At 44.6% G+C, this 121193-nt stretch overlaps 1 protein-coding gene across 2 annotated transcripts; it reads right to left on the bottom strand.

The window, feature by feature from the left end:
• Positions 1 to 4150: 4150 nt before the first annotated feature.
• dpm1 (dolichyl-phosphate mannosyltransferase subunit 1, catalytic) lies at positions 4151 to 117653 on the bottom strand. Of its 2 annotated transcripts, XM_038803141.1 has the most exons (9): positions 117427 to 117653; positions 80846 to 80945; positions 68899 to 68932; positions 62177 to 62253; positions 62070 to 62095; positions 53950 to 54045; positions 36294 to 36362; positions 23564 to 23678; positions 4151 to 4434 (listed from the first exon to the last, which is right to left on the bottom strand). In XM_038803141.1, the coding sequence occupies exons 1-9, from the start codon at positions 117549 to 117551 to the stop codon at positions 4330 to 4332; spliced, it is 747 nt and encodes a 248-aa protein (XP_038659069.1). In that variant the 5' UTR covers positions 117552 to 117653; the 3' UTR covers positions 4151 to 4329. The 2 variants fall into 2 exon arrangements, with proteins under 2 accessions (XP_038659069.1, XP_038659070.1); XM_038803142.1 differs by lacking the exon at positions 53950 to 54045.
• Positions 117654 to 121193: the final 3540 nt, after the last annotated feature.

The following is a 121193-nucleotide window of genomic DNA, read 5'->3' as shown; positions in this document are numbered from 1 at the left end:
TGGCATTTGGATTCCATGTGGGACTTCTGAATCCCACCGTCAGGCTGAAATGCAGGTCAAGAAGCTGCCTCCATGTGAGGAACAATCACTCATTTTGATTTTGCCTGGGACAGCTAATTAATGGTGAGAGGGCAGAGTCTCTGTCCCAACCAAGGCTTGGTGGGCGAGCTGGAGAAACAAGCAACGATTTTTTCAGCTTAAGAAAACAACAGTAAAATGGGGAAATAAGAAACCTGGTTTGAATTGGTCTTGTATAATTTAAAATGGAACACCAGTGAAATGGGGAAATAAGAACATTGGTCCAAAGTGTCTTTTCCTTCTGTGAGAGCAACAGCCTTCAGTGGAAGTTAAGTGAGGGAGACAATCCTTCAAAATGGAGCTGCCTTCCAACTTAGTAAAATTTTAAAAAATGCATTTGCAGCCAGGGGACAGGGGAGACTGACTGAAAAATGCCAGTCAACGTCCTTTCCACCCCTCCAATCCCACCTCCGAGAAAATGACCCAGGTGTGGGATGGAGCTAAAAAAAACTGGCAGGGGGGCTATTTTTTTTTTAGCTCTGAACCAGGGGCCAGCGAGACCTAAAAATCACACCCCAAAATATTGTACTTCCACTACCCAGTTTACTGTAATATTCAGACTGTAAAGAGAGAACATGCCGAGTTCCATACTATCAATAAGTACATAGGGGCAGTAAGAAGAAAAGACCATAAGGAATACGATCAGGAGAAGGCCATTTGGTTACTCAGCCAGTCAATTTGTTAAGAATATGGCTGATCTTCCCTCTAATTCACTTTCCTGTCCTATTCCATATCCTGATTCCCTTTGTAAAAAAAATCAGTTGATCACTCTCTTGAATATACTCAATGACTGAGTATTCACAGCACTTTGGGATAGATAATTCCACGGATTTGCTTCCTTTTGGGTGAAGAAATTTCTCTTCATCTCAGTCCTAAATCGCCAACACCTTATTCTCAGACACTGACCCACCAGTTAGCATACGGAACATTTTCTGAAGGAGGCCGTTCAGAACACTTTGGGAACGATCAAACGGATTCATCGCACCCGACTCGGTGATGCGACGAGGCCATGAAATCTCGCAAGAAGCCTCTCGTGAGATTTACTGCTCTCGAATTTCCTCACGAGATCTGACGAGATATTGCATGATCTGGATTCTGCCCAGTGAGGGCGAGATCTAGATTTGCATATTTAAGTGAGCAGTTAGTTTCACTGAAATATGTTTACGCCAGAGTTATCCCAAGATCCAGGATCGAACGCCTGGACCTGGGAGACCTCGCCATGGCACCGCTTAGCACTAGTTTCCGCAAACGTGTACCAGGCATAAGGGCACTCTGGGAGAGGGGAGTGATCTCCCAGACGATTGAAGGCCCTGGGTGGTCGGGCTCTGGGCCCATACCGGGGATCAGGCCCAAGGGCACCCTGCCCTTTTTGAGGTCCGGGGGAGCTCGTGGACTTCCTAATCGGTAAGTTGGGGCATAGGGGGATGTACGGAGGCCACAGTGGTGGGTCGAGAGATCGGAGCGGCATTTAAAAATGGTGAGGTAACTGCGCCCTCGGCGGGACGCTCCCCACAGAAGCCCCTCCAGACAACAGTCCCATTTGTTAGCAGGATCATTCTCGGTGCTGCGGGTTCTGAGGAACACCCTGCTACTTGCGTCCCAAACTAGACTGTTTTCCCCTCATTAAATCCCGCCCTTTGTGTGTGCCATCCGAACAGTTATCCAGCCTAATCCCACTTTCCAGCTCTTGATCCGTAGCCTTGTAGGTTACCTCAAGCATATCCAAATATTTTCTCAATGTAATTCTCCCTCTGCTACCATTTAGGGCAGTGGTTTCAGACGTCCGTCACTCTCTGGGTGAAAGAGAATTCTTAACTCCCATCTAGTCCTGCCTATTACTTTAAATCAATTTTTGGCTTCTCTGCTAAGGGCCTTCATACCCATTGTACCTAAACTCATAATTTTAATATATTTCAAGACTCCTTGACCAATGGATATATTCAACCTGTTCATGTCTGATAGGAATTTTATGTATTTCAATGAGGTCACCTCTCAATCAGATTAGGAGCTCAAGCCCTACTATAGACTTGAGCATGTCATCTACACATCTTTAGCTGAGGAGTGTTGCACTGTCGGAGGTGTTGTCCTTCAGCTGAGACATTAAACCAACACTGTCTCAAATTCCTACAAAATATCTCAGGCCACTATTCTAAAAAATAGCAGTGAGTTCTCTGTCCTGGTTACCTTCAACAGAACAACCAAAAATATATGATTTAATAAATTATTTAGCCACTTGTGCATAAATATCTTGGTACTTTGGCTTGCATAAAAACAATTGCTACATTTCAAAAATAATCCAAAGGTTGTAAAACAGATTTATGATGTCCCAAAGGTATGAAAGCTGATATAAAGATGAAGGTTCTTTGTTTCAAAAGCTTCTGGTTTTATATGTGAACTCACTAGGTCAGGAGCAGCAAGCACAAATAAGTGTTCCAACACACAGCATTCTCATTAAATTTATATTCTATTAGTAAAACTTTACAAATGGCAAATTACATTGAAGATTGTAAACAAACTTTTTTTAATATAGTCTTCAAAAATGAGATTCTTGGAAAGACTGCAGTCTGCCAAACATTGTGGTTAACAGTGTAGGCCATGCTAATTGCTCATTTACCCCCACTGGAACAATAATGTAATTTCAGATTTCAGGCACATTGTCAGTGCAAAGGCAGAATCTTTAGTAACTATTCTGTAAAAGTACCTGTAATATCATGATAGTAAAGAACTGTTTAGGGTAAAAATCCAAAAGAGTTTTGTTATGTGAGTCCTTGATGATAATTTGTTTACTCACCCAATATCAATGCATATAGCAGGTCCCAGAACTATTTTCAATAGACAACCAGTATCTGAGCAAATATGATAAGAATCTAACAAAAAAATCATTTGATTTAGCCTATTATCAAAAGGAGATCAGAGCTTAATGTGAAGAAAATTTCATGTCAATCTAACAGAGGTTAAAACAAATCAGGAATTTAAATTACAGTATACACAGGCACCACTTAAAACCACACAGATTAGTTAAGTGAACATGCAACCTGCTTTTCCAATAAGACTATGCGGTAAACATACCTGTGCAGTTTTCATTGATAGCCTGAAATAATTCAAAATTGAAAGATTAACATTTCTGGACCTTTAACCAGAAAAAAATGAAAAACTGACTGCGTACATGCATAGGTCAGCGAATGTCAAGCATGCTCACATGAGTAAAAACTGTACTAAATTTGTTAAAAATTAGTACAGTTATTACCTTTGTTAACAAATGATGCCATGGAGTTGTACAGCACTGGTTTACATTTATTATTCCTGCCATGGCTAGATTCTGGTCACATTAAGATTGGTGGAGATGCCAAGTGGAGTTTAGAGACTTCACCAGTTAGAAGATGAGGTAACCAAATAAATGCACACACTGTGTCTCTTCGTGGTGGCTCTGGGACAGCCCTGAGTCGGTTTCCTGAATTAAGAGATTGGATCTACAGAAGAAAAAGAATTACCGCGGTTGGAAATATCGAAGCATTAAATGTGTCCAAGGACACTAAAGTCTAACCGATGAACGTACAGCATGTTGAGTGCAACAGGATAGAAAAGTAAATTATATTTTCATGGATGTTAATAAGGACATTTGCAAATGTTATGCTATTTTACCATTGTGAGAAACAACGGGTCAGTTAAGCTAGGCATAATGTACAAATTGTCTCACTTAAATCAAACGTAGATGCAAATTAAAAGAAAAATTAAGCAAAAATATCAGATACCTGAAGAAAACTTGGGTATTTCAATTTACATATGCAGATTCGCACCTCAAAATATTATGGTAACAAAGTGCATCTGTTAAAAGTAAGTTGCTCAGGAAGTTTGATTACAATAGTGTCTGTTGCGATGAACGTGTTAAAACATCCATTATCAAAGCATAGATTCTTCTGGTTTGACTGGGTGACAAATCGTAATAAGCCTATGTTTGCATTTTTAATTAATAACTATAAGATAGTTAAAATAATACAACAATATGATCTATGGAAAGGGTAGGATTATTAGCATTAAATGAGTCAAGCAAAATTAATCAATAAGACCGTACTCAGACTAGAATAATTTTATTTCAAATTATATTTTACAATTGTTCACTTACTGAGGTGTGCTACAGATTTATACAAATATAAAATTAGACTTTACAATGAGATTGTGAAATAGAGAAATGCACAAACCTAGTCTTAAACATTCTAGACAGAACATTTCAGCACTAGATATTAGTTTTGATCAAGTGGTAGCAAAGAGATGCAGCAGTCCTTTCAAAAAAGACACAATTTCATTTCCTCCCAGTTTAGATTCACCGTACACACGGTCCACAAATGTTATAGGAACCTGTAATAATTGGGAGGGGGAAAAAGATGTGTTAATTCAAAGTAAACATGAGCATCACAAAATAAAGGAAGCCATCAAGAATTACAGAATTTGAACATTGCTAAAGAAGGGAGACACATTGCTGGAGGTTTTCATCGTGCGCTCATTCGGAAAAATGCAAGAACACCAAATTTCAGAAGGTCACAATTTATGCTACAGGAGAAAAGGGTGCTGATTGGTTGGAAAGTTGACTGTGATTGGCCACGGTGTTGCCATGGAGAAAGCACCCGGGAACTATAGGCTTCCCAAGCTCCCAGGTAATTCAAAAAGGTGCAAAGTTGGAATATATTACTTTTGCTTGCAGGGAAAGGGTCCCTGCATATGAATGTATTTTGCTTTGAGCAAGTGTAAATGAGCTATTGAGTTTGACAAATTATTGTAAATTAGTCGTTAGTATAGCTGACAGCAACCTTTGATGAATGCAAGATGAAAAGTTTCAGTAACACGTCTCTCTTTTCAGCAATACATCAATAATTAATTGTTAGCATATTCCAACATACAAGTACTCTGTAACAGAATTAACCAACAGTACTACCCATCTCAATTTTACCACCGGGAATAAATTTATAATATATTTAGGAATGATGATCTAATTTAAGGAACTAATTTGCCCCAAATATCAGTTGAATCTGTTTTGTGATGTCATTGGGAGACTGTGATGGTTATGTACATAGTTATATATATTTTTTTATTCACACAACAAAGAAAATAATATCTTGCACAAACAAGAAGCACTGTAACCATGCTCTTGTGTTGCAGGATATTGATTTTAGGGTAATTCCATCTTCCTTCTTTAATGTTATTGAATGTGCATGAATATTTAGATCGTGATGCTATAGGGAGTGTGCATGCCGAAATAAATTGGCAATACCGTACAAATTTCCCAATTGGTTCTTTCCAAGTCAAATGTTATGTTTAAAAAACACCCATCACACAAATGTGAAAGTATCAGTGAACTCAAGTTTATTCAATTAAAAATGGAACTAAAATTGAACTGAAAACAATTGAATACTGTATCTTTAATACTGTATCTTTTATTGGAAGTAGTTCAAAAAAAGTTCAAGAAAAGGGAAGCATTTCAATGGGCTAGGCTCTGCAGATTTACATAATAAGTAGCTGGACCATACATTCTAGACTCAAAACTCAAAATCAGCTGACTTTAGTTGGGGCAGCAATAGAGGGGTTACTTTTAGTCTTAAGTGTTTCTTTATCGGATAGAACCCAAAGTAGCCATGGTTCCTACTTTTTGATGGCATCGAGTGATTCTTGCTGAAATCACATTGACTGAAACAGATATATTCAGGTTATAAATTGTAATGAACAACAGACGTAAGATATCCTTGGTATATTTATGTAAAGACATGATAGAATCAACTGCAGCCAGCAGCCATGATGCCCCCCCCCCCAATCACCCATCTATCTTCAAGTAATTTGCAAACTAATCATCAAAGACTACATATAAATAGCCTTTAGAATAAGATATTGAGAAAACTGGTTGGTGTGGAATCATGTCCAACCAGAAGTGAACATTTCTTGATAAATTGTCAATTAGTATATTTTCTGGTAGAAAGAAACACAAGCCACGGTTGTTTGTATAATATGGGGAGACTCTCTTGCGTGTATTCTTTATTACAGATTGTAAACTTCAATATTGCTTTCGATCATTTTGCTTCAGGCGTTAATGGTTCAAAATGTGGATTGTGGATAACACTAACAACTTACTATCAATTTATTACAATACACTGCATATTCTATACGTAAATATCGGTGTCCTTTTGGGTTAGGTAATCATAATTTTTCCAACAGGATAACACTTTCTGGCAATTTCATCAGTCAATGGTGATCATAGAATTTACAGTGCAGGAGGCCATTCGGCCCATCCAGTCTGCACCGACCCTTGGAAAGAGCACTCTACCTAAGCCCATGCCTCTATCCCTTCCCTGTAACCCAGAAACCCCTCCTAACCGTTGGACACAAGGGGCAATATAGCATAGCCAATCCACTAACCTGCACATCTTTGGACTGTGGGAGGAAACCGGAGCAGCCAGAGGAAACCCATGCAGACACAGGGAGAAAGTGCAAACTTCACACAGTCACTCGAGGCAGGAATTGAACCTGGGACCCTGGAGCTGTGAAGGTGCAGTGCTAACCACTGTGCCACCCATGTGACCAAGCCACATCATAGACCTTGATTGTTCCAGACACCTGTCAATCCAATGGTCCTAAAGACCAATTAAGGTTATTGACAGGATAAGATTTGACAGCTTTGTTTGGCCCCAGGTAATAATGTGACCGTTTCCATGAGATATTTTTCTTTTGAGCATTTTTCTTTTGCAACCCATCTTTTGATGGATCTGTAGAAACAATGACAAATCTCATCTCTCATTGGACCATGGTAGCTGCTGTTCATTGGTCCTTAGCAATCACATGATCACAACTATGCATAATATCATAATGACAACTATATTTTGAATTATAAATATATAAATAAAAAATCTCTTTAAACCTTGGGTAGAGACTTCAACATTTTCTTTCAAATATTGGAAACATAATGCCATATTGTACAGGCAGGTAATTAAAATTGAAACTAAAAAACATACAAAGTCCAAAAATAATAGAAACACAAATGGACCATACAGTCCAAGTCTGTTCTTGAATTCTACTCCAAGTTAATTTACTCATCTATGCACCATATCCTTAGATACCCATGCCTAGCAAAAACATAAACAATCATAGCTTTCAATGCTCCTTAGACAGCACCTTCCAAACCCATGACTTCTACCATCTAGAAGGGCAAGAACAACATGTACATGGGAAGACCACCACCGGGAAGTTCCCCTCTAAGCCAGTCGCCATTCTGTGACGAATATAGGGAATTTTCATATTTTATATTTTTAGCAGTAAAACCTGGGTTAAGATGCAAAGACAGTATAACTTCTAGAATTGTAATTAAGGTGTTGTAAAGGGAGATAATTATCGATTTGCAGGTGAAGTGTTCTGCAAATATAACCATTTATTTGTTTACAGATAGCTAGCTAATGGGATATTGTTTACATTTGAAGGACCCTTGGGATGTAGATCATTCATGAGGGGTATTGTGTTTGGTCCTGGCTTAACAAGTCAAGGGGCAACTTGTAACAAGAGATCAAAGAATGCCTTCTGCTTTGGATACAGATGAGGTTCTTAATGGGAGGAGCCAGGTAGATCTGAAAAGGCAGTTGATCCTAGGACTCTCATCTGAACAGAGAAGTTTTAGTTTGGACCTGAAAGGTTTTCTCTCCAAAGATTCTGCACAGAGAAAAGCAAGTAGAAACCCAAGAGAAAATGCTGGAAAAAGGAAGTAGAAACCTGGCTGTTAATTTTATTCATGAGTGGTATTTGAAACATATTGGTTTGCTTAATTGGAACATAGTGGCAGATTTAAGAAGTTTTTCTCTTTTACTTAAGATTTGTTGTAACTGTTAACTGTAAAGCTATTTCTTTGTTGCTAATGTGGTTAATTCTATGTTTAAATCAAATCTTGTTTTAACATAAAAGACACCTATTGGTCAGTGTTATCACTCCTGGAGTGCAGCAACAATTCCTCAAAGTTTTACAAATTGCAAATAGTTGGCTTCTCGCCCGGGATCCTAACAATTCTGACTTAGAAATATATCGCCATTCAGGGTGGCACGGTGGCGCAGTGATTAGCACTGCTGCCGACAATGCTCAGGACCCGGGTTCGATCCCAGCCTCGGGTCACTGTCTATGTGGAGTTTCCACATTCTCCCCGTGTCTGCGTGGATCTCACCTCCACAATCCAAAAAGACCTGCAGTGTCGGTGGATTGGCCACGCTAAATTGCCCCTTAATTGGAAAAAATAATAATTGGGTACTCTAAATTTATTTAAAAAAAGAAATATACCACCGTTCGTTAACTGCCTCTGGGTCAAAATCCTGAAATTCCCTTCCTAAAAGCACTGCGTAACATCACTGCACGGACGGCAGCAATTCAAGGCAGATCATCACCACCTTCGCAAAGGCAATTAGGGACGGGCAATAAATGCTGGCCTAGCCAGCAACACCCACATCCTATGACTGAATAATAAAAAATGTTGATGTATGGTTGGAATCTGACTCTGCCTTCAGCTCCCCTGCTCTTGAAGGAATGACCACTAGCTCCATTTTATTCTGCTCACTAAAGTGCCTAGCAGGCAGGAAAGCTTTCATCAAGGTTGAGGTTTCGGAAGAATTAGGGAAGCATTGTGACATCACATAAGACTATCTGAAGTAGAATTTACTTCAGGTGATCTTGTTTATTATAAGAGTGAGAAGCAAATGGAATGGAAAGGACCAGGGAAATTTATAGGACATGAAGGAAAAACTATGATTATTCAACATGGGAATTAAACAATAAAAGCCCATGGGTCATCGGAAATAATTAGAATTTGCGAATATTGACTGATAGAACATGCAAAGCACCAGGTGCATTGCATACTCCTATCTTTTGGGGCAGAGCCAGAAGGACAAGATATGAAGGCAGGAGTGAGACACCGGTAGAAGATTTCACTGTGATAAAGTGGAAGGGGTATTTTGTTCAGATGTTAGCTGCCCAAAATGAGGTGCCAGGTATTGTATCATCCAGAAAGATCAAACAACAGGAGGGATGCAACAGAGGGGCAGGAAAATCTACTGGAAAATATTAGAATTAGTTGAAAGTCCAGGATGATGGACAGGCAGTGAGGCCATTGACTGGGAGCACGAAGTACAAGAATGAAAAATAAGGACGCGTGGCCCAAGTTACAGTAAAGGATTGGGTGATGAATCCAGGTGAGGAAACATAAACACACTGAGGATAGGGCCTCAGGTGAGGTATACAGAGAATCAAACACTAGGAGCCGAGGAAGAAGTCAACAGGCAAGTAGGGGGTCACAACTTGACTAAACAACATAGTAGAGTGGATAATGCTGAACCAATGTGACAATATAGCAAAAGCAGGAGTCCTCATGACTGCGTGGTTTTTGCAAGTTACGGGATAAAGCTACACGAGACGCTAAACAGAGGGAGTTAGAAAGTAGAAGGGGGTTTGATATGTATTCAGAAGTCCCAAATAGGGTTCAGCCAGGATCGTTAGACAAGTGGGGCTGCATGGAAAAGGTCTTATCGAATGGAACTTATATAATGCCATGTCTTGGTTGGTGGTTCAGGGATTTCAAGAATGCTTAGCAGATAAGGAAGTCAGAGTGGACTCATCCGCAGCAGGAAAGATGCTTTTGAAAACTTTTCTGATCCTTTCGGTGACATTTTTGTGGGAACGTACGTCCATAGATATAAAAGCTGCATTTATAGAGGGCGATCACCTCCAGATGGAAGGGTTTCTCAATCCTCCTGAGGCACCAGGGGTAGAGGGGAAACTTTGGAAATTAAATACGTGCATATTTTGTTTAACAATGCTTCCAGAGTGGGGTATTTCTAAGTTCAATCAATGTTGTTAAAGTTGGATTGTCTCCAACTGAAGGCAGATCCTGCACGTTTTATTGATACCATGATGGGAAAATTAAAGGCACCTTCATGACGCATGTTGATGACTTTCGATAGGGTGGCACTAGTGAGTTTCGAAACAAAGTTATTGACAGGATTAGAATAGACTTTAAGGTTGGGCATCAGGTTAAAGGGGCCTTCAAATATATAGTATTAGAAATAAAATTGTTTGGGTCTGCCGTTACTTTACACAGTAATCATACTTTTAAAATGTTAGCTCTGTTGCAGTCAGTCGGGCTCGTTCTTCACAAAAATATGCAGATGCTTCCAAAGATGAGAAAGCAGCTGCAAAGTCTGACTCGACAATTGAGCTGAATGGGTACACAGACGAGGCTGGATGTCAGCTTTGACGTTCTTGAACTGAGTACTGTATTGAAGTTCTAGGACATCTAACGGACAATAAAATATTAAAGATGGCGAAATGTGTATTGAAGTTTCCATCTTTGGGCAACTCTAAAAATATAAAATAATAATAATAATCTTTATTGTCACAAGTAGGCTTACAATAACACTGCAATGAAGTTACTGTGAAAAGCCCTTAGGCACCACATTTTGGCACCTGTTCGGGTACATGGAGGGAGAACTCAGAATGTCCAATTCATCGAACAGCACGTCTTTCGGGACTTGCGGGAGGAAACCGGAGCACCCGGTCGAAACCCACGCAGAACAGGGAGATTCCACACAGTGACCCAAGCCGGGAATCGAACCTGTGACCCTGGAGCTGTGAAGCAACAATGCTACTGTTGTGTCCAGTGACACCTCTCATGCAAAGTTTGCTGATGGGTTTTCAAGAGCAATGGGTTTCACACTATTCTTGTGGGTACAAATGGGAAGTGGCCAAGAAAATTAGGTGAGTAATAAGGAGCACCCTGCCTGCAGAGGCTCTCTCACGAGTAGACATGGCATTTTAAAACAAAATCTAAAACATTAGGGGAAATACTGCAATGGGTGAAATGACAAAGAAAATATCCCAGTAGAATGTTATATTGACAATTGAACCCTTTGGGATAACATACACTCTAAGTATAAGTGAAAACAAGATTCTGAATCAATATTGCATATCTAAAACAAATGGTTGAGGAAAAGGAAATCTCTATGCTCCAATGGCTTGACACAAGCCATCAGTTATCAGATTGCTTCACCAAAAGGAATGCCTATAGTGAAAGATTATTGATGGTATTAGAAGAGGGAATACTCTGGATGTGAGTTTCGAAAAAGTGTGACTTATCTCTCAGTTTTTTAGTCACTTTTTGTTATTCTTTTTCAGAAGGGAACCTGTTAATTCTGCTGCAATGGAGTCCATGCTTTATGTTGGTAATCAAGAGCAACTGTGCCCAATAAGGAAAGTATTAGGGCTTCATTACAAGAGTTTAAAAGTTTTTCATACTGGATGTTTGGGAAATTGGGAGTGTGTCTTTACTCTGCAGTCTTGGAAATAAACCAGTCTTAAGATACAGGGCTTCAGACTCATTATTTCCCCAACATATGATCCTCAGAGTGCAGCTGGCGTTTGGTGAAAGAGGGAATCGCAAGGGTTAAGTTTTAAGAAATAATTTAAGGGAGAATTTCATTCTAAAGTCTAGTTTGTTCTTTAATTTAGCAATTAACAAAAACTTGCTCTTTTGACTGGGTGAAGTTTAGATGCAGCTGTAAAACATGAATTAAAACAGGAGTTTACAGGCTCTCAGCTGAAGCTAGTTAATTAGACAACTGGTTTAATCCAGTTTCAGAAGCCTTGAATTAGGGGCTATATAAAAGGAGGGCTGCTTCAGTGCTGCTTTAGTGCAACTGGAGTACGGTGAAAAAGGGTGTTAAGGGGAGAGGGGAGACAGCTGGACCTGCTCGGGCAGCAGACCAAGGTTTAAAACCAATCCAGGAGTAGTGAGACAGGAAAGCGCTAAGTACATTGGCTTTTAACTAACTGCTAATTTGAATTACCTATTCTAAATTGCTTACAAATTAAAGGTAAAGAGAAGAAATATTTTACAGATTAAAACATTTTAAAAACGAATTAACTAAAATAGAGATGCAAGGCCAGACTGCATGGTAGCAGTGGTTAGTTGAATGTGGAGTGTGTAACAAAACTTTATTGTGACTTAAATGAGTTACAAGCAGAGAAGCAAAGATTGGTTCTGCAGTAACATATTACAAATTTCTGCCAATCTCTCCCCCTCTCCATTCCATGAATATACAGGAGAGAGTCTGGTGATACTCAGACCAATGCACGTTGAAGTTATCTTTTTACAGCACCAGGGTCCCAGATTCCCAGCTTGGGCCACCGTCTACGCAGAGTCTGCACATTCTCCCAGTATCTGCATGAGTTTCCTCCCAAAGTCCAAAGATGTGCAGGTTAGGTGGAATGGCCATGACAAATTGCCATTGGTGTCCAAGAAGGTTAGGTGGGGTTACTGGGTTATGGTGATAGGGTGGAGACGTGGTCTTAAGTATTGTGCTCTTTCCAGGGGCCAGTGCACTTGATGGGCTGAATGCACTGTAAATTCTATGGATCTATATGTTGTACCTGCATGATGTGGGAGCTGGTGGATCTCATTGTGGTTCCCAGTGAACACCTCTTTAGCAAGTGTTAGTTGCTCAAAGAACTTTGGCTCAGAGTTGATGAGCTGGAGTCTGAGCTTCGGATGCTGTGACACATCAGGAGAGGGACCGTTACCGGGAGGTTGTGTTTCAGGGGGCAGTCAAACCCCTTAACCACCTTGAATGTGGCCAGGGACAGGAGGGTGTGACTGAGAGAGGCAAGTATAGGGATCCAAAAGGTAGGGTTGCAGGAGCTTCAGCCCTTGTCCAACAGGTTTGAGATTCTTGCTCCCTGTGTGGACAAGAGCAGGTATTTTAGGGAAGATGAGCAAACTGACCACAGCACCATGGTATAGGGAGCCACTCAAGTGGGGTGGAGAAGAGAAATGTAATCACTATTGGGGATAGTATAGTTAGGGACACCGATACTGTTCTGTGATCAGGATTGAGCGTCTCGAAGGTTGTGTTGCCTATCTGATGTTTGGGATATCTCATCTGGCTGCAGAGGAACTTGGAGTGGCAGGGGAAAGGTTCAGTTGTTGTAGTCCATGTAGGTACCAACAACATGGGTAGAACAAGGATAGAGGTTCTGCCCAGGGAATATGAGCAGCTAAGGACTAAATTTAAAAAGCAGAACCAAAGAGGTAATAATCTTCGGTTTACCATCTGAACCATGAGGTAAATCCATAGCTCAAAGGTTGGTGTGGGAGAAATGGGTTTGAATTCATGGGACCAGTACTGCTGAAGGAGGGACATGTTCCGATGGGACAGTTTTCACCTGAATCATGCTGGAACAGAGTCCCAGCGAATTGCCCAACTAGGGTTGTAGACTAGACTTTAAAGTAAACAGTTCGGTTCAGTTGCATAGAGAATTAGAACTTCAAAGTTGAAGGAGAAGGTAGGAGTGGAGATTAGTGACTAGGTTACGTGGATTGTTACCAGAAATTGAAGGAAGGGGCAGAACGTGTGAACATCATATTGAACCAAGGAATCAAGACAAGAGTAGGCAAATTTGACAATAGAACAAACTTTATGTCTGAATGCATGAAGCATTCAGCATATAATTAATGCATTTAACAACGCAAATAGAGGCAATGGGGTATGATTTGGTGGTGATTACTGAGCCATGGTTACAAGGAGACTAGGTCTGGAAGTTAAATATCCAAGGGTATTCCGCATTTTGGAAGAACAGACAGAAAATAAAAGGAAGTGGTGTAGCTTTGCTAGGAAAGGAAGAGATCAGTGCTGAGTGAGAGATGAAATAGGCATGGGCGATTACGACATGGAATCAGTCTGGGTAGAAATAAGAAATAGCAAAGAAAAGAAATATCTGGTGGGAGTAATCTACAGGTCCCCAAGCAATAGTTCCACAGTGGAGCACAGTATAAACCAGGAAATACTGGAAGCTTGGAAGAAAGGATAATCATCGGTGATTTTAATATGCAAATTGAGTGGATTAATCAAACTAGCAAGGGTAGCCTCGGGAGAGTTCATTGAATGTATTAGAAATTGCTTCTTGAAGCAATATGTTGTGGAACCAACCAGGGAGCAAGCTATTCTGGATTTGGTGTTGTGTAATGAGGAAGGATTAATTAATGACCTCCTAGTTGAGGATTCCCAAAAGAAGAGTGATCATAGCATGATTGAATTCAGTTTGAGGGGGAGAAGCTGGAGTCCCACACTAGGTGTTCTGAAGTTGTACAAGGTAATTGCGATGGAATGAGGACAGATTTGGCCCTAGTGGGCTGGATGACTAAAAGGTAGGATATTTTTTTCTAAAGATAAATTTTAGAGTACCCAATTATTTTTTCCCCAATTAAGGGCCAATTTAGTGTGGCGTGGCCAATTCACCTAGAATCATAGAATTTACAGTGCAGAAGGAGGCATTTCGCCCATCAAGTCTGCACTGGCTCTTGCAAAGAATAAAAGAACAAAATACAGTACAGGAACAGGCCCTTTGGCCCTCCAAGCCTGTGCTGACCATGCTGCCCATCTAAACTAAAATCCTCTGCGCTTCCTGGGTCCATATCCCTCTATTACCATCCTATTCACGTATTTGTCAAGATGCCCCTTAAATGTCACCACCCTCTGTTTTTAAAAAAAAAACCAAACTTGCCTCGCACATCTTCTCTATACCTTGCCCCTCGCACCTTAAACCTATGCCCACTAGTAATTGACCCATCTACCCTGGGATAAAGCCTCTGACTCTCCACTCTGTCTATGCCCCTCATAATTTTGTAGACCTCTTATCAGGTCGCCGCTCAACCTCTCTCGTTCCAGTGAGAACAAACAGAGTTTATTCAACCGCTCCTCATAGCTAATGCCCTTCATACCAGGCAACATCCTGGTAAATCTCTTCTGCAACCTCTCCAAAGCCTCCACATCCTTCTGGTAGTGTGGCGACAGAATTGAACACTATACTCCAAGTGTGGCCTAACTAAGGTTCTATACAGCTGCAACATGACTTGCCAATTCTTATACTCAATGCCCCGGCCAATGAAGGCAAGCATGCCGTATGGCTTCTTGACTACCTTACCATGGTTACAAAGAGACTAGGTCTGGGAGTTAAATATCCAAGGGTATTCAGCATTTTGGAAGAACAGACAGAAAAGAAAAGGAAGTGGTGTAGCTTTGCTAGGAAAGTATTGCCCCTTTCAGCGACCTCTGGACCTGTACACCTAGATCTCTCTGACTGTCAATACTCTTGAGGGTTCTACCATTCACTGCATATGCCCTACCTGCATGAGACCTTCCAAAATGCATTACCTCACATTTGTCCGGATTAAACTCCATCTGCATCTCTCTGCCCAAGTCTCTAAACGATCTAAATCCTCCTGTATCCTCTGACAGTCCTCATCGCTATCCGCAATTCCATCAACCTTTTGTGTCGTCTGCAAACTTACTAATCAGAGCAGTTACATTTTCCTCCAAATCATTTGTATATACTACGAACAGCAAAGGTCCCAGCACTGATCCCTGTGGAACACCACTAGTCACAGCCCTCCAATCAGAAAAAGAGCTTTCCATTGTTACTCTCTGCCTTCTATGACCTAGCCAGTCCAATATCCATGTTGCCAGCTCACCCCTGATCCCGTGTGACTTCAGCTTTTGTACCAGTCTGCCATGAAGTCCATAGAGACAACATCCACTGCCCTACCTGCATCAATCATCTTTGTGACCACCTCAAAACTCTTATCAAGTTAGTGTGACACACCCTCCCCTTCACAAAACCGTGCTGCCTCTTGCTAATGCATCCATTTGCTTCCAAATGGGAGTAGATCCTGTCTCGAAGAATTCTCTCCAGTAATTTCCCTACCACTGACGTTAGGCTCACCGGCCTGTAGTTACCTAGATTATCCCTGCTACCCTTCTTAAACAAAGGAACAACATTGGCTATTCTCCAGTGCTCTGGGACATCACATAAAGACAGTGAGGATTCAAAGATTTCTGTCAAGGCCTCAGCAATTTCCTCTCTAGCCTCCTTCAGTATTCTGAGGTAGATCCCATCAGGTCCTGGGGACTTATCTACCTTAATATTTTTCAAGACGCCCAACACCTCGTCGTTTTGGATCTCTGTGACCCAGGCTATCTACACACCCTTCTCCAGACTCAACATCCACCAATTCCTTCTCTTTGGTGAATACTGATGCAAAGTATTCATTTAGTACCTCACCCAGTTCCTCTGGCTCCACACATAGATTCCCTTGCCTATCCTTCAGTGGGCCAACCCTTTCCCTGGCTACCCTCTTGCTTTTTATGTACATGTAAAAAGCCTTGGGATTTTCCTTAACCCTATTGCCAATGACTTTTCGTGACCCCTTTTAGACCTCCTGACACTTTGCTTAAGTTCCTTCCTACTTTCCTTATATTCCACACAGGCTTCGTCTGTTCCCAGCCTTCTAGCCCTGACAAATGTCTCCCTTTTTCTTTTTGACAAGGCCTACAATATCTCTCGTTATCCAAGGTTCCTGAAATTTGCTGTATTTATCCTTCTTCCGCACAGGAACATGCCGGTCCTGAATTCCTTTCAATTGATATTTGAAAGCCTCCCACATGTCAGATGTTGATTTACCCTCACACATCCGCCCCCAATCTAGGTTCTTCAGTTCCCGCCTAATATTGCTATAATTAGCCTTTCCCAATTTAGCACATAGGGGCTTTTCACAGTAACTTCATTGAAGCCTACTCGTGACAATAAGCGATTTTCATTTCAGTTTCACCCAAGGACCACTCTTATTCTTGTCCACCAACACTTTAAAACTTACTGAATTGTGGTCACTGTTCCTGAAATGCTCCCCTACTGAAACTTTAACCACCTGGCTGGGCTAATTTCCCAATGCCAGGTCCAGTACAGCCCCTTCCCTAGTTGGACTGCCCACATATTGTTTTAAGAAGCCCTCATGGATGCTCCTTACAAACTCTGCCCCGTCCAAGCACCTAGCACTAAGTGAGTCCCAGTCAATATTGGGGAAGTTGAAGTCTCCCATTACAACAACCCTGTTGCTTTTACTCCTTTCCAAAATCTGTCTACCTATCTGCTCCTCTATCTCCCGCTGGCTGTTGGGAGGCCTGTAGTAAACCCAACATTGTGACTGCACCCTTCTTATTCCTGATCTCCTCCTACCCATATAGCCTCGCTGCCTTCTGAGGTGTCCTTCCGTAGTACAGCTCTGATATTCTCCCTAACTAGTACTGCAACTCCACCACCCCTTTTACATCCCTCTCAATCCGCCTGAAACATCTAAATCCTGGAACAAAGAGCACCCTACTGAAGCCCACTTATCTACCCTATCTCCAACTCAATAACCCCTACTTAACATATTTTGGACACTAAGGGCAATTTAGCCACAAATCTTTGGACTGTGGGAGGAAACCGGAGCAACCAGAAGAAACCACGCAGAGACGGGGAGAACGTGCAGACTCCGCACAGAGTGACCCAGCCGGGAATCGTACCTGGGTCTTCAGTTGCGGAATCCCAGTGCTAACCACTGCACCACATGCAACCCCAAAAGATAGGTCATTTGATTAGCAGTGGCAGTTAAGGAGATATTCAACTCCTCCCAACTAAAATGTATTCCAGAGGAATAAAGAGCATAATAAAACGTAAGGGGGGAAATAACATCCATAGCTAAGCAAGGAAATTAAAGATAACAAAGTCAAAATCTAAGGCATACCATAATGTAAAGGCCAGTGGCGGGCAGGAAGAAACTTTTAAAGATTAACAAAGGGTTACTAAAAAGTAATAAAAAGAACAAAGGTACATTATGAAAGAACACTAGTACAAAATATTTTTAAAATAGTAAAAGCTTCTATAAGCATATAAAAGGGAAGAAAGCAGCTAAAGTGAATGTTGGTCCTTTTGGAGGATGAGACCGGGAATTAACAGTGGGAAACACAGAAATGACAGAGTCATTAACTCAATATTTTGCCTCTGCTTTTAACAGAGGACACTAATACCATCCCCCAATAGTAACCGGTCATGCAGAGATAATAGAAAGGGAGGAACTTAGCCTGGTTTAGCTCACCAGGCTAAATCGCTGGCTTTTAAAGCAGGCCGGCAGCACGGTTCGATTCCCGTACCAGCCTCCCCAGACAGGCGCCGGAATGTGGCGACTAGGGGCTTTTCACAGTAACTTCATTGAAGCCTACTCGTGACAATAAGCGATTTTCATTTCATTTCATATGGATAAAGTCCTGAACAATCTATTGGGATTGAAAGACAGAGCAGATAGTGGATTGGTTATAATATTCCAAAATTCCTGGGATCCGGGAAAGGTACAAGTGGATTAGGAAAATGTTCATGTAACACACTTATTCAATAAGTGAGGGAGACAGAAAATAGGAAACTATAGATTAGTTATTTTAACATCTGTTGTTGGGGAAATTGTTAGAATCCATTATCAAGCAAATAGGACATTTAGAAAGTCAAAACATGGGGCAGCAAGGTGGCGCAGTGGTTAGCACTGCTGCCTCTTGACGCCGAGGTCCCGGGTTCGTTCCCGGCCCTGGGTTACTGTCTGTGTGGAGTGTGTACATTCTCCCCGGGTTTCACCCCGACAACTCAAGATGTGTAGGGTAGGTGGATTTGCCTCGCTAAATTGTCCCTTAATTGGAAAAATTAGTTGGGTACTCTTTCTCTTTTTAAATAAATTTAGTCAAAACACAATGCATCAAAATCAGCATGGTTTGATAAAGGATAAATTTGTGTTTGACTAATTTGATCTAGTTTTTCCAAAGATGTAATGCACCAAGTCGATAATGGAGATCCGGTGATGTAATGGGCGGGATTCTCCCAGCGCCGGGCCGGAGAATCCCCGCAACTGCGCCACACCGCCCCGACACCGGCACGCGGAGAATGGTCGCGGGCTGCTCTACGCGTCTGGGCCGCCGATTCTCCGGCCCAGATGGGCCAAGCGGCCACTCTATAAAGGCAAGAGTCCTGCCGGTGCCATCTACACCTGGTTGCAGCCGGCGGGAACTCCGCGCAGCCGGCGGGAATTCTGCGCGCAGGGTCGGGGGCTGCCGGGTGGGGGCCTCCGATTGGGGCCTGGCCCCTGATCGGGGCCCACCGGTCAGCGGGCCGGACTCTTGCTCCCCAGGCCTATTTTCTTACACACCGGCCCCTGAACTCCCGCACCATGTTGCATTGGGGCCGGCGCATTGAGGGAGGCCAGCGCCACTGCGCATGTCCTCGTTGATGCCGGTGCCACTGCGCATGCATGGATCCCGCGGCGCACAGTTCGTGCCAGGATGGGAGGCTGGAGCGGTGTGAACCGCTCCAGTGCCGCGCTGGCCCCCTGTATGGGCCAGAATCAGTACTCCCAGCAGCCCGTTCATGCCGTCCTGAAAAGCGACGGCGTTTCTGACGGCATGGACACACTGCCACCGAATGGGAGAATCCCGCCCAATATAGCTGGATTTCCAGAAGACATTTGATAAGGTGCCGCACATAAGATCACATGGGATTTGGGGTAATTTACTATCTTAGATAGAAGATTGGCTAACCAACAGAAGGCAGAGTCCGGATAAGTGGGTCTTTTTCCGATGGGTAAAATGTAATTAGTGAGGTGCCACAGGGTTCAGTCCTCGACCCCCAACTATTTACAGTATATATTAATAATTTGGAAGTACGGATAGAATGTATTATAGCCAAATTTGCATATGACACCTAAAATAGGAAGTTTCAATGAGGAAATAAGAAATTTACAAATGGATTTAGATTAGTTAGGTTGGCAGATGGAATTTAACGTAGATAAGAATGGGTTTATCGATTTTGGTCAAAAAATGGAAAGGCAACTTATTATCTGAATAATGAGAAACTTCAGAGTGCTTTGATGCAGAGGGATCAGATTGTCCTCGTGCATTAATCTCCAAAAAGTAGCATGCAGGCAAGCAGGAAGGAAAATGGAATTTTGGCTATTTATAGTTAAGGGATAGTATATAAAAGTCGGAAAATGTTGCTGCAACTGTACAAGACATTGGTGAGACTGCACCTGAAGTACTGTGTACAGTTCTGGTCCCTTATGAGGATGTAGTTGCATTAGAGGCAGTTCAGAGGAGGTTCACTAGCTTGATTCCAGAGATGAGGGGTTTGTCTTGTGAAGAGAGATTGCGTAGTTATGGCCTATACTCTCTCTCGTGTTTAGAAGAATGTGAGGAATTCTAATTGAGATGTAGAAGATGATAAAAGGTATTGACAAAGCAGACGTACAGCGGATGCTTCCTCTTGTGGGGCAATCTAGAACACAAGGTCACAGTTTTAGGATAAGGGGTAGCAGATTTAAAATAGAGATGAGGAGAAATCTAAGGATTGTGAATCTGTGGAATTCACTACCCCAGAATGTGGTGGATGCTGGGGAAATAGACAATTTTTAAATTAGCGATCAGTTGAAGGGTTATGGCGAACTGGCAGGAAAGTGGTGTTGAGGCTACAGGGAGATCAGCCATGATCGTACTGAGTGGTCTTAGAAGGGGCTAAAATGCCTATTGCTGCTTCTAGCTCTTGTTGGAATTGACATTGCCCACTCACTCAGGCTGTTTATCTCCCAAAGGAGCTTTCTAATCCTGTTTACAATGTTTTACTGTGCCTCCTGCCTCCTAAGTGTTATCTGAAAACTACATTTACATCATTATCCTTTATCATTTATATGGTGAAAAGCTGAATAGCTCTTTTGAATTTTGTTGCACTGCTGGGTGGTGAATACGGAGAAGGGGTGGAGCTGGAATAATGTGACAGTGGCTTTTTGGGTGCACGTGGAGTCCTGTAAGGGGTTTGGGCTGCGAGCACTAGCAATGGGGCCACAGCCTCTCACCTTGGGGATGTATACCGGGAATCCAGTAAGGTAGCCACGCTGAAGATTTGGGGGCAATTTTGATGGCACTTCAAGTTGAGGACAGAGTTGTGGGTGATACTGATAAAGAGGGATTGATGGGTTTGAGCCAGGGAGGATGGTGCAAGGTTCCGGGGTTGGGAGGAGAAAAGGATAAAAGATGAAGGATCAGTTTCTGGAGGGGAGATTCACAAGTTTGGAGGAGTTGGGGTGAAGTATGGACTGCAGCGTGAACAGGGCTTTAGATATATGCAGGTGTGGAATTTTGCAAGAAAGGCTTTCCTGGTGGCACAGTCCTACTTGTTGTTGGGGGTGGGGTGGGGGGGGGGGGAAAGAGGCTGGAGAGTGGGGTCGCTTCAGCAATCTATAATAGGATTTTGTGGAAGAACAAGGAGTCTGTGGAAGGATTAAAGCCAAGTGGGAGGAAGAGTTGGGGATGGGGCTGGAAGGAAGAGTATGGTGAGGTGCTGCAAAGGTCAATGCCTCTATCTCATGTGTGATGCTGTGGTTGATTCAGTTAAGATGGGGCGCACTTAACTAAGGCAAGGATGAGCCGGCTGTTGAGAGGGTGGAGGATAGCTGCCAGCTGTGCGGGAGGGGTCCAACCCACCATGTCCATATGTTCTGGTCCTGCCCGAAATTGGAGAAATATTGGGAGCCGTTTTTTTAGCACCATGCCAGAGGTTCTGCATGTGGAATTGGAGCCGGATCCCCTAGAGGCCATATGCGGGGTGCTAGACCTTCCGGAGTTGCAGTCGGGAGTGGGGGCAGGTGCTTTAGCATTCACCTCGTTCATTGCTCACAGACAGGTTTTGTTGAGGTGGAGGTCGGCTTCTGCCCCCCAGCCTCGGCATTGTGAGTTCCTGTCCTTGGAAAAGGTGATATTTGTTCTGAGGGGTGGATGAGAGGTTCCACCAAAGATTAGATTTGTTTATTCTACGTTTTGGAGACCTGGCTGCTATCGGGAGGGGGTGTTGGGTACCATTGGTGTAAAAACGTTAATGTTGAATACTTTAAAGTTGCGATAATCCCAGCTTTTCCCTGTGAGGGGGAGGGCTGACTGGTGGTGATTTAACCTGAGGCATTCATGAATAACGTCCACCAGTGTGGGAATTGAACCCATGCTGTTGGGCCTCGCCCTGCATCACAAACCAGCTGTCCAGCCAACTGAGCTGAACCAACCTCACACCTCCAGTATTTAAGGACGGACATACTTGCTGCAGACATAGCATAATAAAAGTTCATTGGACTGTTTTTTTTTCGGATAAAGGGCATTTTCCTACAAGGACAGATAGAGAAGACCAGGTCTGTATTCTCTAGAGTTTAAAAGAATGTGAGGATCTAACTGAAACATACAACATTCTTTAGGGGATTAAGTGTACATGCTGCAAAAATGTGTCCCCTGCTGGGGAAATCTAGAATACAGGGTCACAGTTTCAGAACATGGGTTCAGTAATTTATGAAAAATGAGGAGAAATTGCTTCATTCTTGGGCGGCACAGTGGTTAGCATTGCTGCCTACGGCGCTGAGGACCCGGGTTCGAATCCCGACCCTGGGTCACTGTCTGTGAGGAGCTTGCACATTCTCCCCGTGTCTGCGTGGGTTTCACCCCCACAACCCAAAGATGTGCAGGTTAGGTGGATTGGCCACGTTAAATTGGCCCTTAATTGGAAAAAATGAATTGGATATTCTAATATTAAAAAAAAGGAATTGCTTCATTCTAAGGGTTGTAAATCTTTGGAATTCTCATCCCTGGAGGTCATTAAATGCTCAGTCATTGAGTATATTCAAGACAGAGGTTGGCAGATTTTTGGGTACTTTGAATTAAGCGACTGTGCTGGAAGATGAAAACTAGGTAGATGGTCTGCCAAGATCTTGTTGAATGGCAAAGTGGACTCGCAGGGCCAAATGGCCTACTCCTGCTCCATATTTCTTGTATGAAAACAAAACAATGTATGCTATATTTTGTTTTAAAACGAAACATGCAGATAAAGGGGGAAACGCTCATACAAATAAAATCATATACCAAATTATTTTGTTTCTTTTGTTGGCAGGTGAGAGTCAGGCCCAGTTTGGATGAACATGTAAACAAAACATTACGTTTCACTATAATGAACCTCCCACTTAGTTACTAAACAGTGATTTTTGTTTGGTTGATTTAAAAAAACTGATACACCAGCCATCTTTTGCCTACTCCCAATATGCTTGGATATTTGATAGTAGTAACAATGGAACTATAACGGAGATTTTTTTATTAAAAAGATCAGAAGTTGATGCCATCTATTTCATGCTGACGCGGTTATGTGCACACTTGTGTATTTAATTTACTGTTTAGTTTTATAGCAAAGCAAACTTGCGTTGATATACCAGTGTCACCCACTTTATCTTTTGAAGACTGTGCAGCAGGTTCTATTTCATCAAGGTTTTCTGGAAAAATAAAGTTTACCTTAATGTCCCATGAGTGATACATTTTAAAGTGGACATGCCGGCGTTGGACTGAGGTGAGCACAGTAAGAAGTCTTGCAACACCAGGTTAAAGTCCAACAGGTTTGTTTCAAACACCTCTTCATTCACCTGAGGAAGGAGCAGTGTGCTCCGAAAGCTATTGTTTGAAACAACCTGATGTTGTAAGACTTTTTACTTTTTTTATAATGGAGACAACTGATTCTCAAATTCATTTTTAAATTTATTTTGTCCATATCATACCTCTCCAATACTGTAGTCCAGCTGGCGAGCCCTCACGATCATCTCCATTTGAAAGACATAGCCCTTCGACACACACTTTTCAACCAGTTTCTGCAGTACTTCTTTTCTGTATAACCTATGGATACAGACATATTTAGCCTATATTTAAATGCATCGCTCTAAACAAACTGGAGAGGACAAAACAGGGCAAACTCACTCCTGTGCTTCCTCCAGTTTCTAATCCAAAACTGGAAGCACTACCATTTCAACTGTTAAAGTGCTATTCTGGAGCATGCTTATCTTTCATCTCCAGAAGGAAATGCTTCATAGGCAAAACACACAGCATGATATTGCACTGAGCTACGCGGAGGAGAAAGCTCAAATTTGGATTTTTAAAAATGTATTCATGGAATGTGGACTTCACTGGGTAGGCCAGCATTTATTGCCCATCCCTAATTACCTTTGAGATGTGTGGTAAGCTGCTTCCTTGAACTGCTGCATTCCATGTGGTGTAGATACAGCCACAATTCTGTTAGAACAAAGACAATACAGCACAGGAACATGCCCTCCAAGCCTGCACCGACCCGCCTGTGTCTTTCTATACCCCATCTGTCCAGATACAGTAAGAAGTCTTGGAACACCAGGTTAAAGTCCAACAGGTTTCTTTCAAATCACTAGCTTTCGAAGCACTGTTCCTTCCTCTTTTTAAAAAAAAATAATTTTTATTGAGATGTTTGAAAAATGTATAACAGAATAATAATAATAATAATAATAAACACCCCCCGGCACCCATAACAACGCATATAACGAACCCCCCCAACCCAATAAATTAACAATAAATTAAATTAACATAAACAACCCCTCACCCCCCGGGTTGCTACTGCCGCTGACCTAGTTCCCTATCTTTGAGCCAGAAAATCGAGGAAAGGCTGCCACTGCCTAAAGAACCCTTGTACCGACCCCCTCAGGGCGAATTTGACCTTTTCCAGCTTAATGAATCCCGCCATGTCATTGATCCAGGTCTCCACGCTTGGGGGTCTCGCATCTTTCCATTGCAACAAGATCCTCCGCCGGGCTACTAGGGACGCAAAGGCCAAAACACCGGCCTCTTTCGTCTCCTGCACTCCCAACTCCACCCCAACCCCAAATATCGCGAGTCCCCAGCCTGGCTTGACCCTGGACCCTACCACCCTCGACACCGTCCTCGCCACCCCCTGCCAGAACTCCCCCAGTGCCGGGCATGCCCGAAACATATGGGCATGGTTTGCTGGGCTCCCCGAACACCTAATGCCCCTGTCCTCCCCCCGAAAAAACCTGCTCATCCTCGTCCCGGACATATGAGCCCTGTGAAGTACCTTGAACTGGATGAGGCTAAGCCTCGCACATGAAGAGGAGGAGTTCACCCTCTCTAGGGCGTCCGCCCATGTCCCCTCCTCAATCTGCTCCCCCAGCTCCACTTCCCACTTAGCCTTCAGCTCCTCTACCGATGCCTCCTCCACCTCCTGCATCACCTGGTAGATGTCAGACACCTTCCCATCCCCGACCCACACCCCCGAAAGCACCCTATCCCTTACCCCCCGCGGGGGCAGCGAAGGGAACCCCTCCACCTGCTGCCTAGCAAACGCCTTGACCTGAAGGTACCTGAACATATTCCCCGGGGGGGGGGGGAGCACAAACTTCTCCTCCAGCTCACCCAGGCTTGCAAACCTCCCGTCAATGAACAGGTCTCCTAACTTCCTTATGCCCGCCCTGTGCCACCCCAGGAACCCGCCATCAATGTTCCCTGGGACAAACCGGTGGTTCCCCCGCAGCGTCGCCTCCACTGACCCCAAATCGTGAGGGTAGCCGCCACCACCGGGCTCGTAGTGTACCTCGTTGGAGGGAGCAGCAACGGCACCGTTACCAGTGCCTTCAGGCTCGTGCCTCCACAGGACGCCATCTCCATCCGTTTCCATGCTGCCCCCTCCCCATCCATTACCCACTTGCGTATCACCGAGACATTAGCCGCCCAATAGCCCCGCTCCAAAAAGACCCTCCTCACCCTCGGAGTCCCGTGCGCCCAAACAAATCCCATGATGCTGCTATTCACCCTCCTAAAAAAGGCCCTCGGAATGAAAATGGGGAAGCACTGAAACAAAAACAAAAACCTCGGGAGTACCTTCATTTTAACGGACTGTACTCTACCTGCCAATGACAGCGGCAGCATGTCCCACCTTTTAAACTTCTGCTCCACCAACCTAGCAAAATTAAGTCTATGCAAAGTCCCCCAACTCCTAGCCACCTGAACCCCCAGGTACCTAAAACTCCTCACTGCCCTTTTTAGCAGGAGCCTACCATCCCCACCTCCTGATCTCCCGGGTGTACAACAAACAGCTCACTCTTGCCCAGGTTCAACTTATAGCCCGAGAAACTCCCAAACTCAGCAAGAATCTCCACCGGGTCTGCTACATACAGCAGCAAGTCATCTGCATAAAGCGACACTCGGTGCTCCTCCCCACCCTGCACCAGACCCCTCCACCTCCCCGACTCCCTGAGCGCCATGGCCAGAGGCTCAATTGCCAGCGCAAAAAGTAAGGGGGACAGGGGGCACCCCTGCCTCGTCCCACGGTAGAGCCTGAAGTACTCGGACCTCCTCCCATTTGTCGCTACATTCGCCATCGGGGCCTCGTACAGCAACCTCACCCATTTAATAAACCCCTCCCCAAACCCGAACCTCTCTAACACCTCCCACAAGTACCCCCACTCAACCCTATCAAAGGCATTCTCCGCATCCAATGCCACCACAATCTCCGCCTCTCCTTCTGCCGCCGGCATCAGTATCACATTTAGCAGCCATCGCACGTTAGTGTTCAGCTGCCTCCCCTTGACAAAACCCGTTGATCTTCATGTATCACCCCCGGCACACAGTCCTCTATTCTAGTGGCCAAGATCTTCGCCAGCAACTTGGCGTCCACATTCAGCAGTGAAATTGGCCTATATGATCCACACTGCAAGGGGTCCTTATCTCGCTTCAGGATCAGGGAAATCAGCGCCCGTGACATCGCCGGGGGCAAAACTCCCCCCTCCCATGCCTCGTTAAAGGTCTGAACCAACAGGTCCGCGTATTTTTTATAAAATTCAACCGGGAACCCATCCGGTCCCGGCGCCTTCCCCGACTGCATGTGGCAAATCCCTCTAATCGGCGCCCCCAGTCCCTCCATCTGCTCCTCCTGCACCCTTGGAAATCGCAGCCTGTTCAAAAAGCTCTCCATTCCCCCCCCCCCCCCCCCCCCCACCACCGGCGGCTCCGACCGATACAGTTCCCTGTAGAAGTTCCTAAAGACCCCATTGACCTCTGCCGCACCATATTCCCACCCCTATCCTTCACTCCACCAATCTCCCTAGCCGCGTCCCGCTTGCAAAGCTGATGCGCCAGCATCCTGCTCTCCATATTCATAGACCGCTCCCTGCGCCTTCCTCCACTGTGTCTCCGCCTTTCTGGTGGTCAATAAATCAAACTTGGCCTGCAGGCTACGCCGCTCCCCCAGCAATCCATCCTCCGGGGCCTCCGCATACCTCCTATCTACACTCAGCAGCTCCCCCACCAGTCTCTCCTTCTCCCTATGGGCTCGGATGGAGATCAGCTCCCGCCTAATCACTGCCTTCAGAGCCTCCCACACCATCCCCACCCGGACCTCCCCAGTATCATTGGCCTCGAGGTACCTCCCAATACATCCCCGGACCCTCCTGCACACCCCCTCATCAGCAAAAAGCCCCACGTCCAGACGCCAAAGCAGGCGCTGGTCCCGCACCTCCCCCATCTCCAGATCCACCCAATGCGGAGCATGGTCCGAAATTGCTATAGCCGAATTTTCGGCATCCTCCACCCTCGGGACCAGCCCCCTACTCAGGACAAAAAAGTCAATGCGGCAATAAACCCTGTGCACGTGGGAGAAAAAAAAAAAAGAGTACTCTCGAGCCCTCGGCCTCCCAAACCTCCAGGGATCCACCCTTCCCATCTGGTCCATAAACCCCCTCAACATCTTTGCCGCCGCCGGCCTCCTGCCTGTCCTAGAACTAGAATGATCCAGTGGGGGATCCAGCACCGTATTGAAGTCCCCCCCCCCCCCCAATGATCAGGCCCCCTGCCAGGTCAGGAATGCGGCCCAACAGACGCCTCATGAAACCAGCATCATCCTAATTTGGGGCATACACATTTACCAACACCACCCTCTCCCCCTGCAGCTTACCGCTCACCATCACATATCTGCCGCGACTATCAGCCACCACCTCAGACGCCTCAAACGCCACCCTCTTCCCCACCAGGATCGCCACCCCCCCGGTTCTTCGCGTCGAGCCCTGAATGGAAAACATGCCCCACCCACCCCTTCCTCAGATGGACCTGGTCTGCCACCCTCAGGCGAGTCTCCTGAAGCATGGCCACGTCCGCCTTCAGCCCCTTCAGATGCGGAAAAATCCGGGCCCGCTTCACCGGCCCATTCAACCCCCGCACGTTCCACGTGATCAGCCGGATCAGGGGGCACCCCCCCCCCCCCCTCCCCCATCAACTAGCCATAGCCCATCGACTGCTCGCCCCTGGCCAGAACCCCCCACTCGACCCGTTTCCCATGGCGATAGAACCTCACCCCGATCCCCCCGACTCGCACCAGCTCCTCCCTGGCCATTCCAGCAGCAACCCGGTCCCCCCCCCCCCCCCACGGCTAGAACCCGTTCTAGCCGCGACGCTCCCTCCATAGTACTCCCGTGAGCCAGCTGACTTCAAGCTGACCCCGGCAGCTCCCGCCCTAACTCCGACCCCTCCCGATATGGGGTCACCCCTCCACCCCTGCAACAGCTCCTTGGCACCGCTCCAGCGCGGGAAAACGGAACTGATATCCACGCCCCTTGCCTCCAGCTCCACTCCCCTCGTCCCGCAGCGCGGGAAACCAGAGGAAAGCCCGCCCTTTCCCACTGCCCCACCCCACCCCCTCAACGCAGCTCCCAAGTAACAGTCCCAACCCATCCACCAACCCCGTACAAACCAAAACAGAACAACCACAGACCCCAACATCCCCCTTAAAACACAAAACCATAACCAACATCATCCGAAAGCGGAAAAAAAAACAGAATAGCCAGCAACAGCATAAGCAGTGATATAAAAAACACCCCACAGTCCCCAATCCCTAGTTCGAGTCCAACTTTTCAGCCTGCACAAAGGCCCACGCTTCCTCCGGGGACACAAAATAGTGATGCCGGTCCTTGTAGGTGACCCACAAGCGCGCAGGCGGCAGCATGCCGAATTTCACCTGCCTGCTGTGGAGCACCACCTTCGTCCGGTTAAACCCGGCTCTCCGCTTGGCCACCTCCGCACTCCAGTCCTGGTAGATACGCACTACCGAATTCTCCCACTTGCTGCTCCTCACCTTCTTTGCCCATCGCAGAACATACTCCCGGTCACTGAACCGATGGAACCGCACCAGCACCGCCCGCGGGGGTTCATTCGCCTTAGGCCTCCTGGCCAGCACTCTGTGGGCCCCCTCCAGCTCCAGGGGCAGATGGAAAGATCCTGCCCCCACCAGCGAGTTCAGCATCACGGCCACATAAGCCGGCAGGTCCGACCCCTCCAGCCCCTCCGCGAGGCCCAGGATCCGCAAGTTCTTCCTCCTTGTCTGAAACTCCATCTCCTCAAAGCGATCTTGCCACTTTTTGTGGAGCGCCTCGTGCATCTCCACCTTCCCCACGAGGGCCGAGACCTCATCCTCGTGCTCAGAGGCCTGCTGCTGCAACTCAGCAGCTTACTTGTCATAACCTTCAGAGAGTCCAGCAACTCCACTTTCAGCTCTGTAAAGTAGCGCAGAAGGGCCGCCTGCTGGTCCTCCGCCCACTGCCTCCAATCCTCGGGGGCTCCACCGACCGCCATTTTGTCAATCTTCCCCCGCTTTTCCAGAGGAGCTGCTGCCGCTTTTTTCCTCGCCCCACTCCGGGTCCGCACCATAAATCCTGGGGGGTATTGCTCCAGACCGCTTTACACACCGGGAACCGCCGAATCAGCGCCGTTTGGGGCCCTTAAAAGAGCCCACAAGTCCTATAAAAGCGGGAGCTGTCGAACGTGCGGCTTAGCTCCGCATTGCCGCCACCGGAAGTCCGCACCGTTCCTTCCTCAGGTGAATGAAGAGGTGGGTTCCAGAAACATTCGCATCTTTGACTTTGTATGTTTCTGGAACCTACCTCTTCATTCACCTGAGGAAGGAGCTGTGCTCCGAAAGCTAGTGATTTGAAACAAACCTGTTGGGCTTTAACCTGGTGTTGTAAGACTTCTTACTGTGCTCACCCCAGTCCAACGCCGGCATCTTCACATTATGTATGTTCAGATAAGTCTCAAAGGTCACTAACATATCTGCCTCAATCACCTCACTTGACTGTGCATTCCAGGCCACCACCATCCTGTGTAAAAAGAACTTCCCCCGCACATCTCCACTGAACTTATCCTCCATCCCCACCTTGAACCCACCCCTCCCTTGTAATTGGCATTTCCGCCCTGGAAAAAAGCCTCCAATAGTTTACCCTCTCTAAACCACTAACAATCCCAGTTTATTCAATCTCTCATCAAAGCCATTATCATAGATTATCATAGAATTTACAGTGCAGAAGGAGGCCATTCGGACCATCGAGTCTGCACCGGCTCTTGGAAAGAGCACCCTACTACCCAAGGTCAACACCTCCACCCTATCCCCATAACCCAATAACCCCACCCAACACTAAGGGCAATTTTGGACACGAAGGGCAATTTATCATGGCCAATCAACCTAACCTGCACATCTTTGGACTGTGGGAGGAAACCGGAGCACCCAGAGGAAACCCAGGCACACACGGGGAGAACGTGCAGACTCCACACAGACAGTGACCCAAGCCGGGAATCGAACCTGGGACCCTGGAGCTGTGAAGCAATTGTGCTATGCACAATGCTACCGTGCTGCCCCTATTAGCCTCCTGGTAAATTTTTTCTGTACTCTCTCCAAAGCCTCCACATCCTTCTGGTAGTGTGGTGACCAGAATTGAACACAGTATTCCAAATGTGGCCTAACTAACGTGCTATATAACTGTAAAATAATTTGCCAGCTTTTATACTTTATGCCCTGTCCTATGAAGGCAAGTATGCCACATGCTTTCTTTACCACCATTTCCAGCTGCGCTGTCACTTTTAAGGATCTGGGCATGGTGGACCTGCGCGTCCAGATCTGTCTATGTTCCTAATGGTTCTGCCATTTATTTTCTAGCTCCCATTTGAATTGTATCTTCCAAAATGCATCACCTCACATTTGTCCGGGTTAAGTTCAATTTGCCATTTCTCCACCCAATTTTGCAGTCTATCTATATCCTGCTGTATTCTCTGTGGGTTATCATCACCCTTCTGCCTTGTATATTGACCTGCTGACAGTGCCAATACAGGCCCATCACATTGGAGGGATACAACAAAGACCCTGGGAGGGCGTGTGGGGGGACAGGGGGTGGGTTGTGGAGAGTAGGAGCGATGTGATGATGACAGATGAAGCCACATCCTATGAGAACCAGGTGCGGATGAGGGCCTCTCTGGTCCTTCGGGCATGTCAGACCCTCGCCGCTACCACCTGTTCTCCATCCTCCAGGTCCTTCCCAGGCTCTTCCTCGGAGGTGGCCACATGTTCCTCCTCCTCCTCCAACTCCAGCATATTGTCCCACTGCTGTGCCAGATTGTGGAGGGCACAGCAGACCACCACAAGGGGCTATCTTCTGGGCGGTGTACAGTGCACCACCAAAGCGTTCCTCCTCCTCCTCCAATTCCAGGACATTGTCCCACTGCTGTGCCAGATTGTGGAGGGCAGACCATCTTCCACACTCCAATAGTTTTAATAATAAGATATTCGCACCTAGCAGAACCTGACCTCGGCAGCCCATAAAATAATAAGACCTTCAAAGGGACAGCTGACTGGTCTGCTTCAATACTGAGCCAAATGGAGGTTGGGTCCTTTTTTAACCCAGTCCCTTATAAACAGAAGATGAGAGGCTAATATGCAGGACCCCAGAGCCTCCAAGTTTGTAAAATTAATCTTATAACCGGAGAAGGTGCTAATTCTATTTACCATGTCAATTATAGTGGGAACTGAAACAACTGGCTTCGACACAAACAGCAGCACATCATCTTCATAAAGCGTGATCTTCTGCTGCTCTTCCCAAAGCACAACCCAGAGATCAAGGACCTTGCATAATAGTCTCTGCAAAAGGCTCTATGGCCAAAGTGAACAGCAAAGAGAACAGGGGGCAGCCCTGCCTAGTCCTTCTCTGAAGACCAAAATTCTCAGATCTGTAAGCACTGCCGCTAAAGGCCTTTTGTACAACACCTGAATACACTTGACATATTCCTCACCTAGCCCAAATCTCCACAATGTATAAATTAAATAATTCCACTCCATGCTGTCAAAAGCCTTCTCTGCATCCAAGATGATTAACCCATCCATCGCCCGCTTCTAGAAAACTTAAATCACATTCAGTAACCTTCTGACATTGCGAGAAAACCAACCCCTTATGAACTCCAACTGGACCTCCCGGATGATTAATGGGAAAATTATCCCTTTAACCGTCATGCCAACAACTTCGACAACAATTTCAAATCCGCATTTAAAAGAGAGATTGACCTACAGGAGGCATACTCCTCCAGCTTCTTGTCTGCCTGCAAAAATCAGGGAAATATTTGCTTCCCTGAGCATTCGTGGTAAGAGACATGTCTCAAAAGAATGACAGATGATCTATTGACAGGTCCTTAAATTTGCTTCAAAAGTCACACCCAAAGTCACCTGGCCAGTGGTTTTGCCCGGCTGAAGCTCTCTGACGGCTAAAGCCACCTTACCTCAAGAAACTGGAGCAATAATGTGGGAATTTGAAGCCTTCTCAGGATACAAACTAAACCTGAGTAGGAGCGAAATCTTCCCGGTCAATCCCCAGGGAGGAGAGACAGAGCTGGGAACGTTAACGTTCAAGTTGGCCCAAACTAAGTTTAGGTACCTGGGGATCCAGATGGCCCGGCTCCACAATTTGAACCTAACCAGTTTGGTGGAAGGGGTGAAGAGAGACCTGCAACGGTTGGACTCACTCCTGCTCTCCCTAGCGGAGAGAGTGCAGACGATAAAAACGAACGTCCTGGCGAGGTTCGTGTTTTGGTTGCGGCCCTCTCCCTCCCCAAATTGTTCTTCATCAAGGTAGAGAAGCTGATCTCAGCCTTCATGGACGGGGAAGAATCCACAGATTCATACTACCGTCTTGCAGAGGGGAAGACACTCGGAAGGTCTGGCACTGCCAAGTTCCTGTACTATTGGGCAGCAAATGTGGAAAGGGTATGGGGTTGGCTTGGGGAGCCAGGGGTGGAGTGGGTGCAGATGGAGGAAGCTTCTTGTGTAGGGACATCCCCACTCCCAGCCAGGTTCTTGACGAGCCCAGTGGTGGTAGTATCATTAAAGCCTGGAACCAACTCCGACACCACTTGAGGGAGATGTCCATCTGGGCACCAATCTGTAACAACCATAGATTCATTCCAGCGGTGATGGATGCAATCTACAAAACCTGGAGGGGTGCGGGGTGATGAGGTTCTGGGACATGTACATGGACTGTCTGTTGGCAAACCTGGAGGAACTAATGAGAACTTCCGGAAGGGAGCAAGTTCACATACCTCCCAGATACAGGAATTCCTCCATAGGGAGGCCCTCTCGTACCCTCAGCTGCCTAAGCACACCTTGCTAGACATTGATATCGCAGATGAGTTGGGAAAGGGAACGGGCGCAGACATATATGGGCGACTGCTGGAGGAAGTAAGAGTCCTGCTGGATGAAACGGTGCAGAGGTGGAAGAAAGAATTACGCCTTGAGCTAGAGAGATGACTCTGGAGCGAGATTCACTATAAAGTAAACTCCACCTCCTTGTGTGCCAGGCTGGGTCTGAAGGCGGTACACAGGGGCCAGCTGACCAAAGCATGCCTGAGGATAAATGTGAGAGATGTCAGAGGGGCCAGCTAACCACACCCACATATCTGGTCAAATTCTGGGCCATCTCCTTTGAGACCATGTCCAAGGATGTGGGGGTTAGGATAGAGCCATGGGGGACAGACTTGCAACCTTGGGAAGAGCTGACTGAGAGACTAGAACTCTGACATTTACAAGTTAAACTTTCTCCGCAAAGAGATCCCCGAGAGAAACAATGTTGGAGGAGCTACTAGATGCAGACAGCGGGGAAAAGGGAACTACAAGGACATATACGGACGACTTTTAAAAAGGATGTGCTCATCACTGGAAGGAACGAGGCAGAAATGGGAGGAAGAATTAGGGCCGGAAGTAGGGTGGCGAAGCACTGAGCAGGGCCAACTCCCCCTCCTGCGTAAAGCTAAGCCTCATGCAGTTTAAAGTGGTGCACAGGGCACACCTGACAAAATCCCATATGAGCAGGTTCTTCCTGCTGTGTCCTGAAGTGGAGGACGAGTGTGAATGGTGCCAGGGAGGTCCCGAATTTCTCCATCTGGAGAAGATCAAATACACCGTCCGAGGGTTGGACGAGTGCTTCCACAAAGCGTGGCAGCAATTCATCAGCTTGTTCCTGTTTTGAAGACAACAACGGATAGAATGGTGGGGTGTGGGGGTGGGAGGAGAGTCACATGGAGACCGCCAGGGCCACAGAAAGCCGATAGGAATGAGGGTGGGGGGAGGACGGCAACAGGGGGGAGACCTCCAAGGGAATGCCAGGAGGGAACCCAGGCAGAGAACCAGAAGACCCCTCACAAAACAAACCATCTACAGTGAAGGGCATAAAATAGAATCCAAAGACAGTAGAAAAGGGAGAGGAGAAACAAACTGGGGGGGGGGTTGAAGGAGCTGTCAAAATGGAACACAATGTGTAAATTGTAAATAATAACCGTTCCATCCATCTCGTAGTGTAAAAATGTCACATTTAATGAAAATATTTATTTTTAAAAAAGGATGGAGCCATGGCCACTGGTGGCAATCTTCGGGGTGTCAGATCAACTGGAGGTTTTTGACTGGAAGAAGGCTGACATCTTGGCCCAGTGATGAATCCTACTTGAGTGGAGATCGGCAACGCCACCTAGGGGCTCAGATTGGCTGGCGGACCTGGAGAAAATCAAATTTGCTATAAGGGGGTCAGAGGAAGTGTTCCGCTCCAGGTGGAGGCAGTTCATCGCCATCTTCGAGGACCAGTTCATGTCATGACCAGCAACTTCTGATTGGGGGGGGAGGGGGGTTTGTTGACGCTGCCAAATCAAAAGCGAACAACTGTTTGTACGACATATACCTTTTTTGTATTGATGCCCATGAGGTCTTTGTTGTTGTGTTTTGCCATGTTTGAAATAAAAAGATATTTTTTAGAAAACATGCTTTCAGCAGCAGTTTGCCGCTAGACATGATTTCACGGGCAACCAGCGTGAAATGGATGCTGGAAAATACTCAGCCCTACTGGTGAGGGCGGGCGCTGAGAAAACGGAACGGGCGGGCTGGCACTTTCAATTTGCTCCCTCAGGATGACCGTCATTGCAGAGCTGATACAGGGAGTTGTACGATTATAGGAAATAAAGTGTGATAGAAAAACTATGCAAATAGTGTCGAAGTAGCACATGAGAACACAAACCTTCGTCCCCAGACATCCTTCAAATTTTATTTCAGCCTGGACACTTCAACCTGCCCTGGATCAGGATTGAAGCTAAAACGTAAAGGCTGCCTTGTTAATCGGTCTGCCCAAATCTAAAAGCACGTAAAATTGCATTCAATTGACCCTTTAATGGCTTGTTTGTTGGTGTGTGTGCTTTTGACTCCCGCATGTGCCAAATATGAAATGTTGCATGAGTGCATAATTACGGTAGGAAGTGCAACGTCTTCATGCCATGTCACACACTTCTGAGTCAGGCACCACCCTGCTCGAGCAACGTAAAATTCTATCCCATATATAGCCATGTAAAATTCAATGTAAAAGTCAACTCCATGATTTTCAGCAAAACAAAAAGCATAACTTTTAATTTACCTAGTGTAAAAATTGACTCTTGTAAATATATGAATACATTTTAAATAATTATATATAGGCTGTATTGTTACAAAATAAATAAGTGTTAGATAATTCCCATACCTGCCTCCCCGAACAGGCGCCAGAATATGGCGACTAGGGGCTTTTCACAGTAACTTCACTGGAGCCTACTTGTGATAATAAGCTATTATTATTAATTAAGATGAATTCCTCAGTGTTGTTGATTTTTACTTTATTCCATTGCAATGGTCTTTTTTGGATTTCATTTAGGCGCAAATCAAGAACATACATCAACCCTCAAAACATTGCCCATGTAAAAGTCGATCCCATGACCTTTGGGCTCAAAAATTGGTGTCAAAAGTTTAACTTTTGCACAGGTATATATGGTAAAAATGCTGATATGAAAATCTTCTGTCATTCCACTCTACCCATACCAGAAACGGATGGCTCCGAGTCCGATGTATGTCAGCTAGCTGCTCTGCAAGATCAGTGGAATATAAAATTTAGTATTGGAAGATTAATCCCGAATTATGTTCATTAAAGAAAGGTTAACTTTTATTCTTCACCATTCCCAATACAGTAGTCATAATTAGCTTAATGTGAAGGCTGTACTTTTGGCTGTGGTTTTATAACTGTATATACACTCTTTTACATGCCCTGAGGTTATAGAATTACACCCACACAAATGTAGATCAGCAGATACATTAAACCACATTCTTACCTGAAGCTACCTGTCAAGTCTGAAGCACCTGGTCTCAATAAAACCTGAGTGACGAAATTTGCTCCACGGCTGCATTAAAGAACAAAGTGAATAAATACAAACTAAAAACAAAGTGATGTCATTTGATTAACCTTTGAGTATTCAGAGTCAACGTTTGTTCAAATTTCACACTTAGCAGCTGAATAAATTAAGATTTAAAAATAGAACATGCAAACAGATTAATCCATCGTAAAATATGTATGTAAACGTTACAATTAGATTTTTTTGGTAGATGAAAAAAGTATAAAATTCACAAGATTAGATCACAAGTAAAATTGTGTGTCTAATTTTTGGCACGGGTTGGGATGGAGCTTGCAAATCGGCACACTGACCGATGGTGCAGACTTTCACACCCACCTGCCTCCATAGTCGCTCCATTCAGGAACTGAAAATCTTGCTCCAAGTATCAACACCGCGCCTGGCTCTGCATGATATGCCTCCAGCACTCAAATGTCACAAACTTATTTTGCGGTTACACCAATTTGCATTTGAGATTTCAAAGAGTGACTGCAGCACTAATAACAAGTCTGACTTTTTGACTCTTATTGTTGAAATAAAATTCAATAATTTCTACCAAATTAAATTTAATGCAAGAAATAAGAAACTTCAATCCACTTCATCATGGAAATTTTGTCCATCCTCTTCCAAGATAATTTCAGATGAGGACGGCAATTCAGCCCACCATAACACTATCCAGTAAAAAGTCAAGCCCTATCCTCCTGCACTGTTGCAGCATCTAGCACTTTTTGAAATTATTGTAGTTTTTTTTGCCCCTATTGCTCTATCTGGATCTCCATTCCATGTAGTAACACAAATCCTAAATGTATCCTGTACTGGTTTGAATAAGAGTCTCTTTATCTCATTCTCACAAATTGGCTGACGCATTTTCCAGGTTTACTTTTTCAGTCCTGTTAGCCGTCTCAATTTCTATATTCACTTTGAAGATCTCATGTTTTTCAGCACTGAGCTTTTCTGGTCTTTCCTCATAACTCTGATCTTTGACACTAGGGGAAAGATTTTACCTTTTGAGTCAAACACTGATATCGGGGATTACAAGCCTACACATGTGGAAAACTATCACCTGTCAGTGATTTTCCTGAACTGGCCAATTAGTGGCCAGAGGGCAGGGTCACCGACCAGTTAAGGATAGTGGAATATCAATGGGAAGCTTTCCAGCATAGAAGGAGAAAATAGCCTGCATTTCAGGTGAGAGAGGGTGAGCCTCTATTTTGGGCACCTTCTCTCCAACTTTTTAAAACTTTCGTTAAAAAATGGACTCAGCAGCTAGGCCATTATTGGGCAAGGCCCCCTCCAAAGGCACTTAAATTACAGAGAATGGGCAGGAAAGTGGAGTTGAGGTCAAGAGGTGATCAGCCATGATCGTACCAAATGGCAGAGCAGGCTCGCGGGGCTGAATTGCCTACCCCTCCTAGGAGTAGGTGGAGAGAGCTTCAAAGCCTGTCTGGCTACTACTTCACTGGTCTGCTTCTGGGAAGTCACCTCTAGTTAGTTGGCCATGTCCCTGATGAGCCAAGGGAGCTTGCAGACTGAGGGGGAAATTTCAGGCTAAGTATGCTCAATTGGCTACCTGCCTCTACTGGCAGATAGCTCTTTGGCCCCCGATTGTGCTGTGAGAAAATGGCCTAGGTTGGGATGGAGCTCGTAAATTAGCACACTGGCAGATGGTGCAGATTTTCACACTCGCCTGCCTCCATACCTGCTCCCATTGGAGACTGATAATCCTGCCCCAAATGTCAAAGCCACCCGTGGCTCTGCTCTGCACTGTCTCCAGGACTCAAAAGCTTGTCAAGAATTAGACACAGTACTCACCATATGTTATGAACAATGCACTGCAGTCTGACCATAACTTCTACTGTTTTAATCGTCAACATACCGCCTTTGCTAATTGCTGCTCTGTATTGGTTGGACCCATTGAGCACCAAGTCCATTCATACAAAAGCCTCTTTCATTTTCAAAAAAAATACTCTCCTCTATGCTTCAATTCTGAGCATTGCAATTCAGGGGGAGGGTACCAAAATAGGGCCAGAGCAAGTTAAGTTTGAAAGATGGAATCTGGAATTGGTGGATCTGGGCTGAAGGGAAAATAAATGAGGTTCTCTCTCAGTGATCATTTCTACAGACTTGAAAAACAAGTGGTCAAGCAGTTGAATCAAGAACTTCTCTCAAATAAGATCCTAGTTATCCTTTTAAGAACATAATAACTAGGAGGGGTAGGCAATTCAGCCCCGCGAGCCTGCTCTGCCATTTGGTACGATCATGGCTGATCGCCTCTTGACCTCAACTCCACTTTCCTGCCCTTCTCCGTAACTCTTCAACCCGATACTAATTAAGAATCTATCTCTTCCTCAAATTTACTCAATGACCCAGCATCCACTGCACTCTGGGGTAGCGAATTCCATAGATTCACGACACTTTAATTTCTCCCCCATCTATTTTAAATCTGCTACCTCTTATCCTAAAACTATGACCTGTTGTTCTAGGTTGCCCTACATGAGGAAGCATCCACTGTACATCTACCTTGTCAATGCCTTTTATCATATACCTCAATTAGATCTCTCATTCTTCTAAACTCGAGAGTATAGGCCTAAACTACTCAATCTCGCTTCATAAGACAAACCCTTTATCTCTAGAATCAATCTAATGAATCTCCTCTGAACTGTCTCTAATGCAACTACATCCCCCCTCACTGTACACACTGTACACAGTACTCCAGGTACGGTCTCACCAATACCTTGGGGGCGATTCTCCCATGCCGCGCCATCCGGGAGAATTGATGGTCACGCCATTTTTTTGCACGACACCGGTCCGACGCCGTCCCGCCATTCTCCCAACTGGCGGGGACGGCTTCATCGAGGTCGGCGTCGCGAACGCCGGAGAATCCGCCGAGAAGGCAGTCGAGCTGATTCACTCAGCCCCCTGCTATTCTCCGGCCCGGATAGGCCGAAGTCCCGTCAGGCCGTTGCCGTTCACCCCTGCAAAATAAATTTGTCAGCCAGTTGTTCTGGCTAACAAAGCGGATGAGGGAGGTGAGTAGACAGGCCCTTCCCAAGAACCAGGATCCACGGCCGGTGCTGGCGGTTGGGGGGGGAGGGAGGAAGTGAGGGAGGGGCCGAGTGGGGAAGGGGGGAAGGGAGGGAGTGGGTAGAGTGGAGGGAGTGGGTAGAGTGGAGGGAGTGGGGAAGGGGAAAGGGCGGAGGGAGAGGGGAAGGGGGGACGAGTGGGGGAATGGGGAAGAGGTGGGGAAAGAGGAAGGGAGGGAGTGGGGAAGGGAGGGAGTGGGGAAGGGAGGGAGTGGGGAAGGGAGGGAGTGGGGAAGGGAGGGAGTGGGGAAGGAAGGGAGGGGGGAAGGAAGGGAGGGGGAAGGAAGGGAGGGAGGGGGAGGGAGAGGAGGGAGGGAGGGGGAGGGGGAGGAGGGAGGGCGGGAGGGGGAGGAGGGAGGGAAGGAGGGAAGGAGGGAGGGAGGGAGGGAGGGAGGGAGGGAGGGAGGGAGGGAGGGAGGGAGGGAGGGAGGGAGGGGGAGGGAGGGAGGGAGGGGGGAGGGAGGGAGGGAGGGGGGAGGGAGGGAGGAGGGGGGAGGGAGGGGGGAGGGGGAGGGAGGGAGGGAGGGAGGGAGGGAGGGGGGAGGGAGGGAGGGGGGAGGGAGGAAGGGAGGGAGGGAGGGGGGAGGGAGGGAGGGAGGGAGGGGGAGGGAGGAAGGGAGGGAGGAGGGGGGAGGGAGGGAGGGGGGAGGGAGGGAGGGGGAGTGGGGAAGGGAGGGAGTGGGAAGGGGGAGTGGGAAGGGAGGGAGTGGGGGGGGGAGAGTGGGGAAGGGAGGGAGTGGGGGGAGTGGGGAAGGAGGGAGTGGGGAAGGAAGGGAATGGGGGGAGTGGGGAAGGGAGGGAATGGGGGGAGTGGGGAAGGGAGGGAATGGGGGAGTGGGGAAGGGAGGGAATGGGGGGAGTGGGGAAGGGAGGGAGTGGGGGGAGGTGGGGAAGGGAGGGAATGGGGGGAGTGGGGAAGGGAGGGAATGGGGGAGTGGGGAAGGGAGGGAATGGGGGGAGTGGGGAAGGGAGGGAATGGGGGGAGTGGGGAAGGGAGGAATGGGGGGAGTGGGGAAGGGAGGGAGTGGGGGGAGTGGGGAAGGGAGGGAGGGAGTGGGGAAGGGAGGGAGTGGGGGGAGTGGGGAAGGGAGGGAATGGGGGAGTGGGGAAGGGAGGGAAGGGAGGGAGTGGGGGAGTGGGGAAGGGAGGGAGTGGGGGGGGGGGGCGAGTGGGGAAGGGGAAAGGGGGAGGGGGTTAGTTTGTAGTACTTTGTGAATGAGTAGATATTACGGTCGGACCTGGAACCACGTGGGACTGGGGGAGGACATGCCTTCCCAGTGAGGGTGAAGGTTACGGTTGCCCTGAATTTCTTTGCGACCGGCTCCTTCGAGTCGCCAAGCGGGGACATCTGCAGGATCAGTCAGGCCTCGATGCACTGGTGCATCCGGGCAGTAACCGATGGCCTCTATTCAGTTGCGGGACGGTACATCAATTTCCCGGGGGACCACGCGCACCAGGCTGCCAGGACTTTGCAATTCGCCGCGGTGGCCAGCATACCGATGGTACAGGGCGTTGTGGATGGTGTGTATGTCAACCTGCGTGCACCAACGCAGGACAGGGACGTCTTCCTAAACAGGAAGGGGTCATACTCGATGGTGGTGTGAGAATTATGCACGTGTGCGCCCAGTATCCGGGAAGCGTGCAGGACGCCTTTATATTGGCTCAGTCGTACATCCCAGCTATTTTCGAGGGTCACCAACCCCGGATGAGGGGCTGGTTGGTGGGCGACAGGGGTTATCCGCTGCGGCCGTGGCTGATGACGCCCATACAGAGGCCACAGACCAACGCAGAGCGCCGGTACAGTGAGGCCCATGCAGCAACCAGGGGTATCGTTGAGAGGTGCTTCGGCCTCCTTAAATGAGGTTCGGGTGCCTGGACCGCTCAGGAGGGGCGCTGCAGTACGACTCCGATAGGGTCAGAAGGTAGCCTGCTGCTTGCTGTACAACATCGCCCGTAAGAGGGGCGATGTGATGGAGGAGGAGGACGCAGGTGAGGCCGAAGAGGCCAGTGACACTGATCAGGAAGAGGAGGAGGGGGAAGAGGGGGGGGGGGGGGGGGGGGAGAGAGGAGGAGAGGGAGGAGGAAGGGGAGAAGGATGGGAGGGCGGCATGGCACAGACACCATCGGGGCCCGGGATATGGCCGCACGGCGTCACCGATTGGGACAGTGGGCACGCGATGCGTTGATCGCCGTGCGATTCGTTCACTAGGGGGAGGGCATTGTTGTTCAGGGCATTGGCACCATTGACCACGCGCACTGGCATCACCCAGCACCCCCCTCAGAACCCTACCAGACACGGCACCGCCTTCACGCTACACTACACCTGCGGCACCTCGTCACGGTCGGTAGACTGCTACCTCCGTAAGCGGGTGCGAACACTGCCATGTTGGATGATGACAACCCGCTCTGCGATGAGCTGTGAGCTACAGATCGCTATTGACCGTCTGACTCATGGCCATATCTGAACACTACCACCTCGGTGTCGCTTCTATGCATCACGGACACTCCATCACATGTCCATGTGGGGAAGCGGGCGTCGTCGCACTGAGGACAAGGAATGGTTGGGGTGGGGGTGGGTGGCACTCCCGGCCTCACCCTTGCGATGATCCTCCGCCAGCATCGTCAGCGGGCACCCTCACTTCCTCCTCCGCTCACCCCCCCCCGGCACCGGAAATAGGACAGACGCATGGAGGTTCGGTGTAGCTACTTTTATAGTGACATTGAAACGCACGTGCCCTAGCCCCTATGACTAATCCGTGCCCTGCACCCGTGCCGACTTACTAAGTGTCTAACGTTTTGGCCTTACGGACCCTACCACTACGTCTAGGTGTCTCCCCAGATGGTACATCAGGAGTGGAGGTGAACTGCTGAGAATCCTGCCCTTCGACGTTGCTCTACGTCGGCGAGCGCTTCCTGGGATGGGCCAGGCTGCTCGGCGGGCGTGCTGGATGGCGTGCTGCCACCCTCCTCTGCCCGCTGCCCACCAGATGCACCAGGGGCAGGACAGAGGGAGTGCGAGTGTTCCAGTCCCTCCCTTGCTGTGGTTACCAGGACCTCCTTCTCCCTCGGGGAGCCAGTTGGCCCCCGGGCCTCTCTAAGGGACGATAGTGCGCGCGGAGGCAAGCCCCAATGCACCACCGAAACCTGGCGCTGCCAGTCCTGGAGGCCCGCTGTGGAATCAACCAGGGTCTGAACGTTACCGGCGATGAAGCTAAGGGAGCGACAGTGCTGCCTCCCGCTGGGTCTGGGCGACGCCGTCCATCACATGGACACGGTCGCCAATGCTCTCAGCGATGGCCTGCTGGGACTGGGCCACGGCATGTTGGGATAGGGCCATAGCCTGCTGAGACTAGTGTAGCCATCTGGGATGGCCACTTCCAGAATACAAAATGGACGCTTGCAAAGAATGGAGGGAACTGTGGACAATGTTAGGAAAGCAAGCAGGGGCAGCACGGTGGCCTAGTGGTTAGCACAACCGCCTCACGGAGCTGAGGTTCCAGGTTCGATCCCGGCTCTGAGTCACTGTCTGTGTGGAGTTTGCACATTCTCCCCGTGTCTGCGTGGGTTTCGCCCCCGCAACCCAAAAATGTGCAGAGTAGGTGGATTGGCCACGCTAAATTGCCCCTTAATTGGAAAAAATAATTGGGTAATCTAAATTTATAAAAAAAAAAGGAAAACAAGCAGGCACAGAGCCTGCATGCATATTGGAGGCAGCTCCCAGACGGAATTGAAACTATAGGTCAATTAGCATATTGATGGCCCATCTCCGGGAACAAAGGAAAGACACTCAAGCAACGGATACTGTTTCAGGCATCCCGACGCCAGTTCCCCAAACCGAAAGCCCAAACAAAGCCAAGCCAATGGTCACCTAAGACACGCCCAGCCATCAGGTCAATACTGGTCAAGATCGATAACAGTGATTGAGAAGCGGCCCAATTAATTGGGGCCAAGTTTAAGGCCCGCCTAAAAGCACGCAAAGCCCCTCCAGGTATAAGAAGGAACCCCCACGAGAAATCTGCTCTCTTGGAATTGGCTCTCAAAGCGGAGAGACCCTTCCACCAGCATCACCAGAAGCAAGTATGTTCAAGGTCAACGCTCGCTACCAGACGGACGACCTTAGCTGTTCTCCTGTACCTCTTCGAACCCAACAACCTCAGATCCGAACAACGGCCATTGTTCCTCTGACTGATTGGGCACCCGAAGTTAAGTATGGGCGTTAGCGTTAGAGATAGTTTAGTTTGTAGTATTTTGTGCATGAGTAGATATTACTGTGTGTAAATAAATAGTATTGACTTTGAACTAACTAACTGGTGTATTGGCTCTTTGATCAGTATTCGGATTTGAACCTTGTGGAGGTATCGAGAGGTACCTGGCGACTCTAAAGCAAACATAATTAGGATTGAGAAAGGCGACCACATTGACTGCCATATTTATAACCAAATAAATATAGCAACACTGGACAAGACTCCGGAGTGCGGCGGCAATGTCCATGTGGCTCTGGAGCATGGCTGCCTGTGAGTGCGCAGCCCTGTTATGGGCCACGGATGACGCATGCGCACTAAGCCCCACGCCCTGAAGAACCTGACCCATGGCCGAAACCATTTCCCCCATTGCCTCTATCGCGGACGCCACCCGTGCGGTGTCGGCCTGGGTTGCAGCCATGACCGGCACCACTCCCTGCTCGTGGACGGACTCCTCCAGCTGCGCCTGCTGTTGCCGGAAGATAGCCGTCATCCCATCGTCTAGTCCCTGGGGCGGCGATTGCATCGGGCCTGTGGTTGGGCCTGGAATGGCCAGGAAACCAGGAGCCGTCTGGGCAGCAGCTGGGTGCTGGGCCTGGCCTGCCCTCTGACTGCCCAGGCCCTCGGCTGCTCCTACCTCCACCTGCTGTACCGGCTCGACTGTGGTGCGCACCAGTATGTGAACCAGAAGCCTCGTCACTAACTTGCCCAACCGAGGTGAGTGTATCTGCGATGTTGGAGGGTGTGGTTTGACAGCAGTGCCGCCGCCGCTAGGTCCTCGTCTGTCCCGAGCTCTGTCTCCTGTGTGGAACCGTGGCCCGGTTCATTGGAACCACGGCCAATGCCAGGTGCCGTGCCCCTGTGCCTCGAATGCCGCAACGTCCTCTGTGCGTCACCGTCCGGGCTTGCTGTCCCCTCCTCGTCCATCACACTGTCATACAAGTCAATATCGTCCGTCCTGACATCTCTGTCTGCTCTCTGTGCGTCAGGCCTCGACTTGCCGGCATCAGAGGGTGCCCCTCCTGCCCGTGGTCCTTCCCGTCTGTCCGGTTCGACAATGTGGCTGGAAGAGGTTGGGGCTGTGGGTTAGGTACGTTTTGGCGCCAGCCGTTTTGGCGCTGGCTGTTTTGGCGCCGGACGTTTTGGCCATAATAACATTTCTTTATTTGTAAATTAGCCTCAGTTGAGTTGGCTGCTGGTGCGGGTCCGCTGTCACAAGTGTTTCGTTCTATCACCATCTTTTTATATATTTTTTAACTAAACCAATTCGCATACCCATATGATGGCTGAGGAAGTATCAACGAAACGTGGTAAAGAAAAATTTGTTCATAACGGATTCCTTTACGTCTTTGACAAAACAAGCAAAGGTGACAGCGAAGTGAAATTTTGGCGTTGTGAGCAAAAAAAACCGGTGCAAAGCACGGCTCCATACTAAAGCTGCAAACGTGGTGAGGCAGCTGAACAGCCATTCGCATGATGCTTCTGCTGCACTAGTAGAGGTTGCACTCGTGAAAACTAAAATAAAAAAGAGAGCACAGGAAACCCTTGAGGCACCGACTGTAGTTGTTAATGAATGTTTGACAGACATATCCCAAGCTAGTCTACCAGCCATTCCTAATTGCTTTGAGGAGAATGATAAGCAGAAAGCGTAATTATGTATTGAACTAATCCAAGTGATTTACAACAATTGATTGTGCCAGAATGCTACAGGATATATGTCCCTCAACCAGGAGTGGAAGAAAATTTTTTACTTTGTGATAGCGGACCAGGTCACGACCGGATATTAATCTTCGGAAGACAGAGCTGGCTACAGCACTTATTGACATCTGATATGTGGTTTGCAGATGGCACATTCAGTATTGCTCCCAGCCTCTTTTCTCAGATTTATGTAATTATGGTAAAAAAACACGGAGGAGATACTCCTACGGTTTATGCTCTTTTGCCCAACAAGCAATGCACCACATATGCGAGAATGTTCGCATTATTGAAAGAAATCGAACCCAACTTGAAACCCAGTTCAATCGTCTGTGATTATGAACAAGCTGCGCACAGTGCTATGAAAGACATATTCCCTGATGTTCAAATAAAAGGATGTTTTTTTCATTTAGCTCAAAATATGCAAAAACATCTAGCTAGTATGGGGTTCCGTAGTTTGTATAACACTGATCCAGATTTCGCGTTAAAAGCTAAAATGATTATTGCCATTGCCTTTGTACCTTTGAACAAAATCGATGAATATCTGGATGCTTTAGCGACCCAACTGCCGCAAGAACTTCAAGATTTACTTAACTGGTTTGAAGATACATATGTTGGTCGTCTGAACAGACGAGGAAATGGTAGACGAACACCTTAATTTCGCCCTGAGATTTGGAACCTTTATCAGAGAACATTAAACGGGGAAGACCGCACAAACAATAATGCGGAGGCAGCCCACCGTCGATTGAAATACGAACTTGGCATGCATCATCCCACCATATGGAAACTAATTGATGGCTTGCGTAAAGTACAGAAAGGTAGAGATGCATATTATGAAAGGCTACTAGCCGGCCATGAACCGCCACAAAAACTAAAAAAGTATAGAGATGCAGATAAAAGAATACATGAAACTGTTCTTAAATTTGAAAACATGGATGCTATCGAGTACTTGAGGAGCCTTGCTCATAATTACCAAATGAACTAAACTAAATGAACTAATTTAAGGTTTTTAACTAAATGAACTCATTTAAGGTTTTTAATTTACAATAAAGTTAGTTTAAAAACTTTTTAAAGCTCATCTTTTAATTTACAGTTTTAAGCTTGCTTTTAAGTCCTTCCTTCGAATAATACTGAATCTTGCAACAATTTACTTGCAACAATTTACTAGCCACAAAAACTAAAAAAAATTCTGCCGTCTGCGCCCAAACGGCCACGCCAAATTGGCTGCGCCCAATTGTCCCATGGCGCACAAACGGCCGCGCCAAAACGGCCGTGCCCAATTGTCCCATACCGGGGGCTGTACGGCGGTGTGTTGAACGGGCAGTAAATGGAACTACTATTTGGGGTCCTATGGACTACTCCCACCAGTATTTCTTTGCTATTTCTTATTTCTACCCAGACTGATTCCACATCTTGATCTCCACTGCCTACATAGTTTCTGGGGTTACTGGGTTACGGGGATAGGGTAGAGATGTGGGCTTGAGAAGGGTTTTCTTTGTAAGGGCCTGTGCAGACTTGATGGGCCGAATGACCTCCTTCTGCATTGTAAATTCTATGATTCTCCCGACAGCACTGATCTCTTCATTTACTAGCAAAGTTCCACCACTTCATTTTCCTTTCTGTCCACCTTCCAAAATAATAATCTTTATTTGTGTCACAAGTGGGCTGACACTGCAATGAAGTTACTGTGAACACCCCTTAGTCGCCACACTACGGCACCTGATCGGGTACACTGAGGGAGAATTCAGAATGTCTAATTCACTAACAAGCTTTTGGACTTGTGGGAGAAAACCGGAGCACCTGGAGGAAACCCACACAGACACAGGGAGAACGTGCAGACTCCACACAGACAGTGACCCAAACTGGGAATCGAACCTGGGTCCCTGTCGCTGTGAAGCACCAGTGATAACCACTGTTTTCCGCCATATACTGTCTACCCTTGGATATTCAATTCCCATTTGTCTCAGTTTGTGCTGTCAACTCATTATTTTTGCTTTGAATGATTCGTGCATTCAGATACAGAACTTTTAAGTTTGCAATATGACGTTCACATATTCTGTCCATTCCCATTTTCTGGTAATAATCCACCTCATCACTAACCTGCACTCGTACCTTCTACTTTAATGTTGAGTTTCTAATTTTTCATGTAATTGAGCCCCCCTGCCCTAGTTATGCGATTCACCAGGACTCTGTTCCTAGCATGATTCATGTGAAGACCGTCCCATTCGAACAGCTCCCTTCTTCCCCTGTACTCGTGCCAGTGCCCAAATAATTCAAACCCATTTCTCTCACACCAAACTTTGAGCCATGCATTTACCTCTTTAATCTTATTGACTCGTGGTTCAGGTAGTAATCCAGAGATTATTACCTTTTTGGTTCTGCTTTTTAATTTAGCCCTCATCTGTTCCTCAGAAGAATCTCTATATTTGTTCTATGTCGTTGATATTTATGTGGATCACAACAACTGGATCTTCCCCTGCCATTCCAAGTTCCTCTGCAGCCCAGATGCGATATCCTGAACCCTGACACCAGATAGGCAACACAATCTTCAGGACTCTCGATCCTGGTCACAGAAAACAGTGCCTATGCCCCCAACTATACTATCTCTTCTCTCTCCCTCACTTGAATGGCTCCCTGTACCACGGTGCTGTGGTCAGTTTGCTCATCCTCCTCTTAGTCCTCGCCCTGGTCCACACAGGGAGCAAGAATCGCAAACCTGTTGGTCATGGGCTGTGGCTCCTGCAACCTACCTCTTGGGTCCCGCTACTTGCCTCACTCAATTACATCGTCCTGTCCCTGACTACTGACAAAATTTAAGATAGTTCATCTAAGGGATCTGATGACCTCCTGGAACACACCATCCAGGATAGTCTCCCCCTCCCTGATGTGTCACAGCATCCAAAGCTCAGACCCCAGCTCATCAACTCTGACCCGATTGCTACAAATGTGTTCATCAAGAATTTAATTTAAATCGCTTATTGTCACGAGTAGGCTTCAATGAAGTTACTGTGAAAAGCCCCTAGTCGCCACATTCCGGCGCCTGTCCGGGGAGGCTGGTACGGGAACCACAATGGAGTCCACCAGTTCCCACATCATGCAGGTACAACACATCACCTGGCTCTGCATCTGTATTTTACTTAATTAGTTTTTAATTTCCAACTATTTTATAATTTTTGTAATCTGTAGAATACTTCTCCTTTTTACCTTTAATCGGAAAGCAATTTAGAATAGGTAAACCTCATTAGTAGTTATGTACCAACTAATGAATTTACAGCTTTCCCGTGACTTCACTTCTTAACTGTTTTTCAAACAGCCCATAGCCCGACTAGAGGCTCCCCACAGATCCGCGCATCTCCACTCTTCCACCAAACTCCAGTTACACTCTGATGCAACAAAACAGCATTTAGTGCAGAAAAGACAGCACTGAAGGTGCCCTCCTTTTATGGCCACTAATTCAAGGCTTCTGAAACTGGATTAAACCAGTTGTCTAATTAACTAGCTTCAGCTTAGAGCCTGTAAACTCTTGTGTTAAAGCTGAAACTAAACTTCATCCAGTCAAAAGAGCAACTTTAGTTAATTACAAAATTAAAGAACAAACTCGACATTTGATTGTAATCGACCCTTAATTTAAATTATTCCTTAAATCTTACCCCTTGAGATTCCCTTTTTCACCAAACTCCAGCTTCACTGTGATGCAACAAGACAGCACATTTAACTTGAGATCCTAAAGACTCGCCCCGCCATGCAAATACATTAAGCTCTCTCTGCTTCTCTTCGTTGTTCATCTTATTAAGACCGCTAGGCATGATTATGTTTTAAACTGTCTTTTTAATTTGAGGCAAAAGTCATGTGACCCATGACTGGTTACGAGAGATAAATGAGCTTTACTGCTGGGAGTCAATTTGCAGATTCTCAGAAGACTGAGAGGAGTGACTTTCACCAGGCACTGGATGTGACAACTCAGTGAAATGGGGAAGAGGCTGGGAGTTACTTTTCGACTGGTTAAAGCAAACACTATAACTCTGTGGAGAGTGCCACTTAATGTGCAAATGTGGCATGGAATTATTGGTCTCATGTTCAGAAACTAATTAGGGATATCTTTTCCATAGTTTTGAGTATTGGTTGCCTACCACGTCTTGTTTAGTCAATGTTTACTTTAATTTATTTGTTACAGTAAAAAGTCTAAAAACTTGAAATCTTGTCACGCGGTTCCTTTACAAATTCCAATTTCTTCCAAAAAGGTTTTGGTCTTTACGGGAATCATAATAATCACTAAACTTGGAACCACTCTGCACCTCAATATGGCTTCATAAGAATGTTACCCAAAATTGATTACAGTATTCTGTATATAGTTTAACAGAATCAAAATAAGGTCAATTACCACACCTAAATCTTCTTCCTACTTTTGGATTGCCTTAAACTTTTCATACAAATGGCTTCCAATACTAGTTTAGATATCGGTCAAGTCTAAATCTCTCTGAACTTTTTTATCCATCGTCCTGCTTTCTCACACAGCTTGGTATCACTTATATTTATTCTCCTCAGAATATCTTCATTAAGGCTGTTAATATTATTCACAGAAACATTGGTGAACTCTTGATGGTTGCAGCTGCCAAACTTAACAACAGCCACTGATAATTACCCTCAGTTTTTATTTTCAATCGACAATCAGCTTCTTGAATTTACAAACTTTCACTTTATCAAATTATCACCCATTGACTTCATTACATAAAAAAATTAAATATATTTGTTGGTCCCAACTTACTTTTAAAATGCATTTCAGCTTTGATTTACGACCTGTATTGTTTTGATCGTTATTTATTTATAAAAAACACAAGGTTTCTTCCATAATGGGTATCAGGCTAAAAGGCCTTCAAGTTTTACCATCGTATTTCTGATCCCTATTAAAGGGCTGGGTGCCAATGAGTTCCTATAAATTCCCACGGGTAGTGGTCTTGATTTCTGACTGACTGTAAAATGTATATATTCCAGAATGTTGCTTGTAGATTGAGGAATAGAGGCCCAAGAACAAGTGGAAGGGTAGCAAGCAAAGACAAAGGTCCAGAAACCTTGAGTGTTGGAGAACAAGTGGAAAAGTTTTAACTGAGACAATATCGATGATGAAAGGTTCACGAAGGTGGAGGGCTTGAGAGAGCAGGAGTGCAGGCAGCTCTGCTGTGGAGGTAACTATGAGCCACACCTTCCTAGATCTGCAAATTGTATGGCCTGACTATAGGCCTTGAAGCATAAGCCATTACGATGGGGGAAAGGGAACTTGAATTTTCTTTTCCGGCTGGTTAAAACATTCAGGTAGTTAGGAACCTAATACAATCTCTTGGATGCATTCCAACTGATACAGGGACACTATTGTACAGATGATTTTCTCGCTTCAGTTTCCAGAACATAGGAACAGAAGCAAGCCCACATAGCCTATCATACCTGCTCTGCCATTCAATTAGATCATGGCTGATCATTACCTCAACGGTAATTTCCCACGCTATCCTCACATCTTTTCATGTCATTCGTCTCCAGAAATCAAATGATTTTGTCTTGAACATGCTCAATATGAGCTTCCATAGCCATCTGGGGTACAGAATTCCAAAGATTCATCACCCTCTGAGTGAATAAATTCCTCCTCATTGTTCTTAAATGATCTACCCCTTATTCTGAGATTATGTCCCTTGGTTCTGGACTCACCAACCAGGAGAAACATCCTATCTGCATCCACCCTGTCATGGCCTGCAAGAGCTTTCAAAGTTTCAATGAGATCGCCTCTCATTCTTCGAAATTCTAGAGAATACAGTCTTCTCAAGACAATCCCGCCAGTGATTAGTCTGTGATCATTCATTCAATAAGGAGGCCAATAATCCAGGTGTGGTCTCATTTAGGCTCTATACAATTGCAACTTGGTATATCTTCCATACAATGCAGCAGGGCAACTCCACAGAACAATGAGAGGAAAACTGAAGCCCCACCAACGAGAAACCTGTCGGATCAGGGACTAAAGGCTTGATGAAAAAAATAGATTTTTAAAGAGGGTCTTAAAGCAGCAGAGAAAAATGGAGAGCCTTAGGGAGGTTATACCACAGTATGGAGCCTAGACAGCTGAAGGCATGACTGCCAACACGGGGTTAAACAAGTCAGGAATTAACAAAAGGCCAAAGAAGGAAAGAGATCTTGTCAGGCTGGAGGAGGTTGGTGATAGAGAAGGGCCATGGAGGTGTTTGAATTTGAAGGTGAGATTTTAAAATAAAGCTCTCTGTGGACTGGAAGCCAACGCAAGTGAAAATCTAATCTTATTGCATTCCTATGCTCAGAGGCGATGGGTGACGGGACTTGGTGTGGGTTAGAGTACAGGCAACAGCATTCAAATAAGCTCAAATTTATGGAGACTGGAAAATGTGAGTGGCCAGGAAAGGTTTGGAATAGTCAAGCATGGGAGGTAACAAAAGGACAAGAAAGTTTTGTGTATATATAATGCACATTTCATGATGATGGTCATATCAAAGTTCTTTCCAGACAATGGAGTACTTATTGAAGTGCAGTCACTATTGCAATGTCAGAAACATCAATTTCTGCACAGCAAGCTCCTACAAACAAAAATATGATAATAATCAGAATCTATTTTTGTAATGTTGATTGCGGGATAAATATTAACCAGGACACTTCTCCCCTACTCTTCCTTGAAACATTGCCATGGGATCTTTATGTCCACTTGAGGGGTCAGATGGGGCCTCAGTCTAATGTCTTATTCAAAGTCAGCACCCCCCCCCCCCCCCCCACCCACCCCACACAGTGCAGCGCTCCCTCAATACCGTTCTGTGGAACAAAGAACAGAGAAACTTTACAACACAGGAACCGGCCCTTCAAACCTGAGCTCATCGTAATGTCCTAACTAAAAACCAAATCTTTTGCCCTTACTTAGTCCATATCCCTCTATTTCCGCCCTATTCATGTACCCATCCAGATGCCTCCTAAATGTTGCTAATGTTCCTGCTTCCACCACATTCTCTGGCAGTGATTTCCAGGCACCCACCACTCTCTGCATGAAAAACTTACCCCGCACATATCCCTTAAATTTTCCCCCTCTTTCCTTGAACCTGTGTCCCCTTGCAATTGACACTTCCACCCTTGGAAAAAGCCTCTTGACTATCCACCCTGTCTATGCCTCTCATAATTTTGTAGACCTTCATCAGGTCTCCCCTCAGCCTCCGTCTTTCCAGTGAAAACAATCCTAGTTTATTCAACCTCTCCGCACAGCCAACACCAACGAGACCAGGCAACATCCTGGTGAACCTTCTTTGCACTCTCTCCAAAGCTTCCACGTCCTTCCGATAATGTGGTGACCAGAACGGCATGCAATACTCCAATTGCGACCGAACCAAGGTTTTATACAGCTGCAACCTGCAACATGATTTCCCAACTCCTGTACTCAACGCTACTGCCGATGAAGGCAAGCATGCCATATGCCTTCTTAATCACCTTGGCCATCTGCGTTTCCACTTCTAGGAAACTGTGGACCTGCACGCCCAGATCCCTCTATATGTTAATTTTCCTTAGTGGTCTGCCATTTCCTGTATAATTCATACGTAGATTTGATCCTCCAAAATGCATCGCCTCGCATTTGTCTGGATTAAACTCCATCTGCCATATCTGTGCCCAAGTCTCCAATCTATCTATATCCTGTTGTATCCTCTGACAATCCTTGGCACAATCAGCACTCCGCCAATCTTCATGTCATCCACAAACTTACTAAGACCATCCACATTTTCCTCCAGATCATATATATTTATATATATATGTACACACACACTACAAACGGGAGAGGTCCCAACACTGATCCCTAGGGAACACCACTAGCTACAGATCTCCATTCTGAAAACCACCCTTCCACGTCTACTCTGTCATCTAGAACCAAGCCAGTTCTGTATCGATCTAGCTAGCCCGCCCTGAATCCCATGTGATTTTAGTTTTTGTATAGTTTGCCATGTGGGACCTCGTCAAATGCCTGTGGTGTCAGTCCTGATTATTGTGCTCATGTCTTGAGTGGGATTTGAACCGACAACTTGTGCTAAAAGCTGAGTCACAACTGACACCAGGCACCAAAAGCATGGTTGAAAGTTTCAGCAGAAGTTGCGTTGAGACCTTTATCCATCACCAACCTCTGTAACCTATAGTCCATAAACCTGGTCTTCATATATAAAAATGATATGGAGAAATATATTTAAAAGAACAGAGAGGTTATAACCATCAGGAAAGACTGAAGGACTTCAGAAGAAATGTAATGGCAACAATTTAAAGGAATATATATTCAGCATTACAATATTTTTATAGGCATCATTTGACACCAATGCCCCCTTGACCAATGTCATTTCCTGGTTTGGGTAGCTGAGGTTGATCAAAGTGAAACTGAAACAGAATACGCCGCAACTATTTTCTGTGGAGACTGCTGGAATCAAAATCTAAAATAAAACTCAATTAAGAGAATGATCTTCGGACCAAATTTCAATACTGTTTCACTAGTGCTGCAATCACTCTTTTAGGTAGAAGTCAATAGTATATATGATGTGTGCTTCATACCTGATGAGTTTTCGTCTCAGATCCCAGCCAAAGACTCCACCGTCCCCTCTATAACGAGTACCAGACACTACATCATAATTTCCTTCCTTTTGTTTTCTGTAATGTTTATATATTTTTTTAAAAACATGATTACATTCATATTTACAAGACAGGTCGAGGTTTCTGAAACATAAAGCTCAAAACAAAGTCTTAATGTGGAAAATACATTTGTATCTTTTCATTTTAACCTTCTCAATAGCTACTGCCTCCAATTTCCCAAAAAGGTACTGCAATAATTCCAGGAGATGGGAGTGAAAAGTCAATAAAAAATGCCGATGAGACTCCGAAGGGCAGGTTTGTACAATCGTGTAAACCTTATGGCTGTCAATCATCATGTACTTCCTGGATAACTCGTCTAATTCTAGCTGGAGGTAGGTATGGCTCATATCTAGTTTTGGTGAAGGTTTGACTCGCTGCCAGTTTGGCATATAGATCTTCTATGCGTGGCATGGGGTACCGATCTAAATGTGAGGCTTTATTTGTTAAAAAAATATTTTTATTGGCATTTTCTAATTTTAACAGTTTGACAATTTGACATATAAAGAACATAATATATTTACAGAGTATGATGTTTCTTATGTACAAGTTTAGATGTGCCCCTTTTATCAGCCCCCCCCCCCCCCTTTCCTTGTTCCCCCCCCTTCCCTCCATTGATAGTCAGGCTCCCTCCTGGCCCCATCTTTTGCCCTGAGTGTTATATTGTCATACTTCTTCCCTTCATTTTGTATTTCCTGCTGTTATCAGTGAACTCTCTCGCACGGCTCCACCCTTGCCCCCAAAACATTGGACATTGTCTCAAAAAGGGTTGTCCAGAACCCGTCAAGTCTTGGCAGGCCCTGAACATGTGGGTGTGGTTGGCCAGGCCTCCCTGGCACCGTTCACATTTGTCCTCCACCTCCAGGAAAAACCTGTTTATTCGGTTTATGGTTAGATGTGCTCCGTGAACCATTTAAAACTGCTTGAAGTTCAGCCTTGCGTAGGAGGAGTGGGGTTACTTAATGCTTTGCTCCAGAGTCCCCATCCTACTTCCGTCTTCCCACTGCCCTATCTAATGGTGTTCTTGCCCTTTCCAGAAGTCTTCGGTAAATGTCCCTACTGTCCGTGCCTAGTCGTTCCTCCAGCAAAGTGTCTCTCGGGGCCCTAGGGTACCTTGTAATGAAATGAAAAATGAAAATCGCTTATTGTCATAAGTAGGCGTCAAATGAAGTTACTGTGAAAAGCTCCTAGTCGCCATATTCCGGCGCCTGTTCGGGGAGGCTGGTACGGGAATTGAACCGTGCTGCTGGCCTGCCTTGGTCTGCTTTAAAAGCCAGCGATTTAGCCCAGTGTGCTAAACCAGCCCCCGAAAATGTAACTAGCAGAGAATGGTTTTGATCCATCGACCTCCGGGTTATGGGCCCAGCACACTTCCGCTGCGCCACTCTGCTCCCGGCTCTCTAATCACTTGAGTTTAGCCTCTACTTTGGCAAGTAAAGCATATGGGATAGCCATGCCCTGAAATATTTGGTTTGGGCATTGGAGTCCACGTAAATCTTTTCCCTTGCTCCCTTTATTTTACCAAGGTCTGCTTGGAATACCTATGTGGTGCAGTTCAGTTGCATCATTTTGGCCTCTCCTGGCTGATAGACATACAAGGCCCAGCCTGAGGTGGGTTTGGCTTCCACCCTGGGCGGCACACATACTGCTGATTCTGGCAGCCTTGCTTGGCTCATGCTTTTTGGCTACACTTACAGCACCTTGCGGTTAAAACTTGTAATCCTCTGGGGAGACTTCTCTGGTACTTTTAAGGTTATACGGCAGTCTTTTGAGATGCCAGAATGTCATAGCTGAGTTGGTGGTGGGTGAGGCATGTGGGAGCCTTCTCTGGGAATGTAGGCTTTTTTGTATGAAAGTCGTCCAGCCCCCAGGTTGGGAACACTACTGTCCATCGTGCCTTGAAGTTCTTGGGTCCCTTTACCAGCATTCTCCAAGGATTAAGCTAATTCTATAGCGCTTTTGAGGTCTAGAGTGGGTTCTGCTCATAATAATTTTGTATTGTGACATTATTGAGCCCACACACTAGCCGGTTGCATAGCACCTGTTAGGGATGGGCCAAACTCGCAGTATTTGGCCAGCTTCCTTAATCTCATCAGAAATTCTGTCACGGGTCTCCAGAGCTCCTCGCAGCTGTGCCGAATTGGAGGATTATGGATGGCTTTAGGTCATAATGGTTCTCTACGAGGTCCACAAGCTCGTTAAACGTTTTAGTGTCGGGGCTGCAGGTTAAGTTAAACTCTTAATAACGCTGAACATCAGGACCCCGCATGCTGTCAAAAGGAGTACTTTTATGTCTGTCATCCCCTTCTATGCCGTTGGCACGGAAGACGTACTGCATGCATTAAGCATATTGGGGCCAGTCCTCCATGTCCATATCATAAGGCTCGAGCTTCCCAAAGAAGGGCATTTACAGGTTTTTTTTTGGTTTGTTTCTTACTGGAGTTATCATGAAGGAATTTCAAAAAGGCTGCTCGGAATTCCATGCCGGATCCTTGTCGCCAATGTAATACAGTAGTCCCCATTTATAACGCGGGTGTTGGGGTCCAAGACAGCCACCCGCGTTGCATCCGAGCCGCGGATATCCACGATGGGGGTTTTAAATTTATTTAAAAATCTATGCATGCGCTTCCCATTGTGAGTCTACGGGGGGGCGGGGGGAAGAGGTCAGACCCCCCGTAGACTCACAATGGGAAGCGCATGCATAGATTTTTAAATAAATTTAAAACCCCCATCGTGGATCTAATTAAAACAAGCACTGCTGCATTTTTAACAACTTAAAAGTTGGATTGGAGGGAGAGAGCAGCCGGCAGTGTCAATTTCAGCGGCCGGCTGATTGTTTCAGTGAGAGAGCAGCTTCCCTCTCCGGATCAAAGTGAGCCAGCCGCTGAAATTGACACTGCCGGCTGATTGGAGGGAGAGAGCAGCCGGCAGTGTCAATTTCAGCGGCTGAAATCCATATACACCACATCAACTGCTTTACCCTCGTCCACCTGTTTGGTCACCTTCTCAAAGAACTCAATAAGGTTTGTGAGGCACGACCTACCCTTCACAAAACCGTGTTAACTATCCCTAATCAAATTATTCCTTTCTAGATTATAAACCCGATCTCTTATAAACCTTTCCAAGACTTTGCCCACAACAGAAGTACGGCTCACTGATCTATAGTTACCGGTGTTGTCTCTACTCCCCTTCTTGAACAAGGGGACAACATTTGCTCCAGTCTTCTGGCACTATTCCTGTAGACAATGATGACATAAAGATCAAAGCCAAAGGCTCAGCAATCTCCTCCCTAGCTTCCCAGAGAATCCTAGGATAAATCCCATCCGGCTCAGGTGATTTATCTATTTTCACACTTTCCAGAATTGCTAACACCTCCTCCTTATGAACCTCAAGCCCTTCTCGTCTAGTAGCCTGTATCTCAGTATTCTCCTCGACAATATTGTCTTTTTCCTGTGTGAATACTGACAAAAAATATTCATTTAGCACCTATCCTATCTCCTCGGACTCCATGCACAACTTCCCACTACTGTCCTTGACTGGCCCTACTCTTACCCTAGTTATTCTTTTATTCCTGACATACCTATAGAAAGCTTTAGGGTTATCCTTGATCATACCTGACAAAGACTTCTCATGTCTCCTGGCTCTTCTTAGCTCTCTCTTGTCCTTCCTAGCTAACTTGTAACTCTCGAGTACCCTAACTGAACCTTCACGTCTCAGCTTTACATAAGCCTCCTTCTTCCTCCTGACAAGTGATTCAACTACTTTAGTAAACCACGGTTCCCTCGCTCGACCACTTCCTCCCTGCCTGACAGACACATACTTATCAAGGACACGCAGTAGCTGTTCCTTGAACGAGCTCCACATTTCAATTGTGCCCATCCCCTGCAGTTTCCTTCCCCATCCTATGCATCCTAAGTCTTGCCTCATCGCATCATAATTGCCTTTCCCCCAGCTATAACTCTTACCCTGCGGTATATACCTATCCCTTTCCATCGCTAAAGTAAACGTAGCTGAATTGTGGTCACTATCACCAAAGTGCTCACCTACCTCCAAATCTAACACCTGTCCTGGTTCATTACCCAGTACCAAATCCAATGTGGCCTCGCCTCTTGTTGGCCTATCTACATACTGTATCAGGAAACCCTCCTGCACACATTGGACAAAAACGGACCCATCTAAAGTACTCGAACTATAACGTTTCCAGTCAATATTTGGAAAGTTAAAGTCCCCCATAACAACTACCCTGTTACTTTCGCTCCTATCCAGAATCACCTTTGCAATCCTTTCCTCTACATCTCTGGAACGTTTCGGAGGCCTATAGAAAACAGGGACCTTTTCATTGTACTGAAAAACAATGAATATATTTCAGCATTTTGGATTTGAAAACAATCATTTGAAATGTTTTTTTAGCATCTCTCTTGTATATTAATAACTAAATAGATAAAGTGGATTTTCAACTTAAGACAGGACAACCACATTTTTCAAATTTGTTGCCAGTGTTCAACTTAATTTTAAAAGTATGCAACTACACCTATTTCCTGAAGCTGTCAAGTTATAGCATGATGAAACAAAATTATACATCCAAAAGCAATCCCATTAAATCACTCCATACAAAACAAAAAGGCAAGCACTCGCTCATCCAGGAAACCCAACTAAGATAACATCTAAATAATGTATTAGAATCTGCTGAAAGTTTTAAAATATTATAAAGCTGCCTTTTTACTATTGATGCTAACCCACCCTCACTAACTACAGCACAGGTAACTCATACAAAAAATTATTTTAAAAATTAATTCATGGAATGCAGGTATCGCTGGATCGACCAACATTGATTACCCATCCTTAATTGCCCTTGAGAGGTTGGTGGTGAACTGCCTTCTTCAGCTGCTGTCGATCATAGAATTCCCAAGGTGCAAAAGCAAGCCATTTGGCCCATTGTGTATGCACGGCCCTCTGAAAGAGCACCCCACCGAGGCCCTCTCTCCCCCTTCCTATGCTCATAACCCCACCTAACCTGTGCATCTTTGGACAATAAGGGGCAATTTTAGCATGACCAATCCAACTAATCAGCACATCTTTGGAGTATTGTAGGAACAACCCCAGTGCTATCAGGAGGAAATTGCCAAGATTTTGAACCAAAAGGCAAAAAGCTCAAAAAGCAAAAAGCAAATCTCTTCTGATTTTCGTGCTAATTTAACATGTAACATTCGAGAATTTGAGTGATAACTTTACAATGAGAACACATCATACCACATTCTCACCTCCTTTTGCAAGAAAGTCAAACAAGTTGCAATCAATGGCAGATGGCCCACTATTTATTCAGCTCTCTATTTAAATTTTCAGTCAAAAGTATGTCCGCACCAAAATACTAATGGTTTTCTGGGAAAGGTGAACTTTTCTCAGTCTGCTTGAGCAAATTCTACCAAATGTTTGCTATGTTTTAGATTGATGGTGGATCTTCAAACACATGGGAAGGGGGTGATTGTTTTGGGGATGGAGAGAGCTGCAATTAATAGGAGGTAGGCTGTGAAGGACTGATGCTCCTGCGAGCCCACAAAAAGTGCTGTAAAAAGGAGTCCCCATTTCACTGCTGGAAATCAGGCAAAAACCTGGATGGCAACTATTAAATTTAAATCAGGTTCACAGCCTATCTTATAATAACAGAATTGTTTTTATTTGTTCATGGGATGTGGGCCTCGCTGAGTCATCATTTATTGCCCATCCCTGAGGACTGCTGTGGATCTGGAGTCACATCTAGAGCCAGACCAGGTAAGGAGATTACAAACAGCTGTGTTTTTGTGACAATCAACAATGGTTTCATGGTCATTGCACTTTTAATTCCGGATTTTTACTGAATTCAAATTTGAATCCCACTGTAGTGGGATTTGATCCTCAGTCTTCAGAGTATTACCCCAGATTTTTGAATTGCTAGTCCAGTGACAATGCCACTACCTCCCCTATGGGAGCATATGCAGCAGGCAGGGATGCATTGACCATTTATTTTAAAATAATTAAAAGCCCTTCTTTCCCACCTCACCCAATGGATAGGGAAGGGAGGATCAACAATGAGGCCATTTTTTCTGTTCTTAAGGCAATTTGGAGAGAGTCTTGAAGAACAAACTTTCCAATTAAGGAATGCAAACTGTGTAGTCACATGTTATTAAATCTAATAGGAATAATTTACGGAGATAAATCAAGTTTCAAGTATATAAAGTAAGAAATAGATGGGTACAACACTCACAGTATCACAGGTTTAGCAGATTAAGAATTTAGGAGGTACAAACTTTATTCTACAGACTCCATATGCAGCAGCAGTTTTATGCAATCTTATGAATTCTGAATGATGGTACAGTTTTACCACTTTTAGCTATGGAAACTGTCTCCACTATAGAACATAGAACAGTACAGCACAGAACAGGCCCTTCGGCCCTCGATGTTGTGCCGAGCAATGATCACCCTACTTAAACCCACGTAACCCGTATACCCGTAACCCAACAATCCCCCCATTAACCTTACACTACGGGCAATTTAGCATGGCCAATCCACCTAACCCGCACATCTTTGGACTATTTATATTTATAGGTAGTACATTCCAGACACAGGCCACTCACTGAGAAAAAGTTTCTCTCACATCATATTTGCATCTTTTGCAAATCACTTTATCTCTGTGCTCCCTAGTTCTTGACCTTTTAATGAGCGGGGACAGTTTCTCACCATCGAATCTGTCTGGTCCCCTCATGATTTTGAACATCTCTGTCATGCCTCCACTTAGCCTTCTTCTCTCCAAGGAGAACAGTCCCAACCTTTTCATTCTATCTCATACCTGATGTTTCTCATCCCTGGGACCATTCTCTTCTGCCCGCTCTCCAATGCCTTCACATCCTTCCTATAGTATGGCACCCAGACGTGCACACAACATTCCAGCAAAGATCTAACTGGTGTCTTGTATAGGTTCAGCATAAAGTCCTTGTTTTTGTACTCTATGCCCCTATTAAATCATTGCAGTGTTACTATAAATCTACTTGTGTCACTAATAAAGATTAGATTAATAAAACCCAGGATACGGTATGCTTTATTAACTGCTCTCTCCACTGTCCTGTGACCTTCAATGATCCATACATATATGCATAAACACTCATTCCAGGTTAAGCAGTGTTTCTCTTGCATCTCTTCCAATTTCGTCTATTGCATTCGCTGCTCCCAATGTGGTCTCCTCTATATCAGAGAGACCAAACACAGACTGAGTGATCGCTTTACTGAGCATCTTCGGTCTGTGCGCATTCAGGACCCTGATCTTCCTGTTGCTTGCCATCTTAACAAAATACCCTGCTCCCATGCCTTTCTGTCCTTGGCCTGCTGCAATGTTCCAGCGAAGCTCAATGGAAACTGGAGGAACAACATCTCATCTTCCGGTTAGGCACACTACTGCCTTCCGGTTTCAACATCGAATTCAACAACTTCAGATGATTAGCTCTACCCCACCTCGACCCATTTGTTTTCATCCCATTTCATTTGAACTGTCTTTTACCATTTCTTTCTTTCTTTTTTAATATATATTTAAACCCCCCCACCCCATCTTGTCCAATTTTCCTTACCCTTTCTCCACTTTGCTTCCCCCTTCCCCTCCCCCCACATCTACAGTTCACCCTCTGATGTTAGTTTCTCTGCTGTTTGGCCTTTCTCTCTAGGGACTGCCATTAGCACTCTTTCCCCTTGTTTTTAGAAGCTTCCGACCACTGAAGTTAAACAGTGCAATGGTGATGTTTTAGTGCTGAAGATGGGTATGAGGGCAGTTTTGAATTAATCAATGAAAATTATTTTATTGGACCTGGGACTGTTTTATTCTCTGTTTTATCTCTTTTTTGACATGGGTTCAGAAGAACTATAAATCACAGGCATGAAATCACACATACTTAATTGGAAACAGATTGATGTCATCATAGCTGATTTATTCATCATTTATTCTACATCCTAGAGTCACCTAATATTTAAAAAGATAACCTTAATACCAAGTTGGCTACAAAAACTGAAAGAATAATACTCACTTTATGAATTCGGGGATAAATTTTGGCTAAAAGTAAAAGGGAAAAGGAATTGGTTACTTAAATATATTAAATGTAAAATTTTATTAATAAAGTGAAGATCAACTTACATGGTGTGAAAGATCAGCATCCATTATAAAGACAAAGTTGCCAGTGGCATGCTGTATTCCGTGGATATATGCGGTTCCTAAAGTAAAAACAAATACTCAGGGTAACTATGTTGAGCACAGATCATTTTGTTGACTTTCCAGGACAGATTTTGAAAAAATATATAACCCAAATCTTTTTTTTTAAGTTTTATACAAAGCAGGTTGTTTCAATAAGTTGTACTGGATAGCCCACCAAAGGTGATATATTTATAAACTTTGGTATTATTCAGTCTGAACATTTTATTTTCATGATTATAGCTCTTTACTAAGGAAAAATAAAACTCATTACTTGCCAACATTACTGGGTTCATTGATGTTCGTGGTACAGAAATATAAATTATTTGGACTTGTGTGTAGTGGGCATAATTAAGAATTTTGCAGATGGTACAGAAATGGGTGTATGGTTGATAGGAAGAAAGCTGCAGAATGCAGGAAGTTATAAATGGGACTAGATGGGTGAACGGTAAAATGGCAACTGGAATTCAATCCAGAGAATTATGAGGTAATGCTTTTGGGTAGGACAAACAAGGCAAGGGCATACATTCTGTCCTCAGACTTACAACACTATTGGTTCCAGAAAAATGAAAAACATTGCAAGTCGGAACTGATTTTCTCATAAGAGACAATGTTATAAATGGGGATATTGGTTCCTGAACCAAGGTCCGGTACACTTATTTTCAACAAAATGACCCAGACTTTTGTGCACAATTAATTATAGATGAGTAATATATCAACAGTAACACAACTATTGATAGAAAAACAATCAGAGAAATGTACAGATAGATACTGTATTGTACTGTACAACATATTACTGTCCACTGTAGATTACTTACACATTATCTAAAAATCATAAGAGATATTTTTAAAACCTTACAGAAACATGGCTTCATTATTCCTGGGCTCATGGTTAGATCTGGTTGGAGAGTTTGAAGGGTTGTTGGCTGGAGTATTCTTAGGGTTCTCAGCTTCAGGTTCTTCTGGAGTCTTCTCTGCTTTCTTGACGTTTGGACAGATGTTCTCTTCTCCTTGCAAATTTCTCTGTAGCAGCTGTTGAGGTTGTAGATATCCCTATTCACTGATGCACTGTTTTCAATTATGTTCCTCAAACAGGGACATGGCAGCTTCCAAATGTTGAAATGCCGCAGCCAACATATGTGTTGTTAAAACTTTGAGAGGAGGAATATCTTCAACAGTGGGTGCATCTTGCTCTTCCTCTGCCACTTGCTGATTTAATTCAATTTGGTCCTCATTAGTTCATTATTCAGAATGTGATGCCAGCAATTAATCAATATCCTCTTGTGCAATGTCTAAGCTGAGTTCCTCACCCATTTCAACATTTCTGGTCACCTCTTCAACGGAATCTGTAAAGCTTGAATTTAGACACAAACTCAGAACATAATTTTCTCCAAACACCATGTAAATTTGATTGTATGACTTCATTCCCTGCCTCACCTTAGTTCTCATCTGCATTGTAAATGTTGCATAATTTCTTGAGAATTGGTCCACCTTCTTTGTCAGTTACCCCGATGGCCAAGGGAAATGTGCGCCTAAGGCTTTAAAGGACATAATTATCCGCTGGTCCAGGGGTTGCAACAGTGAGGTGGTATTAGGAGCAGAAAGACTACTTTGATTTCCGCTTGTAGGCAAGGATGGTTGGATGACCAAGAGCATTGTCGAGGAATAACAATGCTTTAAAAGCACGATTGTTTCTGCTGCAAGAATCCCCGACACAAAACAATGGTTAAACCAAATCTCAACTGTGTTCATTTGATCCACGCCTTAAGATTGGATCTCCGTAACACTGGGAGAAATAACTTGGGGTATCCCTGGAAAGCCCTGGGGTTTTCTGAATGGTACGCAAGCAAAGGTTTAAGTTTAAAGTCATCCACAGCATTGGCACTGAGCAGATGAGTTAGCCTATCTTTAGAAGCTTTGTACCCAGGCATGGATTTCTCTTCTTTGGCAGTGTAGGTTCTTGGCGGCATTTTCTTTCCCAAAAGAGCCTCGTTTCAGGGGAGATGGTTCTCTGTAGCTTGGTGTGGCTGTAATAGTAGCTGCTGCTACTGTGCCCCTTTCTCCAGTTTTGTGCTTTTGATATATCATTCTTTTCCTTTGAAGTTAACCACGCTGTAGACCCAGCTTTTGGCATACGAGTGCCAATTTCCTTACCTCTCCACTTCTAAGTAACCTTTTTTACATCCCATTGTTTTCCCCTGGTCACATTGGTAAACACTTGCTTTTCTCACTGGTATGCAAATTCTCATATCAAAACCCCCATCAGACAACTTCCCTAATCAATTCCCCTTACCAAATTTCATTTTTCAATCTGAATTTTCCACAATTCTTAACACAGTTTGCATCTCACCGTTTTCAGACTTTTCCATTTTGTTTCCAAAGTAATTACTCTGCGTTTCTTAGGAGAATAACTTTTACACCAGGTTTTCGATTCTCTACCATAATTGTGGGCCAGGAAACTCTTAAGAAAGAGTTTGGAAAAACAAAGGCACTGAGTACTGGACAGCATCAAACAGTACCTCAACATCAATGCAAACGTACAGTGTAGATGGCACCGGGGCGAGGCACAAGGTCGTCACTGATAGCACGGCGTGCGAGGTCGCCGCTGATCAAACACTTGCAAGGCACTCAAGCTGTTGCAACCTACAGATTGCAGACCAAGAGCTAAAAGGGGAGTTAAGACTGGATAGGCAGTGATTGCTTGGGTTACACCCCCACAACCCAAAAATTGTGCAGGGTAGGTGGATTGACCACACGCTAAATTGCCCCTTAATTGGAAAAATGAAATGGGTACTCTAATTTTTTTTTAAAGACTGGATAGACATTCATTGGCTGGCATGGACGCAATTAGTCAAATTGTTTTCTGTAACATAAATTGACGTTTCTATTTCAAAGATCACGATTTTGAAATCAGGGGCGAGATTCTCCCTTACCCGGCGGGGCGGGGGGTCCCGGCGTATTGGAGTGACATCAACCACTCCGGCGTCGGGCCTCCCCAAAGGTGCGGAGATCCGCACCTTTAGGGGCCAAGCTAGGCCCGCGCCGGAGTGGTTGCCGCTCTGCCGGCCAAGGTGAACGGCCTTTGGCACCCCGCCAGCCAGGGCCGAAAGGAAGTCCGCGCATGCGCCGGAGAGTCAGCAGCTGCTGATGTCATACCGGCGCATGCGCAGGGGAGGGGGTCTCTTCCGCCCGTGCCATGGTGAAGGCCATGGTGGGGGCGGAAGAAAAAGAGTGCCCCCACGGCGCAGGCCCGCCCGCCGATTGGTGGGCCCTGATCGCGGGCCAGGTCACCGTGGGGGCACCCCCCGGGGTCAGATCGGCCACGCCCCCACCCAGGACCCCGGAGCCGGCCCGCGCCGCCAATTCAGCCGGTACCAGAGGTGGTTTAAACCACGCCGGCGAGAAAGGCCTGTCAGCGGCGAGACTTCGGCCCATCGCGGGCCGGAGAATCACCGCGGGAGGCCCGCCGACCGGCGCGGCACGCTTTCCGCCCCCGCCGAATCTCGGGGGGTGGGGGTCGGAGAATTCAGGACACGGCAGGTGCGGGATTGACGCCGGCCTCGGGCGATCCAGGGGGTCGGAGAATTCCGCCCCAGATCTCCCAGCATCTGTACTCTCCCATCAGTCCATATCTTGAAAAATCATGTTTATAAAGTTGCTGAAAGTGGATCTTGCTACAAGAAAATGCAATTACTAAGTATTCTCTTGATAACTAATTTCAGCCTCTCTGGAAGCCTTCCAAAACTAGTGCACAATTCCTTGAAGAGCAAGATGGATTCCAACAGTTAGCACCAAATAAAGCTCGTCTTATTTATTGTTACTCATTTCTATATCAGATTTAAGCTACTGTACCAATAGAATATTTTGCTGTATTTAGAAGTATATTTTTTATATTTATGGCTGTGGTGCAGCATAATGACCCAATCTTGTAGCTAGATTACACATCTGCCACTGGTGCAATAAGACAGTATTTTGATACTGTCTTATTGAACCAAGGGAAGGGGGTGGCGAGGGGGCGACGTCGGCCGCGGGGAGGGGGCAGTGTCTGCAACGAGGGGGGGGGGGCGATGTTGATCGCAGGGAGGCGATGTCGATTGCGGGGGGGTGACGTCGGCCGCGGTGAGGGGCCAATGTTGGCACGGGGAGGGAGGAAATATTGGTGCGGGGAGGGGCAGTTGGAGTGGAAGGTGAGTTGGAGCGGGAGTGGGGGGGAAAGGGGGAGTGGGAGAAAGGGGAATTAAAGAGGAAGAGGGGAATAACAAAGTACGGCAGAAGTCAAAGGCAGAAAGTGGCAGAAAACAAGGGTAGAGAAAAGAGAAGGGAATTGGGTGTGGCAAAGGAAGTGGACAGGAAGGAAAAGAGAGAGGAATAAAGTTTAACCTCCTACTGAGTAATGGCATGAAGACAGCTGCATCGTACATTGCTCTTTACTCATACCGGTGACCACTCTGATTCGACAATCAAGCTGACAGATAATCTCATCGTTATTAGCTTTCTTTTACATTTGTCAAGCTGGGAGTAGTGGAAACGAGGGATGAATCGTCAATGATTGACAAGCCAGGAGACTGAAAAGATGGACCAATGATAACATGAGTAGTACCTGGGAGGCCAGGTTAAGTCACAGATTCGGATCACAAGCCTGCTAAATTAGTCTGTGATGTTGAAACAGTATATTTTAGCACAATTGCATTACAATGAATACTTACATTCAAAGAAAAATCAATCTAATAATAATCTTCTAAAATATAACACAAATTGTTATTGAAAAACCCAGGGGTAGTTCATGTGTAGAATATATTTACATCTATGGTTCTATAAATTTTAAATGGATGTAAATACAAGGTTATAGGTTGAGAGCAGGATACAGAAGTTAGTTTGATTGCTCGAGTGAACAGTTAATAAGTAACAACAGGCTGAACAACTTTTTACCATGCTAAAACCTTCTCTGGTTCTACGCAACAAACTCAAATCACCAATACACAATTTCAGTAAATTTGATAGCATCTAACATTGCACAACTGGAGTTTTAATATTGTAAAGTCTATCGCAGTGCCACCCAATGTTCCCTCTAAGCTATGCAGCCACACAGCAAGCAGGCTGCACACAAGTCAGCCCCTTCATATTATTGCATATGTGACTGCATAAAAAAAATTTGAAGGGTCCACGCACTTAAATGAGTTGCCCACGCTCTACAAAAATGAACCTTGGTGGCACCTACAGCTGTAATAGATGTGACGCTCAAATGTTGATACTTTTAAAATGGATTTTGCCACAAGTTGAGCCAACACAAGGATTCCAATTTGAAGTGGAATGTTGCAAACCACTAAGTATAGGAGAATAGAGTGTACATTTTAGTATTCATCAATGTAGGTGGCATAAATTTTGGAAGTGACAGTTTCCAGTGTTTGTACGCAGTCAGTATGAAGCTAAGTATCAAATAGAATTTTAATTTAGTTGTATGATTTAATGACATTCAGTGAATTAGATATTGTTGGTCTTGCCAAGTAGATTGGAGCAGTTCTCAGTTGAGGAAAAAGGCATCCATTTTCCCTAGCATCTTCCGCCCTAGTAAAGCCCGACATAAGCTTTTACAGCACTTTCTTGGTTGAGTACCAAAGGGGCTGGCAAACTAGCTGAAGAAGATTTGAAGAGGGAATGCAGAAGAAAAATTGGACGCTAGTACTTAAATGCATATGTATGAAAAATATTTGTAGATATGCTTCTTAAAGCTCTATTTAACTTCAGATCTTTTCCAGTTAGCTTTGTTCAGCAGTTATAGATTGCAAACTGACAATGGAAATATGAGTGAGAAAAGGAGCACTGGATCTTTTTATGATATTCTAGGTTCCAGAGAGGCAAGCAGCACATATGAACAAACTCAGCTGATCGAACTACCATGCTTGAGCCTGAAGCCAATTAACGTTAGTTGACTTGATTATAAATAAAATATTGGAATTGCAGAATTCAGCACTGTACAATAAACATATTAATGTTTTCAAGGACACTAACATGCCTTCCTCGGTGCATCTGGAGTCACTTATTATTGAGCCATCAATGAACACGCAGTGTCACAATGCATTAAAAAGGACAACTTTCATCCCCTTGTGGTTAATTCATTAAAACAAACAAAGTCATTGGTGTCAATTCGTTATTAATTCGAAGACATAATAAAGATATTTAGACTTGCAAAAAGTATTATTGTTAACATTTCGGAATGTAGTATTTATTGTTCATCTCTAGTTTACTGGTTTGCTAGGTCACTTCAGAGGTCAGTTAAGAGTCACATATAAGCCACACAGTCTCAAAAGTGCATTATTGAACCAACTGAGTTTTTAAAGACAATCTGGTAGTTTCTCTGAATTAACAATGCAGGCCTCTGGATTATTAGTTCAATAATGTAACAACCATTCAACAATACCCAGGATACAAACAAAAACACTAAGCCGCTTAAACGGATTTAAACGATTTTACAGTACAATAGTGTTGTACCATTTTTAGCATTACCAATTCTCAGAACATTTAGAATGTTGAAATTAGTAAATGAGAAGTTCAATTTTCATTAATAATGTTCTTAGCAACCACTGTATATAAATCAAGTAATTTAACATACAAAATGCAGATTAAAATAGGTTTTAAGTATTCATAAGGTAAAACAGCATAGTTCTTACCTAATCCCAGTTTCTTTGCTCTAGGTCTCAGCAGCTGTGGGAACATGAAACAGCAATTGTAGCAAAATCCCCAAGAATTCTACTAGAAAGGCACATGTTACAGTAAGGCACAGTTAATAGAGAGTCCATTGTTCTTAATCAACTGGAAAGCCATCGGCAACTTTGTATGTTACATAAAGATTATACCCATTATTACTGAGCCCTGACAATATTCCTGCAATAGTACTGAAGACTTTCGCTCTGGAACTTGCCGAGTCCCTAGCCAAGCTGTAGTACAGCTACAATGCTGGCATCTATCCAGCAATGTGAAAAATAGCCCTGGTCTGTCCTGTACACAAAAAGCAAGCCAATTGATACTGCCCCATCAATCTACTCTCGATCATCGATAAAGTGATGAAGGGGTTACCAGCAGTGCTATCAAGCAGCACCTGCTTAGCAATAACCTGCTCAATGATGCTTAGTTTAGATTCCGCCAGGGCCACTCAGCCCCTGACCTCATGACAGACTTGACTCAAACATGGACAAGAGATCTGAATTCCAGAGGTGAAGTGAGAGTGACTGCCTTGACATCAAGGAAGCATTTGACTATGTGTGGCATCAAGAAGCTCTAGCTAAATTGTTAATGGGAATCGGGGGGGGGGGGGGGGGGGGGGATCTCTCTGCTGGTTGTAGTGATGCCTAGGACAAAGAAAGATGTTTGTGCTTGTTGGAGATAAATGATCTCAATTCCTGGATGTGACTGCAGATGTTCCTCAGGGTAGTGTCCTAGGCCCAACTTTGAGCTGCTTCATCAATTACCTTCCTTCCACCATTAGATCAGAAGTGGAGATGTTCGCTGATGACTGCACAAAGCGCTGCACCTTTCACAACTCCTCCGATACTGAAGCAGTTCATGTCCAAATGCTGCACGAAATGGACCATGTCCAGGCTTGAGATGACAAGTAACTTTCACGCGACACAACTGCCAGGCAAAGACCATCTCCAACAATACAAAATCTAACCATTGCCCATGACATTCAATAGCATTACCATTGTAGAATCCCCACTATCAACATCCTGGGGGTAAGCATTAACCAGAAACTGAACTGGACCAGCCATGCAAATACTGCAGCTACAAGAGCAGGTCAGAGGCTTGGTATTCTGCAGGAGTAACTCTCCTCAGGACTCCCCAATGCCCATCCTCCATCTACAAGGCACAAATCAAAAGTGAGATGAGTGCAGCTCCAACAACACTCAAGAAGCTTGACACCATCCAGGACAAACCAGCCCGCTTGATTAGCACCCCATCCACATTCACTGTCTCACCCACTGACTTACAGTAGCCACAGTGTACATGATGCACCGCTGTAATGCACCAAGGCTCCTTAGATAGCACCCTCCAAACTCACAACCACTATCATTTAGAAGGACAAGGGCAGCAGACACATGGGAATACCACTACCTGGAAGTTTGCCTTCAAGCCATTCACCATCCTGACTCAGAAATATATCAACGTTCCTTCAATGTCGCTGGATCAAATTTCTGGAACTCCTTTCCTAAAAGCACTTTGGGTGTACTCTATTACAATGAGGGTAAATTCTCATGGAATGGAAGTGAGAATTCACACCTCCAATGAAATAATGTAGAAATAAATTTGCAACAGATAAGCTTCAAAGCAGAAATTTAGTTTCTGAAATATAAATAGTGCTTTCCTTATGTGTTCTAATTCATGAAGTAATCGCTGCATGGGAAAGCTTTTACAGATCATCTTTTTACCACGTGGGCTTTTGTATCAAAGGCCAAAAAAAATGAATCTTTGAAAAACATAAAACTAACTTGCACATTTTCACCTTTACCAAATATCTGTACAAAAGTATTTAGTATTACTAAAAGGTTCAGCTTTGAAAAAAGTTTAAATACAGGGTGTTTTAAAAATAGCAACAAACTTGCTTTTATAAACCTGATCACATCTGATAGAAATGTCCCAGCGCCTTTCATTTATAATAAATGATAATAAAGTAGTTACTGCTACAAGGCAACAGTGGTGGGGTAGTCATTTTACAATATCAATGTCCCACAATCCACAATTAAATGAATGACCAGGCAAGTCTATTTTTGGTGATCTTAGCTGAGGGAAGATGTTAACTTGGCACTGGAAGAATGTTTTACTCCTCTTCAGAATCTTTAACGCTCACCTGGATCACAAATAGGCAGATAGGTTTAAGATCTCATTCCAGAGGACAGTACCCCCCAACAAGGCAGTATACTCATCTTGGAGTTGGGGTTGAACACACAGCTGTCAGAAAGGCAATTGTTATTTAATCCATCCGAAACTTGTATCCGACAACATCTTTCCCACAATAGTAACATTTCTCTCTAATACAGACATACACACAAAACCAAATTTCAACTCCTCCACGCAACAGACTGTGTACTTTTGGCTCCCATCACTTCAGCAGGGTCCCTATCCACATTCTCCTCATCAACAGGATCTCTCTCTGCCTTCCTCGACAAGCTTTTATTTCCTCTTGTTCTCATGCTGACAGGCCTCTGATTGGTCCTTCAACTTCAAGAACCTGCTCAACAATTTCTGTCACTCACCCAACTTCTTAACCAGATTTGTCTTCAATTCCACAAACTTTAACTTTAGCCTTCAGCCTCTCCTGAGAAAATTTGACAAGTGGCTTATGTAAGTCATTTCTCTTTAGGCTGACAAACAATAGCTCCTTGGGTAAGGAGCTTTTGGTGCTTGTGAATCTGTAACCACTCACCATCTCTCTTTATGCTCTTTGCTCTCCACTCAATTTTTAAACAATTTTAATTTATCTTTCAATCTTGTGACCCTCAACAGAAACAATATAAATACTTTGGCTACAAGTGTAGGTGAGAAACTGGAAGTTCAGTGGCGACTAACTCACCACCTTGTTCTACTTGCCTTTAAAGGATATCAGCATGACACCACGAGAAAGGAAATGTCATGTCATCCAGTGTTGGTTTCACTTTTCTTTTGAGCAGAGCACAAACACAGCTCTGATATCTTCAAATTTTGGATCTGTGTATAACCATTCTTAAATGCCTAGTCTTATTAAATGAACCCACATTGTGTTTATCTGATCCCTTGAGTGATTGGTGCCTTGTATCTTGTACAGTAAATAAGCCACGGTATATCATTATAATAACACAACACCCCTGACTTCAAAGCTTATCCACTATCTTCAAATCACAAGCTAGAATTGTAATGCAATATTCTCCACCTACCTGGATCAGTGCAGCTCCAACACTTAGGAAACTTGACACCATCCAAGACAAAGCAGCTGCATGATCGGTACCCCTTCCACCGCCTTCTAGCACAGGGCTAAATTGCTGACTTTTAAAGCAGACCAAGGCAGGCCAGCAGCATGGTTCAATTCCCGTACCAGCCTCCCCGAACAGGCGCCAGAATGTGGCAACTAGGGGCTTTTCACAGTAACTTAATTTGAAGCCTACTTGTGACAATAAGCGATTTTCATTTCATTTCATTCCACCGTCTTAAACTTTCGTTCCTTCCACCACCGATGCACAGTGTCATCAGTGTGTACAATATACAAGACGCAATGCAGCAACGCGCCATACCTCCTTCAACAGCACTCCCAAAAACTGCGACCTCTACTACCTAGAAGGACAAAAGCTGCAGGTGCATTGGAACACCACAACCTGCAACCACCCCTCCAAACAACACACCATCCTGAAATGGAACTATATTGCCGTTCGTTCAACATTCCTGGAATTCCCTAACAGTACTGTGGATGTACTAGGTGGACTGTAGCATTTCAAAAAGGCAGCTCACCACCATCTTCTTAAGGACAAATGGAGATGGAAAACAAATGCTGGTTTTATCAGGGATGCTCACATCTCATGAAAGAATAAAGAAAAAGTCTCCTTTCTACAGAAAGAATAACGGAAATCTCTCTTTCCTCCAGAAAGAATAAAGAAAAACTCTCTTTCCTCCAAACACAAATGTCCTAATTTAACTCCAAATTGCATGTGCCGTAGGTGGGGACCAAGAGAGAAGGCAAATCATTGAACCCTTCGCAGCTAAGGCCTGGAAAAGTTTAAATCTTGGCTCCACCTGCGCAGGTTCTGTCAGTGTTCAACTCTTAACCTAGCAGAAAGTGATAGTTAGCCAGCAGAATGTCTGACCGTAGGGGGCAATTTCCAGGGAGCTGAAGGAGTGACAGCAGACCTGCATATAGATCCATAGAAAAGTTATGGCACATAAAGAGGCCACTTAGCCCATTATGTCTGTGCCAGCCTAAAAAGAGGGAAAACAAAATAGCCACTCATTTTAATCTCACTTTCCAGCAACTGGTCAGTAGCCTTGCAGGTTACAGCAATTATCATAGCTGCAATTTTTAAGCCCTCGCAAAATTCTTGCCAATCTCTTCTGTATGCTCTCCAGAGCAATTATGTCCTTTCTGAAATGTGATGACCAGAACGGTACACCAAAGTCCAGCTGTGGCCTAACCAGTGTTTTACACGTTACATTTCTGCTTTTGTATTCTATACCTTATCCAATAAAGGAAAGCACTCCATATGCTTTCTTTACCGCCTTATCCACCTATCCTGCCACCTTCAGGGGCTGGTGGACATGCTCTCCAAGGTTTCTCACTTCCTCTAACTCTCAATATTCTCCCGTTTATTGGGTATTTCCTGGCTTTGTTTTCCCTCCCCAAATACATTACCTCACAGTTCTCCAGATTGAATTTTAAAAGGAATCCACTACCTTCTAAAGGCTGCCCATTGCGCCTACTCAGATGAGCAGCTTACGGTCACAACCGCTGGGAAGTCAGTGGAATTAGTGGTGAGTCAGAAGAACCATTTGTACTGTTGGCCAGGCATCAGGGTGGACCATATAGCCTTTTTATATAATTGTACAGATAATTGTATACAATGTTATAACATGATAAAGGACACAGAATTTTAATTATTGGAGTTCCATTTTTAAAAAAAGTTCATTTTTACTTTAATGAAACTTGAGATTCTTCATTACCATTTGAAGCAATACATTGGCCCCAATGCTAGCTCAGGGCAGACTTTCAGATGGTGGGTGCGAGTTGAGCTGGGAATTAATCTGCTGTTCCAAATATATGAGATATGGGCTATTTTAGTTTTTTTTCTAAGGCTTTCGCAAAGGAGGATTCTCGGATGGGGGGTGACCTAGGCTATCCTTGTGGGGCTCAGAGGAGCACCCCTGCTTCACCTGGCCCCACAACTATCAATCTGTCTCTCACATTTAACACAGTTTCTTTCACTTCCTCTTCCCAGCATCGTTTTTTTCTCGCTCACCAACGAAGCATTCATATTTCTTGATATACCAATTCTCCATGGGTCACACTAGAACAGGTCAAACCAATGACCACTTTTTTGATAATCACATCCAAGTGTGAGTAGAGAAGATTCTAAAAATTGATCAGCACAACATACAACTCCAACCTCTTCTTGCCTCCCTTTCTTTGTTTCTTTTTAAAACTTTCAGTTTTTGTTAAAAATAGAAAAATCAAGGTTGGTCATTTGCAATAATGATATTAGTGTTTAAGAGCCTGCAATTCCCTGAAGTATGCTCTACTTTTCTGATGAGAAAACTGGTTCACAAATGACCAATAGGATAAAGGCACAGCTGTAAAGCAAGCAGTAACTCTAACTATCTAAATATGGGCTCTTCTGCTACAGACTGATAATAAGAAGATTGATTTCAAAAAGGCTCGTTTAAATGAACATATGATACAAAAGATTTTATTAATGAGATGAACGTGCATACAACCGAGAAGCATAGGCAACAGAGGTTTCATGTGCTACTTTTACTTTAGTTATCAGGCGGCACGGTAGCACATTGGTTAACACTGTTGTTTCACAGGTTCAATTCCCGCTTGGGTCACAGTCTGTGCAGAGCCAGCACGTTCTCCCCCATGCCTGCGTGAGTTTCCTCCGGGTGCTCCGGTTTCCTCCAACAAGTCTCGAAAGACTTGCTTGTTAGTGAACTGGACATTCTGAATTCTCCCTCTATGTACCCGAACAGGCGCCGGAGTGTGACGACTAGGGGATTTTCACAGTAACCTTATTGCAGTGTCAATGTAAGCATACTTGTGACAATAATAAAGATTAGTATTATATTTGTTGTGACATATGTAGTTTGTCAAGAGTTTTTAAAGGGGAGACTTATTTATTTTTTTAGGGTTTGCGGAATTCAGTTTGAAAGGGTTAGTACATTTCTTTATTATTTTGAGTGCTAGAATAACTATATGATGGTATGGTTTTAGCAAGGGTCAAGACTTAGAAGAAGCATGAGTCTGAGATGGAAGTACAACATTGCAGCCCCAGTGTTCTGAAGAATGTTATCCCTTTCTCCTCGCTGACAGTGCAGAATTTCTCATTAACTCGATAGTCAAGGTAAAAAAATAAGGTTGATTTTGCAAGGCAAGATGCTGTGGCAGCTTTTTGTAGGGAAATGGAGAATAAACATGAATCCTGAGTGCTCCACTTATTTTATGTAAAAGAGAAATGGTGTTTTTCAGATTGCAGTTTCCTACCTCCCATATGTAGACACGTCAAGGTCAAAAGAACAAATCATTTGGAAAAAGAACAGTCCCTGAAATCTATGTTCAAGATTAAGTCGTTCCATATCAGGCATTACTTAAGGTAGATGTTATTCAGAGAATTTAGTACATTCCCCTTACAATGCACCTTAATCACAGGCTCAATTGCTAATTAAGTACACGTTGTAAGCTTTCGAATGCTCAGAAAGTATTCATGAAATGGCAGAGGATATCCTTATTGATGCAGTAAGCTGAGTTGACACAGTGCATAAATGAGAGAGCATGGGCGGAATTCTCCGCTCCCGGGAAAAATCGGGAGGGCCGTCGTGAACTCGGCCGAGTTTCACGACAGCCTCGGAGGCCGCTCCTCACCCCCTATTCTCCAGTCCCGGCGGGGCTAGGAGCGGCGCTCCGTAACTCTCGGCCGCCGGGCGGCGCGCCGAGAGTCACGCGGCGGTGGCGCCTATGTGACGTCAGCCGCGCATGCACAGGTTGGCCGGCTCCAACCCGCGCATGTGCGGCTGACGTCACGACGGCTGACCGCTCGAACCCGCGCATGTGCGGTGGCAGTCTTTCCCCTCAGCCGCCCCGCAAGACGTGGCGGCTTGACCTTGCGGGGCGGCGGAGGGGAAATAGTGCGCCCGATTGAGACGCCGGCCCGACGATCGGTGGGCACCGATCGCGGGCCTGTCCCCTCCCGAGCACAGTCATGGTGCTCATTCCCCACCAGGCCCCCTACAAGCCCCAAAACGGGCATCTCACGACGGCAGCGACCAGGTGTGGTTGCCGCCGTCGTGAAACGGCCCGCTCGGCCCATCCGGGTCGGAGAACCGGCAGTCGCCGTGAAAAACGGCGAGCGCCGATTCTTCCGAGCGGGGGATGGGAGAATCGTGGGGGCGCCAGGGGGTCGTGAAATTAGTCGGGGGGGGGGGGGGCCTCCCACGATTCTCCTACCCGGCGTGGGGAGCGGAGAATCGCGCCCCATGTCTTGGGAAAGTAAACCATCAAAATCAGGCAGGGTGTAAGGCAGAGCTAACAATAGTTGAAAGAGTACAAGGTATCGTAAAAATGAGTAATTCACTTGTAAACGGGAGTGCCACTGGCAAGACAGCAATTGTTGACCATTCTTTTTTTTATAAATGTTTTTTATTCAGTTTTCATGTTTTACATTGAACAAATTACAAATTGTTAGAAAGAGAAAAAAAAAGAACACGGAAAAATAACATATATATTTACAGGTAAGCATCTTCGTAATAATAACTGTGGCCGCCCCCCTTTAGCCGGCATACATATTTTACATTCCCCAATATGGCCGAGGCACATGTTTATAGGCATTTATTTACAGTTTGGTTTTGGGCCTTAGCTAGCTATCAAACCCCCATAACGAACCCGTAGCCCCCCCCCCCCCCCCCCCCTCCCCCCGGCAACCTTCCCCTGATTCCCATCCATTTCCCCCCTGATTCTTGGCCACCCGACTATTCTTCCTCTTGTTCGTTGGCCACAAACAGGTCCCTGAACAATTGCATGAATGGCTCCCACGTTCTGTGGAAGCCGTCGTCCGACCCTCGGATGGCGAATTTGATTTTCTCCATTTGGAGAGATTCCGAGAGGTCGGACAGCCAGTCTGCAGCTCTGGGCGGTGCTGCTGACCGCCAGCCAAACAGGATTCTACGGAGGGCGATTAAGGAGGCAAAGGCAAGGGCGTCCGCCCTCCTTCCCAGGAATAGATCTGGCTGGTCTGAAACCCCGAAGACCGCCACTATCGGGCATGGCTCCACCCTCACCCCCACCACTTTGGACATAGCCTCAAAGAAGGCTGTCCAGTACTCCACAAGTCTGGGGCAAGACCAGAACATGTGGGCGTGGTTGGCCGGGCCTCTTTGGCACCGTTCGCATCTGTCCTCCACCTCCGGGAAGAACCTGCTCATACGGTTTCTTGTTAAGTGGGCTCTATGTACCACTTTTAGTTGCGTCAGGCTGAGCCTTGCGCACGTCGAGGTGGAGTTGACCCTATGTAGTGCTTCGCTCCAGAGTCCCCACCCTATCTCCATCCCCAGGTCGTCCTCCCATTTCCTTCTTGTTGCGTCCAGTACGGTGTCGTCCCTTTCTACCAGTCGGTCATACAAATCGCTACAGTTCCCTTTCTCTAGGATACTTGCATCCAGTAGGTCTTCCAGTAGTGTCTGTCGTGGCGGTTGTGGGTACGTCCTTGTCTCCTTTCGTAGGAAGTTTTTGAGCTGGAGGTACCGCAGCTCGTTCCCCCCAGCTAGCCGAAATTTCTCTGTCAGTTCGTCCAGTGTTGCGATCCTGTCGTCCGTGTATAGGTCCCTGACTGTCAGTGTCCCCCCGTCCTGCCTCCACCTTTAGAAGGTGGCGTCAGTCAGTGCTGGTGTGAACCTGTGGTTGTTGCAGATGGGAGCCTTGTCCGACATTTTGGTCAGGCCAAATTGCTGCCGCAGTTGGTTCCAGGATTGGAGGGTGGCTGTCACCACTGGGCTGCTGGAGTGTTTTTTGGGTGGGGATGGGAGTGCTGCCGTGGCGAGGGCCCGGAGGGAGGTCCCCATGCAGGAGGTCTCCTCCGCACGCACCCACTCGGCTTCTGGCTCCTGGATCCATCCCCTTACTCGCTCGGCTGTTGCCGCCCAGTGGTAGAATTGTAGATTCGGGAGAGCTAGCCCCCCCCGGATTTTGTTTTTTGTAGGACCTTCTTTGGGATCCTAGCATTTTTACCCCCCCCATCCGAACGCCGTGATAAGTTTGTCCAGCACTTTGAAGAAGGCCTTGGGGATGTAGATCGGAATGGATCTAAACAGGAAGAGGAACCTGGGCAATACGTTCATTTTGATCGTCTGGACTCTCCCCGCGAGGGAGAGTGGGAGTGTGTTCCATCTTTGCAGGTCCTTTTTTACTTCCTCCGTCAGGCTGGTGAGGTTCCATTTGTGGATCCCTTTCCAGTCATGGGCTATTTGTTATTGACCATTCTTATGCTCTTGAGAATCATAGAATCATAGAATTTACAATGCAGAAGGAGGCCATTCAGCCCATCGAGTCTGCACCGGCTCTTGGAAAGAGCACACTACCCAAGGTCAACAACTCCACCCTATCCCCATAACCCAGTAACCCCACCCAACACTAAGGGCAATTTTGGACTGTATTGGCAATTTATCATGGCCAATCCACCTAACCTGCACATCTTTGGACTGTGGGAGGGAAACCGGAGCACCCGGAGGAAATTCACGCACACACGGGGAGGATGGGCAGACTCCGCACAGACAGTGACCCAAGCCGGAATCGAACCTGGGACCCTGGAGCTGTGAAGCGATTGTGCTATCCACAATGCTACCGTGCTGCCCATTCCACAATGCTACCGTGCTGCCCATAGAAGCTGCGCTGCAGCTCATCTGGTGTAGGTACATCCACAGTGGTGTTTGGAAGAGAGATTCAGGTTTTTGACCCAGCAACATTGAAAACATGGGAATGTAGTTCCAATTCAGGACAATGGAGAGCATTGTGAATCAGTTGCTCTTCTCCTTCTAGATGGTAGAGGTTACAGGTTTGGAAAGTGCAGGCGAAGAAGGCTTAGTGAGTTGCTGCAGTGCATCTTGCAGATGGTACAGTGTTGCCACTGCACCGGTGATGGACAGAGTGAATGTTTAATTGGCTGCTCTGCCCTGGATGGTGTCAGCTTCTTCAGTGTTGCAGTTGCACTCACCCTGGCAACCTGATGAAAAGTCACAGACCTGAAACGTTATCTCGGATTCTCTAACAGACGCTGCCTAACCTATTGAGTTTTTGTTATTCCCCAGCATTTTCTGTGTTTATTTCAGATTTCCAGCATCTGCAGTTTCTGCTTTTCAATAACTCCTGACCTGTGCCTTGTAGATGGTGGACATTGCTGTACTCGCACAAGGAACACAAAGTTAGCCTGCAGGTACAGCAAGCAAATAGGAACGTAATTGGGATGTTGTCCTTTATTGCAATGGGATTGAAGTACAAGAATAAGGAAACTTTGCTACAACTGTATTGTGCTTCAGTGAGACCATACATGAAGTATTGCTTACAGTTTAGATATCCATATTAAGGGTGGATATATTTACCTTGGAAGGCAGTACAACAAAGATTGATTCCTGAGATGAGGGGGCGCTTCTATGATGAGGCTGAGAAAATTGAAGCCTATATTCTCTAAAGATAGCAAGAAGATTGAAAGGTGATCTCACTGAATAGCAGCAGGATCAGCACATTGGAAATCAGCCATCTGATGGTCCCAATGCTGATGGAATTAGTTTGCGTTTTGAAAGCAGCAACATTCATTGCACCTCCCAGTATTAAGTAAAGAGGCCCATATTACAACATCGTTCTACCTCCTTTATACTTTTGGCTGTTCGGCCTTGCTGCCAATTTTCCCTTCCTACAAAAAGTTACCATTTCTTTTAGTAATTCAGGATCATGTAAGAGGATCATAGGGCGGCACCGGTAGCACAGTGGTTGGCACTGTTGCTTCACAGCACCAGAGTTCCATGTTCGATTCCGACTTTGGTCACTGTCTGTGCAGAGTCTGCACGTTCTCCCCATGCTTGCGCAGGCTTCCTCCGGGTGCTCCTGTTTCCTCCCACAAGTCCTGAAAGGCGTGTTGTTAGGTGAATTGGACATTCTGAATTCTCCCTCGGTGTATCTGAACAGGCGCCTGTGTGTGGCGACATAGGGGATTTTCATAGTAACTTCATTACAGTGTGAAGGCAAGCCTACTTGGGACAATAATAAAGATTATTATTATTAATGGATAGTCTTTTGAAAAATTAGTTCAGAAATTAAGTGAAGAAATTGCTTATACTGAACTCGCATATGGAAAAAGCTGTAATTTTGTCCAGTGAATTATGATGTAGTAGAATTTTGAAAAGAAACTAAACTGGTTTTAGTCATGAATCATAGTTAAATTTAGGACAGAATTGTGGAGGGAGCTGTGGTTTGGGTTGGCAAATTCAGAAGGAACAACAGGGTGCTAACTACAATACTACAAAAGCACCAGATGGAACTACAGTAGCTTGATGACCTCGAATAGCTGAGTGGCCTTGCCTCATTCCTTACATACTTATGTTCTTACTGCTACAGTATATAATTTTCTATTTCCATAAGAACTATCCTCAATGCCTATCTCAGTGAAACTACCAGTCAGTGCCAAATTATGGGGTGTTCTGTTCTACCAATTCTGGCCACAAACTCAGTTCCCTTGGAACCTTTAGCAGCTGGCACAGAGAGATCATTTTTTATCTTACTTGCACTGATTTCAGAAACGTCTCAGAGGTGAAAAAATTATGCCACCCAATAGACCACCCAGTACCCCGAAGAAAAAGACTTAGCATATATGGCTACTTTACAGATACTGCCCAAATACTTACAATTTTATCAGATCCATAAATCTGTTCCAACTGTTTGGCAACCTCAAGTGTCCCATCAGGACTTCCATCATCAATCACTATAATTTCATAGTCAAATCCACTGTAAACAAGAATAGAACAGAAACACATAACATTATTGAAGTGCAAAACATGGAAAAATAGTCATCTTTTATCAGACCCCCCTGGGTCTAGATGGCAGTTTGGGGGCATAACTGCAATTGTAGCTTAAGTCCCACAGCATTCTCGCCAGGCTGAACTGATCAGAGTACATTAGCTGCAGAAAGTTTGAAGAAAAATCTTTATTTTGTGGGACTAAATGAAATATACGGTGCTTCTCTGGTCCCCACAAAGATAGCTTTGGCCACATCTGCCCTGGAACCACTTTAGGCAAACCTGATCCATCTTTTAAAATAGTTCATGCCACATTTTTTTTGTGCAGTCGCTGAGTTTTAAGCTAATCTCACCACCCACCATCCCAAAACCTGCCTTGAGCTAGCATTGGGGTGCGGATTGTTTCAAATGGTCATGAAAAAAAGCTTAGGTTTTCATTAAAATCAAAAATTCCAATAAATCAAACTATACTAATATATCGCAGACATTATAACATTACTTACACTCAACATTTATACAACAATACAAATAGATTACCTGGCCCATCAGGCCCACCTCATCGAGGTCCAGTCATTTCATTTATTCACCTCCCAGGTCATAGAATCTCCTGGGAGAGTAAATAAGCACGAGATCAATATCAGAAAGCCGCTTAAAAATAATAATAATGATAACCTTTTATTGTCACAAGTATGAAGTTATTGTGAAAAGCCCCTGGTCGCCACATTCCGGCGTCTGTTCGGGTCAGCTGGTACAGGAATTGAACCCGCGCTGCTGGCCTTGTTCTGCATCACAAACCAGCTGTCTAGCCCACTGAGCTAAACTAGCTCTCTCCAAATTCCTCTCCAACTGCCCAAGCAATAAAGAAAAGCTGCTAAGACAGAGAGTAGTAGTGGAAGGGAGTTTCTCAAAATGGAGAACTGTGACCAGTGGTGTTCCACAGGGATCCGTGCTAGGACCATTGTTTTTTGTGATAAACATAAATGATCTGGAGGAAGGTATAGGTGGTCTGATTAGCAAGTTTGCAGATGACACTAAGATTGGTGGAGTAGCAGACAGTGAAGGGGACTGTCAGAGAATACAGCAGAATATAGGTAGATTGGAGAGTTGGGCGGAGAAATGGCAGATGGAGTTCAATCTGGGCAAATGCGAGGTGATGCATTTTGGAAGATCCAATTCAAGGGCGAACTATACGGTAAATGAAAAAGCCCTGGGGAAAATTGATGTACAGAGATATCTGGGTGTTCAGGTCCATTGTACCCTGAAGATGGCTGCGCATGTCGATAGAGTGGTCAAGAAGGCATACGGCATGCTTTCCTTCATCGGAAGGGGTACTGAGTACAAGAGTTGGCAGGTCACGTTACAGTTGTATAAGACTTTGGTTCAGCCACATTTGGAATACTGCGTACTATTCTGGTCGCCACATTACCAAAAGGATGTGGATGCTTTGGAGAAGGTGCAGAGGGGGTTCACCAGGATGTTGCCTAGTATGGAGAGCGCTAGCTATGAAGAGAGGTTGAGTAGATTAGGATTATTTTCATTAGAAAGACGGAGGTTGAGGGGGGATCTCATTGAGAATCCTTAGCACCCTGAAATAAATGCCATAATGTCCATTATCCAAGTATCCTCGACTATCTTAATTCTAGTTAAACCCATTCCTACACTTATAGCATTATTCTTCTTCAGCATCAGTCGCACCTTAGAGCCATATGCAATAGTGAAAACAGATGCAGTAACATTCAGTATTTCAACCATGCCATGCTGAAATTCACAAAAGGACCGATGTGGTCCTTAATCATTTTCTGGTGTCAACAGCATTATAAAGTTTACCATTGCTACAGAATCTTCTACAGATACAAAGAATCAACTTTTTATAAGTTGCACCAGAACTTATTGGCTAATATCCTCCCACTCTATTACTTCTTTTTAATACTATTTTATTAAGGTATTTAAAAAATTTTGTAACAGTAACAAAAACAATGACATCAACATGGTAAAATAAACATTCCCCCCCCCCCCCCCAGCCCAATCTTCACACACCTCAAACATGCAAAAACAATCCCCCCCCCACCCCGTAATACTGCATCTGCTGACATTTTTAATTTTCCCCGAGAAAGTCGACGAACAGCTGCCACCTCCGGGAGAACCCAACGATTCACCCTCTTAAGGCAAACTTTATTTTCTCAAGACTGAGAAACCCAGCCATGTCACTAACCCAGATCTCTACACTCGGGGGCTTCGAGTCCCTCCCTCCGTCTCCAGGCTACCAGGAAAGCAAAGGCCAGGACGTCGGCCTCTTTCGCCCCCTGAACCCCCGGATCTTCTTACACTCCAAAGATTGCTACCACCGGACTCGGCACCATCCGTGTTTTTAGCACCGTGGACATTGCCTTAGCAAAACCCTGCCAAAACCCTCTAAGCTTCGGGCATGGCCAACACATATGGACATGATTTGCTGGGCTTCCCGCGCACCTCGCACACCTATCCTCTACCCCGAAAAACCTGCTCATCCTAGTCGCTGTCATGTGTGCCCGGTGGACTACTTTAAATTGTATCAGGCTAAGCCTGGCACATGATGAGTAGGTATTAACTTTGCTTGGAGCATCCGCCCATAGACCCGCCTCTATCTCTCCTCCTAGCTCATCCTCCCACTTGCCCTTAAGCTCTTCCACCGGAGTTTCCTCCGCCTCCGAAAGCTCCTGGTAAATATCCAATACCTTCCCCTCTCCCATCCAGGTACTGGAAACTACTCTATCCTGTATCCCCTGTAGCAGCAGCAGCGGAAAGGCTGGCACCTGTTTTCTTAGGAATCCTACTTAAAATCCTTCCCTGCTGGCAATTTAGATTTATCCTCCAGGTTTTCAAGCTGGGAAAGCTCCCATCTATAAATAGATCCCCCATCCTTCTAATTCCTGCCCTCTGCCAACTCCGGAACCCGTCATCTAGCCTACCCGGTACAAACCTGTGGTTGTTATAAATCGGAGTCCAAATCAATGCTCCCTGCACTCTCTTACATCTCCTCCACTGCCCCCAGATCCTCAGAGCCGCCACTACCACCAAACTTGTGGAGTATCAGGCCTGCGAGAACGGAAGAGGTGCCATTACCAATGCTCCCAGACGGGTGTCTTTACATGACGCCGCCTCCATCCGCTCCCATGCCAACCCCTTCCCCACTACCCACTTCCTGATCGTGGCTCTATTAGCCGCCCAGTAATAATTGCAGAAGTTCGGCGGCGCCAACCCACCCTACCCCCGACTGCGCTCCAGCAACACTTTCTTCACTCGCAGGGTTTTACTTGCCCACACAAAGCTCAAAATAATTTTATTCACCCGCTTGAAAAAGGCCTTAGGGATAAAGATGGGGAGACACTGAAAGACAAAAAGAAATCTGGGGAGGACCGTCATTTTCACGGTCTGTACCCTCCCCGCCAGTGATAGCGGGAGTATGTCCCATCTCGTAAAGTCCCCTTCCATTTGTTCTTCCATCCGGGATAGGTTTAACTTGTGTAGTACCTCCCATTTCCGGGCCACCTGGATTCCCAAATATCGAAAGCTCTTCCCTGCCATTCTAAGCGGCAGCTCTCCTAGTCTCTTCTCCTGCCCTCTTGCCTGGATCGCAAACATCTCGCTTTCCCCCCATGTTCAATTTATATCCCGAAAAATTGCCAAACTCCCCCAAGATTCGCATTACTTCCCCCATCCCCTCCAACGGGTCCGAAATGTACAAGAACAGGTCATCTGTGTAGAGCGAGACCCGGTGCTCCACCCCCCCTCCCTCCCGAACCAGCCCTTTCCAGTTCCTAGAGGCTCTTAACGCCATGGCCAATGCTCTATGGCCAGAGGAAACAGTAACAGGGAGAGGGGGCACCCTTGCCTCGTCCCTCAGTGTAGTTCAAAATACCCCGCCCTCAGCCGGTTTGTACGCACTCTCGCTGCTGGTGCCTGATAAGAGCAACCGCACCCAGTCAATAAAGCCCTCATCAAACCCAAACCTTCCCAGCGCCTTCCACAGGTAATTTCACTCCACCCAATCAAAAGCCTTCTCCGCATCCATCGCTACCACCACCTCCGCCTCCTCTCCTTCTGAGGGCATCATAATAACATTTAGAAGCCTTCAAACATTGGCCTTGAGTTGCCTGCCCTTAACAAATCCCTTCTGGTCTTCCCCTATCACCCCCGGGACACAGTCCTCTATCCTTGTGGCCAGTATCTTAGCCAGCAGTTTGGCATCCACATTTAGAAGAGATGTGATGAGGCCTGTATGACCCGCATTGCTCCGGCTCCTTCTCCCATTTCAAGATCAATGAAATCGAGGCCTGCATTGTTGGGGGGAGGACTCCCTTCTCTCTCGCTTCGTTAAATGTCCTCACCAACAGTGGGCTCAATATCTCTGAAAACTTCTTATAGAATTCCACCGGGTAGCCGTCAGGCCCCAGGGCCTTGCCCAACTGCATGCCCTCCAGCCCCTTGATTATTTCCTCAATCTCAATTGGGGCTCCCTGCCCCTCCACCAGGTCCTCCTCCACCCTCGGGAACCTCAACTGATCCAGAAATTGCCTCATGCACTCCACCCCAGCTGGGGGTTCCGACTCATATAATTTACTATAAAAGTCCTTAAACACCTCCATGGGTCTACTCCCCGCCATCTGTTCCATAAAACCCTTCAATTCCTTTGCCGCAGCCAGCCTCCTTCCTGTCCTGGATTTTGACCGATCCAATTCCGGATCAATGACTGTGTTGAAGTCCCCTCCCATGATTAGGTTATGTGACTCTGTCTGGGATCTTACCTAACACCCGCCTCATAAATTCCACGTTGTCCCAATTAGGAGCGTATATGTTCACAAGTACCACTCACACCCCCTCCAGCTTCCCACTCACCATTATGCACCAACCCCCTTGTCTGACACGATTCTCCATGCCTCGAATGCCACTCGTTTGCTGATCAAGATCGTGACCCCTCTGGTCTTTGAGTCCAGTTCTGAGTGGAACACTTGGCTAACCCACCCCTTCCTCAATCTCGTTTGGTCTGTAACCTTTAGGTGCGTCTCTTGTTGCATTGCCACGTCCGCCTTCAGTTCCCTCAAATGCACGAACACGCGGGCCCTCTTGACCGACCATTCAGTCCTCTCATGTTTCATGTGATCAGCCTGGACGGGGGGGCTTCCAATGCGCCCCCCCCCCCCCCCCCCCCGACTAGCCATCACCCTTTTTACGCCAGCCTCAAGCTCGCGCCCTCCGCTTCTTCGAGTCCCCACTCGTGCTGTCGCCGTCCCCGACCTCCCATCTGTCCCCGAGTAACAGATCCTCCCTGTCAGCAAAGCAGCTCCCCCCCCCCCCAGCAACAACACTAAAAACTCAATCCCCCAAGTCAAGCTCCAGCTTAACACCTGTCCACCCCCCAATGCGCTTCCGAGAGTCAGCTGACCCATGCTGACTCGATAGCTCCCGCCCCTGGCACAAAGCAGTCTGTCTCCCTATTGTACTCTCCTCTCTCCCCCCCCACATGAATAAACATTTTTAAAGCATCACTTTCCCAGTAAATAAACAGAAAAAAAGTGAAGTAACAATCACTTTAGAAAAATAGTCACCCAAAAGGCAGAACTAAATTCAAAGCCCATCTCCCCCCTCTAACAAGGTCCCTGCAAGACAGATCAACCTTTAAACATCCACACAGCCCATTATTTCACATAGAGTTAATTAATTTTTACAATCCAGCACCGCAAATCGCTGCCACAGTACTTCTCCAAGGCTTAAGTGTCTTTTAAGTCGCCTCCAGCTTCATTTCTTTAATAAAGGTCCGTACTTCGTCTGCCGTTTCAAAGTAGAAGTCCCGTTCCTCATGTGTGACTCACAGGTGGGCTGGGAACAGCATCCCGAACTTCACCCCCTTCATAAAGATGGTCGTTTTTGCCTGACTGAACCCAGCTCGCCTCTTGGCCAAATCCGCTCCCAGGGCCTGATAAATGCGCAACTCACAGTTCTCCCACTTGCTGCTCCGTTCTTTCTTGGCCCACCGTAAAACATGTTCCTTGTCCATGAAACGGTGAAAACGTACCACCATGGCCCTCGGCAGTTTGTTTGCTCTGGGCTTCCTCACAAGGGCACTGTGCGCTCTGTCCAATTCCAGGGGCCATGGGAACGCCCCAGCCCCCATCATCTTCTCCAACATGTCCGTCACATAGGCCCTCACATCCAATCCCTCACTGACTTCAGGGGGCCAACAATTCTGAGATTCTGCCTCCTGTACCTATTCTCCAGGTCCTCCAGCTTCTCCTGCATTCTTTTCTTGCTGTCGTTCATCATCCCCACCTTGCTTTCCAGCATGATTACATACTCCTCGTGCTCGGACAACTTTTGCTCGATCTCCTGGATCGCTCTCCCATGGGTTTCCGGATTCTGAACCACTTGATCAATTGAAGCCTTAATCGGGTCCAGCGTGTTCTTCTTCAGCTTGGCGAAGCAATCCTCGAAAAACTTCACCAGCTGCTCCGTCGACCACTGTGCCGTCTCCCCGCGGCCCTTGCCCTCCACCATGCTGTCCCGTGTTACCAGCTCAGCTTGCGTCTCCCTTATAGGACTTTGTCGTCTCACAGGTCCACTTCTGGTCCAATTTTCCATACACCTGAGGGCGATTTCTCCTTACTGAAGCACTCTTCACTGCTTTATCCCATAAAATCCAAAAAAAAACGGGGGAAAAAGGTCCAAAAGTCCGTTACAGGCGGGAGCTATCAAATGTGCGACTTACCCCTCCATGGCCGCCACCGGAAGTCCTCCCACTTTATTACAACTATACGGTTTCACAAATACAGCTTCACTCTTCCTTTTTGACCTCTCCTTTCCTATCAGAACTATCATTAGGATCCAACCACATTTGAGAGACTCAATTCATCAAAGCATGTGTTTTTAATACTTCCTTGCTTCTGCACATGGATTCCCTTATGTAAATTGCCTGGTTCCCTGTGATTAGAACTAGTTCACGAACATTTTGGTCAGACCACTATTATAGGGCTTAAGTAGGCCGACTACTGCATATTTAAACAGTTGAAACTACCTTGCAGTGTTTAAACTAGCCTCTCCCACACAGTATGCCTTTTAGCTTCTTCCTATTGCTCTTAAGGTCTTTGGACACATTGTTGCTGCACAGATCCGTTCTCAGTTCTCCCAATTTCTATACTCTGACAATACAGAGATCACTCTGGCCAAAACCACAATAATATATATCACGGTTGCGTTGTGATGCACTATTCTTGCCCCCTTGGTGAGACACCAACTTGTCTTGATGTAGCTACATATCACTGACCCATTGCCTTGCAGCAGCATCTATTAGCATGGGGTTCACGTTCCCCACACACATTGACTTCATGGCAGATCTCAACTCCAGTTACTATGGCCCTGTCAAACTGCCTGTCCAACATCAAGTCATAAACCAACTCAACATTGGTAATAGTCAAGCCACTCCTGTTTGGCTCTTACAAATGCCATATCCTTGCCACCACTTTGTTCTCTAACCTGGCTGCGAAATTAAGCTGAATCCAATAACCCTGGTGTCCTCTTTGACCGAACTGAACTTCAAACACCATATCCTAGCCATTATCAAGACCACCTTCTTCTACTATGCAACATTTCCACCTGCATTTCAACTTCATTCCCATTACTATTATGAATCTCCAGGCGCAATTTCCCAGACTGTTTGTCATTAGGCTCTCCAGCTCCACTAGATTTAAAAGTTCACTCCCCACATTCTCTTGAACATTAATTCCCATTCAGCCATTGATCCTCAACCTCTACTCTTGCCCCATTCCCCAATGCATCGACATCAAAATCCTCGCCCTCTTTTACAAAATTCTTCAAAGCATTAATCCATCCATCCTACTTCCACAGCCTAAAGCAGCCAGTCTTCCAGTCTTGTGGAGCATTCCCAAACTCCATTAATCTGGGAACTTTCAACCATCATGGTTCAACTCTCCTCGTCTAACAACCTGCCCACAACATCCTCAACACTTCTCTTTGACCACAGTTGTCATCATCTCCCCTAATTCTATTATTAATAGAAACATCTGTCTCCTTCCTGAATAGAACCTTAGGACGTTCATTACATTAAAGGAACTAAATAAATGATGATGATGTTTTTATAATGGCACATAGATAGCACTGAAATAAAATTGGAAAGACAACACAAGCAAAAATATGTTGATTATAAATAAATGGATTTTGTGTGCTGTATCAGGAAGCTCAACAAGTAGATACAAATTAACCTATTTCAGCATCTATCAATCCATTACTCCTTACTTACAAGTTGATTTCAAAGTGCTCCCTTTTGCTTATTTTTTTTCAATATAAAAAGCTGTTTGATCCTACTCAAAGGTCAGCTTTGTTCAACTGCTATTGCTCTTAGTGGCAAGCTGTGGATTCAAGACCAACGTTGGGCCTCAGTAAACATTCTCATTTGATAATCTAGTGGAGGGAATACAGCACTGCTGAAAGTGCTATCCTCCAGAACAAGGACTAGAATCAAGGCTCTGTCTCAAAGTTCTGATACGTTTATAAAATAACCACTTTTTGAAAAGCAAGGAACACCCCTGGCATCCTAGACAACAATGTTCCCTCAAACAACTCTACCAAACACAGATTATCTGGTCATTGATTTGCTGTTTGTAAGACTTCACTGTGCACAAATTTATGAATTTTCCAACCTAACAACAGCACCTGCTCTTCAAGAAATCCATTCGCTGTGATGTACTTTTGGGATGCCCCAAATGTATGATAAAATTAAAGTTCTTTCTCACTACTTATCATAGATTACAAATGTGAGATGCATTAATTAATCTTAGTAACCTTACTTATATCCACTTTTAATTACTAAAATTCACTACTGCAATAATGGAGTGTGTAAATGCAACAATTACATCACTAAGCCTTGTAGATATTAGCGTCTGGAATTAATTAATCTCAGTAGAATTTGTTACAACCAATTGTTGTGTTTCTCAGCTGGGAGGAGGAAGAGGAGAAACAAAATACAGCAACTGCTCTCAACTGCCTGCTGCAAAGTACGCTCTATAGCAGTGCATCTCAAACTATCTGATGTGGCGGACCGGCAGTTTTTTTTTTTCCAATGTGCCAGGGACCGGTGAGCGAAACAAGCCAATCCAGGATTACTGTCTCTTTCTTTTCTGGAAACACTCCACGTACCGGCAGACGATGGCTCATGTACCGGCACCGGTACGCGTACCACACTTTGAGAAGCACTGCTCTATAGTACAATAGCCTGTTGACACTTGGTATCTAGGTTTACAAACGAATAGCTATTTGGATGGCTTTCGGTTCCTGTGAAACTGTACTTAATCACCATCTTAAGGATCGTTATAAATTTATTTTAAAATAAGAAAATCTTATAACCCAACTGGAAAGACTTACCAAAGCAAAATGTAACAATAACATTGATGTAATGGGTGGCATGGTGGCACAGTGGTTAGCACTGCTGCCTCACAGCGCCACGGACCCACATTTAATTCCCGCCTTCGGTCACTGTCTGCGTGGAGTTTATACATTTACCCCGTGCCTGCGTGGGTTTCCTCCGGGTGCTCTGGTTTCCTCCCACAGTCCAAATGCTAAATTACCCTTTAGTATTCAAAAGGTTAGGTGGGGTTATTGGGTTTAAGGGATAGGGTGGGTTGTAGGCCTGGTGGGGTGTTCTTTGAGCGGGTCGGTGCAGACACGATGGGCCGAATGGCCACCTCCTGCACTGTAGTGATTCTATGATTCTAAGATAGTGACTCTCGCTCCAAGGCTAACAATTTAGGTCTCCATTTTTGAAATCTCCTTTCTTCAACCATGTCTCACAAGCTGCATGTGGTTCTGTAGCACACATACTGCAGTTCATTGCTTATGCTGTGAAATCTCTCAAATTGTCCACTGGTGGCAGGTAAAAAGCCAGGGGCAGCACTGGGAAGAGAGTTAAGAACAATGATTCATTCCGCACTGTTGTAAGATTTATTTTGTAGTTTCCCACCGCTCTTATGAAGGACCATGTGACCTTCAGCACCATTTTTTTCCAATTTCCTAACCCACCCTTTCACTGCTGACTCTCCAACTTGCAGCCTCTGTCTGTAAAAGGAGGAAACTGTTTAATACAGAACAGGAGTTTAATAATCCATTGTACTGGGACAACTTATACTCTTATTTAAATATGTTGTTTAGTAGGCGATTACATTTTCTTGATTTAGTTTCCACATTGGAAGAGCAAGGCTACCAAATTCAGTCAAGCAGTAAGCAGTGCATTAATAGTGGGATACAAGAGGTCAGAGACTCAGAATGCCTGCAAGAGGTCAGAGGCTGGGAATTCTGCAGAGAGTAACTCACCTCCTGCCTCCCCAAAGCATGGCCACAAGACATAAGTGTGTTGGAAGCACAGCACCGAGGCGCAGTGGTTAGTACTGCTGCCTCATGGCGCCGAGGTCCACGGTTCGATCCCGGCTCTGGTTCACTCTCTTTGTGGAGTTTGCATATTCTTCCAGGGTTTGTGTGGGTTTCACCCCCACAACCCAAAGATGTGCAGGGCAAGTGGATTGGCCACTCTAAATTGCCCCTTAATTGCAAAAAATTAATTGAGCACTTTAAATTTATATATATTAAAAAACATTTATTTTTTAAAAAAAAGGTTTTTTGGAACAACTTCCATTTGTCTGGATGAGTGGAGCTCCAACAACACTCAACAAGCTCACACCACCCAGAACAAAGCAGCCCGCTTGACTGAAATCATTTCCACCACCTTCAACATCCACACCCTCCACCAATGACGCACCAGTGGCAGCAGATTGTACCTACAAAATGCATTGCATCAACTCACCAAAGCTCCTTCGACAGCACCTTCTAAACTTATGGCCTTTACCATCTACAAGGGCAGCAGATGTATGGGAATCCCACCGCCTGCAAGTTCCTTTCCAAGCCAGACATTATACTGACTTGAAACTGTATCACAGTTCCTTCACTGTCGCTGGGTCAAAATCCTCGGACTCTATCAGCACTGTGAATGTACATACATGGACTGCAGTGGCTTAAGAAATGATTCACCACCACCTGTTCAAGGGCAATTACGGATGGGCATTACAAATTGAAGCTCATTAAAGAATGTGCCCTGGTAAAGAATGTTTTAAAAATGTCTAGCTCTGATGCATGCCAGTGAAGCAGATTTGTTTTTGCCATGATCTGAATTGTATGAGAAGGAATTCTGAAAGATAAGAGAGGACAAAGCTGTGTGAAGGAAGTCTGGAAGTTTAGAAGGTTTCCTCACAAAAGTATGTGCAATAGTAGTAAAAATGTCTGTAAAGGTTGTCCCTGACTTGTGGCTCTTGAATGTCTGCTGATTATCGTATGCCACTCCAAGGTTCAAAAATAACAATTACTTTTATTAGTGTCACAAGTAGGCTATATTAACGCTGCAATGAAGTTACTGTGAAAATCCCCTAGTCGCCCTGTTCGGGTACACAGAGGGAGAATTCAGAATGTCCAATTCACCTAACAAGCATATCTTTCGGGACTTGTGGGAGGAAACCGGAGTACCCAGAGGAAACCCACGCAGACACGGAGAGAATGTGCAGACTCCACACAGACAGTGACCCAAACAGGAATGGAACCTGGGACCCTGGCGCTGTGAAGCGACAGTGCTAACCACTATGCTACCGTGCCACCCATAAGTTCAGAGGGTTTGGCACTCTTGTTATATATTTTCATAGAGCTACAGGTTTACCAAGTCTGCGGGCAAATAAACAATTCGGTTGGCAAACAAGAAAGATCCACATCCTATCCAATTTATTTTCTATAAAACTTTCCTCCTGTGGCTTTTCTTCCTTCATTTTAGGTCCTACATTTCTGACTGAAATGGCAGGCAGCCAAGTTACTTTCAGAACTTAGTCACTGTAATGAGTGCCTGGAATGTTCAGAGTTACAGGGTTGCCTGACCTTCATTTTTCTTGCCTCACTGGACAAAGTGTGTCAGTTCCAGTCAATGCCTCTGCCAATACTAAGTTGCAACCAAAGTTCCACCTGTGGGAGTTATTAATTTCAAAGATGCTATATCAAAACTTAAATGGGCATGAAAATTAAAGAGAAAACAGTGTAATTTGTATCAATTCTAAACATTTAAAGTGAAACAATTTCCAGTCATTGGGCTGGAAGATTACTTTTAAAAGTGACAATGACATTGCACTGCATTGTACTAACATGCTCCATATCGAAAAAAATTAAATACTGTCAAACTTATAGTTAAACAACCTGTTCATCTCTAATATGCATCAGCTTTACCTGTGGACATTATCTTTCTTACTGCCCACGTGATGTACTGTCTTTTCTTTCCTCTGTGCAGCTCACTTTCACTACAATGATCATTAATTAATTAATTGAGAGTTTGGCAGCAGCACATATGACCAATGGAATGATGCGTATCTGTCAATTTTCAAGTTTATAATTTAAAAACCTTGGGCTTCAATGTTTCAGCTTTCAGAAAACACAGTCAGCAAAACTCCAGCTTGAGTGTTAATGCTGTATAAAGTTATATGTTAACTGCTTACTTCATACAATATATACACTTGCCTTAATACAAACAAGCTGCTTTTCAAAATCCTGAAAACTACAGTGAATACTCAGCTAAAATGACATTTCATTGGAACGGATACTATTCCTCATATAGGTTCTTAACATATGGTACAATGGGAAGGATGGGGTGCATGCGATCCAGTGATCTAACTGTCTGTGTAACTAAATATGGTAGACTCATGCTGGAACATGCTACTTGGGAACCAGCCAAATGTTATGTTATAACAATGTGCATCCCACAGACAGGGTGGTTGAAAAAGAACAGGGCTCAGTTAAGGAGAATTGCGTAAATCCTGTGTAATATTGCAAGGCAATGTTAAATACTTAGTCAGTACATTATAATAATATAAACTGTCTGCAGCCATTAATGCCAAATTAAGGAATAGTTCCTTTTCAGCGACCATTCAGGTTTTCATTCAGAAATGGAGACTTCTGGTGCAAACCTGTACATTTTCAGTTTGGTGGATTGATGTTATAAATCGTACAACAGAAGTACAGGCCCCTAGTGTTTGTACATGAGTTCTCAACTTGAAAACATTGCGCACTTGTGGAGTCTTGCAGGAAAATACAGTAGTGACAAAATATCAAATTGAAAAAGAGAAGTTTTAATAGATCTGCTGACATTCTGTGTGCCAGGATGTTAATTAAACTATCCGGAAATCTATAAAATATACAAGGAAGAATCAGGAGCTATGTAATTAACAATTCCAAGTTGATCAATCACGAAGGAATAAACTGAAAATTTTGCTCATATTGCTTGAAATTTGTCAAATATTATAATTTCAGGACAACTTTTATTGTATTTTTCAGTAGGCAGGTTTCATTGACATTGATTCTAATACATTACATTTTTTAAAAAACCTTTGGCTCAAACTATGAATCGAGATCAGATTTCACACACTGCACATTAATTCAATACATGTTTGAACTTTGTCATTACATGATTTTTCAGACATGAAGTTCCAAATATTACTCAAAGGTAGCTCATTTTATCAAAACAAGAATTAAATATATCATGGTAATTTGAGTACATGAATTGAAGTTCTAAAAGTACAGAAATTAGTACAGTCTAACAGGATGTAGGAAGAAAGTACACAATGCAAATGCTATAATGTGCAATTTTATTTCCTAATTTACTGTATTTATACTGTGGTGCCACTCAGAGTTTTGATCTGTTGCTCCAACATATTATCTACAGGCTGGAGGTCTTAAACTGTGTGTAGATATGCAATCCAAACTTAACTTTTTAACCTCAACTCTGATGCTATTTCCAACATTCCAGTTGGTGTATTTATACAAGAAATGAGAGGCCTGAGCTTCCATTGAGTGTCAATCAGAGTCGGATTGCCATTGCACTCCTAGTGTCTTACCTGAAAATCCAGCTATTTCTTCCTCCCCCAACTTTCCTCAGGTGAGATTGTCTAGTGCAGCACATTCTTGAGGCATTGTGTAGAGGATTGGCGATTTGGAGGCATGGAAGTCCCTTTTTTATGGCATTAATTGCTGTAAAGCAGGTAAGTTTAAAGGGCCAGCCACTTTCAGAAGCCAGAGAAAGTAAATTTGTTCGGCAAGTTTAGGGTTGGGCAGTCAATGAGGAGGCGAGAGTCAGTTGGTCAGTGGGGGAGGTTGTCAGTTGGGTGTGAGGTAAGTCGGGGAAGGATGTCTGTTGGTTGGGGGTGGGAGTGAAGGGCACGGACGATAGTTACCCAGGAGTTAGAAGTGGTTTCAATTTTTCTAACTTTGCCGAGGTAACAATTCTGACAAGGTAGTCGGAACCATCCAAAGTTTGCAATTTATACTGCACTTTCAGATGGTTCCCACTGCAAGGCATTTGTCCAATGGAATTTTGTACATCCCAGACAATTTCCATGCAACGCTTCCCAGTTGCGAGCCCCCAAAGCTCAGAAGGTATGGGCCGGGGTTTGTGGAGATGGGAAAACAGGTAGAATAGGAAACAGGATTGAAGAGTTATATTCATCCCACAGATATATTAATTTCATTCCTTAGTGATTCCAACCACCCCAAAGGCTAAACGTCCTCCAGCAATTCCTATTCAAGAGCTATCATTCCAACGTTGCCCAAGTCATCTTACATCTCATGAACCACAAGTGTCTGCCCAGTTATATTTTTCCTTGATAGATGGAGCAGTTTATCCTTCATCTCAAAGATAGCCACACCATTCCCATGCTCCACCTAGCCAGGCTTACTGACATGTCTTTGGGGTGTCTGGTCCACCATGATTGTTTTTACAAAAAGGTTGCGGTGAGATCTGAAACTAATCTGGCCATTTGCGTATCTCCAAGCATGAGTATGAAACTTGTACTTTTCCAGCGTCAATCCAGAGATATTTCCTTTTATTGGTCCATCTTCAAATTGCCAGTATCTGATATTAAAAAGGAGGCAAACTTTAACCATGCATGCCCCTTTCTGGGTTCCAAGCAGCCATCAAAATAAAATGCAGCAAACCCTCTGCACTTCCTTCCTGTTGGGAGGACTTTTGATAATAAAGCACCTAAATAATTTTACTGGTCTTCACAGTAACTATGAACTCATACCGTGCCATAGCACAGGAGGCCATTTTACCCATCAATTCTATACCAGCTATTGGAAAGAGCTACAAATTAGTTATCCTCCTCTACTCCTTTTCCATTGCCCTGCAATTTTTTCAAGGACACAGTAAATTCCCGCTGTTCGTGGGGGTTACATTGCCATGAAAATTCGCTAATGACAAAATTATTAACAACGAACATGTTTTACAAGGGGGCTCAATTAGAGAGGTTCCAGCAATGCGAGAGTGGTATTGTTTTGTGCAGTTACTGTAACAGCAAATTGTGGTGTGCGACAGATGGGGAAGCCTCGCAGCTCAATGTTGTACAAAAGAAGCTAACTAGACTCATCTGCTCTTTTTAACATTGGACACATATTGAAACATTTTTAAAATCCTTATTTAGGAAAAACATGAATCACGTTAAAAAGTTTTAGACAAGCATAAACTAAAAAGTATATATTGCAAAATATTTCCATTCTCTTTAAACTCAGGGCTATTGCATACTAGTCCTCCTCTCACTCCCAAGTTTACTCAAGTAGATGACATATTTAAATAAAAGACAAATAAATCAGTGAATATTAAAAAATTGAACAGAGTTGTTATTGTAGCTCTGGACCGAGAGATTTGGTTGGACATTTCCAGGTTAATCACTTCAGCTGCAACCATTGCGGGCACCATTTCTCACCCCTGTTGGAAAGGTGCTTAAAAATAGAATAATAACAATAATATCTCTATTAGTGTCACAGGTAGGCTTACATTAACACTGCAACGAATACTGTGGAAACACCCCTAGTCACCACACTCCGGCACCTGTTCGGACACACTGAGGGAGAATTAGAATGTCCAATTCGCCTAACAGCACGTCATTCGGGGGACATGTGGGAGGAAACTGGAGCACCCGGAGGAAACCCATGCAGACACGGGGAGAAACGTGCAGACTCTGTACAGTGACCCACGCCGGGAAACCAAACCCGGGTCCTGACGCTGCAAAGCACAGTGCCGTCCCGGTATAAATATCTGCAGCCAGGACTAATGGAAGGAATCTGCTTCCAGAGACTTTGACACCACTCCTCGGCATCAACCACCGCCCACGGCTGTATTGGTTCAAAGCAAAATGAATAAACTGGAATAAATTTAATTTAGAATAAAGTATCTTTAATGAGAGAGAAGAAAGTAAGTGAGTATAAGCAAACAGTTGCTCACATAATTGGTGAACTGGTGCACAAAAGTTTTAGTGTGGGTATGTAACTACACAAACAAAGTGACGAAAGACAGGTCTTACTGTATATCCAATTCCTTAGCAATTTGGATAGCTTTCTCAAGTCTCCCTTAAGCTGTTCGATCCTAGAACAATCTCAGCTTTGACAAATGGTCATCTGGACTCAAAACGTTAGCTCCTTTCTCTCCCCACAGATGCTGCCGGCCCTGCTGAGATTTGCCAGCATTTGCTCTTTTGGTTTCAGCTTCTCTCGTCTCTCCACATTTGTTTTCTAATTTAGAATATCCAATTCATTTTTTTCCAATTAAGGGCAAAGATTTAGCATGGCCAATCCACCTAGCCTGCACATCTTTGGGTTTGAGGGGGCGAAACCGACGCAAACACAGGGAGAATGTGCAACTCCACACAGACAGTGTCCCAGCACCGGGATCGAACCTGGGACCTTGGCGCTGTGAGGCAGCAGGGCTAACCCACTGCGCCACCGTGCTGCCCTCTAGTCTCTCCACATAACTGAAGTCCTTCATCCACATTATCATTCTAGTAAATCTACAGTGTCTTCTGCAAGATGACAAAATCAAACACTATTTTACAAGTCAAATAAACTAAAATAAAATCAGTTATGGTTTATTTTTTCATAAGAGAACCAAGCTGGATAAACTTCCTTATCTGCTGCATGGCAAAAGACTAACCACCTGTCGGTAACCAGCCAAAGAAAATGGAGATATTTAATTGCTCTCTGTTGCAAAGTGTTTTAATATTTTCAATATGGTGGACTAAATTTGAACAACTACTACAACAAAACTAGACATTGCAGTCTAAGAAAGAAAACACGACAACTGCACAAGAACTCTTAACAGTTGACTAACTGAATCTAAAGTCATTTAATATAACCCGATTGTTCCAATATCTGAATAACAAACCGTGGCTCCTTCTAGCAGTATAATAGTTATGCAAATTAGAATCAAGTAGAGCTGGTGTCATCTTCATACCCCAAGAGTAAGCGTCTACTCTTCTCCCAATCATGGTTATTTGAATAAAACACACATGTTCCTTCTGTTGAAGATTGTAGTTTCATTTGTGCCTTCAATTTGAATTATTTGTTAATTTGAATTAAATTACCCAATTCAAATAGGACCTCATCAGCGAAATGCACTGCTTAATTTGATTTCAACCACATGATCAACACTGGGTGCTTATAATTGGGTCAGCTGAGCACAGTGTGTTATCAAGTGGGGAAAGCAATTTGAGAAGACAGTTTGATAGAAGTACATCACCCTCCACACTGTTGAGGAAAAGTACAAGATCAGATATGTGCTAGAGCAACCTGGATAAATGAAGAAAGCTGTGGCACAGAAATTAACAACTCTCCGATTGCATTTTCCATCCTTCAACAGAATGAGAACTATCACTGATTACCAGCAGAATCTTTGCACCAAAGGAAAAGGGAGTGTTCTTCACCCTGTCATGAAGTCAAAGATGAATCGATTGCATTAAAGAATTGAGAACAGGTCCTGTTCCTATATCAGGGGTCAGCTGATTCATATTGCACAATTAAATCCAGGTCTAAACATGAGGTGAATATACCCACAAAATGGAACAACATTTCAAAAATTATATTTAATCATATGCCAGAAAATACTTTCTCTGCTAGTAACTATACACTTTTTACGACGTTCAGTGATATAAATTGTTCGGGTAAGGAAAAATAATAAGCAAAATACAGTTATGATTTAAGTTAGCATAACTAAGGAATAAAGAACATTGCTGCTGATCAGGGATGTAACCCTCCCTTTGCGAATATGGAACTGGCCGAGTGACAGGAAACAGAGGAATGGTTAATGAATGTTTTTTTGGGCTGGAGGAAGATTTGGAATGGAGTTCCCCATGGGTCTGTGTTGGGACCCTTGTGTTTCCTCATAGACAGGGTGTACAGAGCATAATTTCAAAATTTGAAGATGATATAAAGTTTGGAAGCAGTGTGAGGAGAATAGTAGGACTTTAAAAGGACAAAGACAAGTTGGTGGAATGGGTGGACAGGTGGCAGATTTAAATTTAATGCAGAGAAATGCGAAGTGATTCATTCTGGTTGGAAGAACATGGAGAGACAAAATAAATTAAAAGGTATAACTCTAAAAGGGTGCAGGAGCAGAGGGTCCTGGGTGTATATGTGCATAAATCATTGAAGGAGGCTGGACAGAGAGACTGTTTAAAATTGCATACAGTTTCGTAGATTTATTAATAGGAGAATAGGTTCCAGGGATGAGGAACTTCAGTTATGAAGATAGAGAAATTGGGACTGTTTTCTTTCAAGAAAAAACTGAGAAGGGATTTATTAAGATATAAAAACCATGAGGGGCCTGGACAGAATAGGTAGGGAAAAATTGCCCCCACTCATAAAAGGATTGCGAACAAGAGGGCATAGATTGAAAGTAATTTGCAAAAGAAGCAAACGTGATGTGAGGAAAAACCTTTTCACACAACGGGTGGTTAAGATTTATGCATTGCCTGAGAATGTGGAAGCAGGTTCAATTGAGGCATTCAAAAAGGAAATTAGATTGTTATTGGAAAGGAACAACGTGCAGGGTTATGGAGAGATGGGAGAACGGCACTAAGTAAATTGCTCATTCAGAGAGCTAGTGCAGGCAGGATGGGCCGAATGGCCTCCTTTTGCACAATAAAGATTCTGTTTTTGTGGTGCTGTTGCTCAGCCTGTAGCCTAAACAACACAAGGGAAAAAAATCTTTTGACAGCTGATAATTGTGGGACTCTCATGCAAATATACCAGAGCTAATAGATAGTGATCCAGCTAATGGATGATGCTGTTGTGATTCATAACATGAAACATAACTAACAAAAATGTTAAATGCAAAAAGTTAAATACATGATGCTGCTTTGTCATTTTCATTAGATATTCAATAGTCCTGAGCTTGGGAGGAGCTGAAAGAATTGTTGCAAATTGTTCTTAGCACTGTCATTTCATTCCAACAGCAGTTGAAGCAGCTGCATATGACAGCTGAGTCTCCCAAACAGACATCAGCGACTGACTGAAGTAGGGAACCTTTTTGAGTGCTTGAATTTGCTGTTGTGACTGCCCAGTAGACACAAGGTTTGAGTCAACTTTACAAAATTGTGGGGCTGCTGATCAACACGGAAACCAGTGATGTTATTCCAGAGGATACTGCTGCTTTTGGAAGGGAAATGGAGAAGAGTAAGCCCAAATGACTGGATCCAGTAAGCAAAACCAGCCTTTCCAACAACTTGCCTTTCAATTAATGAGTGAATTTTGACAGTTACGGCTGAAGGCTGAATTCAAGCCAAATATCCAGATGGAGCTTGTCTCACCACTAAGTGGAAGATTTTGTGGATGAATTTGCTGTTGATAGGGAGCAAACCACAAACAAATGAATGAACTAGTATTTGTGCATCTTATAGAGCACCCACGTTCTAATCAAATGAATTGACACATGGCTGCTTTGATGTGTAAAGCACATTTTTACTTATTTGCTATGCTGTTTCATTAAAATTAGTTAATTTGTACAATGGCTTTTTAATTCAGTATTTTTGAGATTGAATTAAGAATTTAAGTTGTGATAAACGTCTAACATTTATTATTCAATTTAACTGGACAACTCAATGACAGAGCTACAAGGTGGTGTTCTTCCACACCAATAACAATAATAACCTTTTATTGTCACAAGTATGAAGTTACTGTAAAAAGCCCCTAGTCGCCACATTCCGCCGCCTGTTCGGGTAAGCTGGTACGGGAATTGAACCCGCGCTGCTGGCCTTGTTCTGCATCACAAACCAGCTGTCTAGCCCACTGAGCTAAACCAGTCCTAAACCAAGTCCTGGTATTAGGATTATTTTACTCCAGTACACATTTGCCTCTTGGACCTTCCCTCCCATAACTTATCCGATGAATTAGGGTGATCCATGTGGGCCCCATTATTGGACTAACTGGTAGCCTCATTCATAAATGCTATAGAAACGTCAAGGTGGTGTGTGTGTGTGTGCGCGTGTGAAGATGAAATGTTATACTGTTGCATTTCGGATGGTCTACTGAATTTAGAGAAAAGTATGGGAAGTGCTCTGCAGTAACCTATAATCAGAGTGGGGAATGCTTGATACCAACATTGTGGGCGGGCAGGGGGGTGGTCAGGAAACAAAACAGAAGTCTATTTTGCAGCACTTTACCATCTGTCACTTTGATAGTCATTCCAAAAAATACACTTCATAAAAACTGATTATCCTCAGTCAATTTAAGTACTGCATAGAGCCCACATGACGGGACAAGGATGAGTCGGTTTTTCGGGGTGAAGACAGGTGTATTAGATGTTCAGGGAAGCCCTGCGAATCATGCACATATGTTTTGGGCAGGTCCGGCACTGGAGGAGTTCTGGAAGGGGTGGCAGGGACGGTGTCGAGAGTGGTGGGGTCCAGGGTCAAGCCAGGATGGGGACTTGCGTCTTCGGGTTGGGGTGGAACCGGGGGTACAGGATGCGAGGGAGGCTGGAATATTCGCCTTTGCGTCCTTGGTGGCTCGGAGGAGGATCCTGATTCAGTGAGGGACGAAAGGCCTCCGAGTGTTAACACCTGGTTAAACGACATGGCAAACTTTATCCAATTGGAAAGATCAAATTCGCCCTGAGAGGGTCGGTGCAGGGGTTTTCCAGGCGATGGCAACCCTTCCTAGACCTCTTGGATCAGAGATAGAAACTGAGGCCATGACAGCAGCAACCCGGGAGGGGAGGGGAGGGCGGGAGGGGGGGAGGGGGGGGGGGGGAGAGGGGGGAAAACGACGAAGGAAGTACGGTAGCGGCGGTGGCACGGGCAAGGCCTGCCCGAGGACGCTGCTAGAAATGATAAGTTGGTCTGACTGTCGGTTCGCCGGCGGGGGGGGGGGGGGGGGGATGCGCGGGTAGGGGGGGGGGTGGGGGGGGGATTCTTTTTTCTCTTTCTTGTAAGTAGGGGGGTTTGACTTTGTGTTGTTATAATTTAAATGTAAATGTAGGGGGGGTTAAATGTTGGTATTTTGAAAAATTCAATAAAAATTATTTAAAAAAAAAATAAAAATGGATTATCTTGTTTAAAAAGTCTAATTTCAAACATTAACTGGATTCAAAATGTTTAAAAGTCAACAGGTCATAGGTCTGAAACAGAATACGATATTCAAAGGATATCTAAAAAAAAATAACTTTAAAGAAACCTGAAAATGATATCTAGAAAAATTGGCTCCATAGATATGCTACCTGTGCTGGAACCACTGTCATTTTTTTTTGTTTACCCAGATTTAGTGCTTGCTATATTCAGCTGCATCACATCTGGAGATGTGTATGCTCTAACTGGTTGCTATGTTGGGACCACAGCAACACAAGAACCATGCTGCCATTTTTAATTAGAAACGGTGGCTGTTGTCCAATAGTATCTCTGTGCTGTACCAGTGCAGAAAAAAGCTGTGCTTAAACAATTAAAGACAGCAAACTTGTGGAAACAGTGTTAGTAAAAGGTCAGAGAGCAATATTTCAGAATAACAAACAATGGATCATGGTATGGTAAACCAGTCAGAGTCTTTTTTTTCAATCACTATAATCAACCTAAACAATGAGTCAGAACAACAACTTGCATTCATAGATCACCTTTAACAAAATCAAAATGACCTAAAACTTTCCATATGATTATGGAACAAAATGGACATTGGTGTCTAACTAGGTTTTTGGCCACATTCATAGTAGGCATTAGCCCTCTATTCATTGTGAGGAATTTAACATCAAAACAAAACCCTATACATGTATCTGTGAAAGACATCCACTGTCCGCTAAGAGGAAGTCAAACATTAAACTATAATCCACCTCATTTTAAAGCCTTTACACTTGTGTAAATTTCCTGTCTGCATCATTGATCTTTCACATTTAGTCATACTTTTTATTATTTGGTTTACTTATTTGGTATATCATTCATATTTTCTTGTATCTGTTTCAGAAAGTACAGTTTAGTTTGTTATGTGCACCCTCCTCCCCTGCCTATCTATTAATATCTTTGCTAGAAATCCAAATGCAGCTTTAATTTTTTTTAACTCAGGGCAATAAGCACAAGCTGCAAGAAAGAGACAGAGCTATGCGATTCCATAACAAATGCATCAGATCTAAGCTCTGCAATCCTGCAACATCCAGTCGTGAATGGTGGTGAACAATTAAACAACTCACTGGAGGAGGAGGAAACATCCCCATCCTCAATGATGGAGGAACCCAGCACATATGTGCAAAAGAGAAGATTGAGGCATTCGCAATCAATCTTCAGCCAGCATCACAGATGTCAGTCTTCAGCCAATACGAATCACTTCAGGTGATCTCAAGAAGTGGCTGAAGGCACTGTGCTATTGCAAAGGCTATGGGCCCGACAATATTCCTGCAATAGCACTGAAGACTTGTGCTCCAGAACTTGTCGCACTACAGGCCAAGCTGTTCCAGTACAGCTACAACACTGGCATCTACCAGGAATGTGTAGATTGTCCAGGTGTGTCCTGTACACAAGAACAGGGACAAATGCAACACAGCCAATTACTGTCCTATTAGCTATTCTCCATCATCAGCAAAGGCTGGGAGGAGTCATCAAAAGTGCTATCAAGGGGCGGCACGTGGCATAGTGGTTAGCACTGGGACTACAGCGCCGAGGACCCGGGTTCGAATCCCGGCTCTGGGTCACTGTCACTAAATGTGTGGAGTTTGCACATTCTCCCCGTGTCTGTGTGGGTTTCACCCCCACAACCCAAAGTTATGCAGGTTAGGTGGATTAGCCACGCTAAATTGCCCTTAATTGGGAAAAAAAAAGTAATTGGGTACTATAAATTTTTAAAAGTGCTATCAAGCGGCATTTATTCAGCAATAACCTGCTCAGACGCTAGTTTGGGTTCCGCCAGGGTCACTCAGCTCCTGACCTCATTACAGCCTTGGTTCAAACATGGACAAAAGAGCTGAATGCTAGAGGTAAGATGACACGCTTGATATCAAGGTAGCATTTGACCAAGTATGGCATAAAGGAGCCCTAGCTAAACTGGAGTCAATGGGAATTATGGGAAAAACTATCCGTTGGCTGGAGTCATACCTGGCACAAAGGAAAATGGTTATGGTGAATGGAGGTCAATCCTCTCAGCTCCAGGACATCACTGCAGGAGTTCCTCGGGATAATTTCCGAGACACAACCATCTTCAACTGCTTCTTCAATGACCTGCCTTCCATCATAAGGTCAGTTTGCGAATGACTGCACAATGTTCAGCGCCATTCGTGACTCCATGTCCAAATGCAGCAAAACATCGACAATATTCAGGCTTGGGCTGACAAGTGCAAATTACATCTGCGCCACACAAATGCCAAGAAATGACCATCTCCTGCAAGAGAAGATTTAACCATCACCCCTTGACATTCAATGGCATTACCATTGCTGAATTCCCGACAATCAACATCCTGGGGGTTATCACCCAGAAACTGAATGGGACTAGCTATATTAATACTGCGGCTACCAGGGCATGTCAAAAGACGAGGAACCCTACAGCGAGTAACTCACCTGATTCCCCCAAAGCCTGTCTACCATCTACAAGGCACAAGTCAGGAGTGTAATGGAATACTCTCCACTTGCCTGGATGAGTGCAGCTCCGACAAGACTCAAGAAGCTAGACGCCATCCAGGTCAAATCAGCCCACTTGATTGCTCCTCCTCCACAAATATTCAAACCTTTCATCACTGATCAACTATGGCAGCCGGATGTACATCGACAATATGCACTGCAGTAACTCACCAAAGTTCATCATACAGCACATTCCAAAACCTATCACCACTACCATCTAGGACAAAAGCAGCAGATACCTGTAAACCCCATCACCTGGAGGGTTGCGGAGCCGTCCATCGCGGCGCTCCGATCGCGCAACTCTGCGCACACACAGCTGCAGCAGCCAGCGTTAATAACGCTGGCTGCAAGGGGTCTTCAAAATGGCGCAAGAACATGTAAAACAAATGTGGCCGCATTCCGCATGCGTGCCATGATCATCTGCACGCATATCGCAAAACTATGCGCCAAGCGCACTGATGATTGGGCACGCATGCATAGTGCGCCCACTTTTTTTTTTTAAACGGTCAAAGACTTTTGTTTTACAAGTTGGGGGGGGGGGGTTTATTGATAAAATTTTACAAGAAAAAAAATGCAGAACTTTGGACAGATGGAGACTCCATACTTTCCGACACGGAAGGCTTTGCCTTCATCGAACCGGTTCATTGGAGGGAGCGTATACGAGGGCCAAAGGGACCCAAAACCATTTCCTCCATTTTTGTCAGCAGCAAACAAGGTGAGAGAAAATGGTGGGTCGCACAGTTCGGCCGGCGTGGGGTGCGAAGGTCGGCCGGCGTGGGGTGCGACGGTCAGCCAGCGTGTCGCGAAGATCAGCCAGCGTGGGTCGCGAAGGTCGGCCGGCGTGGGGTGCAAAGGTCGGCCGGCGTGGGTCGCGAAGGTCAGCCAGCGTGGGTCGTGTAGGTCGGCCGGGTTGCATCCCGAAGGTTGGCCGGTTGATAAAAATGGGTCCCCGGAAAAAAACGTTTGAAGAACACTGACCTGGAGGATCCCCACCAAGTCACTCACCATCCTGACTTGGAAATATATCGCCGTTCCTTCACTGTCGTTGGAGCAAAATCCTGGAACTCCCTCCCTAACGGCACAGTGGGTGTACCTACACCTCAAGGACTGCAGCAGTTCAAGAAGGCAACTCACGACCACCTTCTGAAGGGCAAATAGGGATGGGCAATAAATGCTGGTCTAACCAGCAACGCCAGTATCCCGTAAATGATTTAAGAAAACAATGGCATACCACTTAATAGATATTTAATAGCACCTTGCTACCACCTTTTTGTTTTAAAAGGAGGCATTCATGAAAAGATAAAAGGAAAATTACAACCTTCAGTCTTCCCCCATTTTAAACTTTCAGGTGAGAAATTACTGTTTGGATTGTAGCCAATATAGCCCAGATTTTGCAGTTGTAATGCAATGAAACTGTCAGTGTTCAATGTCTAACTGTGAAACTGACAGCAACGTTTAGTGTCCGCCAGAAACGAGGAAGTTCTTTCAGAGGGTACTTTGATGAAGTACCCACAGATTAAAATCTTCTGTAATCACTTGATTTTTCCGTGAATGATAATCTTTATTGTCACAAGTAGGCTTGCATTATTAACGCTGCAATGAAGTTACTGTGAAAATCCCCTAGTCGCCACATTCGGGTACACTAAGGAAGAATTCAGAATGGTCCAATTCACCTAACAAGCACGTTCTTTCGGGATTTGTGGTGGGAAACTGGAGCACCTGTGAGGAAACCCACATAGACACAGGGCGAACATGCAGACTTCCGCACAGACAGTGACCCAAAACCTGGAATCAAACCTGAGACCCTGGCACTGTGTAGCAACAGTGCAACCCCTCGGTGCTTACCGGTGCCCCCCTTACTTCTGCTTGATGCTATTAGTCCTGCCGCAAAAACATTTGACAAGTTACACCTTGTTGAATGAGTCATAACTGGGCCTTTAAACAGCATACAGGTTGAGTATCTGTTATCCGAATCCTTGGGGTCCGATTTCTGATCCTTTCTGCTGTGGATACCTCATATAAGACTAGGGCTACTTACAACAGTTCTAGCCTCGGGCAGGTCTAATGTAAATAGGCTAGAAAAGGAAGATTGTATCACTGAATCATAAAGTACAGAGTGCCTGTAATATGCTCCTACCCGCTGTGCCATCTCCGATTCTGCTGTAGGAGAGAGTTCCCATACTAAAGGTCAGTTGCGTTCAGCGAGGTTGTGTCGGTCTGGGTAATGTCGACCAGGATCAGGGACTTCCCGCACTGAAGGTCAGGTGTGGTTGGCAATGTTTGATCCAGTTCAGTACAGGGATCTCCTCCTGCACCATAGGTCTGATGAGGCTAAAAAGAAAAGGTCCAGCTTTGGGATATTACTGTCTGGCCTGGAAAAGCTAATTTTTATATTTGTGAAATGCCAAATGATAAAAAGCTTCTAACTTAACTCCAGGCTTATGTCCCAATATTTGTTAAATTTTGCGGATTGTAAAATTATTATCTGAAGGATAATCAGTTTCTGGTTTGTTGTCTGTGAGAATTCTTAAGTGTGACTGGCTGCTTAGACTGCTTCTGACAACAGTATCATTACTTGGACACTAGAATCAAAGTTACATCAGGAAAGAGATCTTTGCAGGAAGTGCTATTGCTTTGCCATTGACTGAAATCCAAGCCATTGATTGGTGTTTTGTTCAGCAACACTTGGCCTTTTTGCCTTTCTAATTGCATAGGAATTGATCATATAATTTGTGCATTTATGATTGAAGCAGAGACAATGTACAGCGTTAGTAACTAACAATATAACCACTGAACCAAATTGAGGTCAATACAGCATGGAACTAATTAGCTGTTCCATAAAAAGTATGCCATTCCAGACACTCATTGGCATGTTCTCTTTGCTGCCTGTCATATAGCTTCAGTTCATCTACATAGGATGTCAACTACATGTCAAAAGGTGTTCAGCCTTGCTACCTGAGATCCAAGACCAAAGTGTGCCAAGTCCTCATCAGAACGTTGCTTTACACTGATGATGCTGCACTAGCAATTCCACCACCAAGGAACACCTCAGGGGCAACTGGAAAGACTCTCTCATGCCTGTAAAGAACTTGGTTTTGACCATCAGTGTCAGGAAGATAAATGTCATGGTCCAGAATATTGCCAACTCACACATCAGCAGTGACAATCTGACTCTGTGGGTTGTTGATAGCTTCACATATTTTTTTAAATTATAAATTTAGAGTATCCAATTAATTTTTTCCAATTAAGGGGCAATTCAGCGTGGCCAATCCACCTACCCTGAACATCGTTGGGTTGTGGGGGTGAAACCCACGCAAACACGGGGAGAATGTGCAAACTCCACACGGACAGTGACCCAGAGCCGGGATCGAACCTGGGACCTCGGCGCCATGAGGCAGCAGTGCTAACCACTGCGCCACCGTGCTGCCCAGCTTCACATAGCTAGGCTCCATGATCACAGCTGTCTCACTTGTCGCTAAAATCAACACGGGTCATAAAAGCTGCAACTGTTATGTCCAAGCTGAGTAGAGCGTGGAATAACAGCAGCTTGACTGAGAAATCAAATCAAATAAGTCTACCATGCCTGGGTCCTCAATGCCCTCCTCTACGGTAGTGAGATCTGGACAACAAATGCTAATCAGAAGAAAAGGCTAAACAGATTCCACCTTCAATGACTCAGACGTATCCTTATCAGGACAAGGACATCAACTCAAGGTCCTGAAGCATCCTCAGTTGGAGGAAGAAGAACGAAAAAGAAAATGGACTATATTATTATACCTGTTTGCGTGTGTAGTTTTTTTGAAACATAAAAGTATATTTACTGTGTGCATTTCTTAAAGGATAGTGAAAAGGTGAAAAATGAAACCATCTTGAAGTTGATTTTTTTTTATTCTTCGAGGGTGGTGCCATGTGAGAGTACCTTTAAGAAATGGGTGTTTATATATTTTATTGTGGTAACATTCCGACAGTCACATTAAGAAAACAGTCACATGACACAAGGTCTCAATGCATTTGACAGTCACATGAGCACATCAATCACAAGGCACAGGGCCGAGAAATGGGTGTTTAAGAAATGTACCATTAAGAAATCAGTGATGTCAGAGTGTTGGTGGAGCTGGGCTGTCTGAGAGCTTTTTACTTTTGTTTTAAGCTGTTTGCTGCAGGGTGTGTTTTAGTTTCGTTTTCAGAGCTGGATAGCTGCTATCACAGCCAGAAGGTGTACGAGTCTCTCTGTAATCTAAAAACTGTAAATCGATCCTTTGTTGATTTAAAACTAATAACTGCTCTCAGTAATGACTTTGACCTGATGTGCTTGTTAAAAGTTTTTTTGTAAGTCTTATGGATGTTAAAAGGACAGCTTAAGGATTACTTAGTGTTGTATTCTTTGGGGGTTATATTTGAATTGATGGTTGCTAAGATGTTAACGTATGTTTTAAAAAGATTAACTTGAGTTCATAGAATAAACATTGTTTTGCTTTAAAAAGTACTTTTCCATTTCTGCTGTACCACACCAGTAGAGTGGGTGTGTGCTCCCCAAACCACAATCTATTAAAAGTTGTGGGGCAGGTGAACACCATGATACACTTTGGGGTTTTCTAACAGTGGCCCATATCTCTGCTAGAATGACACCTGCAAGCAAGATAGGAAGTTGGCAGGCATCAGAGCAGACAACCCGGTGACAATCTCCAATGGCCATGACCTCTGGCGGATGGCTGGCAGAGGTGAGGAGACAAGGACGGCTCAACTGGCTTTAAAAAGGCACCAGAAGAAAGAGAGGCCGTGGAATTTTGCACCTTCTCAGCCCACTGTCTATTTGCAGGAAATGTGGCAGAGACTGCCAAGGCGAGTGGGGCTCCTGAGCCACACCGTTGATACTTAACACTAGGTCTGGCCAAGATGCAAATGACTGTCTCATGAGATGCAAGGCTGCACAAGCGATTGTCAGACATATCATATCAACTGTGATCCTGCAAGAATGGGGAATAACCTATCCCAAAGGTTCTACTGAAATTTTCAACTGAATGGTAGTTGTTAAAGATGCACGACCAAAAGATGCCTATCTGCTCTGTTGTGAAGCGTTGCAGCACTTTGATATTTTTAGATGGTCATTTAAGCAGGGTGAGAAAGAGATCAGTGAAAATGGTGATGAACACAACATTGTCTGCTTTCCCATGTTACAGATCTCGCAAAATGGTATGCATGGTTTTTTATGCTTTTACCATTTTAAACAAGATTGAAATGGATGCCCAAGTATTCTTTACCTCATTGATACTATTTTGTTTTATCGTATATACAGTACACCACCTTCTGCTGTGGGACTGTAAAGGAAAACTTGTCAGGATCAGTCTCACTCATTTAATTGTGGAATGGAGTTGATATGAGTTAATCATAGCTTTTGCAAAATAGTGGTCCACATCATTCAGCCTGCAGCCCAAGGGGAAGAAATGTGGAATTTGAATCCGATTGAACAAAGCAAGGTTTGAAAAATGAATTCCATTTATAACCTTCAAAATGTATCCTCTCGAAAGAATCAGCAATTTAAAAAGTCCTGTGAATCTAAAGACAAATTAACAGCAATTAGCTTCTAATTAAACCTCAGACTGTGCCTTTTACACTCTGTTTAGAATTTTGTAGCCTTTCCACGATACAAAACAATGCATTCTACATTACATGCTATAATATTCCTGTCTTTATTATTCTCAGACATGTGTAATGCCATAGTAAACTGAAAAGGAGTGTAAAATATAGTAGTTTTTAAATCAATGTCTGCATGGATTTCCTGCTGATTTTGTTTCCATTCAGTGTTCTAATGTCCACTTATGTAATTGGAAACTGCCTATGTACACTAATGGGAAGATGTAATTGCTACGATAGGTTTATATAGCAATTTTCATAACAAATATGGGCATTGGAATTAAATGGAAGATCAAAAATTAAGACAATCTTTTAAAGTGACTTCAGGCCCTCAATCCATTATTGCATCTAACACCTGTAAACTATATATTATCTTGTAAGACAAACTTACCTTTATAAATGCCTTCATGTCCTAAGGACATTCAAATTAATAACTGTAGTTACGCGCTACATAGTCAACTTTAATGAGATGAATGATCAGGTAATCTATCTGTGGTAATGTGGATTGATTAATAAACGTTGCCCAGATACACAGAACTCCACTATTCTTTTTAAAACAGTGCGGTGGGATTCACCATGGACAGTTTAACATCTCATCTTAAAGAGAGTGCCCCTACTTTGCTGTATTCCCTACACACAGTACTGAAATGTCAGCCGACATCATATGCACCAACTCTTTGAAGCGGGACCCGAACCCACAAACCCATACATCAGAACAAAGGTGATACCACTGAACAAAGACTCGCATACACTACTGCATCTTCTTTGCACGTTCTCTGCCTGAAGGCAGATTCTTGGTGATTTATTTGCCAAACCACAGTAAAGTGCTGGGAATCTACCTCAGCTGGAACAGGGATTGATCTCTGTGCTGCTGGACACTAAACTGGTCCACAAGCTAGTCATCTAGCCAACTGAGCTAATCCCACCCCACCTCCCCCCCACCAGCTCCAATACACTACTGACAAAGAATTAAAAGTTATTGACATGAGCGCTTGACAAACTTTAACAAAGTGGGTAGAGAGAAAGGAAAAAGCTGTATGGAAACAACCACATTATAATCGTGAGATTAATCAATTTAATCACAAATAAACACGTATGATGGTACTACGACAATCACTTCTGTTCTTCAGAGGCAGATACATTTAGGATTTTAACATTACCTTTTTTTGCACGTGTGCACTGATTCTTGGCAAGTTAGGAAAAACTGATTTGCTTTTACATGCTAGCTCTGAGGCATCAAAGGCTTGATAGAACAAATTACTTTGAGCATAATGACTATTATGTAGGCAATGTGGAAAGTATACATACTATGATCTATGGGCCTTAGGGAATCTATAAGGTTATCTGATTCTCTCCATCTGGGACTGTACATATCAAGAAGCATGGTGCAAGAAAATCTTGCATATTTTTCCTATCTTTATTGGCATATTTCTGATGCTACTTAATAAGAAAAAACACACCCTGCAATGATAGCATTGTTTTTCTTTAGAGGAGCAAACAAAGTATTTTATAAGTTGGGGCAAAGACACCCAGATGTGTGCAAATGACTCCAGGGGGGGTCCCATGCATGCTCATTTTGAAAAGCAAAATCCTACAAATCGCAATGGTAGCACTTATTTAGGGGAAAATGTTGATCAGGACAATGGATGAACTCCCTGCTATTCTTGAAATAGTATCATTAAGATTTTTAACATACACATTGAACAAGAAAATAGACCAAGATTGTGCTTCTGTATAACATTTCATCTAAAGTAACTGCATCCCAAAGAATGTATCCTTACTTCAGTACTATACAATGGTCTCCATCTAGATTAATTGCTCAAATTCTGGAGCAGGGCTCGGACCAAATAACAATATAACTATTGAAATAAAAGTTTATCAACTAAGCTAACCTGCCACTTTTGGGCTGGTTGAGCACTAACTTTGGAAAAAGCAAAATGCTTTTTGGAAAGTAAAAAAAAAAATTATAGCTACCCACTGTTTCACAGCATAAACTAGTAAGAAGCTCCTTTAAAGCTAAATCTTTACAAATTATAATTTTCATTCATGGATGGATTTCATTGGCATATCACATTAACAAAATCATGATACTCCTTTGCAATTTATATTTACAATTTAATGTAAAGCAGTCGTTTGTCATTAGCTTTTCATAGTTCGGAACTTCAGCTCAAATCCAGCCCTGGTTAATTAGATTACTATATTTTTGCCCTGTTGACTATAAAGGGTTCTATGCGTGCATCGGTCAAATCTCCCAAGTCACTTCCCATCCAGTATTAACTCCGGCTGTGGCAAATTAAAATCTGTAGCACTGGTGTAATGAGGGCCCTCTCCCATTACTAGCCTGGGAGTGTTCAATGCTACAACATTTGCATTAGATAGCATCATTGACATGGTAAAACTTCCCAAGATGCTTTAGCAGGATCATTGATAAAACTGAAAATGTTCCACCGCTAATATTTTTGATCATTTTACTGGCTCGTAACTTCCTCAGAGTGGCAATCTCCAGCAGATTGGCACTCTCGACAGACTTGCCCGTGTTGAAATTGCAAAGCCTGGGCAGCACGCTGGCACAGTGATTAGCAGTGCTGCCTCAGTGCAGTGGACCCAGGTTCGACCCTGGCTCTGGGTCAGTGTCCGTGTGTTGAGTTTACACATTCTCACTGGGTTTGTGTGGATTTTGCTTCCACATCCCAAAGATGGGCAGGGTTGATGGATTGGCCATGCTAAATTGTCCCTTAATTGGAAAAAATTAATTGGGTACTCTAACTTATTTTTAAAAAGGAAAGTGGGGGGGTTCTCCCATGTTAGGCTGGGGTTGGATGCTTAAATAGTTACTCTGAGATTAGAACTTTTTTCCCCCAACTAACAGAGTAACTATCAGAGTAAAACCGGCAGAACCATCCAAAGTTAGTGATTTAGATCACTTCAGTTGGATGGTACCCAGCCTAGAACAGTTGTCCAGAGAAAGTTAGCACTTCTGGTCAATTGCCGGGTAAACCCTTATGTGAGAATTTTCTAGAGGCATTCCCAACGCATCATTTGGGTTCCCCTTAAATGTGACGTTGGGGAATTAGGAAGTTAAGAGTCATTGAGTACGAAGATTATTTGTCCACAAAGGTCAATCAAGGCTATTGAGGATTGTTTAAAAGCCAATTGGCTTCAATGTTGTGCCAATACCTTTATTCTGCGATACAGCTTTCACTGCAAAGACAAACCCGAAGCGATCAGCATTCCACTTTAACACTATGCAGCTCAAAATCATATTTGAAAGAGTTAAGTCTGTTCAGGAATATGGAGGAAAGGGTGGCGTGTGCACTTCAATCGGAAGACCCTTCAGGCTTGGCATCCTCCCCTCAAGGACCTGGGAGCTCCGGTCCCCACCAACTCCCTTACCCGGCCTAACCCCCGACACAATGAGGTCACCCCCCTCCCAACCCCTAGGACATCCTGATGTCGGGTCCCAGGACTTCAGCTCAAGCAAGGTGCAACAGTATCTCTTCCAGCCAATGTAGTGCTGTGGCTCAATGGGCTGGAGAGGTTGGTTGACAGCTATCCAAAGCGGGGCTTCCTGTCCAAGGGTGGCCAGATGTCCCACCTGCTGTCAATCAACATGGAATTGAATGGGCACCAGCACTCGCCATCCTGAAAATTCAGGCCCTAGTATTGTTCTATGATATTTTGCAGTTCAACTGTAGAAATGTCACACAGCAGCCACTAGGCTTTATCAAAGTCCTAGTGACAACACCATACAGAGAATCCATTAAGTAACATAAATTCTTTTGAAATATGAAGAATATATACAATATTTTATGTTAATGAAGAAAATCAAATACAATAATGTACAATGTTAGTGACACAGTTTCAACAATATCTAAATCCTCTATTATTTCATAAAGTCTTGTTAAATGACTTTGTGGGAGCAATCCAAAACCAACTCACTGTACTTATTTCCACAGCTAAAGAGGAACGATACCTCATGTGGTATAGGTTTTGGGAAGTTGGTTCCTGTAAGAGGTATTGCTATATAACCCATTAATATCATGGCATTTCTTCCTTTTAAAATTAAATAATTTTGATAACAATTAACTTTGCTTCAACATTCCCAACTCTAGAGAGAAGGGCAGGGGGTTCATCCAGTGACCTGGGCAAAATTCTTCCCTCATTGAATGCCATGAAATTGGAGTCTATGGTGCTGAAGGAGACTGAAAGGTTATCAGATTTCTTGGATTACAGGACATTTTTGTGGCGTGATTTAGTGATCAGTACTAAGACTGCTCCATGCCAACGTCCTTCTGTTTCAGGAGTACATTAGGACATAAGGTGCTAAACTTTCCTATATTAAGAGTTCAATGATATTGATAGAGATATGGAATAGGGAACAAATTTTGAAATGCTGTCACATTGCAAGTTTAAATCAAGACACTGGTAGAAGACTACCTATTGAGAATGGAAAATCAAAATTGGTCATGACTGGAAAGAAATGAACTGGAAAGAATACTTTAGAATGTAAACCTGGTAGCAACTATCATATATTACTCAACAGAAACTCTCTTATTCGATCAGACAAACATACGAATTAGGAGGAGCAAGCCATTGAGTCCTTAAGAGCCTGTTCTGCCATTTGATAAGACTGTGACTGATCTGATTATGGCCAAAACTCCACTTTCCTGCCTACCGCCATATCCTTCAACTCTGTTGTTAATTAAGAATTTATGTCACTCTGCCTTAACAATATTTAATGACCCTGCTTCCATTACACTTTAGATGAAGAGAATTCCAAATACTCATGACACCGCCAGGAAAATATTCTCAACTCTGTTGAAAATGGGAGATACCTTATTTTAAATTGTGCCCCTAGATCTAGCATCTCCCACAAAGGGATACATCTTAATATATCTGTCCATTGTTCTGATATGCCACTAGTGTTCAAGTCATTATACCATTTTTCTTTCAATTTGATAAATCTTTAACTTTCTTAGTTAGCCACAGATGGTGCATCCTTCTCCTAAAGTCTTCCGTTATCGAGTGTAATACTCCTTAAAGATCTGGCACTAGGTAATTTCGACTGACCTAAAATCTTAAGCAGATTTCCCGGTTCACTTTAGCCAGTTTTGTCTTCATACCCTCATAATTGTCCTTATTTAAGCTTAAAATACTAGTCTCAGACTCGCCCTTCTTTCCCTCAAACAGGGTGCAAAATTCAATGTCATGATCACTGTTACCTAGCTCCTTTTGGCTTTCATCATTAAGAAAAGCATCCGAGCCTAGAAGTGGTGTAGAGACCAATCTTAAAGCTAATCACTACTGTAAGAGAACTGACATGAAGGAAAGGTAGAAAACCTTTCCCTCCAGCCCTGAAAGGAAACAAATATCAGGGAGAAGTATTTCACAGGTATTCAAAACACATGAAATAGGAAAGATTCTTCAACAACATGCATTTATATAGTACCTTTAATGTAGTGAATGTTCAAAGGCACTTCTCAGGAGAGCTATTGTACCATATTTTACAGCAAGTCACCCAAGGAGATAATAGGATAGATAACCAAATGCTTGGTCAAAGAGGTATGTTTAAAGTGGTGCCCTGATGGTAGAGAGCACTACTTTAAAATACAACGACAGGACTAAATAAACACAGGCATAAATGTGTAAAAGGCAGGCTCAAAGCTGATATCAGGAAACCCACAGTATGATTTTTTTGGGTAGTGTAGTAGAAACAGATACTGTGATGGATGTCATAGGTATCTATGGAAACAAAGAGCAAGACTGTCTGAATGGCCTCTCTCTTATGCATTTATCTTTTGACTAGAAAACACAGAATTTATCAAACATTGCTAATTGATAGCTAAGATCTCAAATTAAAAATGCAACCTATTTTTGTGGATATCAGTCTGAAAAAGGTGCATTGTTTCTTGTGTTTAAATGGGCTTGCAATAAGTCAACCTTTTTGATCACGTACCAGAAAATGGAATAAGGAAACCCAATTGAGAACATTAGAAATAGGAGCTGAAGTCGGCCATTGGGCCCCAAGAACCTGTGTGCCATCCAACAAGATCACAGCTGATATTCTACTTCAACCCTAAGTTGCTGCATTGTCCCTGGCTTTTAGTGCCTTAGTACTCAAAAATTAATCAAACTCTGTCTTGAATATAATCAACTCAGAATTTTCTAGAGTTCCAAAGACCCACAACTCTAAGCAAAGACATTTCTATTCATCTCAGTGTTAAATGGCCAACTCTATATTGAATCTCCCCCAAAGGCTATGTACTATTCACTCAAGGGTACCTAACAATCTATTTTATGGGGAAATTTCCACCAGACGATCTTTTGCAACAAGTATTTAAGGTACTGGAAATTTACCTTGAAAGGTTCTGCAAGTCATCTCCCTGTCTTGTAACAGGTAAGTGAACCAATATTCTGCAGTACAGTACTTTACAGCCTAAATACTCCACCCGTGACTATCTGACGTCTTTGACATGACACTTTCTAAGATCCAAGATCTTTCAGCAAGAAATACCTTTAGTATCAATCAGCGGAGAAGAATAGTTGAACATTTTTGGTTTGGAACCCATCTCAGAGAGACCCTGATTGAAGCATCATACCCTCAATGTTAGCAGATCTTTCTCTCCCAATGCGCCTGTTGATCCTTTGGAGCATTTTATGCGAGGAGGTCTGCAGCCCCCCCCCCCCCCCCCCCCCCCTCCCTCCTCTCCCCTCTCTCTGATACTGAACTGGCTGTGCCTCCAACATCCAGGGCTCTGATCCTGGCCTGGCCGCGGTCTGACAGGTGAGCCCCCTCCTCCGGTTTACCTGCTGGCCCCGACACGGGATTAGATACTACCCGCTAAATGCGCAGCCGGCTACCTTTCGTCGAAGTATCGGACCAGCAGCCAGACGATGAGCGGCAGGTTGTCCCTCTCGTTGTAGGTGGGCAACAGCACCGAGTACCTGTCGCCCCGTTGCTTCTCAGCACCCTCCCCACTCGCCATCTTGGAGTCTCTGCTCCGACAGGAAGTCGGTGCCTCGCCTCAAACAATCCCCCCCAGCCGCTGCGGGAGGGATGAAAGTGTCCGCTCTGACGGCCTGAGCCCCACAATGTGCAAACGTCTGAGATTACAACAAAACTCAACATCAAATAGTAGCAGATGGGCGAGAAATCTGCACTGACATACATAAATCTACAGTTGCACCAACAGAAAGGGGAGAAAGACTGGTTTGAAAAGAACCATCAGCCTTTTCTTGACAAAAAGCCAGTGCAGCATCAGCACACTCCTCTGAGAGTGCTCTTTACAAATACTGTAACAGAATAGAATAAAAGCCACTCTGTGCTGTAATCAGGAATGATTCCTTGTTCCACAGGAGGATTTCCTGTCTCCAGCATGCAGCTCTGACAGTCACTTCCATTATGAGCAGCAGCAGCACTCAGAAGAAGCAGGGGAGAGGAGGAAATAAACAATGCACATTTGCACAGAAAATTTACAGAAAAATAAGGCCATCCAGTTCATGGTCCAAATGAGTCTCCTAGCAACTTACTTCATCCCACCCTCACAGCATCAGCTTCTATTCCTTTTTGCCTCATTTACTTGTCCAGCTATCTCATAATACATTTGTACTCATCTCAATTATCCAATGTAGCACTAGCAAGTTCTCACTGAACAAAGTCTCCTAAATTTGTCATTAGATTTATAGGCCACTATCTTGTATTTATGGTCCTTAGTTTTGGACTCCCACACAAATGAAAACAGCTTCTTTATATCCACCCCATCATGATCTTATAAATCCCTTTCTGCACCTTCTCAAGGACCTCCAAATCCTTTTATCAAATTGAGACCAGAACTGTAAATGGTAAGTGTGAGCTGCATATACATCTTTCACCACCTGAAGGCATGGAACAACATCAAACTGACTCGCGGAACAAGATGCTAATTTATGAGGCCTGTGTTCTCAGCAGCTTATTGTACGACTGTGAAACCTGGACGCTTCCAGCTGTCAAAGGAAATACAGCTACTTTCAGCTTCACTGTTTGGACTGCATTTGGACACTAATGGAAGAACAAAATGAATGTGGCAGTCCCCGCAAAGGTAAATCTTCCAAATATGTTGACATTTCTCAAACTTTTCTGGCTCGGGAACATTTGCAGAATGGAAGATGGACTTATATCAATGGTTTTTCTGCATGGTGAGTGATGCGACCATCAATTCACTCAAAGACACGAGTAGCAGTAAACCAAGGTTTTAATCAGCTTAGACCAGTGCCTGCCTGCAACTGGTACAATACTGTGAACCTCCTACAGGTCAATTGCTCTTTATACTTCCTTTCAAGGGGAGGAGCCATGGGCGGAGCCCGTACATGCCCCAACATATCCCCCTGTGGGTGAAGCCGCACAATGGCCCATAGGTGGAGCCCACAAGGTCAACAACATAACATAGCTGTAACACATTGGCAGAACATGATACTAATACACTGGTGAATTACTAGTACTATACATTCACCACAGTGAGGTAGCCTGAGCCAGAGACCAGTAGGACAACCAAAGCTCTGCTTCAAGAATGTTTGCAAACGTGATGTGATGTCCCTAAACATCGATTTTTTTCATATGTGGACGACAGAGGGAAAAAGCAACATCACTGTCGGTCAACGTGTGCCACCATTAAGATGAGTGGCTCCAGCATCTTGGCAACAGGATCAACAACCCACAATGACACCGGATAACACCGGAGGGCAGCACGGTAGCATAGTGATTAGCACAGTTGCTTCACAGCTCCAAAGTCCTAGGTTCGATTCCCGGCTGGATCACTGTCTGTGCGGAGTCTGCACGTTCTCCCCGTGTCTGCGTGAGTTTTCTCCAGGTGCTCCGGTTTCCTCCCACAGTCCAAAGATGTGCGGGTTAGGTGGATTGGCCATGCTAAATTGCAAATAAGCAGGAGCAGGATTTGATGGAAAGCCAATTTTAGGAACTCAGCTTCCGAAAACTCTATCATTAGTGCAGGATTCTCAGAGGAAAGGAGAGTGACCTGATTTCTAAGAATCACAAGCTTCAATATTTCTTGGATGCCAATGCCTCTTTTGATCCTACTTTCACTTTGTTTCCTTCTTCTGATCCGACCCCTCCTATAAATGTAATTCCAAGCCATTTCACTATTGCCTCTGACCTTTTCCTTCTGAAGCCAAACAGTCTGCCCTCAGTGTTCCAATGGCCTACTCAGTTTTGGTTTTAGTGCTTGCACGGTACAGGTGATGCACTCGGGGGCGTATGACTGGGTGTTACAGGAGGCCACTGTTAACGAGTTCGCGAGCTGCCTGGTTCCTGCAAGATCAAGCGTACTCCCTTCCAATAGGCGCTGGTGGACGTCCGCAGACCTCACGCCCGTAACGAAAGTGTCTCGGATTAAAAGTTCTGTGTGCTGGACTGCCGAAACTGCCTGGCAGTCACAGTTCCTCCCCAGGATGTGCAGGGCATGCCAGAAATCATCCAGAGACTCACCGGGGAGTTGCTGTCTCATGGACAGAAGGTGCCTGGCATATAGTTGATTGACTGGCTGAACGTAATATCCCTTCAGGAGCTCCATTGCTTCGGAGTAAGTGGGCGAATCCCGGATGAGAGGAAAAATGTCAGGGCTCACCCGTGAATAAAGGACTTGGAGCTTCTGTGCGTCCGAGGGTTCCTCAGCGGATATTCGGAGGTAGCTTTCGAAGCAGGCTAGCCAGTGGTTAAAAGCGGACGTAGTGTTGGCTGCTTGAGGGCTCAGCTACAGACGATCAGGCTTGATGCGAAGATCCATCGTTTTAAAAATCTTTGCTCAATAAATTGATGCACTATCAATTACCACAAAGGTGAGAGTAGTGGAATAATCGAGGCTTTATTGAGCAAAGATGTTGTGCCTCCTGTAGCTGCTACCAGAATGGCTGCAGCACAGGAGAGCACATACATTTATACGCCGCCTACTGGGTGGAGCCAGCAGGCAGGGACTTACCCATGTACCTCTAGTATACATGTCTTAACGTAATACATATAATACTGTTAGTGGTGACTACCACAACAGGTTCTACATCCTTTCAGCCTGTGAGCATGGGTTTCATAGAAGTGCCATGAATGATGTGTAAAACGTTTCCCAGCAGTCAGTTTCTAGTGTGCAACTAGGCCAAAGGGGCAGGGGTGGGGCGGATGGAAGACCTGGTGTAGTATGTAGGCAAATATCAAAGCATGCACAGCCCTGAATAATGTGTCGGTGCTGATCACACAACAGGTAAACTTGAAGGGAGTGCCTTTGTGAAGACTGCTGACCCCTTCCCCCATCCCCTGCCATTAATCCACTATGTATTTTGATGGCTTTAATCAGAACAAAGCAGAAATACAGTGATTTTCCAGGTTGAAACTTCTGAAAAAATCATTACTGGTGAATTACAAATGATCTTCGTATTTACAAGGGAATGCCCCATGGTAGCACAGTGGTTAACACTGTTGCTTCACAGCACCAGGGTCCCAGGTTTGATTCCCAGCTTGGGTCACTGTCTGTGCGGAGTCTGCTCATTCTCCCCATGTCTGCGTGGATTTCCTCTGGGTGCTCCGGTTTCCTCCCACAAGTCCCGAAAGATATGCTTATTAGGTGAATTGGACATTCTGAATTCTC

The sequence above is a fragment of the Scyliorhinus canicula genome, chromosome 7 (assembly GCF_902713615.1).
Source record: "Scyliorhinus canicula chromosome 7, sScyCan1.1, whole genome shotgun sequence".
Classification (NCBI taxonomy): Eukaryota; Metazoa; Chordata; class Chondrichthyes; order Carcharhiniformes; family Scyliorhinidae; genus Scyliorhinus; species Scyliorhinus canicula.
Note: the sequence above shows the minus strand (reverse complement) of the source record. Positions and strands in the feature narration are given on the sequence as shown.

What these genes read in the sequence shown, in the direction of transcription:
- dpm1 (XM_038803141.1), bottom strand. Translation starts at nt 117,551, where the DNA reads ATGGCGAGTGGGGAGGGTGCTGAGAAGCAACGGGGCGACAGGTACTCG. An exon ending in TTTATCCCCGAATTCATAAA is followed by an intron (nt 54,046 to 62,069) that starts GTGAGTATTATT and finishes TAAACATTACAG; the next exon opens with AAAACAAAAGGAAGGAAATT. An exon ending in TGGACTACAGTATTGGAGAG is followed by an intron (nt 4,435 to 23,563) that starts GTATGATATGGA and finishes CAATTATTACAG; the next exon opens with GTTCCTATAACATTTGTGGA.